This window comes from Schistocerca cancellata, chromosome 9 (genome assembly GCF_023864275.1).
Source record: "Schistocerca cancellata isolate TAMUIC-IGC-003103 chromosome 9, iqSchCanc2.1, whole genome shotgun sequence".
Classification (NCBI taxonomy): domain Eukaryota; kingdom Metazoa; phylum Arthropoda; class Insecta; order Orthoptera; family Acrididae; genus Schistocerca; species Schistocerca cancellata.
In genome coordinates this window covers 42675273-42819451 of record NC_064634.1, presented here as the reverse complement: position 1 = coordinate 42819451, position 144179 = coordinate 42675273, and the positions used below count along the sequence as shown (strand labels likewise).

The 144179-nt window shown below is 40.0% G+C and overlaps 1 protein-coding gene across 2 annotated transcripts; it reads right to left on the bottom strand.

Moving 5' to 3' along the window:
- Positions 1-33384: 33384 nt before the first annotated feature.
- Positions 33385-115403, bottom strand: LOC126100851 (integrator complex subunit 2). Of its 2 annotated transcripts, none has more exons than XM_049911520.1 (17): positions 115016-115189; positions 114769-114854; positions 114380-114602; positions 102717-102847; positions 92285-92458; positions 84991-85160; positions 76467-76664; positions 73840-74023; positions 68581-68729; positions 60326-60732; positions 50143-50286; positions 48431-48583; positions 47816-47990; positions 46879-47107; positions 42787-42897; positions 34100-34313; positions 33385-34000 (listed from the first exon to the last, which is right to left on the bottom strand). In XM_049911520.1, exons 1-17 carry the CDS (start codon positions 115056-115058, stop codon positions 33702-33704), a joined length of 3090 nt encoding a protein of 1029 aa, XP_049767477.1. In that variant the 5' UTR covers positions 115059-115189; the 3' UTR covers positions 33385-33701. The 2 variants fall into 2 exon arrangements, with proteins under 2 accessions (XP_049767477.1, XP_049767476.1); XM_049911519.1 differs by having other exon boundaries at positions 33386-34000; positions 114769-114907; positions 114980-115403.
- Between the last annotated feature and the right edge of the window lie 28776 nt (positions 115404-144179).

The window sequence follows — 144179 nt, the reverse complement described above, 5'->3', positions numbered from 1 at the left end:
ACAATACATTCCTACCTCACGTAATTACACTCCTGGAAATTGAAATAAGAACACCGTGAATTCATTGTCCCAGGAAGGGGAAACTTTATTGACACATTCCTGGGGTCAGATACATCACATGATCACACTGACAGAACCACAGGCACATAGACACAGGCAACAGAGCATGCACAATGTCGGCACTAGTACAGTGTATATCCACCTTTCGCAGCAATGCAGGCTGCTATTCTCCCATGGAGACGATCGTAGAGATGCTGGATGTAGTCCTGTGGAACGGCTTGCCATGCCATTTCCACCTGGCGCCTCAGTTGGACCAGCGTTCGTGCTGGACGTGCAGACCGCGTGAGACGACGCTTCATCCAGTCCCAAACATGCTCAATGGCGGACAGATCCGGAGATCTTGCTGGCCAGGGTAGTTGACTTACACCTTCTAGAGCACGTTGGGTGGCACGGGATACATGCGGACGTGCATTGTCCTGTTGGAACAGCAAGTTCCCTTGCCGGTCTAGGAATGGTAGAACGATGGGTTCGATGACGGTTTGGATGTACCGTGCACTATTCAGTGTCCCCTCGACGATCACCAGTGGTGTACGGCCAGTGTAGGAGATCGCTCCCCACACCATGATGCCGGGTGTTGGCCCTGTGTGCCTCGGTCGTATGCAGTCCTGATTGTGGCGCTCACCTGCACGGCGCCAAACACGCATACGACCATCATTGGCACCAAGGCAGAAGCGACTCTCATCGCTGAAGACGACACGTCTCCATTCGTCCCTCCATTCACGCCTGTCGCGACGCCACTGGAGGCGGGCTGCACGATGTTGGGGCGTGAGCGGAAGACGAACTAACGGTGTGAGGGACCGTAGCCCAGCTTCATGGAGACGGTTGCGAATGGTCCTCGCCGATACCCCAGGAGCAACAGTGTCCCAAATTTGCTGGGAAGTGGCGGTGAGGTCCCCTACGGCACTGCGTAGGATCCTACGGTCTTGGCGTGCATCCGTGCGTCCTGCGGTCCGGTCCCAGGTCGACGGGTACGTGCACCTTCCGCCGACCACTGGCGACAACATCGATGTACTGTGGAGACCTCACGCCCCACGTGTTGAGCAATTCGGCGGTACGTCCACCCGGCCTCCCGCATGCCCACTATACGCCCTCGCTCAAAGTCCGTCAACTGCACATACGGTTCACGTCCACGCTGTCGCGGCATGCTACCAGTGTTAAAGACGGCGATGGAGCTCCGTATGCCACGGCAAACTGGCTGACACTGACGGCGGCGGTGCACAAATGCTGCGCAGCTAGCGCCATTCGACGGCCAACACCGCGGTTCCTGGTGTGTCCGCTGTGCCGTGCGTGTGATCATTGCTTGTACAGCCCTCTCGCAGTGTCCGGAGCAAGTATGGTGGGTCTGACACACCGGTGTCAATGTGTTCTTTTTTCCATTTCCAGGAGTGTAGTTATGAACAACAACGTAGCTCGCGAGATATTCACTTACAAACGCGTACTACGTCTTAACTGCAGCAGCCACGGAAATCTCACAGGTACACAAGTCGGCACTACGAAATGTTTCTATCTCTCGCGATCACGTGCAAACTGCTCCACACTCCCCAAGTCCATCTCGCGACTGTGAGTCACTCGCGCAGTCGCACTTCCCATGCCCTGTGCTGCACTGCCCACAATTACCTCATATCCTCTCTGGAAACGATGCTCCTCCCCAACCTCCATATGTCTCTCTGTGATTGGCTAGAGTGCTCCCTTCATGTCTCCAAGCCAACGCAGACTCAGAAACATATTGAAACACATATGAAATACTGGATTTACATTTAAATAACTTGAAATTAAATAAATATTCCTATGGCTGGACCACAAACAAGCTCTAACACACATTATTGAATACATAAACAAATTACGTAAACGTATATCAAAGGAATAGCAACAAAAGGTAGGCCAGTAGCCTGATGTCTCTGAGCTTTCTAAAACACAGTAAATATTTAACAAATGCCTTCATGAACAGTATACAGGGTGAGTCACCTAACATTACCGCTGGATATACTTCGTAAACCACATCAAATACTGACGAACCGATTCCACAGACCGAACGTGAGGAGAGGGGCTAGCGTAATTGGTTACTACAAACCATGAAAAAATGCACGAAAGTATGTTTTTTAACACAAACCTACGTTTTTTTTAAATGGAACCCCGTTAGTTTTGTTAGCACATCTGAACTTATAAACAAATACGTAATCAGTGCCGTTTGTTGCATTGTAAAATGTTAATTACATCCGGAGATATTGTAACCTAAAGTTGACGCTTGAGTACCACTCCTCCGCTGTTCGATCGTGTCTATCGGAGAGCACCGAATTACGCAGAGATCCAAAGGGAACGGTGATGGTCCTTGGGTACAGAAGAGACTGGAACAGCACATTACGTCCACTTGCTAGCACATTTTTATTGGTCTTTTTCACTGACGCACATGTACATTACCATGAGGGGTGAGGTACACGTACACACGTGGTTTCCGTTTTCAATTACGGAGTGGAATAGAGTGTGTCCCGACATGTCAGGCCAATAGATGTTCAATGTGGTGGCCATCATTTGCTGCACACAATTGCAATCTCTGGCGTAATGAATGTCGTACAAGCCGCAGTACATCTGGTGTAATGTCGCCGTAGGCTGCCACAATACGTTGTTTCATATCCTCTGGGTTTGTAGGCAAATCACGGTACACATTCTCCTTTAACGTACCCCACAGAAAGAAGTCCAGAGGTGTAAGATCAGGAGAACGGGCTGGCCAATTTATGCGTCCTCCACGTCCTATGGAACGCCCATCGAACATCCTGTCAAGGGTCAGCCTAGCGTTAATTGCGGAATGTGCAGGTGCACCATCATGCTGATACCACATACGTCGACGCGTTTCCAGTGGGACATTTTCGAGCAACGTTGGCAGATCATTCTGTAGAAGCGCGATGTATGTTGCAGCTGTTTGGGCCCCTGCAATGAAGTGAGGACAATGTTTCAAGCGTCAACTTTAGGTTACAATATCTCCGGATGTAATTAACATTTTACAATGCAACAAACGGCACTGATTACGTATTTGTTTATATGTTCAGATGTGCTAACAAAACTAACGTGCTTCCATTTAAAAAAAAACATAGGTTTGTGTTAAAAAACATACTTCCGTGCATTTTTTTATGGTCTGTATTAAACAATTACACTAGCCCCTCTCCTCGCGTTCGGTCTGTTGAATCGGTTCGGTAGTATTTTATGTGGTTTAGGAAATATATCCAGCGGTAACGTTAGGTGACTCACCCTGTATATCGGATATAAACAAAGACATAGTCGAATAAATATATTTATAAGCATGCTGCTACCGTTTTTTGGTGTCACTGTGGAGTACTTATGGCCTGACACGATCGATAGTAATTGGCCACTCTGACCTCCAATAACTCGTTTACTATTCAAGTTACATGCCTGTAATTTATACTAATTTAGGTTTACACTAATAGCTTTCTAAAGACATGTCGATCGACGAAATGGGATGAAGGGTTTAGATTTTGGAAATTCTTTGCTGAGTGTTACTTGTATAATTTATCATCAAATACTAAACTTTAAACTAATAAAGATATTAAAAATCTGATTACACCATCAGAATCGTCGTGCAAATAATGGTAATGTACATGTTTCTTTTTGAGGTATCATGATTCATCTGGTTACTATTAATTTCTATACGAACTGTGAAATGTCTGCCATTAAGTTTTCACAAAGTCCGCCATCTTTGGCATTCCCGGCGTATCTCCTTCATCAACACAGCGTCACCATGGAATTCCCAGCCACGCGGCTGGACCAGCCGTTGTGCGGCATCACACGTTTGCTGAGCTAACGTTTGGCACCATGTTGTTGATGCTGGGCCGCGACCCGCCGAGAGGGTCCCACGATTCGCCTGTTACCTCACAAGACGAAGACAGCAGCATATGTTGCTGTGAAGAAAAACTCGTTACATCTCGTGATGATATTGTAACAGTTCTGACACTAAATATAACTGGGTTTTCTCCCTTGATGCTAGTCAATTGTCAGGATGAACATTACTGAAAAGGGCATCTGATTCTAAAGCATTATGTCAGGGTGAAAATACTAAATAAATTAATTTTTCTCTCTTAACAACATGTGGGCAGGGTGGGTTCTTCCTTGGCTCGGGTATGAGGTAGAATGAAACAGCATTTTTACATAAGATAACTTTTATTGGAAGTTTCGTACAACTGTATCTTACTGGATGTTCTGGTTCGGAGAACGGCAGCTGTGTCGTTTCCGTAGCCTTCTGCTGCGGCAGCGGCGGCGTCTGATTACGCGTGGCAGTGTGTATCTCGTGTCGCCGTCTCGCCCAGTTGGCTGGAGACGCGCAGCGCGAGGTGGCCCGTTTAATTATTGCGAGCGAAGTCGTGCATCGGATGGTGATACCTCGGATGTGGCGTCCCAGTGTTTCTCTTCTCTAAGCGGCCGCGTGTGTTGTGCGTCGGCCAGCGGAGCGGCGCGGCGGAGGAAAGCCAGTGTCCCGGACTCGAACAACGGACTCCCGCTTGCCATTCTTCGGCTGTCAGATCTTCATCCCAGCTCACAGGTGACTGCTGACGTGAGGCCGTCTCCTTCCCGTCCTCACGAGTCACCCGGATACGTAAAAATCAGACTTCAAATACCTTTTAACTTCTGTCTTCTGGCGGCGAGGCTGCTGCTTGCTATTCCATTACAGCGGCGGACTTGGTGCGTCTGTGCATGGCGTAGTCTCTTCTTGCATGACGGTCTTCAGCACCGAAACTGACTGAAAACTACTGCTACTCTTCTCTTTTCCTTCGTCTGTCAAGCTCACTGCGTCTCGCGTATTTATTCACTTCCGTTTACTGGAGGTGAACGACTTCATGGTCATTGCCTCTGCTGTCACGTTGAAAAGCTTCTCGAAGAATCTTCTTAACGTCGGTCATTGGCTCTTGGAATGTAGGCGAGGGCCTTTGGTCACATGTGACGACTGAGAAACACGTGAGCCGATCGGGCGATGCCCTGACGGCTGAATCGACAGCGCCCGCTTATGTGGAACTTGCTGACTTCACGGTCATTGTCTCTTCTGCTCTGCTGTTCTGCCCGCTGTTTGCCAGTATGTAACTCTCTAAACTAAACCAAGTTTTTCATTTATATTCTAATTTCTACTTCACTTTGATTTGACTAATTTATTTACTTAAGTACCACTCAACAATATCGTAGACTCCAAATGTGAAATAATCTGGGTACAGATAGGCAAAGAATTTGGATCAAACATGTTATTCCGACGATTTTGTAGACCACGTGGCTCAGGAACTCTTGCCGCACAACGCTTCAGAACTACAGAGATAACTTCGAAATTTCTAGTAAATTTCCTGATCATGCTTCAAGCAGTTAGACAACATAATTTGCGAGGGCAACATCTTACATTATGTGATACTTAACAGACCCAAACTTTATGAACCGGTTAATGGAATGAGAAACTTCACAGCCGTTGTACACTGTCGTATGACGTATCACTGCTAAGTAACATAGCTCGGTGAAACTCAGACCATACGTAACAAGAACTATTAAAGTACAGTATAGTACAGTTTAGAAGAAAACTGAAAGAAATACGCAACGAGACGAGCAAAGAAGACACTTTTATTCAAAGACTATAATTTCACTGAAGTCACCACGATTCATAATGTTTCCCCTGGACATTACGAAAGGTGAGACGTGGTTTTTTATAGAATGTGTGATCAGCACGGACGGGCAATGCATTCCGTGCAACCTGGTCCCCTGCTGGCCACAAGGCTGACATGAAATTCTTGTGGCAGAGCTTTCCATTCCTCCATGAGCGGAGTTGACAGTTGCTGGATGGTCTTTGGTGCGTGTAAACGTGCTGTGATATGTCTCCACAACGCATCCCGCACGTGCCCGGTGGGATTATGTCGAGGGGAAAGGGACGGTCAGCCCCTTCGTCGAATGTCCTCTCGTTCCAAGAGTTCATCCACCTGCAAGGTTCGATGTATCACGCATCGTCAAACGTAAATGGATGTTATTTCGCTAAGAAGAAGAGTTCATAGAGAAGACTTCGAGATCTCAGTCTAACCGAGGATTACCGCCGGAACGAAGATTCAAGACTTGACGTCAGCATTTATGAAACCAGACGACTTAAGTAACGGACGGGTTGAAGTTAATGCACAAGCTTCTGATAACGAAAGGCTCTCTCAGTTTTTTTACTACTGTGTGGATAACTGGCTGCTGAATGAGGATAGCCCTCCAGTAATGTGAAATTGCTACGGAAAAGGGCACCGAACAGCGGATGCTGTTGAAGATGGTACAACAAAACAAATATAATGTTACTGGAAACGCTCACCCTAGAATCACATGTCTGGTGGAGTGCTTGAAGAAGGGATCAGAGAGCTCATAAACTGCAAGTACGTCAAGTTGGAGATGAATCTTGAAGGGAAAAAGAGGAAGAAGAAATACCTGTAGCTGGACAACAGGACAGGCAGAATCCTAAAAAATTATGAGGAGACTAACAAAATTAGGTCCTGCTTGAAAGCCATTGCCCATATTCAGAAACTGGGTTGAAATGTGTTAACAAGTAATCTACTAAAAAGCTACGAAGACCACTGAGCCCTCGCAGATTGTTTAGTTAAAATTATTAAGTACACTGAGGCAGCATTATCGGAGCCAATATTAAGTTATAGTTATAAAGTGTACTGTAGTACTTGCATAAAAATGACGGAACCTATTTATCATTTTGACAGACCAAAGTATAAAGGGAATCAGCCTTAATTAGTTGTAAAAATTAAAAACCGTTTCAGCCTTCACAACAGTATCCCTAATTAACTTAATGATGAAACTAGATAGTCGCCGCTCAGTTCACTAGCGTTTGATCCATAAGCAGTAGCATTAGATTTAACGAAGCCAACATTAAACATCACTCTAATTACACACCTGTCATAAGAGTTACATCTAACTCTTTTCAACTGTAATTTCCTATTTAATGACCATCTTTCCTTTGTTTTGAACGTTATCCCGCGACTCTCAGTACTAATGAATTTTTGGCCGCAAGGGATAACGGATTTTAGTGGGTAAGTTAGCATGAAGTATGTCGTTCTTCTTTTCAACCGTTCACGAACTCATTTCTTCTTACCTCATTGTTTTTTGGACTGTCAGTCATAGTTTTTAAAATAGCCACAAGAGCAACGTTCAAAATGATTAGTGAACATTCGCATTCTTTTTACATCATTTCTTCGGTGTTTCTCCAGTGGCGATGGGTTCTTTCTTTTACGGGCAGTACGTGTGGAATGAAGCTACCGCATAGACGGCGGGAGGATGAGGCTATGTTTATGCTTATAAGAACTAATTATATATTGAAAAAATCGACGGTATTGCTTTGGATTCCCAAAAGTTTAATTACTTCGTTTTCCGGATATTGAAAAGAAGCTTTGTATTTCGCTACAATGGAACGGTAGTTTGGAATATGTTGCTATTAGATGCAACTGTTGTTGTTGTTGTTGTTGTCTTCAGTCCTGAGACTGGTTTGATGCAGCTCTCCATGCTACTCTATCCTGTGCAGGCTTCTTCATCTCCCAGTACTTACTGCAACCTACATCCTTCTGAATCTGCTTAGTGTATTCATCTCTTGGTCTCCCTCTACGATTTTTACCCTCCACGCTGCCCTCCAATGCTAAATTGGTGATCCCCTCATGCCTCAGAACATGTCCTACCAACCGATCCCTTTTTCTTGTCAAGTTGTGCCACAAACTCCTCTTCTCCCCAATTCTATTCAATACGTCCTCATTAACTATGTGATCTACCCATCTAATCTTCAGCATTCTTCTTTAGCACGACACTTCTATTCTCTTCTTGTCCAAACTATGTATCGTCCATGTTTCACTTCCATACATGGCTACACTCCATACACATACTTTCAGAAACGACTTCCTTACACTTAAATCTATACTCGATTTTAACAAATTTCTCTTCTTCAGAAACGCTTTCCTTGCCATTGCCAGTCTACATTTTATATCCTCTCTACTTCGACCATCATAAGTCATTTTTCTCCCCAAATAGCAACACTCCTTTACTACTTTAAGTGTCTCATTTCCTAATCTAATTCCCTCAGCATCACCCGACTTAATTCGACTACATTCCATTATCCTCGTTTTGCTTTTGTTGATGTTCATCTTATATCCTCCTTTCAAGACACTATCCATTCCATTCAACTGCTCTTCCAAGTCCTTTAATGTCCCTGACAGAATTACAATGTCATCGGCGAACCTCAACATTTTTATTTCTTCTCCATGGGTTTTAATAACTACTCCGAATTTTTCTTTTGTTTCCTTTACTGCTTGCTCAATATACAGATTTAATAACATCGGGGACAGGCTACAACCCCGTCTCACTCCCTTCCCAACCGCTGCTTCCCTTTCATGCCCCTCTACTCTTATAACTGCCATCTGGTTTCTGTACAAATTGTAAATAGCCTTTCGCTCCCTGTATTCTAAGCCTGCCATCTTTAGAATTTGAAAGACAGTACTCCAGTCAACATTGTCGAAAGCTTTCTCTAAGTCTACAAATGCTAGATATGTAGGTTTGCCTTTCCTTAATCTATTTTCTAAGATAAGTCGTACGGTCAGTATTGCCTCACGTGTTCCAACATTTCTGCGGAATCCAAATTGATCTTCCCCGAGGTCGGCTTCTACCAGTTTTTCCATTCGTCTGTAAAGAATTCGCGTTAGTGTTTTGCAGCAGTGACTTATTAAACTGATAGCTCGGTAATTTTCACATCTGTCAACACCTGCTTTCTTTGGGATTGGAATTATGATATTCTTCTTGAAGTCTGAGGGTATTTCATCTGTCTCATACATCGTGCTCACCAGATGGTAGAGTTTTGTCAGGACTGGCTCTCCCAAGGCCGTCAGTAGTTCCAAAAAATTTGTCTACTCCCGGGGCCTTGTTTTGACTCATGTCTTTCAATGCTCTGTCAAACTCTTCACGCAGTATCGTGTCTCCCATTTCATCTTCATCTACATCCTCTTCAATTTCCATAATATTGTCCTCAAGTACATCGCCCTTGTATAGACCCTCTATATACTCCTTCCACCTTTCTGCTTTCACTTCTTTGCTTAGAACTGGGTTCCCATCTGAGCTCTTGATATTCATACAAGTGGCTCTCTTTTCTCCAAAGGTCTCTTTAATTTTCCTGTAGGCAGTATCTATCTTACCCCTAGTGAGACAGGCCTCTACATCCTTACATTTGTCCTCTAGCCATCCCTGCTTAGCTATTTTGCACTTCCTGTCAATCTCATTTTTGAGACTTTTGTATTCCTTTTTGCCTGGTTCATTTACTGCGTTTTTATACTTTCTCCTTTCATGAATTAAATTCAATATTTCTTCTGTTACCCAAGGATTTCTACTAGCCTTTGTCTTTTTATCTACTTGATCCTCTGCCGCCTTCACTACTTCATCCCTCAGAGCTACCCATTCTTCTTCTACTGTATTTCTTTCCCCCATTCCTGTCAATTGTTCCCTTATGCTCTCCCTGAAACTCTGTACAACCTCTGGTTTAGTTAGTTTATCCAGGTCCCATCTCCTTAAATTCTCACCTTTTTGCAGTTTCTTCAGTTTTAATCTACAGTTGATACCCAATAGATTGTGGTCAGAATCCACATCTGCCCCTGGAAATGTCTTTCAATTTAAAACCTGTTTCCTAAATCTCTGTCTTACCATTATATAATCTATCTGATATCTTCTAGTATCTCCAGGATTCTTCCATGTATACAACCTTCTTTTATGATTCTTGAACCAAGTGTTAGATGCAACTACTATATCTAAAAATACATCTACGTAATGGGCCACCGTCAGTAATTATATCAGCATTTTCATTTGGCAACGTGATTTCAAGAAGCGAAGACGTCACGGAGGAGGCCCCTTACGTACTGGCTGTGTCGGGTAAGATGCGGAGACGGCGGCTTGAAAGCGGACGAGTAAGAGGTAGGGCCTTCCTTGCCTGCGGGATGGCTGCTCAAAACTACCTGCCGGAGGGGGTGACCACAAGTGTCGGCGATCGAAACTGTCCGGCATTCGTTCATACACACCCTATTAAGAATCGTATCCCGCCTTTTGTAATGTCCTGGGGATCGTCATGAATTGCGACTTCAGCGTGATTATCGTCTTTGAATAAAAGTGCCATTTCTTTTCGTCTCCTTGCGTGTTTCTTTCAGTTACCCTGTGTACTATACTGTAACAATTCTTTCCATGTATGGACCAATTTCATCGGGTTATGTTGCTTGGCAGTGAGAAATCACGTGAAAGTTACTTTCGTCCTTACGTTTTGCACACCAGAGTAGCACTAATGGATGCAGGTTTCAACAAGAATCTTAAGAAAGATAGGAAAATGTCCATGTGTAGCAACCTAAACTCGAAGGTCCACTCACATTATATAGTAGAAAGAGGAGATGCTAGACTGAGATTCATTCGAAGAATACCAAGAACATGTAATTCATCCGCCAAAGACGTTACTTACAAAACACTCGTTCCATTTATTCTGTTCTGCGAAATAGTTGTTGGATACGGTATTCGGAGTTGATCTAGATAAACTGCTGCCAGGCATCTATTCAACGGAGGTCAAAAAAATGGTTCAAATGGCTCTGAGCACTATGGGACTTAACTACTGTGGTCATCAGTCCCCTAGAACTTAGAACTACTTCAACCTAACTAACCTAAGGACGTCACACACATCCATGCCCGAGGCAGGATTCGAACCTGCGACCGTAGCAGTCGCGCGGTTCCGGACTGAGCGCCTTAACCGCGAGACCACCGTGGCCGGCGACGGAGGTCAAAAACCTGCTTAAATGCTCGAAACGATCTGGCAAAATGTACAGCAGAGCAGTTTTAAGGCCAAGGCTAAGCAAGTACAGCAGAGCATGAAGGCGCAGTACTGTCTTACTGACACGGTGAGTGGATTTTTTTAAGGAACTCTGCAGTCAAAAAGGGAAAGACAAAAAAAAAAAAATTACTGTCTGCTCTAGGAGGGACCGTACCGGATTCCTCGTCTAACGTCCTCTGTCGTTGCCGAGAGACAACGAGCAGACCGCACTGTACTAAAGCTGTTTGATAGGTTAAAATCCTATCATGAGCAAGTGGCGCTGCCTCCACAGTGTGGTTCCGAGGGAGCCCCCCAAGCGACAGACCAAGGATTCAGCAAGTGGTTAAGCCACGTAAGAGTGTTTTCGTCCTGGTACCCCATAGGTATACAGGGTGTTTAATAAAGAATGGCCGGATTTTGGACGGTAATAACTGCGAAACATGGGACGTGCCGGGGAACGAAATGTGCCGTGTTTGAATAGGTGTGGCCTAGAGTTTCAGAAAACCGTCGTTAGATGTCAGTCAATGCGTGTTCTCGGTTTTCAGTCGGTGAGGAGCAAGATGGCGTCCACTAAACAGAAGGCGTTACTTGTGCTGCAGTTTGCAAAGAGTAAGTCAGTGATTTAGATCCTGCGTGCTACTCGTCGGCGTTTTGCATTGAGCCTCGTGCATTCATCGACATTCGCCGTTTGTGTCGCCAGTTTGAAGAGACAGGATGCTTATGCAAAGGTAAGATTCCAGGTCGACCTCGCACTTCTGATGACATGGTAGCAAGAATTCGGCAAAACTTTGAACGGAGTCTACGAAAGTCTACTAGCCACGCAAGCAAGAGAACTGCCCCTCATACAACTGTCCGGCGAGTGTTAAGGCGTCGTTTGGTTTATAAACCATACAGATTACAATTAGTGTAAGTTATTCAGCTTGGTAGTAAAAAGGATATGGAAGATGATAGTTTTTTACCATGGTTAATTTTCAATGTTGAAGCAACACTTCATGTTAACGGTACAGAAAATTGACATAACATGCGCATATGGAGACTCCAGAACCCCATGACAGTATCGAGCACGAAAGAGACCCACCAGAAGTGAATTTTGTTGTGCTATTTTTCGTGAAAAAGTGTACAGACCCTTCTAGTTTGAGGAAAACACGTGACTGGATTAAGCTATTTTCAAATGCCGCAGAATTAGCGCTTTCCTCAACTTCTGAAGGACACAAATGACTTATTATCCAACAGGATGGAGCTCTACCACACTGGCACAACATTCGTCAATTTCTCAATGACACGCTGCATCAAGCCTTGATAGGATGCACATAACCCAAGACACTATCTAGCGTTCTTGACCTCCGAGATCGCGATACACGACCAACACGACTTTTTCTTGTGGGGATATGAGAAGGAACGTGTGTTCATCTGCACTTTACCTCGTGAGAAAGAAGAAGTGAAGAACAGAATAACAGCCATCATAACTACTGTGAAAGCAGATACGTCATGTAAAGTTTATGACTAATTTAGCTGTCGTCTAGATGTCGTTCATGCTGGTGGTGGTGCTGGACACACAGAGCATTTGTAATAGCATAGTTAAAAAAAAATTTTGTGAGTATTTTGCAATTGATCCCATGTTTGTAGTATGTTTTATCAACAAATATGGAGTATTGAAATCAGGTCATTGTTTTTGAAACACCCTATATCTCATGTTCCCATCATCCCTATGTCGTTTGATCAAGGGATCAAATGAAACCTTGAAACCTCCTCCCCCTCTGGTTGGTCTTACTGGAGTACCAGTGCCCTTTTATCACTAAATACAGAACATTCCTCCAGAACTTTGTAACTTGTTATGGGTGGCAACCACAGAAAATTCAGCTGATCTCAGCAATCTTCCCACTTCAGCCTCATGCTGCATTCCATACCCTCTTCTACACTCCTGGAAATGGAAAAAAGAACACATTGACACCGGTGTGTCAGACCCACCATACTTGCTCCGGACACTGCGAGAGGGCTGTACAAGCAATGATCACACGCACGGCACAGCGGACACACCAGGAACCGCGGTGTTGGCCGTCGAATGGCGCTAGCTGCGCAGCATTTGTGCACCGCCGCCGTCAGTGTCAGCCAGTTTGCCGTGGCATACGGAGCTCCATCGCAGTCTTTAACACTGGTAGCATGCCGCGACAGCGTGGACGTGAACCGTATGTGCAGTTGACGGACTTTGAGCGAGGGCGTATAGTGGGCATGCGGGAGACCGGGTGGACGTACCGCCGAATTGCTCAACACGTGGGGCGTGAGGTCTCCACAGTACATCGATGTTGTCGCCAGTGGTCAGCGGAAGGTGCACGTGCCCGTCGACCTGGGAACAGACCGCAGCGACGCACGGATGCACGCCAAGACCGTAGGATCCTACGCAGTGCCGTAGGGGACCGCACCGCCACTTCCCAGCAAATTAGGGACACTGTTGCTCCTGAGGTATCGGCGAGGACCATTCGCAACCGTCTCCATGAAGCTGGGCTACGGTCCCGCACACCGTTAGGCCGTCTTCCGCTCACGCCCCAACATCGTGCAGCCCGCCTCCAGTGGTGACGCGACAGGCGTGAATGGAGGGACGAATGGAGACGTGTCGTCTTCAGCGATGAGAGTCGCTTCTGCCTTGGTGCCAATGATGGTCGTATGCGTGTTTGGCACCGTGCAGGTGAGCGCCACAATCAGGACTGCATACGACCGAGGCACACAGGGCCAACACCCGGCATCATGGTGTGGGGAGCGATCTCCTACACTGGCCGTACACCACTGGTGATCGTCGAGGGGACACTGAATAGTGCACGGTACATCCAAACCGTCATCGAACCCATCGTTCTACCATTCCTAGACCGGCAAGGGAACTTGCTGTTCCAACAGGACAATGCACGTCCGCATGTATCCCGTGCCACCCAACGTGCTCTAGAAGGTGTAAGTCAACTACCCTGGCCAGCAAGATCTCCGGATCTGTCCCCCAGTGAGCATGTTTGGGACTGGATGAAGCGTCGTCTCACGCGGTCTGCACGTCCAGCACGAACGCTGGTCCAACTGAGGCGCCAAATGGAAATGGCATGGCAAGCCGTTCCACAGGACTACATCCAGCATCTCTACGATCGTCTCCATGGGAGAACAGCAGCCTGCATTGCTGCGAAAGGTGGATATACACTGTACTAGTGCCGACATTGTGCATGCTCTGTTGCCTGTGTCTATGTGCCTGTGGTTCTGTCAGTGTGATCATGTGATGTATCTGACCCCAGGAATGTGTCAATAAAGTTTCTCCTTCCTGGGACAATGAATTCACGGTGTTCTTATTTCAATTTCCAGGAGTGTATTACCTTTTCTGGCAACGTATACTACAGTCCCACACCTTCTGACCCATGACAGGAAGACGAATATTAGCAGTTTATTAGTACAATGTACCTCACTTTACGCTACATTCATGGGTAAATAGACGATATGCCACTAACCTTTGCTAATACACCCCGAACAGCCTCCTGCCATTTTCCTCTCCAGAATGGAAAGTGTTAACACCGTCAAACGTTTTGCTTTTCCTGCCTGCCATTCAGCATTTCATGTATTTTCATAATCGACTACCTTAGCACCCAGACGTCAAAAGATGACAAAACACACGTCGCTACTTGTCAAGTGAACTGAACAAGAGTAATCCAAATGCAACTTTGCCTCTTTCGCTGCTCCAACATCGTATTTTGTAAACATTGGGACCCCAATATCAGTTTTACAGGTCTACCTGGTATCGTGTTCCTGAGCCTGAGCAGACTACACAGTTTCTTATTGAGAATTTGCGTTCGACTGAGAATTCGCTAGCTACACAGGCGGCTGGTGCTTTCTACACAAAACCAAAATCGGATGAGCAACAACAAAAAAAAAAAAAAAAAAAAATTGCAACAGAGCGGAGTAAGTCAAAGAAGAAAGAAATTCGTTGGCGTCTTTATTACAAGAAAGCTGGACATATTATCGCAAACTGCCGAGAGCGCATGGCCTCAGAAGAAGCAAAAGCGACAGCTAACAACAATAATAATTCGAGTTCCAGTTTAACAACCAAATACATTTCTTGCCACTAGCTTGTTGTCTCATGTTAAGTTTGATAGTGCAGATTCTTGGATTTCGAACTCTGGCACAACACATCATATTACACCAAATAAATGGCATTTCGCTATATCTGAAAAGTTTCCGAGTGCACAATGTGTACAGACAGCTGGCAAAGAGGCTATTTTTGCATATGAGACTGGCACTATTCATACCTGATGTCAGACACCAACTTTTCTCTGTCCGTCAAGCTACACGTGGATATAATGTGACTTATGTTAACAAAGGTGTTATCATTCGGCGAAGTAGTGAAATAGTCGCAACAGTTGGTTCAGTAAACATTATGAACATGAGAGTTTGTCCTCCGGATTCACAAATAATGATTAACTTAGCAACTTCAGAACAACTACAATGCTGGCATGAGAGACTCGGTCATCAAGATAAACGTCTTGTACGAGATGTGCTCTCTCGTTTCGGTGTATCAGTTAAGTGCCCTGGTACCACACCGTTTTGTGATGGATATGTTCTTGGCAAATCTCACCGTAAACCATTTAGCCATCGCAGAGATCGTCCACAAACTGTCGGTGAGCTGATCAATGCAAACGTTAATGGACCCATGTCTGTTGACTGTGTAAATGGTTTTCGTTACTATGTGATTTTCAAAGATGATTATTCTCGTTTCGTTCGGATGCATTTCATGCGAAATAAAACTGAAGTGGCGAACAATTTGAAAACATTTTTGAAGGAGTGTGATGCTGTTTGTCATAAGGTAAAAGTAATTCGGTCTGACAGTGGAGGAGAGTTTAATTGTAATGTGGTAGCTGCTGTTCTACAAGTTGAGTTTCGTCTTACATGTCCAGACACTCCTTAGAAAAAGGTGTTGCTGAACAAGCAAATCGACATATAGTTGCATTAGCTCATTCAATGTAATGTCTAGCAAGTTATCCAAATCATTTTGGGCTCATGCACGTGACACAGCCGTTTTTCTGCTCAATCATACTGGAAAGTCAAATGCTGAAGGTAAAACACCTTTCGAATTGTGGACTGGCAAAGTTTTTAACAGTTTTAGCTATCTACGAATTTTTTGATTATAATGCTATCTCTATTTCCCAAAGAAATTTCGTTCTCAGTTCGATGACAAGGCTATACCTGGCCATTTCATTGGCTATGTGAATGACAAAGGTGGTGAAAAAGTGTGGATTCCATCAAAACATTGTGTGTGGAACTCACGCAATGTTGATTTTCAACCAGAAAAGCTATGTACAACTGGAAATTTTATTGCATTGGAATTTAATTCCGTACCTGAAGAAACACGAGAGAAAAGTGAATCTACTGTTGGTCAGATAAAATCTAGTGACCAAATATTGGGTTACCAAACCGACGCCCAGTTCGTGAAATACGTCCCCCAGTAAAATTTAGTGACTACGAATTAGGATACCAGTCTCACCACTCTCAAGAAGCAAATGCACTAGATTGCCTGACAAAAGCAATCCATGAAGAATTTGCACCAACAGACTTCAACGAAGCTGTGGAAAGTAGCAATTCCAATGAAAGGTTTAATGCGATGAAAGAAGAAATCGAGGCATTTGAAGGAAATGATACCTGGGACTTGGCGGAACTGCCAAAGAGGAAAACGTGTTATCGATAATCGATGGGTTCGTCGTATTAAATATAAAGCTGAAGGATCGATTGATCGATATCGTGCTCGCTTGGTTGTCCGCGGTATGTTTCAACGTGCCGGATTTGATTATGATGAAACGTTCAGTCCAGTTGCTCATTATGACGCTATTCGTGCTGTAATAGCGACTGCAACAGAAGAAAATTTGAAACTTGTTCCATTTGACGTTAAAATTGCATTTTTATGTGGTAACTTGGATACAGTAATACACAAGGCTCAGCCAGAAGGTTTCGATTGTTATTGTGATTTTTATTGGTCCCGTAAATTACCTTTTGTACAGATATGTACTTGTAACATAAGACTGGTCATTAGGCTTACAATCTAGATAATATGAAATATAAAAGTATATAAAATAGCTTACCCGTCAAATATACGTAGGAGCTTTCACAGTTTATATAAATAATGACTTATGATGCAGTATATTCGTAATATTACACGGTACAAAATGACTTATCATACATGATACATACAAAAAAATAATAATTTTGTGAGATATAATTAGCTTGTATTAAACATCAGTGGTTCCTAATTATAGTTAATTTCTTTAACACTGATTTTGTTTCTAGGTCTCTTTACGGTGCGTGAGATTTATCACTCTCAGGATGAACTTTTTATCATTGTTTGCTAATGTAGTCAGCTACACTATAAAATTCTCCTTGTATCAGAAACTTTTTTAGAGTTGTGGGGAACGTTTTCTCAGTTTTGAGGTCTTGTAATTCCCTTGGCATTGCTTGTATTAACTTGATGCCAGAGTATTTGGGTCCTTTTTCAAAACTCTTATCAATCTATGTGGAATGCACCACAGTTGTTTTCTGTTCCTTGTGTTGTGTGTATGAACAGTCTTATTAGTCTCCAGTTTTGTGTGATCACGTAATGATGGGTCATGTCGTGTTTGTCGCCTCAAGAAATCATTGTATGGACTTAAGCAATCACCTCATTGCTGGAATAATGAGTTTCATTCGTTCAGCTTTATTAGCTTTATTAGTTCGACAGTAGATCCTTGCATTTACATTCGACAAAGCAAAACAGAAAAATTGCTGATTCCTATTTACGTCGATGATGGACTTATCGTAGGAACAACTAAAAGTGCAGTGAATTTATTTTTAGGTATGTTGAAGTCTGAATTCAAAATAACAGTGGGATCCTTAGACTCATTCTTAGATATGCAAATAGAGCAACGCGAGTCTATTTTATTTCACAGTCAGCATACACAGAGAAGATTCTACATCGTTTTAACAGGGCTGATTCAAAACCATTAAAAATTCTGTCTGATAATGAACAATTAGACAGTGAATATAGCAATACTCTTGACAACAACGTTCCTTATTGTTCGGCTGTGGGATCATTACTGTATCTGGTGGCATGCTCTACTCGCCCATATCTCGCTTATGCTGTTTCAAAAGTTGCTCGATCTATGGTTAAACCCACTTCTTCTAATCGGAACACTGTAAAATGTATTTTCAGATTTCGTGGTACTTCAGACTTAGGTCTCTTCTATACTTCATCCGGTGGTAAACTTTGTGCCTCTGCTGATGCTGACTTTGCTGGCAGCACTAAAACAAGACAATCAACAAATGGTTTTGTATCAATAATTGGTGATACGGCTGTCTCGTGGACATTTCTACTGCAGAAATCAGTTGCACTTTCCACCACTGAAGCGGAGTTCGTTGCTGCAAGTGAAGGAGCCAAGGAGTTAGTATGGCTCAACAGACTGCTGTTGGAAATCAGTGGAAAAAGAAACACGCCCATATTGTTAATTGACAATGCAAATGCCATTAAATTAGTGAAAAACGCAGAGTTCCACAAACGCTCTAAGCACATCAAAATACGGTATTATTTTGTGCGGGAACTCTATCAAAATGTGGATATCAACCTAGAATATGTATGTTCTGAAAATCAACTTGGTGACATGTTTACAAAGCATTTAAAATCAAACAAATCAAAGCAATCTGTACCAAGATAGGATTCGTAACTAATGTGTTTTTACTTATTATTTTTTTATTTAAAATTTGTTCAGTGCACCACAGTCTGAATTGGGGGGGGGGATTCAGTTTCCGTTCTATAGACACAAAAGTTAGATGATTCTCATGGGTGTGGAACATGTCAGGAAGTATAACATAGAAATATAACATTTGGATAAAACATTCACTTCACTGATCATTCATCATGAGATTGTCAAAATATAGGAACACATTACAGTAAACTGGAACTGCTAATATTTACAGAATTAATACACTGTCAGAATGAAACATAGTTATGCACTTATAATAAATTGATCATACACAAAATACCTAGTCTTAGCCATTATGACCAAGTCCTGTCAACATTGAAATCTAACAGATACTTTTACTTCAGTTGGTCTAACAGTCCCTGTTAAGACGTTCACCTATAGAGTACAAGGAGTTGCCTATCAAAAAGTCTTTCAAACTCTGTTTAAACTGTGCTTTATCTCAAGCCAAGTTTTAATGGTTGCTGGCACTCCTTGTAAAGAGGTTTAACTTTAGCAAACTTTAGGCAGTCTGGAATCATTCTGCTGATAAACCATTGAACTGTTTACTGAACTTGACAATCCCAAGGTGTCAGTAACAGAAACAAAGTACCAGTACTTGTTTAAGAGGTTTGCAACATTACATGAACTTTGTTAACAATGTCTCATTTATTTTCTGAGCCATCTGTTCCTCTTCCTTTCTGGCCTCACCTGTCTGTCTTCACTATATCCCATACACTTTTTGTTTTGTTGCCTGATGTAATTATCTTTTTCTCATAATAAAGCTGCTTAGATTTCTGGATTACTTGCTTCAATATTTTGCAGTATTCTTTGTACTGCATCACAAACTTAAAAGTTTGATATGAGTTACCATTAGGGGGAAACAATTTCCAAACAAGGAAGTAACTTTATTAATGAATGTTGAGTCAGAAGTATTGTAAACATCAGTACAGTTCTTGTCTTTGAGTAATCTTCTAAAATTCTCAATTTCTGACTGATTTATTGCCCTCCTCTATTCAGATTTAATAGATTTTATAGCCTATACCCTAACAAGTTTCAACATTTAGCGTAAGATGCTGTGTGTCATAATCAGATAGCCCATTTACTATTGGTTTATGATATGACTTTTTTGCCTAGATTTGTCAACAAATATATTATCAATAGCCATCTCAAAGCATTTACATACCCCAGTTACAAATATCATAGTAGGAATTAAATTGAATGACAGTGTTACTGATTGCAATAGTTGTTCACTGACAGAGCTTTTCAGTAAATCCACATTAAAATCACCAGCAACCACTATCCACTGGCATATGAGATCAAGAAGAATTGAAAAATGGCAATTGGATCTGAAGACTTAAAAAGTGTGTCTTTGTGCTGTATCAGTCCAGTAGAAGATGGAATGAAACATTCAGCAAGTTCCTGGACAAAAAGGGACACCGCTATTAGATGCTGACCCTTGTGTTTACTATGACCTAAAGCGTGAACTTATAGTAAGTGCCTGTGTGGGTGAGTGATATAGTGCTGCATCATGAAAAAAGTGAAATAAAGAAAGTGAAAAATATCTTAAGCACTGAATTTGAAAAATCCAAGCTTCGAATAGCAATACATGTAAGGGAGGGTGTGCCGGCAGTGGACACTATTTATTTTTTGTGTTTTATCCTAAAAGTATTTCAGGCTGATTTTTGGGATTTAATTTCTTTGAATCAACCCACTCCACACCAAGAGAAGCTTTAAAGCAGTGCTTTGTATCTTCTTAAATTGTTAAACGGATTAACTCTGCACTGGTGGCCACTCCTGCCATTTCCGACATTTGGGAAACTGCTTACTTCAGTGGGATTTTTGTCAGTATGAAGGCTATTTTCTTTTGATCTCTTTAGCTGACATCTATATCTCTGGCTGACATCTATATCTTTTCCTGAAATCTTTCTTGCATGTGTTTTATGTATGCTTTGACAATACTAACACATATTAGTAGGTGGAATGTCAAATTTGCAAACATTTACGTGGAAGCCAAGATTAATGCATAATGGGTGGCGGAAAAATTGTGTTTAGGAAATGGAGGTTTCATGGAAATCAGTTTACCAACAAAAAAGAGGAAGCAGCTTGAAATGAAGAACATGAGCTCTCAGCTTCAGCCACAGAGGGATGTTAGATTGTGGCTTCAGCATTGAAACTTGGGACAGAATAATTGTACAGGTGTGTGAATGATGTTGATAAGGATTCAACTGGATTCAGACTTGTCGATTTAGAGCTTCTCTACCAGGCTATAAGGTTCTCATGTTCATGTGTTAGCTGTAAAAATACAGTATGCATGATTGTTGTTGAAGAAAGAAGAGTGGGAATAGCTTGTGATTTAAAATTAATTTGTAATTCGTGTGGCTATGAATTTTCATTTTCCTCCTTCCAAAAAACTGACACTGGTACCTATTAAAGCAATTTTAGGTTAGCATATGGTCTGAGATGCCTTGGACAGGACAGGGAAGGAGATAATTTATTGTGTGGTTTTCTGAACATGCCTCCACCTTGTGCACGGTTTGAAAAAATAAATAAAGAAATGTCTGATGCTGTATGTGATACTGCCAAATTTTCTATGAAGAAATTGGTGGAAATAAACCAGAAAGAAACAGATCCTGAAGTAGATAATCGTGACAGTGAATCTCCTACAAATGTTACTGACCTGTGCGTGTCTGTAGATGGGACATGGATGAAAAGGGGTCACATACTCGTATTTCTGTATGGAGTTGCATCTGTTACTGGTATTGACTCAGTTAAAGTTTTAGATGTAGAAATTATGTCCCAATACTGCCACCAGTGTGCAACAAGGAAAATGTCCAACAATTAAGTCAGTGAGGAACTGTGGCAAGAAAAGTATGCAGTAGAATGTTCTAAAAATTATAGTGGCACGAGTGGGGGCATGGAGGCTGCTGCAGTAGTGAAGATGTTCTCCACATCTGAGGACCAGTATGGTGTTAGATATACTAAATACCTTGGTGATGGGGACTCCTCTTTGTTCAAAGCTGTAACAGCTAAAAATCCGTACAATACAACAATAGAAAAGTTGGAACGTGTTGGCCACATCCCAGAGGATTAGTGGTAGGCTTCGTTGCTTGCTGAAAGTGAAGAAAGGTGGAGTACTTGAAGATGGAAAATCACTAGGAGGAAAAGGTAGGCTTACTCTGAAAGAAATTGATTCTCTTCAGTTATTTTATGGGAGAGCTATCAGGAAAAACACACACAATTTAGAGGCAATGAGGCGTACTGCATGGGCAATTTTTTTCCATAAACTATCCACTGACCAAACACCAATGCACAATCTGTGTTCGAAAGATGATTGGTGTAAGTTCAACAACAGAAATGAGACTTATTCACGTAAACACTCATTACCAGAACCTGTTATGAATGCAATTAAGCCCACATTCAGATTTCTTACAAACCCTGATTTATTGAGGAAGTGTCTTCAAAGAGAGACACAAAATCCAAATGAAAGCCTCTATAACTTAATTTGGATTAGATGCTCAAAAAAGACATTCTGTGGACTTGAAGTACTCAAAATAGGTGTCTATGATGCATTTTATGTTACAATAATGGAAATAATGATAGAACTGAAATGCTGAAGAGAGCTGATAAAGATCCTAATGTGTTTACAACAAAAGCATTTTAAACCATCGACGAGAGCAGGGACAAGAAAGCTAACAGATCAGTGTCTGACCTGCAAATACAGGCCAGGCAGATTAGAAGAGGAGAGAAGAGAAATCTGGAGGATGAGGAGTATCAGTATGGAGTATTTTAAAATTGAGGTAAGCTCATTACATGTAGAAGTATGAGAAGAAAATCTTTGAATATAATTTTCTCTGTTTTACATTTTTTATGTTATTAGAAGCCTTTTCTCAAAAAGTATATGTGCTAATGTTATGAAATTTTCAGGAACTGTTCGCAAAGTGTAGCTGTCTCCCTGGGAATAAAAAATACGAGATCCTGCAAATACATTCTGATTTTTAGATGATTTTATGTACAAAAGAAAATTATTTTGGATGTGCAAACTTAAAAACTCTGTTAATGACACAATTTGCACCATTTTAATAACTGTGGTTCAGTGGTCTTATAACCTTCTCATGACACTACAATAAAATTTATGGATTAATTGTATGATCAGAATTTTGAGTTATGGCTTCAAACTTCTGGCAAAATATTAATCCTGCATATTTTATTATATTTTTCCATTAAAACACAGCTTTTTTGCTTTACACACGCAAAATTTTAGATTTGTACATTAATGAATACGGCTGTAATGATTTTTTAAATAAATGTTTACATTTTCCGTTACATCACCCCTTAAGAAGTTGGCATTTCAGTTAGATCTGCACCTGAAGTGAGAGTTGAAGCATCATACAAGATTCCACAAGAGAAGGCGTATCACGACTTGACGTAGAGGCTCCTAGCTGCTCAGTTATTTCTGGTGGCCTAAAAACTTCCTCAGTGAATGCCAGATTATTAAAGGGCCACCATCCAGGCACCTTGAAGCCAAATGAGATATTTTTGAGTAAAGGAAAGTGGAAATGCTATCCCACAAAACGCAGCAAACTCTGAAATAGTGACTGAGTGACCTAGCTGCATTCTCATCCAGTCAGTTATTTCTTTTCTTCGATATCCCTTAAATGGTCTAAACACCATGATATCTGGAGGCTGCCTTCTGTGGAAACAATATGCTGGAAATCTCCGAAGAGTGATTCCCAGTTTCCCTAGCCATACTGATAATGCCAGTTGTGATGCAACTTGCATAGGTGCCGAGAAATATGCGTAGGCGATTATCTATAAAACAACACATCTGCTTAGCTACATGCTTCAGAACCTTAAGGAAAAATTAAGTTGTCATATAACCAGATTTGTAAGCCAAACCAATACTTCCTCTTGGCACAAGATCCAGAAATTTGTTCTCCATAAGGTTTTGTGGTCTAGTGGTAGCGCCTTTGATTCACAATCAAATTATCTTTGGTCCCAGGTTCAAATCCCACCGCTGCTTAAACTTTGATAAATAATCAGCATTGGCGGCCAAAGACTTCTGGCATACCAAGTCACCCTCATTCAGCCAATGGCCTTGTCAAAGAGGGCGGAGGATGGGACAGAGGTTCAGGGCACTCTGTTATCCTAGAGGTTGGAAACTGCCCCTAAAGGCAGAAGAATCAGCAATGATCAATGGCATGAGGATGCAGAAGGCAATGAAAACCACTGCATTAAAGACACATAACATATATCCACAGGATATGTGGTCTGTAATTGAAGAAATGTCATTATGAGCTCTCCATTGGCAATAGATTCCAGAATAGTCCCCCATTCGCATTTCTGGGAGGAGACTGCCATGGGGGAAGTTACCATGAGAAAACATTTGAATAATCAATGGAAGGATAACATTCTACAAGTTGGGGCATGGAATGTCAGAAGCTTGAACGTGGTTGGGAAACTAGAAAATCTGAAAAGGGAAATGCAAAGGCTCAATCTAGATACAGTAGGGCCCAGTGAAGTGAAGTGGAAAGAAGACAAGGATTTCTGGTCAGATGAGTATAGGGTAATATCAGCAGCAGCACAAAATGGTATAACAGGAGTAGGATTCATTATGAAGAAGAAGGTAGGGCAGAGAATGTGTTATTGTGAATAGGTCAATGACAGGGTTGTTCTTATAAGAATCGACAGCAAACCAACACCAATAAAGACAGTTCAGGTATACATGCCGACATCGCAAGCTGAAGATGAAGAGGTAGAGGAAGTGTATGAGTATACTGAAAGGGTAATACAGTATGTAAAGGGGGATGAAAATCTAATAATCACGAGAGACTGGAATGCAGTTGTAGGGGAAGGAGTGGAAGAAAAGGTTACAGGATAAAATGGGCATGGGACAAGGAATGAGAGAGGAGAAAGACTAATTGAGGTCTGTAACAAGTTTCAGCTAGTAATAGCAAATACCCTGTTCAAAAATCACAAGAGGAGGAGGTGTACCTGGAAAAGGCCAGGAGATACAGGAAGATTTCAGTTAGATTACATCATGGTCAGACAGAGATTCCGGAATCAGATACTGGATTGTAAGGCGTACCCAGGAGCAGATATAGACTCAGATCACAATATAGTAGTGATCAAGAGAAGGCTGAAGTTTAAGACATTTGTCAGGTATTAAGGAATCACGAGATACAGTTGAAGTTCTCTAAGGCTATAGTTACTGGAATAAGGAATAGCTCAGTAGGCAGTGCAGTTGAAGAGGAATGGACATCTCTAAAAAGGCCATCACAGAAGTTGGGAAGGAAAACATAGGTACAAGGAAGGTAACTGCGAAGAAACCATGGGTAACAGAAGAAATACTTTAGTTGATTAATGAAAGGAGGAAGTACAAAAATGTTCCGGGAAACTCAGGAAAACAGAAATACAAGTTGCTGATGAGTGAAATAAACAGGAAGTGGAGGGAAGCAAAGATGAAATGACTGCATGAAAAATGTGAAGACATTGAAAATAAAATGATTGTCAGAAGGACAGACTCAGCATACAGGAAAGTCATTACAACCTTCAGTGACATTAAAAGCAAGGGTGGTAACATAAAAAGTGCAATGGGAATTCCACTGTTAAATGCACAGGAGAGAGTGGATGGATGGAAAGAATACACTGAAAGCCTCTATGAGGGGGAAGATTTGTCTGATGTGATAGAAGAAGAAACAGGAGTTGATTTAGAAGAAATAGGGGATCCAGTATCAGAATCATAATTTAAAAGAGCTTTGGAGGACTTAAGGTCAAATAAGGCAGAAGGGATAGATAACATTCCATCAGAACTTCTAAAATCTTTGGGGGAAATGGCAACAAAACAACTATTCACATTGGTGTGTAGAATATATGAGTCTGGTGACATACCACCTGACTATTGGAAAAGCATCATCCACACAACTCCGAAGAAGGCAAGAGCTAACACGTGTGAGAATTATCCTACAATCAGCTTAACATCTCATCTTGCTTACAAGAATAATATACCGAAGAATGGAAAAGAAAATTGAGGATGACAAATCAGTTTGGCTTTAGGAAAAGTAAAAGCATGAGAGAGGCAATTCTGACGTTGCGGTTAATAATGGAAGCAAGACTAAAGAAAAATCAAGATGCGTTCATAGGATTTGTTGACCTGGTAAACGCATTTGACAATATAAAATGGTGCAAGATGTTCGAAATTCTGAAAAAAATAGGGGTAACCTATAGGGAGAGATGGGCCATATAAAATATGTACAACAACCAAAAGGGAATAACAAGGGTGGATGACCAAGAACGAAGTGTTTGTATTAAAAAGGGTGTAAGACAAGGATGTAGCCTTTCACCCCTACTGTTCAATCTGTACATTGAGGCAGCAAGATGGAAATAAAAGTAAGGTTCAGGAATGGAATTAACATTCGAGGTGAAAGTATATCAATGATACAATTCACTGATGACACTGCTATCCTGAGTGAAAGTGAACAAAATTACATGATGCTGAATGGAATGAACAGTCTAATGAGTACACAGTATCGATTGAGAGTAAATTGAAGAAAGATGAAGGTAATGAGAAGTAGTAGAAATGAGAACAGCGAGAAACTTAACATGAGGATCAATGGTCACGAAGTCAATGAAGTTAAGGAATTCTGCTACCTAGGCAGTAAAATAACCAATGATGGATGGAGCGAGGAGGACATCAAAAGCAGACTAGCTATGGCAAAAAAGGCATTCCTGGCCAAGAGAAGTCTGTTAATATCGAATATCGGCCTTAATCTGAGGAAGAAATTTCTGAGAATGTACATCTGGAGTACAGCATTGTAATGTAATGAAACATGGACTGTGGGAAAACTGGAACAGAAGAGAATCGAAGCATTTGACATGTGGTGCTACAGACAAATGTTGAAAATTAGGTGGACTGATAAGGTAAGGAATGAGGATGTTCTACACCGAATCAGAGAGGAAAGGAATATATGGAAAACACTGATAAGGAGAAGGGACAGGATGATAGGGCATCTATTAAGACATGACGGAATGACTTCCATGGTACTGGAGGGAGCTGTAGAGGGTAAAAACTGTAGAGGAAGACAGAGATTGGAATACATCCAGCAAATAATTGAGGATGTAGGTTGTAAGTGCTACTCTGAGATGAAGAGGATATCACAGGAGAGGAATTCGTGGCGGGCCGCCTCAAACCAGTCAGAAGACTGATGACAAACCACTTTTTTCTTACTACATTCTGCAATAATTTTAGCAGGTTGCATTGCATCACGAATGCCACACTCATCCAAGTTCATTATACTGTCTGGAGTTGGCATAATTTTTTCAAATACATTCAAAGGGCTGTCAATGAAAAGTTTAACACTTACTTTATTAAATGCTGCATACCTTGCTGAGCTTGTTTTTTCAGGTGTGCAAAGAGCTAGCTTCTGTGAAGAATCCATACATCCACTCTTTTTCTGCTGCATTCCACATGCCTCCAGAGCAGCCTGCTCCATCCCACCAGTTCCTGCTATTGCCAACAAGTAAAAAATGGCCTGATGATGACGGTCATATAAAAGACTGGAACCGGTAACCAAATGAAATATACAACATACATGCAATTAAGTCTGTTTTCTTGAAATAATTTTAATATGATTTTACTGATCACTGTGTTTTCTTAGGACAATATTCCAAAGCATTCTTTGAGAACTGTGGTTAAACAGCTGGACCTATTCATGTGCATCACCTTTATGTGCTGCATGCTCTCTGAGTGCAAACCAGAAGACACAATGTGATACTCTGTCACAAGCCTTTTACAGGTCCAAGAAAGTCAAGTGAGGGTGCTTACGAGGGGACCCTCCATACTGTAAATCACGGATTTTGATGCACTTCAAATATGTTGTAGAGGCACTTACCCTGAATACCTGGCTATCTGATTTTTTAGCAACAGGCCTTGGTTTTTGAGAAAATCAATTTTGAAGTTCATTGCGAGCTTTGTATATCCGTGACATTACATATATTCCGAACAAGTCAGTGTAGCGCAGTGGTAAAGGTTCACGGCTACTGTGGTGGAGGTACCGTGTTCGAATTCTGCTCGTGTACTTTTTCTTTCAAAATCAACCAAATTTTTCAATTTTATTTCAAAGAATATCAACAAACAGTGTAAGATGTGTGTAGTTATAAACATATATTCAGTTATTAATTTTTTCTGTCATACAATATTACAAAATCTTATTTTTCATTGTCCACATTGCTTGATGTGCCAAAACAATATTGTGGGTGATACTTATAGAAACAACCGAAGCACAAATTTTCGCAGCACCACGCGCATTTTATGAAAGCAACTGTCTTGCAGGCGCACGGCTTCTTCATGTATGATACCAGGAAACACAATCCTTTTGCATTCAAAAAGATTTCTCTTTCATCCACTAATTTTGATGCGAACCATGCGTATATAATCACTCTTTCAAAATTAGGTGCACTGAATTGATGTAGGATTAGCGAATGTAATTTTATCGAGTCTTCCCTAGAAGCGATCTCTCTATTGTCTTTCATCAAGTCGGGAGCATTCTGAATAATTTTCGTGAAGATTTTCACCTGTCGGTATAAATAAACATCACAGGGCTGACAATAAAGAGTGCACTTTGGCGGGACCACTTTTAGGGTCCAGGCTTTCACTTTCCCTTCATCAGTGAACAGATGATCGTATAAAGTTGAATCAGTTTTCCCTCCCCACGAATCGATAATGTACAAAAATTTTTTCTGTCCCACGTACGGAAGAATTAAAGAACACAAAAATTCTTCGTACACCAGTTTTGTGAACTTCCCAGATTTCATGCAGAACACGACTACATTTCTGTATTTTCCAGTTAATTCGTCTACTCGTTTTTGAATGTTAGGACCAAATTTTCCAGACGGTTCTTGCATACATAAAAAAACATATGGGATCACCTTTCCTGAGGCCGTTATGGTATATGGGGCCATATAAGAATGAGTAGTCTTGTTTAAATCTTTTTTTAGTTTCTTTTTCCGAAACTGATCTATTACATGTTGCCTGATACTGTCAGCCAGTTTGATCATAGTTGATTACAAAGTCAAGGTCGAAATTCTCCGTAAGTATTCTTGTTTGTATGCAGAATTGTTCGGCAGCTGCTAAAACTTCGTCTATCGTCGCAAATTCTTTAGAGCTGACGAACTTTGTAATTTTTCTTTGCCGAATCTTATGTTTTTTCTTGAAAAGCTCAACCCAAGCATGACTGGCCATGAAATTCAAGGTTTCCGATAAGAAGGGAAGAGCAGCGTTCATCGCCCTCTGCTGTAGAGTTCTCGTTATCACCTGATCTCAGAATTTTTTTAAATTATTTTCACAAGCCATTCTCTTTTTTATGATATCTTCTTCTTGGTTGGCTCTACAGTCCTTGAAGAACCTTGGCCTCCTGTATCACCTGCCTCCATTCTTCTCTATCCATCGCCTTCCTTCTCCAATTTCTTATTCCCATCATCTTTAGATCTTCTTCCATATCGTCCAGCTACCTTTTCCTGGGTCTATCTCTTCTCCTTCTCCCGTCAGGTTTTTCCATGAAAACTTTCTTGACACTATGAGTTTCTGGCATTCTCTGTACATGTCCTGCCCATCTTATTCTTCCCTGCTTAATTTTAACAACAATACCCATGTGTCCAAAAAGTGTTTGTAGTTCTACATTTGTCCTTACTCTCCAGCCACCTTCCTCTCTCACTGCTCCAAAAATTCTTCTCAGTATCTTTTTTTTTTCCATCTCAATAACCAGTTCTCCTCCTTTAATGTCAGTACCCAGCCTTCTGATCCATATATTACTATAGGTCTTAATATGGTCATGTATATTTTGATATTTGTATACCTACTAACATTCATAGAATTAAGTACATTCTGCAAGGCAAAATAACAACGATTTCCACTTGCTATCCTTTCTTGAATTTCTGCTGCTACTTTATTGTCCTCCGTTATTACAAAACCTAAATATTTAAATGTTTTCACTCTTTCATATTCTTTCCCATTCATTACTATTGAATTCTTTTGTCCGTTTGTATTGGGCTGCCGCATTACCATATACTTTGTTTTGTTTATGTTTACTTCTAAACCTACTTCTCTTGCTGCTTCCTCCAACATATCATAGTTACCCTTTAGTGCCCTTACATTCCTTGCCATTAATGCTACGTCATCCGCATACGCTACCACTTGAACTTGCCGATTCAGTATTGTTCCTCCTGGGTTTATCGGCATTTCCCGTATCACCTTTTCTAAAACTAAATTAATCATATCTTCCTGTCATAGCCCCCTCTGTACTTGTAATTCACCAGACAGTTCTTGCTCTATTCTTACTTTACACACTGTTGCTTTCATTGTCATTTCTGTTAAATTGACTAGTTTTAGTGAGATTCTAAATTCTCTCATGATCTGTATAATTTTCTTCCTGTGTAGGTCGTCATACACTAGCTCGAAATCAATGTACAACTGATGTAGTTGCTTGTCATACTCATAAAACTTCTCTAGCACTTGTCTTATCAAAAATATCTGAACCACCGTGGATCTGTTCCTCCTAAATCCATAACACAAGAAACCAAATAGATCACATACTCATAGACAAAAGGCCTGCATCAGATATTATGGAAGTTACCAGCTGCAGAGGGGCAAATGGAGACACAGATCACTACTTAGTATGAATTAGATATAGGCATAAGATAGTTTTGGTAAGAAACCAAAGGAATAAGATAAGAATGAAACACAATATACAGAGACTCCAAACAAAGAAAACAGAGGAAGAATATAGGAAGAAACTAGAAGAGATATTGGAAGCAGGGAGAAACACAGGGAATTAAGATAATGTGGAAATTAAATGGGAGTCATTGAAAACTGCCATTAGCATAGGTGCAGAAGAGATACTGGGGAGAGAACAAAGCAAAAGGGTGGTTAAGTGGTTCGACGAGGAATGCCTAACAGTAATACACGAGAGAAATTAAGCAAGACGGAGAATGTTGCAAAGGAACACGAGGTTAGCGGCAGAACAATACAGAGAAAAAGAGTGGATAAGCTTTGTAAGGTAAAGAAATGCAGCATGAAAGGTGAAGGATAGAGCACCTGGACGAAATGGGAGACAATAAAGAGATCACATGGTTCTATGAAAGAGCAAGAGATTTGAAGAAAGGTTTCCAACCTCGAGCAGTTTTCTATAAGGATAAGGGCGGAAATCTAATTGGAGATAAAAGCAAAGTCATAGAAAGGTAGCAAAAGTATTTTACCAAACTGCTTGGCAGAAAAGAAGGGGATAAAGAAGAAGGAACCGTGATTGAGAATGAAAGGGAACATGACTCTGAATTGGAATCAGAGTTAGATGTAGAGGATCAGGGAGAGGAAGTGGTACCAGAGCTAGAGGAAGTGAAGAATGCTATCAAGAGCCTAAAAAATAATAAAACTGCCGGAGAAGATGGCATAGAGGCCGAATTATTAAAATATGGGGGAAAGAAAACGGAGGAGGCAATCCATGAATTGATAAAGGAAATATGGATAAAGGACGTAATGCCTAAGGATTGGAACATGGGAATTATCTGCCCATTACATAAAAAAGGCGACAAGTCAGAATGTAGCAATTATCGTGGAATCACTCTCTTGGACGTAACATATAAGATACTTAGTAAAATTTTAGCGTCCAGACTTGAAGGGATGATAGAAGGGATATTGGGGGACTTTTTATTATGTACTTGATATATTTCATGTCAATATGATTTACCTATTCCAAATTCTGCCTCACTTTGACAACCTTTTCATACGTTTTGTTCTAGGGAAGATTCAATAAAATTACATTCGCTAATCCTACATCAATTCAGTGCACCTAATTTTGAAAGAGTGATTAGATACGCATGGTTCGCATTGAAATTAGCGGATGAAAGAGAAATCTTTTTGAATGCAAAAGAATTGTGTTTCCCAGTATGGCTCAAGAAGAAACCGTGCACCTGCAAGACAGTTGCTTTCATAAAATGCGCGTGGTGCTGCGAAAATTTGTGCTTCGGTTGTTTCTATGATAAGTATCACCCACAATATTGTTCTGGTACATCAAGCAATGTGGACGACGAAAAATAAGATTTTGTAATATTGTATGACAGAAAAAATCAATAACGGAATATATGTTTATAACTACGCACATCTTGAAATAAAATTGAAAAATTCGTTTGATTTAAAAGAAAAAAAAAAAAGTACACAAGCAGGATTTGAACACAGTACCTCCAGCGCATTAACCGTGAACCTTTACCGTTGTAGTATGCCGACTTCCTCGGAATATATGTAATGGTATGGATATATAAAGCGAGCAATGAACTTCAAAATCAATTCTCAAAAACCAAGGCATCAAAATCCATGAATTACAGTATGGAGGGCCCCCTTGTAAGACTTCCCACAGTGTTTCTCAATAAGCTAGCGAGTTGCATGGATATCATCGGCAGTTCCACAGCCTTTCACGATGCCTTGTGTGTTCTGCTGTCTATGCTGGGCTATAAGGTCTTCATTGTATGTGATAGGAGTTGTACATGTCGGCAGTGGGAACATTCAGCCAAGCTCCCCTTCTGTTTCTAAATTGTGACTTAACTGCTCAGTGTCCACTTGGTTGATATGCTCCGCTCTTCAGTGATCTTGTTGAAGAAACCTGTAAGCCACACAGCTGCCTGTCAGTGCATTGATCTCTCCAGTTCTACGAGCAGATCATCTGGTCTAGTCACCTTCCTAAGTTTCATTTTCCCTGTGGAAAATGGTGGTTGACATATGCATTAACTTATATTTTTCTAATTTAGAGCAAGCCTTCTTCATCACTGATGCCATAGGATTTCTCTTCGTCTACCATATGCCCATGGCGCTTCTTTGCTAGATGACAGATATCACACTCGTCAGCTGGTGTGTCAAGACTTTCTTAGGTCTCTCTGTAATAGGCTGATCTGACTGCTGCAACTGCCTCACATCTAGCATCAAGTAGGAACTCCAGTTTTCAGATGTGTTCGAAGCAACGATTTACCAACATTACTCTTTTTCCATTTTCACTTTGTTCTTAGCATCTCCAGTCCACAATCACAACTGACTATGTCTTTCACAGCGGCCAGTTTTGAACATTCCCATTTGTTCACAGGTAACTGCCTGAACAGTTTCTTTTAATACACTACACACTATTTCAACTTCAGTTATATGTGAGAGTGTGACATTTGAGATTTATATCTTTCTCTCTTTGAACCACCACTTTTTTTATCATGTTAGGCCATTTTGTTCTTCCTTCCTTCAAGTCATTATTTTCATGTAAATTTACACTACAAGTGGGCAGTGTTGAGGAGCCACTGTTTCATAATGATCTTTGCATCTACAACTAGCTTTTGATCATGGTTTCACAAAAGAAAGAAACCAGTCTGGCTGATGTTGTTGTCACAATAATGTGTCCAAATGTGGAAGACTCCCTTCTTGAAAAACATGTTTGTGATAACTAGGTCAAGAGCTTAAATCAAATCTAGTATTGTCTTACCATCTTCATTAATTACACCTGCAAAGTTTCATCAAGGAATCAACTTACTGTAGAGTAGACCTGCTACACACACACACACACACACACACACACACAAACAGAGAGAGAGAGAGAGAGAGAGAGAGAGAGAGAGATTTATTAGTATTCATATAAGTAAACATAAAAGTAACAATCCAAAAAGTACGTAGTACGCAGTAAAGTAAACAATGACAGGAGTAAAGGTTATCACCACTTACCATATAGTTGAGAAGTCAACTTACACACAAATAAGATTGGAATCTTCACAAGCTTTTGGAAAATGTTCTTCCATGGAGCTAACTTATTAAAACAACTTACAGAAATTAAATTTATCAGCATAGCGTCCATAATTTTATTTACAAAAGTCATTAAATACATATTCTGTGCTTCTTTAAAATACATAAAGAAATTGTCAGCAATGAAAACTAACATTATTTCTCAGTTTCCACTCCTGTATTTAGTGAATTAAAACACTCTCTCTTATCAAAAAGTGGAGGAAGGAAGACAAATACTAGATATACCAGCTGATCAGGTACAATGTTATCACTTTCTTACACATCCATAACATTAATAATTTTTTGTTTTGAGAACTGCTCTCTTCAGTATGCTGTCAAAAGTATGTTTAACTTCAACACAGAGCTTATCGTTTGCTTGCGTTCTTGCTTTATCTTCTTCACATAACATTGACCACTGTCCAACACAGACGTCCCGTGGGTAGGAGAGAGATGCTTCAGAAGCACATATACGCCCCAACTGCATCAGAAGGGAGACAGTGTCATCCACAAGAGGAGGAAATGCTTCACAAATTCGAACCAGTGCTGGTAAGACTGGCAGGAAGAGCTGAGTTCGTAAGACACTTGGCAGAACTATTGGAAAAAGAAACCATTATGATTAGAATATTGTCATGCCCTACTCATCAATTAGACAGATAACTGTGAACATATGAGTAACATAATAAATCTTACCTCCAAGCAAAGTTGATAATGTATTGATAGCAAGACGTGCAACACTTAAGGACTTTGGTAATGCATACTGAATAACGAGATGGGATACCAAATCAACAGCAAACACTTGCTTCTCCAGAGATGGTTGACTTAGAAACTCAGGAATAAAGTCTAGGCAGATATGCATAGATGGTATGCCGGGTACTGTAACCGGCAGCAAGTCCCGGTTGTAGCCCTGCAAAAGGATGGGAGACATTAAACTCTAAATATAAATTTTGCTATCTCAATTTAGAAAGTGCAAGGGGTAAAGGGAAAAGATTTTTACAACAAAACAGTTGAGGAGTAAAATTACAAATGCGAACCAGAGATTATGCTACATTAACCTTTCTGCACATAGTTGTATTTGCAGGGAGAGGTAAGGGAGAGTTTAAAAAGAAAACAATATTGAGAAGACGTTATACAGTTACATGAAAATGCTACAGTGGAACATGACTTAGATTAAAGCTGGCTAATCCAAGAGAGTAATAAGTTAAGCACTTTTTACAAGCTGATTTGTTTTTATATAACTATGGAGGGGAAAAAAACTGAAGTTAGCAAAGCAAATTCAGTTGTTGACATTTTGATCCCAAATACTGAATCATACATAAAATATGGGAAAGGTAACCACTTACCTACAGACAATTCATGTATGGCACCAGAAACATGTAACAGAAAACAGTTAACACTAACTTACAAGCTCTTTTTTTAGTGTGAGTACACACACACATTCATTAGCAGTTAGATTGATTATTTAATGTTGATCATCAAAGATAATTGCCTGGGTAGATTGAGGTGGGCAGGGGGCAGGGAAGGAAGGACACACAAGGGAAGGAGGGGGTAGCAGGGTAGGGAATGTGAGGCAGATATTTTGCCAGATGACTTAGTGGCTGCACAACAGGACAAAAGAGGTCCAGAGGGTAGAGCATACAAGGGATAGAGAGACACAAGGGGAGGAAGGAGAGGGAGGCAGTGGTCAAGGAGACAGGGAGTGGAGAGAGAAAGGGAGAGGGTCAAAAAATAGGGGGAGAGGCATGGGAAAAAAGGGCGTAGAGAGAGACAGAGAGAGAGAGAGAGAGAGATTCCACATAAGGGGGTGGAGGAAGAGTGGTGGGAGAAGGCACAACACAGTCTGAATGGTGAAGGATGGTGTGGACAGCAGGGAGAAGGGAAAAGGTAAGGTGAAGCAGTGGGAAACAAGTTAAGCAGATGTTTAGACCAGGACTATTGTGAGAGTGCAGGATATCCCAGAGAGAGAATTCCCACCTGCAAAGTCTTTAGAAACTTGTGCTGGAAGGAAGTATCCAAATGGTCCATGTAGTGAAGCAGCTTTTTTTTAAGTCCTTAACATTGTGGTGTGCAGAGTGTTTGGCAACAGGATGTAAAGTTTGCCATTTGCCCCTATTTGGTGGTAGCCATTCTTGCGAGTGGACAGTTTGTTACTTGCCATGAGCACACAGAATGAATGTTATACAGTAATTGCAACATAACTGATCTATAACACTGCTATTTTCACATGTGGCCCTGCCTTCTATCAGGTAGGAGATGTCTGTGACTGGACTGAGGTAGGGGGTTGTAGGTGGATGTAGGGGACAAGTCTTGCACATGGGTCAACACCAAGGGAATGACCCATAGGGTGCAGTATTGGGGGCAGAACTGGAGTAGGGGTGGACCATGATATTCTGTAGGTTGGGTGAGTGAGTGGCAGAACACTACTTTGGGTGATGTGGGTAGGATATTGGGGCTTGCATGCCTCAGCAATACAGATAGCCGTACCGTAGGTACAACCACAACAGAGGAGTATCTGTTGAGAGGCCAGACAAACGTGTGGTTCCTGAAGATGGACAGCAGCCTTTTCAGTAGCTGCAGGGCAACAGTCCGGATCATTGACTGATGTGGCCTTGTAACATTAACCAAAAAGGCCTTGCTGGATTGGTACTGCAAATAATTACAAGCAAGGGGAAACTACAGCCATAATTTTTCCCAATGGCATACAGCTCTGCTGCATGGTTAAATGATGATGGTGTCCTGCTGGGTAAAATATTCTGGAGGTAAAATAGACCTGCATTCAGATCTCTGGGTGGTGACTACTCAGGAGGATGTCGTCATAATCAGGAGAAACAAAACTGGTGTTCTACTGATTGGAGCATGGAATGTTAGATACCTTAAATGAGCAGGTAGGTTAGAAAATTAAAAAAGGTAGGTTGAAGTTAGATATAGTGGGAATTAGTGACGTTCAGTGGCAGCAGGAACAGGATATACAGGGTATAATAAAGTCAATTAGGGGTAATGCAGCAGTGGGTTTAATAATGAATAAGAAAATAGGAATGCAGATAATCTGCCAGGAACAGCATAGTGAACGTATTATCATAGGCAAGGTAGATACCAAGCCCACACCTAGCATTGCAGTACACAAGTTTACATGCCAACTAGCTCCACAGGTGTTGAAGAGATTGAAGAACTGTATGATGAGGCGACAGAAAATATTCAGATAGTTAAAGGAGACAAAAATTTAATTGTGATTGGGGACTGGAATTCGATAGCAGGAAAAGGAAGAGAAGGAAAAATAGTAGATGAATATGGACTGGGGAAAGGATTGAAAGAGGAAGCCACCCAGTAGAATTTTGCATTGAGCATAATTTAATCATTGTTAACATTTGGTTTAAGAATCATAAAAGAAGGCTGCTCAAATGGTAGATCTGGAGGCATTGGAATGTTTAAGATTGATTATATGATAGTTAGACAGAGATTCAGGAACCAGATCTGAAACTATAAGACTTTCCAGGAGCAGATGTGGACTCTGGCCATAATTTATTGTTTACAAACTCTAGGTTAAAATTGAGGAAACTGGGTGGAAGGAGAATACAGAGGGTCTTTACAACTTGAAAGCAATATTATAGGAAGGCGCAAGTGGGCTTAGATGAAGATGAGATGGGAGATATGATACTGTAAGAAGAAGTTGACAAAGCACTGTAAGACCTGAATTGAAACAAGGCCCCAGGAGTAGATGATATTCTGTCAGAACTGCTGCCTTGGGAGAGTCAGCCCTGACAAAACTCTACCACCTGGTGAGCAAGATGTATGAGACAGGCGAAAAACCCCCAGACTTCACAAAGAACATAGTAATTCCAATTTTTAAAAAAGCACTTGTTGACAGTGTGAAAATTATTGAACTATCAATTTGATAAGTCATGGTTGCAAAATACTAACACAAATTCTTTACAGAAGAATGGAAAAACTGATAGAATTCAACCTTGGAGAAGATCAGTTTGGATTCCAGAGAAATGTAGGAACATGTTACACAATGGTGACCCTACAACTTACCATAGAAGACAGGTTAAGGAAACGCAAACCTACATCTATAGCATTTGTAGATTTGGAGAAAACTATTGACAATATTGACTGCAATACTCTCTTTGAAATTCTGATGGTAGCAGGGGTAATATACAGTAAGTGAAAGGCTATTTACAACTTGTACAGGGCAGTTATAAGAGTAGAGGGGCATGAAAAGGAGGCACTGATTGAAAAGGGAGTGAAAAACTTATGAGGTTTGCTGATGGCATTGTAATTGTAATTCTTTCAGAGGCAGCAAAGGACCTGGAAGAACAGTTGAACAGAATGGACAGTGTCTTGAAAGGAGGATATAAGATGAACATCAACAAAAGCAAAACAATGATAATTGAATGTAGTCAAATTAAATCATGTGATGCTAAAAGAGAATCAGTTGAGAAAATGAGACAAAAGTCATAGACGAGTTTTGCTATTTGGGCAGCAAAATAGTTGATGATGGCCGAAGCAGAGAGATTATAAAGTGCAGACACAATGACAAGAAAAGCATTTCTGAAGAAGGGAAATTTGTTCACATCAAATATAGATATATGTGTCTGGAGTGTAGCAATATATGGAAGTGAAACATGAACGATGAACAGTTTAGATAAAAAGAGAATAGAAGCTTTCGAAATGTGGTGATACAGAAGAATGCTGAAGATTAAATGGGTCAATCACAGAACTAATGAGGAAATCCTGAACAGAATTGGGGAGACAAGAAATTTGAGCAAAAGAAGGGATCAGTTGATAGGGCATGTTCCGAGACATCAAGGTGTCACCAGTTTAGTACTGGAGGGAAGTGTGTGGGGTCAAAATCGAAGAGAGAGATCAAGAGATGAATGCATTAACCAGATTCAGGAAGATGTAGGTTGCAGTAGTTATTCGGAGATTAAGAGGCCTGCACAGTGTAAAGCAGCATGGAGAGCTGCATCAAACTAGTCTTTGGACTGAAGACCACGACAACAACATCCCTCATCTAAGGGTACAGTGAGATGTAAATAAAGCCCTGGTGAAGGATGTGATTAAGCTTTTGAGGCCAGGGTGATCATGGTTGATTGGTGGCTGGTAAACACGGCTGGCACAGGAGATCTGTTTCTAGATGAGAATCTGTTTCTGGATGAGTTGGATAGAATGTTGTCTTTTCAAGAAAGGCTCTTGTAAGGTCACATGCTGCCCACCCAACCAACCAACAGAATCCCCTTGTCCATCACCCCTACTCTAATCCTGCTCCCAATTCAGCATCCCATGGGTCATCATTCCCTTGTGGCTGGCCCAGGTGGATGCCTTGTCTCATACACTCGCCCACCACCTCCTACCGCAGTCTAGTCACAGGTGTCACCTACCCAATAAAAGACACGGCCATCTGTGAAAGCAGCCATGTTACAGCTCCATCATGCTGCAATTATTGTACAGCATTCTACGTGGGCATGAATGGCCACTGCCAAACTAGCAAACTTGACCATCCATTTGCTGAACATCCTGCACACCATAACACTAAAAACTCCAACAGCTGCTTCACAACATGAGCCATTTGTATACACCCTTCCAGCACTAGTTTCTCTCAACTAAGCAGACCTGTCACCAATTTTTTGCTCCACTCTCCCTTACTCTCTGCCCTCCCTGACTCCTCCATCACCACCACCATCCTCTTCTTTCCCCCACTCCCTCCTCCCTAACCCTCTCCTCTATCCCTTATATGCTCTACCTTCTGAACTTTTTTTGTCTTGTTGTGCAGCTGCTCAGTCAGCTGGTGAAAGACATGCCTCACACTACCTTGCCACTCTCTCCTTCCCTCGTTTGTCCTTCCCTACTGTCTCCCCACCTCCATCCACACAGACAACTATCTGCAATGAATAATATTAAGTAATTATTCTCACTGCTACCAAGTGTTTATATTACTGTGTGTGTGTGTGTGTGTACTGCTACTAGAAATGGAGCAAGAGCTCGAAAGCCAGTGTTAACTGCTCTGTGTTACATGTTTCTCTGTATGCTATGCATCAATCCTCCATAGATAAGTGGTTGCCTTTACCTTATTTCTGTTATTGATAAACAATGAATCAAACTGTTTTGTACAGGGGACATCTGAAAGAGAAGGGAATTCCTTTGCTGCAGGTAGAGGGGCAGCAGTGATGGCTTCTCCTGCTAAGTGTCTCCACTACAGACTTTTCTGAATCAGTTGACCAATCGAATAAAAAGTTCTTGGGTTTCCAATGGTGTCAAGTAACTAAAACTGCCTGAGCCATTGTCAAGTGGTATGACTTAACAATGGCCAAGGAGTACTTAGATGAAAGCTCATGCAATTTTAATTACTTGACACTGCTGGAAACCTGAGAACTTTTAATTCAGTGTTACTGCAGTGAGACTCTGTACACTTACAATTGACCAATTGGCCTCTAAGGGTAAGCATCAGTTACAATAGAATGCTTATTTTTATAATACTGTTTCTCTCTTCTCAAGTTTGGCAATTCTGCATTCAGAAAAATGTCATGGCTTTAAGTTCTGCTTCCTGTTAGAAAAACCAGCAGCATAAACTGTCACTTTGCTTCAGCTAGGGGGTAGGATGTTTCAGCCTTCATCATCATGACAAGGGGTACAACCCTTGTAAGAACTGATGTAAACAGAAATATGATATTACTCCAGTGCCTGTTATTCTGATTATGATGGAAAGTTGCCTTGAACAGCAAGTGGATAGGGGGACCATCACTGAGGAGAAACAGACTGAGATTGGAATGAAGCTCGCCAATCAGAAGACACCTACCAGATGAAGATGGAGTGATGTGCACTGAAATCCCCAAGTAGGAGAAAATGGAAGGTATGGAACAGGGGGGGGGGGGGGGGGAGTTCTTTGATTAAGGTGGTCATCTTAAGATCTGTAAGTGACTTGTGCCTGGAGGAGGAGGAGGAGGGGGGGGGGAGGCAGATAAGTAAATGTTACAAATGGAGATCGCTGGGGTTATTAACACTTGCACTCATATTACTTCCAACAAGGTGTGGAGGGGAATCCACTCACTGACGACAACTGCGCAAACCAATGTCCAGACCTCTCCCAATGTTCTCTCAAGGCCAGTAGGTTTCCAACAGAGAGCACAGTAAGCTCAAAGAGATGGAGACTGGTCATCAGTGAGGTGTGTTTCCTGCAGAGCAACACAGATTGCACAATACTAGCAAACTAGTTGTGGCTCTGGAAGGTGACATATCCATTGCAGTCTCAGTGGATCATCATGTTGAGAGCGCTCTACATTGGCGGGAAGAGGCCAGTGCAGAACACTGTCCTACATCACTGTCTGTCACCTGTGGGGATAGAATAGTCATCATGAACAATGATTCAGAGTCTGACAACAAGGGAGGATCTGGTGCCTTCAGGGTCATGCCACGTTTCTTCTCCTTATCTACTGTGGGTGTAGGAATAGATGAAGACTGGGTAGCCCAAGGACCAAGTCTCCTTCAGCCACTGGCTGGTGTTGGGCCTCTGATCTGTGACTTTCTGGTGAGAGGTTTACCAAGAGGGAGCCCTGTCACTGGTAGAAGCAGGAAGAAGCTGCTTCTTTGGCCAGGTGCAGGAACCCATTCACAAAGATGGTGCAGCAGGAACTATCAGACGGGAGAGCCTATCGCCCACATGGGAGGATTTTTTTTTTTTTTTTTTTTTTTCACTAGTAGCAAATGTCAATGATGAGGGAGTAATGACAGCAGATACTGATGAGGACCTGGCCACAGTGACAGAAAAGGTTGATCCACTGACACTGGGTACAAAAGACATATTTTCCCTGAGCTTCAAACTATGAGAGACTGCCTAGGTTTTGTGTTTCTTGAGTAGGTTAGCACATTTTGGGGATTGGGGAAGGTGGTCATTTCCACAGTGGTACTACACATGGAGAATTTTTGTGAAGTGGCCAGCCATAGTGTCCACAAATCGGGTTGCATGTACACTGGGAAGATAAATATACAAGACACTGGCATTTAAAACACCACATTGGGGATGGAAAATATGGCTTCACAGTGAGTGGTAACATATGAAATGAACCTTTTCTGAAAGAAAATCCAAAATCAAGGATGAAAGTGTCACTGTCTGCCTAGGCGTCTAGCAGGCCTTGACATACATGACATACAAAGTGTATCACTCGCCTCTCCCAAGTGTTTGCGTAGTTCACCTGCTGGAGCATTACATCTTTGTGAAAAGTCAATCCCTGACAGTGTTGATGTTCTTTTGGTCTGTGATGGTACCAGGTACATCAACAAATTACTTAAAAGAGATTATCAACTGGAATTGGGTATGATTTGACTCCACAAAAAACTTGACACTCCATCCAATTGGGTGCAAAGAAGAAACTGAGGGGAATAACTTTCTACTAGCTGTTTGGTTATGTTTACCTTCCTAGGGTCATACCGAATGGCACTAAATTGCAGTAAGTCTGAAGAGACAGTCAGGGCCTTGCAGCCACTGGCTGATAACTTTGATCATTTCATCATGCCAAATATCCCCCCTGATGTTGTCTACACTGAACAAGTGCTCTCCCATTTGGTTTATGCCACTTTGCACAATGGCCAGTGCCTGGAGTCCCAGTTCCCCCAAATGGACAGGCATCAACAGTGCAATCCCTGCGTGGTCAGGAGGCTATCACCGTGAAAGTACCTGATGAACCCCAAATGAACTGACTACCATGGTACCTATAGGGCGACCTTCCCTGCAAGACACACACACTATCTATAAAATTTTTTGAAAAATCTGGAGGTAAGCCCAGATGTTTGGACTGAACATAAATTAACTGAAAGGTGTGGTGTAACACAAGGGAACAAAGTGGGAGAAGCCAGATTTGGTTACCTACGAGCAAGCTAGGTTGACAGCAGGACATCTATCCTAGAGAGGACATTGGAGAAAAGATATAGGCAGAGAGTAAAATTGCAGCACAGGAACAGAAGTACTGCAGTGAATTGGGGTCCCATGCTCATACTCACAAAAGAGCTGTGAGCCCCCTAGGGGTCATTACATTTGAGCCCAGCATATGTTCTAAGATTCTGTAACAAATGGATGTCCAGGATATTGGTTGGTAGTTTTGTGGATCACAACTGCTACCATTGTTGTGCTCACAACAAATCAACCTTACAGTTTATGATTTCTTAATTTGCTTATCTCATAATATATTAAGGAATATGAAGGGAATGTAGAATGTACTTTGAAGCTTATGAAACAATTTTCTTTGGGGTATCATGCAACTCTGATGGCTGCCAATTCTTAACATAATTTTTTAATGATGCAGGCCACTATGAAGATTTTTTCAGGTTCTTTGTCATAAAAACTGAATTAATATTACCTTAATTGCTAGATTATAAACTTTTATAAGTACCTGGTAATGCACAAGTTTTGCGAGAGATGGATCTGCAATGAACATCTGATGCAGAAATGAGCAGATGAGGCTCCTTACTTCCCTCAGTGCCCATAAATGTCCAGGTTTCTCCTGCAGAACATAATACAAAATTACTGATAACTGTGTACAAAAACTACTATTTGCAGACTTGAAAATGAAAATCAAAACACTACATTTTAATTACAACAGAATTATTTATTGGAGGGTTGGATGTTAAATATATTTATGAACTGTAATTCACTGTTGTCATTTTTTAATCATTGATCACTGCATATCAAAAGCAAATATTGTGTTATCTATCATTTTATTAATGTGCATAAGTTTTCTCTCTTATTTTAAACATGTTCTTCACCTTTTTGTGCTCAAAACAACATGCATGCAGAGGTGCTATACTTACACAGTGTGGTCCTGAACTAAAGATACAAATGCTGTAAGGTGAGTCTATATCTATATCTATACTCTGCGAGACAGCTTACAGTGCATGATGGCATGTATTTTGAATCTCATTATCACTTCCTCCTTTTCCTCTTCCAGTTGCAAATGGTTTGTGGAAAGTATGACTGCTGGTAAGCCTCTGTGTGGGCTCAAATCTCTCTAATTTTATCTTCATGGTCTTACTGCGAGATTTATGTGGGAGGGAGCAATATATTGGTTGGCTCTCCGAAGTAAATCATACTGTGATGCAAAATACCTTTCTTGTAGTGTCTGCCAAGGGAGTTTGCTGAGTATCTCTGTGTTTCACACTTATTAAACGAGCCTGTAACGGAACACGCTATCCATCATCAGATATTCTCTATTTCCTCTGTGAATCCTATCGGACGCACATCTCAAATTGATGAGCAATTTTCAAGTATTGCTCAAATGAATGTTTTGTAAGCTACCTCTTTTGTTGAGGGACTACATTTCCTGATGATTCTTCCAATGAATCTCTCTGGCATCAGCCTTTCCCAGTATTGATTTTATGTGGTTACTCCATTTCAAATTACTCTGTGCACATCCTCCCAGACATTTCACGGAAGTAACTGGTTCCACTGATTGTTCAGCAATCTCTCTCTCTCTCACCCCCCTCCCTCCCTTCATTATAATGAAAATATTATGCAAAGGACTGCTACTAGCCATATAGTGGAGATGTTGAGTTGCAGATAGGCACAACAAAAAGAGAGCTTAACAAGTGAGCTTTCAGCTAAAAGGCATCCTTCTAAAGTAGACAACACACATACACATTCGCGCAAGCACAATTGACACACACAAATGATTACTGTCTCTGGATATCGATGCCAAACTGTGAGCAACTGCAGGTGATGAGAGAAGTAACCTGGGTGGTGGTGGTGGTGGTAAGGAGGAAGCTGGGGTGGTAGATTTTGACAGGAGGGGTGGAGGGGGAGGAAGTGGAATAGGAAAGGAAGGTGGAAAAAAATGGTAGGGGGCAGCCTGTCTAGCTTCCTGCCTGCAACTAGCTGTTCTTCTCTGTCCCCCACCACCTCCCTGTATGCTCCCACAAGGAGCACTTTACTGTCCCCCACCCCTACCCTGGTATCCCCCCCAATTCCCAGCCTCCTCCTTACCCCTGACACTCAGACTGCTTCTTCCATCATGCGCCATTTTTCACAGTCTGCTCTCAGCAGCCACAGAAATTGTCACTCACAGTCTGCTCTCAGCAGCCAGAGACGGTAGTCTGTGTGTGTGTGTGTGTGTGTGTGTGTGTGTGTGTGTGAGTGTGTGTTGTCTGCTTCAGAAAGCCTTTTGGCCAAAAGCTCATTTGTTTAGCTATCTTTTTATTGCGCCTATCTGCAACTTGACATCTCCACTATATGGCCAGTAACAATCTATCCTTTTCATAATATTTTCATTACAATGAAGACAGAGAGAGAGAGAGAGATATTGTAGAACAATTACTGGAAGCAGTTGCTTCCATAAAATATCTAAGAGCATGTGCACAGAGAGATCTGAAGTGGAATAAATACATAAAATCAATTCTGGGGATGCCGAGCCTGACTGAGATTCACTGGAAGAATCCTCGGAAGATGTAGTCCCTCAACAAAAGAAGTAGCTTCCAAAACACTCATTCGAACAATACTTGAAAACTGCTCATCAGTTTGGGATTCATGCCAGATATGATTGAAAGAGGAAATAGAGACAATCCAAAGAGGGACAGTGTGTTTCATTACAGGTTCATTTACTAAATGTAAAACAGTCACAGAGATGCTAAGCCAACTCCCACAGCATAGGCTGTGAAAGAAGGTTTCTGGACCACAGTATGGTCTACTGTTCTGACTTCCAAGTAGCAATCTATCCTTTTCATAATATTGTCATTATTCCATCGTCAATTTTAAACTTCATTATATTTAGTTATGTTGAGGGTCAATTGCAACTCCCTGCATCAAATGTTGATCCTCTGGAGGTCTTTCCACATTTCACTACAATTTTCTAGTGTCACAACTTCTTGTATACAATAGCACCATGTGTGAAAAGCCTCCGGTAACTTCCGACATTATCTGGTAGGTCATTTATGTAAATTGTGAATAGCAATAGTTCTATAACACTGCCTTGGGCATGCCCAAGATTACTTTTACTTCTGAAGACTTCTCTCTGTCCATAATGACATGCTATGTTCTGTTCACTAGACTCTTCAGCCCAATCACACGGTTGGTCTGATATCTCATACACTCATATTCTTTTCATTAAGCAGTGGTGCAGAACTGTGCCGAATGCCTTCTGGAACTCAAAAAACATGGCAACTACCTGGATGCTTGTATCAACTAATTTCTGGGTATCATGGACAAAAAGAGCTAAATGGGATGAGATACATTAAACAAACTGCATTGTAAAATAACTTATAAGCATAGTAACCGCCCTTTATAATACATGCCTCAAATGGCTTTATCTTTCATTTTTCATGAGATGGCAGAACAATTCTGTGAATATGTTACATTGTTTTGAGAAATGATCTTCATAAAGGCCAAAATGTTGCACATCTGGATAATTAGTAACTGATGCATCTGCAAACTGGTGTAGTGTTTGTTATGACAACAAATAACACAGTACCAAGATATTACCTCAAAACCTGCATTTCACACCACCAACCACTTACTGCTCCCTACTTATTTTTGCCATAATTTCATGCAGAGTTACGTGAAAGTTATACCAAAACTCCTACTTGAAACTATTCTGTTAACAGGACATAGCCTCTCTCTTTTATTTCCTTTTTTACATATTTATTTGACGAATGGTAACTCAACAGTATAATGCTTTCCATTTCTACTATCATATTTTTGTTTTTAGTGCTTTACTAAGTTTTTTCAGTTATTTTTATATATCCATACTTTATGTCCTACACAGTTCATGTAAAGGTTCAAATGGCTCTGAGCACTATGGGACTTAACATCTATGGCCATCAGTCCCCTAGAACTTAGAACTACTTAAACCTAACTAACCTAAGGACATCACACAACACCCAGTCATCACGAGGCAGAGAAAATCCCTGACCTCATGTAAAGGCTATTTTTTACATCAACATTACGGCTACAAACAGATGTTTTGATCATACAAGGAAACTGCACAGATGAAAGCATCAGAATAATTTTATGACTATCTACTTACAGTTAAGATCACTTCACTATCATACAAAATATGCAACAGAAAAATTCTCATGGACTGATGACAATGATGTAAAAATAACAGATAATCAGTTCTCTACCTGCCACCAGAAATGCCCTGTCAACTGAATCAAGCAATCACAGTACATGGACAAACACTACACATCAGGTCAGAGACCGAGATCACTGAGTACCGTACGACTGCCAAAGGATGTTCTAGATGCTAAAAATCTAATCAACAAAGAATGAAAGAAGAAAATGAAACTCACAAATTGTGCATGATAGAAAATAAAACAAAACATTGTGACCACACCACTTTGTTTTTGTGAATTTACTCACAAATTTTAGATAAAGAGATGCCCAGTTCAAAATTTCAAGGAATATTTTTTCCTTAATGTATTCTACATGATATGAAATATAAAGAGCATTGTTTCTTTTAACATCTTATAATAATTTTAAAACATCACACACATACTCTGTCATCATCTGTTGGAAGACATGGCTCCAGCAACATCTGCACAGCAAGGCTATCTTGAGTTGCAATAAGTGCCTTTCGAAGCTCTTCCCGCTCATTGTCACCTAGGACACTGGATGAGGTATTAATGGAAGGTGCCTGGTCCTGGAGGTGCCGCTGTAGGTAATTTCGAGAAGCCGCCAGTGATGCCTCAAGAACTCGTAGTATAATTACCAGCATGCTTGCACATCTGCCCATAAATAAAAACCAAAACACAAAATATGGTAGCAGTTTATAACAATAGCTTAATTTCTGTATGTAAAAGCTTAACATTAATATCATTTCAGACACCACAGAACACGCCCCACTAAAAGAAATCATTAGTCAGAGTCTTTATAGAAAGTCAATACCCTGTTCAGTGAGCCAGAGGCAGATTTCCCATGCCATTTCACCACATGACACTGAGAAACGCTATTACACTGAGAAACCCTCTTCACTGTAACCTGGTCATTGACTAGTACTTGAAACATTGTCGATATCATCCACGGCCTTGAAAAACTTGGAAAACAGCCTTCGCCAGGCTTCACCTACCTCACCAACATCCTACCCTCGTAGTCCAGATTATCAGTATCCCAGCCCATCCTAGTGCCAACACTGCTCCCTTAGCAGCAGCACTTAGGACATTTCTGTGTGAACAACCCAGGTATAACATCAGTTCTGTATTCCCACAAACAACAGCATACTGTAGCCAGTTACAAAATTTACTATTCAAAGGCAGGGCTTTGTGAGAGAGCTGTCATGTCATAAACTAACTGTATCGAAAAGACGGTTTCACTTGTCTTTCACTCTGCATCCCCTTGTCCCCACCTAAGGCCATTTAATAGCTTTATTCAATGTAATCAACCACAAGCAACATACAATAATTATAATTTACAGATGAAATGATCAATGAGCATACCTGAAAACTCTTCTGTCACATCTTAAAACCTGTATGGGATTAATGACAATCTTCTCCTGAGTGAGAGATACCTTCTTAACTCCAGGGTCCTCATGAAGGATGGCATTGATTGTCATAACCCAAAGACAGCGTGGCAATACTGTGTTTAGTTGTAGCCATACTCTCCTATACAGTTCTGTATAAGAAAAGATCATATATGTATAGTAACATTACTAAATTATTAAAGCACAAAGCACATTAAATCTAAGTTATAGATCAAATATGGCTTGTTAAAAAGTTACAGATTACTGAATTGACTGACTACAGTATTCCTCCAAGTCAACCAAAATCTTGGGTTGCAAAGAAAAATACACCTAAACATTTATGCTGGTTTAGTAAACACCAACAAACAAGACTCTCAAAATAGACATATACATTCATATGTTTTTAAAACCTAAGGACACAGAGACTCCTTCCTCAAATTTCATGCTTCTGTCAGTTTCTAACTCAAGACAATAATGATTATTGTCTTTCTTGTTACCTATATACCAATTATTCATTCAACCTCTTCATAATAAAGTCTTCCCTTGCCACACAGGTCAAAAATGAAAGTAGAAAAGGTTCTCTCATACTTACCTTGTATATATCGAGGTACATTCTCATGCAGCAAAGATTTGAAATAACTTATGATGGTTTCAGCAAAAGGCCATACACTAGTTGCTGGCATATTTAACAGCTGTCTTAACAATTGAGCAGTTCTTGATGGACATGTGGAAATATGGCTGAATGCTGTTGAACAAGAAAAAAGACGATACTAAGTGCACTGCTCACTGCAATAGGTTAATAGTAATAACACATGAAGCTGAAGCGTTTACCATATTAAGTAACAATGAAAACATAACAAATGAAAAATTGAATTGATAAAACTGTTAAAACTACAAGGAGAAACAATCACTTTCCAATACTTAACTGTAGGAATCGAAATTGCTAGTATGGCTGATAGAAACATTTAAGGAATAAAATAGTCATCACAACTTTCAGAACTCTTTATTCAGGTTGCAAAGAAGTGGGAGGAGGTGAACTGGAGGGGGGGGGGGAGGGGGGGTTGGAAAGACCACTCACACCTTATACTAAGAGAGACCCATATATCTTGAGGACTAGGGCAGGCAAATATGAATCAGACAGCAATGGCAAGAATATGAAGTCAAAGGTAACAAAGCATCAGGTTCAGTGGACAAGGTTCAGTGCACAGAACACAAAAGGAAGTGGGAAAGGTGATGAAGTGCAAATAAATACGTAATTAAATTCTACTACTTGGGAAAGAAAGGGGATCAATGGTATCTAACAGGGGTTAAGTCTGTGTGTGTGTGTGGGGGGGGGGGGGGCACAAGGTGGGGGGGGGGGTTATTTGATAGGAAGTTCTCATCTAAAATTACAGTGTTTGAAAGACATGCTTGTTTGGATATTCAGAACACAATCTAAAAGGCATCCCATCAGGTCTAGCAGCCATCCTCTATTGAGTGATTTGTGCTGATTTTCAATTACGTGCTCCCCCCAGATTCCTAGACCATAGAACTCCACCGGGTTAAGGGTGCAGCCAGTATCTGCATTTTATCACAGTTCATGAAGTGGCCTGAGGAAACATATATACATCCAACGCAGGTTTGTTAGGATGAAACAGCTAGGTGTTCAGTGCACTGTGGTTTGTCAAATATGACATTTTGAATACTGGCACAATTTTTTATAGATTTTTATACATTCTTGCCCTTTGTAAAATTTGTTCATCACATACAGTCTCCAGAAGAGATATATTTGCCCTTAGGGTGAGCAGACTGACAGTGTTGTCATGGCACCTCTCCTTAACATATATGGAAAGGAAAGATCTGACAGACTGTAAAGGATTTAGGAGTAACAGAGACAACTCACGGAATAGTGGAAGTGTGAGTCTCTCTCTCTCTCTCTCTCTCTCTCTCTCTCTCTCTCTCACACACACACACACACACACACACACACACACAAACAAACAAACAAACAAGTTGAAATTTTAGTTTGGTTTGGTATCAGTTCTATAGTTGCCCACCTATGCTTATCTGAAGTACAATACAAGTACTGTAAATAATAGTGTGTAAGTAAAACCACAACCCTACTCTTCAATCATTTATACATGTGGAGATAGAATCTACTTAACTGAGCTATCTCAGTTTGCTAAAACATGAATTTTGAAAGTAGCTAATGTATACTTTAAAATATCAACTGTGGCTTCTAAGTGAAAATATTAAGTCAAGTTTATGAATAAATTCATAATAAGGAACTTCTACTCCTTGCTAGGGCCTAATGAAAATACCTGCCTTCTTCTATGGCAGCTACTGTGACTGGTGCCTGGTCATGGCTCTCAGTAACATGCACCCTTGGTTCTTCATCAAGCCAGTCATCAACAAGAGACAAGTGAGGAAAGTGTGTTGCAAGTAATCTCAACAAGGGAGAAAATAGACCTGAAACAAAAAAGACAAACAATTGTGATAAACACAGTTTTATAACTAATCTAGTCATTATTAATGGATGCTAATAATCTTAGCTGAAATAAACTAGATTTTTGTAAATCCACCATCTGCAAAACATAAAATTTTTTCCCTCTTTTGGTTGTCGAGGTACACTGCAGCACCTACGTGTCATCTTCTGTGAGTGTCACTCTGTTTCCATTAAAACACAGTACAGTAATACTTTGTAACAGGCAACTTGTATCATTGCACTTCACTATATGTTAATGGAAGTATGCAATTATTATTTTACAAAAATCCAATAACCAAATGGTTGTAACACACATCATCAGTAATGGAACATGTGTGTATTACACACCACACTACAAATGAGTTGACCTTGTATTGAGTGCTCTTGATTGGAGGAAATCAGTTTTGAGGCTGAAGCAGCGAATAATAACGAATTTTAATCAAGAATTAGGAATAAATCTGTGTAAATCACTTTACCACAAAGAACTCATACACATGCAAAACATACTCTCTTATTGCTGCTCACTGCCAATACTGAAGCCATGCTCCGATCGGTAGTACTAATATAACTGTCGAAGGCAGTAGTTATAGTTATAAAGTAGTGAATGTTGGGACATGGTGGCAGCTGGACATGTTGGCTGCTCACATGACCTGTGCAACAAAATTCCTTCCATGTGGTTACAATATTGCTAAACTATGTCATTTTGAAATACCAGGTATTTACTCTCCACTTGGAATGAGTGAGTGAACTGTTACAAAAATACTGTAGACCTTCAAGTACGTGTGTCGTGTTGTGGGGACTGGCGATCAACCATGCCGCAACATTTTCAATAAACGTCAGCATGAATCTACTCAATGCCTTCATGGGATATTTCAATATAAGATCAAGTATACCTTAAATGCAAATATTTCATGAGTAGTTGATCATCCACTTCATTATCATTTTGTCAACATTACACCATCCGTGTAGCAATGGTTATGCGTGCATCTGTGAACAGGAACTGTGCATTATGCAATTATTATAAATTGCAAATATTAGGACAGAAAATCCCTATTATAGACAAAATTGTATCTATCAATAATTTCTTTCTTTCTGGGAGGGCACCGGAGCCTCCATAAATTTGAGGAAAAACATCATTCCACTGGGCTGCACTGTAGAAATGTGCTTTATTCAGCATTTCTAGTTTTGAGCATGGGCCATTTTCAAGTGCTTCTATAACAGCTGTGGAAACATCACCCTCTTCTTGTCACACAAAAATTGGATGCCATGTATAATTGTTCATAGTGCAGTGCATAATCTCCTCTTGCATAGCTAAAAGCACTTACACACAGTTGTTTCTGTTACTGATCCATACAAACAGCCTTACACAGATGTGTCTTGTAGTTATGCATGATGAGATCCATGCACACTGATGACTATGCTATGCACAATTATGCATGGCAAACAAATTTTTGTATGAGAAGACAAAGACAACATATCCACAGCTGTTACAAAGCACTGGAAAATAAGTGATGCCCAAAAATAGTAGTGCTGAATAAAGTACATCTTTTAAAATACAGCGTGGTGGAATGAGGTCTTTCCTCAATTCTTAATTTAATGTTACAATACGGGCAGCTATAAACAGGGAACAGTGCAGACCACACTTAGGTATGTTGGTTCTGGTCTCAACAGATGCACAGTTTTATCAGAGCTTTGTGTGGGTGATGTCAAAGTGTACCCTTCCCTCAGCCCTGTAGACACTAATTAATTACAGGAACACCTGCTGTTGGAACTGGAGTATTTGGCTGAGCATGTAAAGGTAGGTCAGATCCTTGAACATTACAGGAGGCATTAGCAATCGGCAAAGTGAGTGTGACTCGTTAACCACCCATTCACAAATAGCTACTACAAAACTATTGCACTGTAGTATTCTTTGATCGCTAAGGCTGGCATAAAATACTAGCAGTCTGATGTCTTACCAATTTAAAACTTGGGAGCTAAGATGACAAGACGGATTACAAGCTATGCATTGTTTACCAACTTCTACTGATTGACTACTACAGAGCTGGTATGCCAAGAAAATGTCTACAGAAAGTATTTATATCAATAATTTAGTACAATTTCTAACCACATTATGCAAAGAGTATGTCTTTCCTCAAAATATGGACAGAAGGAACTTAGAGAGAGAGAGAGAGAGAGAGAGAGAGAGAGAGAGAGGGGGGGGGGGGGGGGTCAACAAGAAGAGAGAAACTGATAATTTTCAATATAAAACATTTCTATTCTTGAATTAAATAAGCTATATAACTGACGTTTCAGTGGGTTGAGTGGCAATGTCTAGTCATCGCCCAATCACAGCTCTTTCTCTGATGCTGTGTGTTCACTGATGCCTGTTCTGCAGCTAAAAGGAGAGCCTTGTCAGGTGTGGCAGGCTCCACAGGGTGGAGAGAAAAGAGCCAAATACTGAGGGATTTTGTCCTGTCAATTCCAAAGTTGAAATGACAGCCAGAATTCATTCCAATATGGAGTACATATACAGTACATTATATAGTGGAGGTACACTCCCACATCTTGTTCAGAGCTGTCTTTGCACACTATGCTTAATTCACTGATGTGTTTCATGTTTGTCTTTCATGTCTTGTATATATAGAAGGTTGTACACATGGAAGAAGCCTGGAGATACTGATAGGTTTCAGATAGATTATATAATGGTAAGACAGAGATTTAGGAACCAGGTTTTAAATTGTAAGACATTTCCAGGGGCAGATGTGGACTCTGACCACAATCTACTGGTTATGAACTGTAGATTAAAACTGAAGAAACTGCAAAAAGGTGGGAATTTAAGGAGAAGGGACCTGGATAAACTGAAAGTACCAGACGTTGTACAGAGTTTCAGGGAGAGCATAAGGGAACAATTGACAAGAATGGGGGAAAGAAATACAGTAGAAGAAGAATGGGTAGCTTTGCGGGATGTAGTAGTGAAGGCAGCAGACGATCAAGTAGGTAAAAAGACGAGGGCTAGTAGAAATCCTTGGGTGACAGAAGAAATATTGAATTTAATTGATGAAAGGAGAAAATATAAAAATACAGTAAATGAAGCAGGCAAAAAGGAATACAAACGTCTCAAAAATGAGATCGATAGGAAATGCAAAATGGCTAAGCAGGCATGGCTAGAGGACAAATGTAAGGATGTAGAGGCTTATCTCACTAGGGGTAAAATAGATACTGCCTACAGGAAAATTAAAGAGACCTTTGGAGAAAAGAGAACCAGTTGTATGAATATGAAGAGCTCATATTGAAACCCAGTTCTAAGCAAAGAAGGGAAAGCAGAAAGGTGGAAGGAGTATATAGAGGGTCTACATAAGGGCGATTTGCTTGAAGGCAATGTTATAGAACTGGAAGAGGATGTAGATGAAGATGAAATGGGAGATACGATACTGCGTGAAGAGTTTGATAGAGCACTGAAAGACCTAAGTCGAAACAAGGCCCCGGGAGTAGACAACATTCCATTAGAACTACTGACAGCCTTTGGAGAAACAGTCCTGACAAAAGTCTACCATCTGGTAAGCAAAATGTATGAGACAGGCGAAATACCCTCAGACTTCAAGAAGAATATAATAATTCCAATCCCAAAGAATGCAGGCGCTGACAGATGTGAAAATTATCGAACTATCAGTTTAATAAGTCACAGCAAAATACTAACGCAAATTCTTTACAGACGAATGGAAAAACTGGTAAAAGCCGACCTCGGGTAAGATCAGTTTGGATTCTGTAGAAATATGGGAACACGTGAGGCAATACTGAGTCTACGACTTATTTTAGAAGCTATATTAAGAAAAGGCAAACCTACGTTTCTAGCATTTGTAGACTTAGAGAAAGCTTTTGAAAATGTTGACTGGAATACTCTCTCTCAAATTCTGAAGGTGGCGGGAATAAATTACAGAGAGCGAAAGGCTATTTACGATTTGTACAGAAAGCAGATGGCAGTTGTAAGGGTCGAGGGACATGAAAGGGAAGCAGTGGTTGGGAAGGAAGTGAGACAGGGTTGTAGCCTCTCCCCGATGTTGTTCAATCTGTATATTGAGCAAGCAGTAAAGGAAACAAAAGAAAAATTCGGAGTAGGTATTAAAATCCATGGAGAAAAAATAAAAACTTTAAGGTTCGCCGATGACATAGTAATTCTGTCGGAGACAGCAAAGGACTTGAAAGAGCAGCTGAACGGAATCGACAGTGTCTTGAAAGGAGGATATAAAATGAACATCAACAAAAGCAAAACGAGGATAATGGAATGTAGTCGAATTAAATCAGGTGATGCTGAGGGATTAAGATTAGGAAATGAGACACTTAAGGTAGTAAAGGAGTTTTGCTATTTGGGGAGCAAAATAACTTATGATGGTTGAAGTAGAGAGGATATAAAATGCTGAAGATTAGATGGGTAGAACACACAACTAATGAGGAGGTACTGAATAGGACTGGGGAGAAGAGGAGTTTGTGGCACAACTTGACTAGAAGAAGGGATCGGTTGGTATGACATGTTCTGAGGCATGAAGGGATCACCAATTTAGTATTGGAGGGCAGCGTGGAGGGTAAAAATCGTAGAGGGAGACCAAGAGATGAATACACTAAGCAGGTACAGAAGGATGTAGGCTGCAGTAGGTATTGGGAGATGAAGAAGCTTGCACAGGATAGAGTAGCATGGAGAGCTGCATCAGACCAATCTCAGGACTGAAGACCACAACAACAACATATTAGATCAAAAAATGGAAAATCCAGGATGCAATGTAACAATATTACAAGCAGCAAAGTTGCTACTCACCATATAGTCGAGCTGCTGAGTCATAGATAGGCACAACAAAAAGACTTTCACAATTAAAGCTTTTGGCCAATGGCCTTTGTCAACAATACAGACACATATGCACACACATACACTCAAGCAAGTTCAACTCACACACAAGACTGCAGTCTCAGACAACTGAAACACACTCACAGTCTCAGGTAACTGAAATCACACTCAAGTGGTTTCAGTTGCCTGAGACTGCAGTCTTGTGTGTGAGTTACATTTGCGCGCGCGAGTGTGTGTGTGTGTGTATTATTGACTAAGGCCATTGGCGAAAAGCTTTAATAGTGAAAGTTTTTTTTGTTGAGCTTATCTGTGACGGCAACTTCGCTATATGGTGAGTAGTAATTTCCCTTCTTATAATACTGCATATTAGGTCAGTCATACATCCCTACTATTTCATAATCAAACTGAAATGTCGAAGAAAAGAAGGAAGGAAAGAAGACAGAAAGAAAGAGCGTAGGAGATTAGTATTTAACTTCCTGTTGACAACAAGGCATCAGAGACTGAGCACGAGATATGATCAGGAAGGATAGGGAAGGAAATCGGCCGTGCCCTTTCAAAGGAACCATCCCTTCATTTGTCTGAAGGAAAACCTAAATCAGGATGGCTGGATGTGGGTTTGAATCATCGGGCTCCTGAATGTGAGTCCAGTGTGCTAACCACTGCGCCACCTCGCTCAGTGCAGAAAGAAAGAAAGGGATAGGTTTAACATACGATCAGAGCTGAGTTCACCAAAGGCTGAGCACAGGTTTAATCAGCACAATGATGGGGAAGGTTGTTGGCTGTGTCCTTTCCACAGGTATATTGCATTATTCACCTTTACCAATTTTAAAAAACAACAAAAAAACTGATTCTGGATGGCTGGATAGGAAATTCAACCCTACTCCTTTCAAGTGCAAGTTCACTGCCTTAACCACTGTGCCACATCACTGAGCTTGAGATATCAAAATGAGGTTTTTAGCAAATATGGTAATTCTTTTTTTTGTCGACCATGATGTAAAAGTCATTCGAGTCTACTTCCCTCTCTCATAATGGGACAGTGTACTTCTACTAACAGCATTTGACAACTCATGAAAAGAACAATACAATGTGTAGCAGATAATAATATTTATGGTTCTTCTCCAGCAGGTCAGTTGGTTTTTTTTTTAATTGTCTATAAAGAAATGGATGGAAAAATGCTTCAGAAGTGGTTTCTGCAGTTAAAAATCTTTAGTAAACTTTCCATTCATTATCAATGGGATAGTCCTTTTTTGTTCCATAATATTTTCTGGGTCTCATGAACAAATAAAGCGAGTTGGGTCTCACACGATCGCTGTTTCTGGAATCCATGTTGATTCCTACAGAGTAGATTCTGGGTTTCCAAAAATGACATGATACGTGAGCAAAAAACATGTTCTAAAATTCTACAACAGATCGACGTCAGAGATATAGGTCTACAGTTTTGCGCATCTGCTCGATGACCCTTCTTGAAGACTGGGGCTACCTGTGCTCTTTTCCAATCATTTAGAACCTTACGTTCCTCTAGAGACTTGCGGTACACGGCTGTTAGAAGGGGGCAAGTTCTTTCGCGTACTCTGTGTAGAATCGAATTGGTATCCCGTCAGGTCCAGTGGACTTTCCTCTGTTGAGTGATTCCAGTTACTTTTCTATTCCTTGGACACTTATTTCGATGTCAACCATTTTTTCGTTTGTGCGAGGATTTAGAGAAGGAAGTGCAGTGCGGTCTTCCTGTGTGAAACAGCTTTGGAAAAAGGTGTTTAGTATTTCAGCTTTATGCGTGTCATCCTCTGTTTCAATGCCATCATCTGCCCGGAGTGTCTGGATATGCTGTTTCGAACCATTTACTGATTTAACGTAAGACCAGAACTTCCTAGGATTTTCTGTCAAGTCAGTACATAGAATTTTACTTTCGAATTCACTGAACGCTTCACGCATAGCCCTCCTTACGTTAACTTTGACATCATTTAGCTTCTGTTTGTCTGAGAGGTTTTGGCTGCGTTTACACTTGGAGTGATGCTCTCTTTGCTTTTGCAGTATTTTTCCTAACTTTGTTGTTGAACCACGGTGGGTTTTTCCCATCCCTCACAGTTTTACTCGGCACATACCTGTCTAAACCGCATTTTACGATTGCCTTGGACTTTTTCCATAAACACTCAACATTGTCAGTGTCGGAACAGAAATTTTCGTTCTGATCTGTTAGGTAGTCTGAAATTTGCCTTCTATTACTCTTGCTAAACAGATAAACCTTCCTCCCTTTTTTATATTCCTATTAACTTCCATATCAGGGATGCTGCAACGGCCTTATGATCACTGATTCCCTGTTCTGCACTTACAGAGTCAAAAAGTTCGGGTCTGTTTGTTATCAGTCGGTCCAAGATGTTATCTCCACGAGTCGGTTCTCTGTTTAATTGCTCGAGGTTATTTTCGGATATTGCACTCAGTATAATGTCACTGATGCTCTGTCCCTACCACCCGTCCTAAACATCTGAGTGTCCCAGTCTATATCTGGTAAATTGAAATCTCCACCTAAGACTATAACATGCTGAGAAAATTTATGTGAAATGTATTCCAAATTTTCTCTCAGTTGTTCTGCCACTAATGCTGCTGAGTCGGGAGGTCGGTAAAAGAAGCCAACTATTAACCTTGCTCGGTTGTTGAGTGTAACCTCCACCCATAATAATTCACAGGAACTATCCACTTCTACTTCACTACAGGATAAACTACTACTAACAGCGACAAACACGCCACCACCGGTTGCATGCAATCTATCCTTTCTAAACACTGTCTGTGCCTTTGTAAAAATTTAGGCAGAATCTATCTCTGGCCTCAGCCAGCTTTCTGTACCTATAATGATTTCAGCTTCGGTGCTTTCTATCAGCGCTTGGAGTTCCGGTACTTTACCAATGCATCTTCGACAGTTTACAGTTACAATACCGATTGTTGCTTGGCCCCCGCATGCCCTGACTTTGCCCCACACCCTTTGAGGCTGCTGCCCTTTCTGTACTTGCCCGAGGCCACCTAACCTAAAAAACCGCACAGTCCACGCCACACAACCCCTGCTACCCGTGTAGCCGCTTGCTGCGTGTAGTGGACTCCTGACCTATCCAGCAGAACCTGAAACCCCACCACCCTATGGTGCAAGTCGAGGAATCTGCAGCCCACACGGTCGCAGAACCGTCTCAACTTCTGATTCAGACCCTGCACTCGGCTCTGTACCAAAGGTCCACAGTCAGTCCTGTCGACGATGCTGCAGATGGTGAGCTCTGCTTTCATCCCGCTAGTGAGACTGGCAGTCTTCACCAAATCAGATAGCCGCCGGAAGCCAGAGAGGATTTCCTCCGATCCATAGCGACACACATCATTGGTGCCAACATGAGCACCACCTGCAGATGGGTGCACCCTGTACCCTTCATGGCATCCGGAAGGACCCTTTCCACATCTGGAATGACTCCCCCCGGTATGCACATGGAGTGCACATTGGTTTTCTTCCCCTCTCTTGCTGCCATAAGGGGCAATCTCAAAACTCTGTGAACTGTAGATTGGAGAAATGCTTTTTTATACCTAAGTAGGTGACAAGAAGATGCATTTATGATCACATCAGATGCAGAAGGCTTTCTGTAAATGTGAAACAATGCTGACCACTGCAATTTGAGATTGTGAAATCAAAAAAATTTGTACTTCTATTATTTTCATGTTCAATTGTCAAAACTAATTTGGAATGAATACTTGTAAAAATGTTAGTGACAGCATCTAACTCTTCTATGGGAGTGTTATATAAAATTATTACATTATCCACATACCTGTTGTAGTAGAGAATTTTGTTTGCAATCTGTGGATTGCCTTTAATAAATTGTAATTCAATAAAATTGTCAAAAATGTCAGCTACAGTACCAGCTAAAGAATTGTCCATTGCCAGGCTACTTTTTTATTTTTTTAGTAATTTTTATCATTAAATGAAAAATAATTGAAACTAAGTGCATTTTATAATAGGTCTATAAACTCACCTATTCCATCTGCATTCATAATTTTATGCCACAGTAAATTCTCTCTAATAATGTTGATGGTATCAGAGAGGGCTCATTTATATACTAATCTTTAATATCTAAAGAGGCAAATCTTATGCCATCAGAATGCCAAAATTGTATATTGCTTCTGTTAATTCATCAATGCTTTTGACGCTAAAATTATCTTCATATAGATAAAATGACTTTAAAATCTCATTTAGATTTTTGTTTAATTTGTATGTGGGACAGTTTTTATGATAGACAATTTGTCATATTGCCAAATTTGGCTTATGAGGTTTTAATTGTGATCTTAACTTTGGTAGTTGTGCATTCATCATTTTCAATTATAGTTTTTCATTTGGCAGAATTAAATGACTATTTTCATCAATCAACTTTTTAATCTTGGCCTGAAATTTCAGACAAGGATCTCTATCAATCTCTACAGTACCATTCTCAGTAAAAAACTTTAAAGTTTTGGAAATATAATCGTTCTCACTAACCACAGCCGGAATATTGTCATTATTCGCTTTACTTTTTGTGAGTGGGTAGGGTCCTATTTCTTTTTAACACTAATGTTGTACACACTTTGTTTCAGAAATTGCAATAGTTTGAGAGCCCTTCTGTAGCTCATAACAGAAAATTCACAAAAATGACTTATATGGGAACTGTCTCGGACAGAATAAACAGGTTATTTAAAAACACTGAAGTGACCATCACATTCACTTCTAGCAACCTGCTAAAAACTAAACTGAGGCACATGAATGGCAACAGCAATAAAACGTATTTAAATTCAAATATTATGCCAACACTGCTGCCAGCAATATACTGGCCAGACAGGAAGAAATTTTTCCTTGTGGTTTAAAGAAAATACAAATGACTGTTCGGCCAGCTTTTGAAGCAGAGTAAGCATCCAGACAGTTCCGCCAATAATAGCTTGAGAATCCTTCATGACGCACCTAAAGGATTACTACTTAATACCCTCGAGAAGATGGAAATTTATGCACATTTCAAAAACACACCACTTATTTGTAATGGTCTTTTCATCGTGCCTGTCTGCAAATCAATGTGTCATCTTTATGGTGAGTAGCAATATATCCTTTTCACAATACTGATACTTGTAAATAAAACATTATGGTCCTAACTGCATATTTAATATGAACATGTTATATTACAGAGGCAGGTTCTGAATAAATGTCAAATTACCTGCATAGCTTTGTTGATCTTTCTGTGCCTGCTGCAGTAAATATTTGATAGGCAGCTCAGCGAGAAATTCAGCAGAGTAACTCTTCACTTTGCGACCGGCAGCTGCGTGGTTATGAATGTTGGCCAGTCTGACATCTTCATACAGCAGCAGGTAGTACAGCAGCAACAACTGTGATGTTAGGGATGGTGCTGCTTCGGCATTTTGGCTGCCAGCACTCTTGCCAACAACAGACTGTGTATTCGGAACTGAATTCTGAAAGACCCTCTGGATTTCTTCTTCATCAAGGGGTTGGTTTGTATGTTCCAAGTTGTGTGCTTTAGAGCTTGGTACCAATATAGAATTGACATAAACCTCCACTAAAGCTGGTAATAGGGGATGAAGGGGCGAGACACTGCTGCATATCTGCCTGAAAATTTTGAAAGGGATGTAGAGATAAATCATGCCACTATATAATTTCATTAATAATTTTTTGTTAAACTAATTATTATTTAGAGCACAAAGAATATTAAAAGCAGCCTCATTTTCAAATTTTATTACAATTTTTCTATCTGTAAGTTTAGTCCATTGTGATGCAAGATAACTGAAGGATTTCCCTGACTTCCACTAATTCCAGGAATTGGCGGTAATACAAACCAAAACACTACATAGTCAAACATTTATCATCATCATCATCATCATCATCATCATCTTGAACAATTTCCAGCCCCAAGCTGGGTCTGTTTGGAACATAAGCCTTGCTATCTAGTCCCTTTTCCCACCACCTTCCTGTGTTCACTCTGGTCCAGTCCTCACCTCTTTTTTTCAACACGCTCCTCCACACATTTCAACCATCTACCCCTTAGTCTTCCTCTTGGTTGTTTGCTTTGCATCTGTATTTCATTGATCTTCTTGGAAATCCTCTTGTTTTCCATACCCTTTAAGTGCCCCTACCATCTTAACCTTGATGTTTCTCTTCTGCTGAACAAGTGTTCCTATTTCACTGCTTCCCTTCCCCTTTCATTTCTCATCCTATTTTTCCTAGTTACTCTTATCCTACTTCTTAGGAATTTCATTTCACATGCCTGTAATCTGCTTGCACCTCTTTTTTCCATTACCCATGTTTCAGACACTTGGGTCTGTCCTGGGAAGTAGTAACTTCTATATATTACTTCTTTGCTTTTTTGTGGGATGTCTTTGTTCTAAACCAGGCTCCTAATGCTTCCCAGGAATGCTTCTGCCTGTCTGCCATGTTCACTGATCTCTTTTTCATTTCTTCCCTTTTCCTCTGTCACACTTCCCAAGGACTTGACGCTTTTCAATTGATCACATGCAGTTCTTATTCTACTAGCAGGTCTTTTTCCTTTCTAATAGTGACCAGGAGCTCACATTTGTTTACACTGAATTTCATTCCACATTGTCCCACAATTTCCTTACAAGCACCCAGCTGTTCCTGAATCTGCACCTCCCTGTTTTTCCAGATCATCAAGTCATCCATGAACACCATTGCTCAGTTGGTAGAGCACTTGTCCGCGAAAGGCAAAGGTCCCGAGTTCGAGTCTCGGTCCGGCACACAGTTTTAATCTGTCAGAAAGTTTCATATCAGCACACACTCCGCTGCAGAGTGAAAATCTCATTCTGGACCATTGCTTTTATCTTGTCTTCTCCAGTTTTTTCTGCCATCACAGTCATTCTCTCATCCAAGACCACAATGAAGAGGAGAGGTGACAATGCACAGCCCTGTTCGCACCACTTATTTGCTGGAACAGAGTCAAGCAGTTAAACTGTGGTTATTTTGAAAATCATGTTTAAAAAGCAGTAAACTGATTTGCAAAGATTCCACTGCTCAAAGACTTAAACCAATAGGTTTTAATGCCAGAGAACTGCGCAGTCAAACAGAAATTTTAAATGAAATTATGAAAAATTTCTGCTAAGCTTCCACTGGCACCAGTTGAAAGTAGCCAGTCCCCGTGATGCAACACAGACATACAGCAGTATAGATGGACTCGACATCATCAGCAACCCAGGTTCACTGAATGCAATGGAAGAGCGGGCTAATGACACTATGCTGAGCTACTCTTCAGTGATCCACATCACAGTACTTTTGCATCTCAGAGTTGTTGCGTTACTAAGTGTTTACTGTTGTATGTAATGGAAAGTTCACAATGGAACAGCAATTATAAGAAACAGTTAGATAGTTACTCACCTGAGAGACGAAGCATTAAGTGGCAGATAGGGACATTAATGAATGACTACTAGGTATTATTTAGATATCGAATTAAGTCCTTTATTGATAATATAATGTTAATGGACAGACAAAAAAAATCTACTCATCAAGTGGTGGCAGGGGAACACACTAACAAAAGGATTTAACTTTTACAAGCTTTTGGAGCCAGTGGCGCCTTCTTCTGGTGGGAGAGTTGAAGGAGAAGGAAGAGGCGTGAAGGAAAAGAGCTCGAGAGGTTTAGAGGAAAGGGGTATGGTTTAGAAAACTCAACCACAACCCCAAGTCAGGGGAGACTTCCACTTCAACTCTTCCGGCAGAAGGAGGAGCCACTGGCTCTGAAAGCTTGTAAAAGTTAAATCCTTTTCTGTGTGTGTTTCCCTGCCACTGTTTGGTGAATAGATTTGTTTTTATCCGTCCATTTACTTTGGAATAAGTCCTTTGTCAGACACACACACACACACACACACACACACACACACACACACACACACGGCCACTGTCATCCCAGGTTCTGAGGCCTGACTGCAATAGCACACACTGTGTGTGTGTGTGCGTGTGTGTGTGTGTGTGCGTGCATGTGTGGGCGCACGCACACTTGAGTGTGTGTGGGCATGCGTGAGTGTGTGTGTGTGTTTTGCCTATGTCCGATGAAGGACATAGTATGACAGCTAAATAATATCTAACAGTCTTATATCAATGTGTGTGTATATTTATAATAGAAGGAAACATTCCACGTAGGAAAAATATATATACCTAAAAACAAAGATGATGTGACTTACCAAATGAAAGTACTGGCAGGTCGACAGACACACAAACGAACACAAACATACACACAAAATTCAAGCTTTCGCAACAAACTGTTGCCTCATCAGGAAAGAGGGAAGGAGAGGGAAAGACGAAAGGATGTGGGTTTTAAGGGAGAGGGTAAGGAGTCATTCCAGTCCCGGGAGCGGAAAGACTTACCTCAGGGGGAAAAAAGGACGGGTATACACTCGCACACACACACATATCCATCCACACATATACAGACACAAGCAGACATACCAAAGCATGTTTAGCCACAGGGTGATCCTCATTACCAACAAACACTGTCTGCCTGTGTCCATTCATGCGAATGGACAGTTTGTTGCTGGTCATTCCCACATAGAACGCTTCACAGTGTAGGCAGGTCAGTTGGTAAATCACGTGGGTGCTTTCACATGTGGCTCTGCCTTTGATCATGTACACCTTCCGGGTTACAGGACTGGAATAGGTGGTGGTGGGAGAGTGCATGGGACAGGTTTTACACCGGGGGCGGTTACAGGGGTAGGAGCCAGAGGGTAGGGAAGGTGGTTTGGGGATTTCATAGGGATGAACTAAGAGGTTACGAAGGTTAGGTGGACGGCGGAAAGACACTCTTGGTGGAGTGGGGAGGATTTCTTGAAGGATGGATCTGATTTCAGGGCAGGATTTGAGGAAGTCGTATCCCTGCTGGAGAGCCACATTCAGAATCTGATCCAGTCCCGGAAAGTATCCTGTCACAAGTGGGGCACTTTTGGGGTTCTTCTGTGGAAGGTTCCGGGTTTGAGGAGATGAGGAAGTGGCTCTGTTTATTTGCTTCTGTACCAGGTCAGGAGGGTAGTTACGGGATGCAAAAGCTGTTTTCAGGTTGTTGGTGTAATGGTTCAAGGATTCCGGACTGGAGCAGATTCGTTTGCCACGAAGACCTAGGCTGTAGGGAAGGGACCGTTTGATGTGGAATGGGTGGCAGCTGTCATAATGGAGGTACTGTTGCTTGTTGGTGGGTTTGATGTGGACGGACGTGTGAAGCTGGCCATTGGACAGGTGGAGGTCAACGTCAAGGAAAGTGGCATGGGATTTAGAGTGAGACTGGTGAATCTGATGGAACCAAAGGAGTTGAGGTTGGAGAGGAAATTCTGGAGTTCTTCTTCACTGTGAGTCCAGATCATGAAAATGTCATCAATAAATCTGTACCAAACTTTGGGTTGGCAGGCCTGGGTAACCAAGAAGGCTTCCTCTAAGTGACCCATGAATAGGTTGGCGTACGAGGGGGCCATCCTGGTACCCATGGCTGTTCCCTTTAATTGTTGGTATGTCTGGCCTTCAAAAGTGAAGAAGTTGTGGGTCAGGATGAAGCTGGCTAAGGTAATGAGGAAAGAGGTTTTAGGTAGGGCGGCAGGTAATCGGCGTGAAAGGAAGTGCTCCATCGCAGCGAGGCCCTGGACATGTGGAATATTTGTGTATAAGGAAGTGGCATTAATGGTTACAAGGATGGTTTCCGGGGGTAACAGACTGGGTAGGGATTCCAGGCGTTCGAGAAAGTGGTTGGTGTCTTTGATGAAGGATGGGAGACTGCATGTAATGGGTTGAAGGTGTTGATCTACGTAGGCAGAGATGCGTTCTGTGGGGGCTTGGTAACCAGCTACAATGGGACGGCCGGGATGATTGGGTTTGTGAATTTTGGGAAGAAGGTAGAAGGTAGCGGTGCGGGGTGTTGGTGGGGTCAGGAGGTTGATGGAGTCAGGTGAAAGGTTTTGTAGGGGGCCTAAGGTTCTGAGGATTCCCTGAAGCTCCGCCTGGACATCAGGAATGGGATTACCTTGGCAAACTTTGTAAGTAGTGTTGTCTGAAAGCTGACGCAGTCCCTCAGCCACATACTCCCGACGATCAAGTACCACAGTCGTGGAACCCTTGTCCGCCGGAAGAATGACGATGGATTGGTCAGCCTTCAGATCACGGATAGCCTGGGCTTCAGCAGTGGTGATGTTGGGAGTAGGATTAAGGTTTTTTAAGAAGGATTGAGAGGCAAGGCTGGAAGTCAGAAATTCCTGGAAGGTTAGGAGAGGGTGATTTTGAGGAAGAGGAGGTGGGTCCCGCTGTGACGGAGGACGGAACTGTTCCAGGCATGGTTCAATTTGGATAGTGTCTTGGGGAGTTGGATCATTAGGAGTAGGATTAGGATCATCGTGCCACGAAGAAAAATGATCCTCTCCCTTAAAACCCAAATCCTTTTGTCTTTCCCTCTCCTTCCCTCTTTCCTGATGAGGCAACCGTTGGCTGCGAAAGCTAGAATTTTGTGTGTATGTTTGTGTTTGTTTGTGTGTCTATCGACCTGCCAGCGCTTTTGTTTGGTAAGTCACACCATCTTTGTTTTTAGGTATATTTTTCCTTCGTGGAATGTTTCCTTCTATGTTTGTTTTAACTTGGAACAATTAAATATCTTGAAAAACAGGCTCATATGACAAAAATGTTCCAGATGAAAAGTTAACATATTCCAAGTGGACCTATGCTAAAATTGGCTGAAAAGCAACACACAAATGTTTTAGGAATTCCAGTGAGCTCCTCAATTAACCTGGTAGGGTACCACAATCATTTTGAAGGATTTCAGCCCATTTTTGAACATTTTGTACAACTTGAATTGTCGATGATGCTCCTGGATGTGGATTACTTTCAGTGCTCTGTCTACTATCATGAAACCTTGGATGCCACTTTAAACATTTTTATAACTCATTGCTTGACCGTCACAAACAGTTTGTATCACTTCAAAAGTGTGTCTATAGCACTTCTACTCTTTAATACAAAACTTAATGTTCACACTTTGTTCCATTGCTCCTTTTAAGACCGAAGCTGAAAACATTCTGTTAACATTTTCTGTCATCACAAGCAGCTTGTGATGCAAGTGCTCTTAAATTTAAACCAGAAGGTAGTCAAAATAGCACAATAGTTAATTCGTGCATTCACAGATGGCATCAGTAATTAGGCAAATATAAAATCAGCCCCATTTCTCCCCTTCCTTTTTGGTGGGGGGTGTGGTGCAATGAAAAATGTTGCTTCCTCAGCCATAGGAACAAGTCCTTTTGCCAGTTCCCATTATTTGTTATTATTAAGTCACAGAGAGCCTCATCCCTCAGTGCTGTCAATAGCATGCACATAATATTTTAATCTGAGCTATCCTGTTTTCCCCTTCTTTTCACCTGATTTGTTACTAAGGAAGCATCATTTTCCCCATTAAATTCAAGACATGTTGTCAGATGTATGACCTGTTACTCCAGTTCCACATATACACTAATAAATCCTTGCGGGGAAAATAATAGTGCCTGAATCATTTCTAAGTACGTACTTTGATTATGTTATGCACAGGTATTTATGTTAACTTTAAAAAACCATGTCTTTTTTTATATTTTGCTGACATCCTTAACAATATATAGGATGATTACAATTAAAGTTCCAGTTTCAAAATGCTGTAACAGTGAACCATTGCATGATGTCAAATTTGAACATAATATTACCAATGAAAGGGTAGACTTGACGGTGACAAAAAATTTAAACAATGGAAACTTCAGGTTTGTGGCGCTGTAAGCGACAGAATCTGAAAAATAACAGAGCCAGGGTACACAGTTGTTCCTCAGTTTGCAACTGAGATGTTCAACATGACTCTCAATGCAGGGCCGTGTGCTGCTGGTACAGCATTTTTACAAGAATGGTGACTGTGTGTCAGTAGCTCTGCAGAAGTTCCAGACACTCAGGGTGTAAAGAAAGGCATTGGTCCAATGTCTGCCAAGGGTCTGGAGAAAATGATTACGAAATTCGAAAAAGACAGGTTATTTAGGTTATTTTGAAGTGCAGTGTGGCAGAGGGTGAAAAACAATTGATCTGACTTAATTGTAGATGGGCAACAGCATTGCAGGACGGGTCAAGTGGTAGTGTATAAACATGCAGATCATGGGGAACTTATCGACACACTTGTAAGCACGGTGCATAAAATTCTACAAACCATCTTGCATTGCTAGCCATACAAAATTACCAATGTTCAGGACCTGCTTCATCCTGACCTGTCAGAAAGGCAAGTGTTTGCTCTACAATTTCTTGCTCACATGGAGGTAGAAAATGAATGGCCATGGAATGTTCTGTGGACAGACAAAGACCACTTCCATCTCCAAGAATGTGACAGTACACCAAACTGCAGAAGTTGAGCAATGGAAAATCTACTCGCACATCAACCAGTACAGTTTCATTCTGCAAAGGTAACTGTGTCATACAGGATTACAGCATCATTTATCTTTGGGCCATATTTTTTGAAGGCGATGGTTATGGGTCCTGTTACCTGTACAGTCACTGGTAAACACTATGAGTGTCTTTTGTGCACTGACATCATTCCAATCCTTAAACAGCTTGGATATGCAGGCAGCATGATTTTTGTGGAAGATGGCGCTCCACCACACATTGCAGAACCAGTCAAGCAGCTGCTGCAGGGACATTCTGGAAATGCTAGAATTACCAGCCATCATTTTTTACAGCCTGGCCATCCAAATCATCTGATCTTTATCCATGTGACTTCTGGCTTGTGGCATTATCTGAAAGATATTGTGCTCAGTGCTCTGATTACAAAATAGCTGAACTGAAGGCACGTACTGCGAAACACATTCTGTACATGAGCCCTGAGATACTGTGATATGTTGTGGAACTCACAGTTTCTCGATTTCAACTTGTGGCATGAAACAGCGGACAGCATATCGAACATGTCTCGTGCTAGTCTTACAACAATTAAAAACCAATTTAATTGTTACTTCTGACATAGTTTTTGGATTCAATACAGTTAAAAACTGATTTCATCATTGCTTTTTATGCAGTTTTTGGCCTTAGGAGAATTAAAAACAAATTTTCCCATATGATGTGGTACGACCTTGCTGTGGTGGACAGGCTTGCCTAAGTAACAGTTCCACAACTGTTGAAAGCCAAACTTGTGCGATCATACACATTGCTTAATACAGTTGGTTTAATGGGCACCATAGCCATTGTATTGCAATTCATCTGCCATTTGTAGCCGAATCTATTTACATTACGACACTTACAGTGGCCACCTAGTGAGAAAACTGTCATTAAATTCTTTTTGTTTCCATCGCATATCCCTCCTACTTTGATAACATTCCATTCAAATTTGATGTCATTCTGAGCAGTGGTTCTTCTTTTACAGCATTTTGAAACTTGAACTTCAAATACAATCAACCCATACTCTCAAGCTAAATATGGATAAAACATTGATATTTATACTTGTAAATCCAGTCCTTGATGGGCACCCTGTGTTTTGTGAATGCTCTGCTCTTCAGCAGCTGGTGAATGCAATGGATTGGCAGGAATCCTGGAATGTCAGCATTGAGATTGGCTGTAACTGGCACTTTCACAGCATGTGATGTCACAACCTAGAATTGAGATAATCATACGAGCACAATCAATTTCACAAAAAAGCTATAAAATGTTAGCAGTTTTCTGTATTACTCTTTGTTGCCACATATAATACACAACTACAACAATAAGTACTTTCACGAATTATATAACTCAATTGTTACAAATCTGAATAACACAAAATACAATTCCTTGCTCGTCTGAGATCAACACCAACAATTCACTTGTATCTCCGTCAAATACCAACAAAAGTAAATTCAAAGTCATAGAGCTATTTCCTTTCCTAGAAAGATCTTTAGTTACACTGAGACATAATTATAGAAAGAAACTGGTAACAAATGCTACACCATAACATAATCTGTAAACCAATAAAATCAGTGGTATCTGTCAATTGTCTAGGAGCAATGGTGGAAGAAATGGTTTGGGTTTAACATCTTACCAACATTGTATTAGAAAGCGTACCAGCTCAGTTGGAGAGCTGTGATCTGTTTTAAGCAGTGATAAGGTATTAATACAAAATCAAATAGGGGTAATGCAGGAGTAGGTTTAATAATGAATAAAAAATAGGAGGGTAAGCTACTACCAACAGCATAGTGAACACATTATTCTGCACAAGATAGACACGAAGCCCACACCTACTACAGTAGTACAAGTTTATATGCTAACTAGCTCTGCAGATGATGAAGAAATTGATGAAATGTATGATGAGATAAAAGAAATTATTCAGGTAGTGAAGGGAGACGAAAATTTAATAGTCATGGGTGACTGGAATTCGAGAGTAGGAAAAAGGAGAGAAGGAAACATAGTAGGTGAATATGGATTGGGGATAAGAAATGAAAGAGGAAGCCGTCTGGTAGTATTTTTAATCATAGCTAACACTTGGTTCAAGAAACATAACAGAAGGTTGTATACATGGAAGAATCCTGGAGATACTAGAAGGTATCAGATAGATTATATAATGGTAAGATAGAGATTTAGGAACCAGATTTTAAATTGTAAGACATTTCCAGGGGCAGATGTGGACTCTGACCACAATCTATTGGTTATGAACTGTAGATTAAAACTGAAGAAACTGCAAAAATGTGGGAATTTAAGGAGATGGGACCTGCATAAACTGAAAGAACCAGAGGTTGTACAGAGTTTCAGGGAGAGCATAAGGGAACAATTGAGAGGAATGGGGGAAAGAAATACAGTAGAAGAAGAATGGGTAGCTTTGAGGAATGAAATAGTGAAGGCAGCAGACGATCAAGTAGGTAAAAAGACGAGGGCTAGTAGAAATCCTTGGGTAACGGAAGAGATACTGAATTTAACTGATGAAAGGAGAAAATACAAAAACGCAGCAAGTGAAGCAGGCAAAAAGGAATACAAACGTCTCAAAAATGAAATCGACAGGAAGTGCAAAATGGCTGAGCAGGGATGGCTAGAGGACAAAAATAAGGATGTAGAGGCATATCTCATGAGGGGTAAGATAGATACTGCCTACAGGAAAATTAAAGAGACCTTTGGAGAAAAGAGAACCACTTGCATGAATGTAAAGAGCTCAGATGGAAACCCACTTCTAAGCAAAGAAGGGAAAGCAGAAAGGTGGAAGGAGTATATAGAGGGTCTATACAGGGGCGATGTTCTTGAGGACAATATTATGGAAATGGAAGAGGAGGTAGATGATGATGAAATGGGAGATATGATACTGCGTGAAGAGTTTGACAGAGCACTGAAAGACCTAAGTTGAAACAAGGCCCCGGGAGTAGACAACATTCCATTAGAACTACTGACAGCCTTGGGAGAAACAGTCCTGACAAAATTCTACCATCTGGTGAGCAAGATGTATGAGACAGGCGAAAATCCCTCAGACTTCAAGAAGAATATGATAATTCCAATCCCAAAGAAAGCAGGTGTTGACAGATGTGAAAATTACCAAACCATCAGTTTAATAAGCCACAGCTGCAAAATACTAACACGAATTCTTTACAGGTGAATGGAAAACTGGTAGAAGCTGACCTCGAGAAAGATCAGTTTGGATTCTGTAGAAATGTTGGAACACATGAGGCAGTACTGACCCTATGACTTATCGTAGAAGAAAGATTAAGGAAAGGCAAACCTACGTTTCTAGTATTTGTAGACTTAGAGAAAGCTTTTGACAATGCTGACTGGAATACTCTCTTTCAAATTCTGAAGGTGGCAGAGGTAAAATACAGGGAGCAAAAGGCTATTTACAATTAGTACAGAAAGCAGATGGCCGTTATAAGAGTCGAGGGACATGAAAGGGAAGCAGCGGTTGGGAAGGGAGTGAGACAGGGTTGTAGTCTCTCCCCGACGCTATTCAATCTGTATATTGAGCAAGCAGTAAAGGAAACAAAAGTAAAGATCGGAGTAGGTATTAAAATCCACGGAGCAGAAATAAAAACTTTGAGGTTCGCCAATGACATTGTAATTCTGTCAGAGACAGCAAAAGACTTGGAAGAGCAGTTGAATGGAATGGACAGTGTCTTGAAAGGAGGGTATAAGATGAACATCAACAAAAGCAAAACAAGGATAATGGAATGTAGTCAGGTGATGCTGAGGGAATTAGATTAGGAAATGAGACACTTTAAGTAGTAAAGGAGTTTTGCTATTTGGGGAGCAAAATAACTGATGATGGTCGAAGTAGAGAGGATATAAATTGTAGACTGGCAATGGAAAGGAAAGCGTTTCTGAAGAAGAGAAATTTGTTAACATCGAGTATAGATTTAAGTGTCAGGAAGTTGTTTCTGAAAGTATTTGTATGGAGTGTAGCTACGTATCGAAGTGAAACATGGACGATAAATAGTTTAGACAAGAAGAAAATAGAAGCTTTCGAAATGTGGTGCTACAGAAGAATGCTGAAGATTAGATGGGTAGATCACATAACTAATGAGGAGGTATTGAATAGAATTGGGGAGAAGAGGAGTTTGTGGCACAACTTGACCATAAGAAGGGATCAGTTGATAGGACATGTTCTGAGGCATCAAGGGATCACCAATTTAGTACTGGAGGGCAGCGTGGAGGGTAAAAATCGTAGAGGGAGATCAAGAGATGAATACACTAAGCAGATTCAGAAGGATGTAGGCTGCAGTAGGTACTGGGTGATGAAGAAGCTTGCACAGGATAGAGTAGCATGGAGAGCTGCATCAAACCACTCTCAGGACTGAAGACCTCAACAACAACAACAACAACAACAACAACAACAAGGCATTGACCTAAAGCAATTCAGAGAGGTCCCATGGAATTGAAACATGTAGAGCTTGATGCATCTGTGAACTCCATTCCTCCCTATCTTAACCACTATGCACCACACATCCAAAGTAATGTGTAGTGCAACAAACATGTGATGAGAGGAGAGAGCAGGAAAGCTGTCTCAATTTATTAATGAGTACAATGCAGATGAAAAATTATCAAAGGGAAGTACTAAATTTAATTAGTAAATACGATACGCAGACTAAAACTCCAAGTCTCCCAACTCTGAATGCACTATTTCCCCAGTGAAGATGGGAGTCAAAGAGACGATTATTTTAAGTACTAAGTAAAGATATGGTGGACTAGGAAGGAATAAATAAAGATAAAATTATTCAGATTTTCAAGGCTATCAACTGAACATTTACCAATAGGGTACTTTTTTCAAACAGCAGGACAGTACATTTACTTAAGATTTTCTAATATTTTTCTGGCACCAACAGCCAGCAACACTTTCTTATGTTTCTACTGGCTGTACATGAAATTCTGATTCCTAAAAGTGAGTACTGGCCAGCTATTCTGTTTACAGATTTTGAGTCTTAAATAAATGAGCAGATGTTATAATAGTTGACTTAAAAAAAAAACCTGTATGTAACTGATTGGCATGATATGATGATCACCAATAAGTAATATATGTAGGGGACATATTAACTTTAAATTACAGGCTTTTAAAATTACATCCACAAGAAATGGTCAAAAACCAAAAACTATTTAGTTATTTTATTCATATTCCTATTCTGAAGCAGGTGAAAAACATCATTATCAGTACCGCACTGTTTCGGTTGTGAAACCATTGTTGATGTGAGTAGATACAGTTACAATGTCGTCAAGTCATTTGTGGCACTTCTGGCAGTACATGAATACTACAAGCAGACAATGATGATGTGTTTACAGACTGCTTTGGAAAGATCCCAACTCATCAATCAAGCATATTTGTTCCCCCCTCCCCTGAGACAGCCTTAAACACAGGCCATACAGTTGACGTAACAAATTGTGAGAGGGAACAGGTACTGCCATCACTCGATCAACTGAGCAGTCTTAAATACATTCGAAAACCAGCATCTGACCTTCAAGTACCCTGGTCTTCAATGCATAACATGTTAAAAAAAGATTTCAAAAGGATTTCGACCAAGGTTTTTAATGAATTATCTGATAATGATACGGAGCAGCAAACTGTAGTCTAGCATGCTTTGTTGGCACAATCTCTGAATGGTGTGTCTCGCGTAAGTGTGTTATTTTCTGAAAAATGTGAGATATATCACAGTTCAGACAGGAAGCATGTGGCTTTATGGTTCAAGAAAAATCTCTAGTACGCGCAAGAGAGGGAAAGGAACTCATCTCATGTTACGATAAGCACTGGAAAATCATCAGATACCTGTTTGGACCGCATTTCTTTGAATGGTAACTGAAAGAAGTCATTATTTCTACAAGTTCTGAATGGATTAATACCTCAGCTCAAAGGCAAGGGAATAAAGAATGACGTGTTGTTACAAGAAAATGCAGCTCCAGCACACTGTGCTATTCAGATCTGATTGGAATGGCAACCATACCTGCCAGCTCGTTATGGGGAATAATCAAGTCCCACACGGTTCAAGAGCGTTACACCAATAAAAATTATGCTAAAGTGTTTAGGCAACCCTTTGAAGCATAAGTCGGGATATGCTCCACAGACGACAAGGAGGACTTGTAGATGCTTAGACCTCTGCTGTGGGCATTATGATGCACATACATATCTGCTGGATAAAAAGCTTTTGTATGTAAGTGCCCGAATATAAAATACACTGTTTTTGCCTAGGGGTAAAAGGACTTCTTGGATGTACTGAATAAGCCAATCTGTAAAGTGTTTCAGTCACTAATAAACAATAAACAGTCCATTACCTGCTCTGTAAAAATCTCCTGTGTGAAAATTTGTTTCATTCGTGTCATGTTGTTTGAACGTATCTGTACTTTCATTCCAAGGGTGGAACATACTAGTTCACAGATAGCACTTAGCTGATTGCTGTGGAAATGGATTGCCATAAGCAACAGCATTTCTCCAAATGATGCTGTCACTCCACTTGAGCTGTTGATAAGATTAAGAACAATAAATATTATTTACAACCATGTTCAACAAAAAATTTTACATTCCTCCTATACAAGATAACTCAATAAGTATCTGCACTAAATTTTCATAACTTGTTACAAATGAACAAAACTTAAAACAAAATAATTTTTAAACATAGTTTTCAATAGTTTCAATAGTTTTCACTAGTTTTCAATGCACTTACCGTATTTACTCGAATCTAAGCCGCACTCGAATCTAAGCCGCACATGAAAAATGAGACTCGAAATCAAGGGAAAAAAAAAATTTCCTGAATCTAAGCCGCACCTGAAATTAGAGACTCGACATTCAAGGGGAGAGAGAAGTTTTAGGCCGCACCTCCAAATCGAAACAAAGTTGGTCCATTGTAATATGAGACACAATTTAGGTCGAATGAATGGCGATACAGCTACAGTAGTTTAGTTCGAGTCGTAAGCTTAGCAGTTAAGCTTTACCAGGTAGCCATTGCTATGCGTCAGGCGCTCCATCCGTATGGGTACCATTCCTTTTTCACGTGCTTCGTCTGGTTTGAATTGATTGCTTATTTTTCTTTGATCTGATAAGTGCCGTTCTTTTTGTTATAGGTGTTTACGTCACTCTAAGCTGAAAATGCATTATTGTATTGTGTCATGCACTGTTTGTCACATTCTGATAATGAGTGTCTATGGCCTGTCGCTGCTCGCGGCATGGCTTGCTTTTGTGCACGCCACCGCCACTTAACAATTAAAAAAAAGTCGTCTCATTAGTGAAACAATGGCAAGAGATTGCTATTTGTTGTTACTTACACTGCTGCTTTCTTTGATAATGATCAACAAGAACTAAATAATAGACTGCGTATGATAGAAGATGTTCTGAACGAGAGTTTAGCGAAAATTTTTCTCCGTTTGAAAATCTTTGCAGACGCCTCTTTAGTATATTACATTCTGCACAGAAATTAGGGTCATCTTAGATTTAAAAATCTAGTCAATTGCCGTGCTTCATTTCTGACTGTATCACTATTAGGCATAAGAATAATACGAATATAAACATGACATGATATGTATATTTTTCCGCGTTTGCTGTTGTCTCACTCTAGTTTCGTGGTTTATTAGGCAGACAGGATTTAAATGAGATAGCAGCAAACACGAAAGAATACATGGCAAAATGTTTATATTCGTATTATTCTTATGGTGAAGAGAATACTGCATGTGATTCACAATTCAAAAAGTTCCTATTAGCAACCATCTCTTCTCACAGGTAGGAAAATTTCAGAATGTAGAGTTGGCCATATTGACAAACATCCCGAGCAATCTTGCCATTCGGATATTCATAGTACATTGGAATGCTGTTACATTCGAAGATGAACAATGCGGAATTTGTATTTACTTCATTGGATAATGTATGAAAATGCAGTGGTCGAAACTCGGGGCGGAGAAAAAAGTCGTCTTCAACCTTTTTTTAAATTTATTTACTGACGCAGAGGTTTTGGCGCCAGTATTTATCATTGTGCACTACATATATTCGACGGCTGAAGTTAGTTGTGGCGGCACCTACCAACATTTTTCAGAACTTCCGCTTACTTTGCACTCGATTCTAAGCCACAGGCGGTTTTTTGGATTACAAAAACCGGAAAAAAAGTGAGGCTTAGATTCGAGTAAATACGGTAATCCACTGTTCCACAAGTTTTATAATACCATGACAAAAAACTTTCTCAGGTGAGCAGCAGACAAGAGTATGCATCGCTTCGTTCACCCGTGTTTGGGAATGAAAAGATGCCCCTTAATGCATCGCTGAGTGGACCAAATGGATGTTAATGTAACAAGGTTAAGATGGGACTGTATAGCAATTCTGAAGAGTTTGAATCGTGCAGGCAACAATATGTGGAAGCACTTGGTCATGATGGTGAGGAGGTAGGGAAGGGGGTGGGGGGACAGGTGGGAAGCTACTTCAATCAATTAATCTTGGCATTTGGTCTGAATTACAAACTTTCATTTGAAATTTCCACACTCCGCTGCAGAGTGAAAATTCTCATTCTGGGAACTTTCATTTGTTTCAAAATGATTGCCAGAGGGAACAAATCAAGTGTCATGGTGATTTAGTGGGTAAGGTTTGAGTTTTGATCCCTAGTTGGTTATGTATTGTTTCTTTCCACCTCTAGCAATGCTATGTTAATGCAAAAAATGCCAAGGTCTACCATGATCTGGAATCCACCTTAAACCTACATTTGGCTGAGTGAGTCCCCTCCAACACGACCATGCAAAGTGAAATACCTTGGTGTTCTAACTAACTTTCTGGTCAAGTGCAATTTAATCCACTTTCTTTAACATCATTCACAAAATTAATGCACATACTGTCATAATTTGGGCAGTAGTAAGCTTAAAGAAATAAATTATATATTTTGGTTGAGAGAAGAATAAAAAAGGCATATTTTTGCACTGTTGCTCACCTTTCAAAATATGCTTCTTCCCTAACAAGCCACTGAACCCACTCTATGCTTCGCTTTTCATGTTCTTGTTGACTGATGAGAGAGGGACAAGCAATGAGCATGCAAAGACCCAGTGACACAAATCGGACTCCAGCAGGAGATGGTGGGGGATGAGATGTCAAAAGCTGTACAATTAGTGACACTTCCTCTTCCTGGAACCTGGAACAACAAGGAAGGAAAATACCACTATTATTTGTTATACAATATTTCACATAAGGTTATTAAAAGATGGAATATCAATGTTGCTAAAACCATTAATAAAAAAAATGTTTATTTCATTAATCACATATTTAAGTACTGTAATCAATGAATTTATTACACCTCTCCAGGGGACATTGCCTTTTTGTAGCACTTACCACGTCGGGAGAGGTTTGTGTGTTCACATGAAGCTGAGGGTTATACCAGCTGTAGCACAGCTACTGGCCACCTCCCTCGCTAGGCAGATCTCAGTGGACGAATCAGACAAAGCATGTCCCACAACACCCCCATCTCTCCCACAATCATTCCAATAGTCCTTCCCAAACTCCCTACATACCCACAACAAGGTTTGATGGGATCTGTACTGAGGGGTCCATGGCACATGGGAAGATGTGTTGTCAATGTAGCCTCAGGGATACCGAGCAGCCTCTCTGAGTAATTAGCCTCGCACCATGTGGGGCTCCTCTCGTGTTGACCTGATATATCCCAGTTCTAATGGGACCAAAATAAAGAACACAGAAAACAATACAAAACTTTGAGGGGCTTGAAGAGACCTCAAACACTCAAGCAACATGGTTGGAACTTATGGAAGATGTTTCTGCAACTGGACTGGGTGACAGACTTGTCCAAGAAGTGGAAAATGTAACTGAGAAGTTGGACCACATAAAAGTCAAATTCTTGTCTGGGGCTCAGAGGAGAAAACTTCTCACAGAACAAAAGGGAAAGGAAGGCAAAGGATGGCTTACTAAACATAAGACTTCCAAAAAAGAGACTGCCTCAGAATGATGGGCAGGCCCCTTCCACCTCCCCGAGACAGGGAACAAAAGAACAAGGGAGGGATCTAACACTCCCACTTCTCAAGAAATTGGATCCAGTAAAAGGTGACACAAGAAATAAGAAAACAATCTATAGCACTGCAGTCTTGGTTTTTAGGATGGCAGTTATCCAACAGTGATCTCCACTGGTCAACATCACCTCACAGCAGAATACAAAGCCAATTCATTCATAGTAATTCTTGGCAAATTTGCAAGTAGCATTACAAAAGTAACACCTTGCACCCTCAACCTTCTGCAAAACTGATGCAGGAAACAGGTTATAAAAGTCAGCTCCAGGAAAACTGTTGTAGTACTGTTCACAAGGAAGCATACCCAGGACACATACTGCAGCCTCAAGCTTCTTGATGAGATTCTACCACTAGAGGGGGGCAGTGAAGTGTCTACAGGTAACTGATGATGCAAAACTGTCACGGACCCTTCACACAACAAATACATGCTCCAAATCAAATGGTGCTCTTATGTGCAGTAGACAGGCCTGTGGTAACAGCTGGAGTCTACTTTCCAGGAGTATGTACGGGATATACATCTAGCTGTAATAAGACCTATGATAATTTATGCAGCTACAGTACAGTGAAATAAAGTAGAACAGAAGGTGGCTATTACAGAGCTCGGCTAGGTGCACAGACTGGCTTTCTTTACCGTAACAGGCAGAGTTAGCAAAACGCCAACCACTGCGATGAAGACCACGCTAGACATGCTTCCATTACACCTTTGGGTTACAACGGAGGCAGTGGTGGGTGTGCACAGATTAAGACCTGGCAATAACGGGAAACCTTAGGAATATACAGTATCCCACCCGAATATAATGAATGTGGCAACTTAGGAATGGCCAATGAAATGACAGCTGACTATACAATAATTTCCAGTCGCTTCAATAAACCTTTCAAGGCAGCAGTTGGAAGTATGCAGCAGTGGAAGAAGGAACCAAATACCATTCAGGGGACATAGTCTGGTTTACTGGTGGGTAGGAAACAGAAAAATGTGCTGGGGCCGTAGTATACAGGATACGGCCTAGAATTGAAAGAGCAAGAGGGAAGCTGGCCACAGTATTCCAGGCATAAATACTTGCTATCAGAGAGTGTGTGGAAGAGAATCTGTGTAGGTGCTACATGGATCACAATATCTGCATTCATTCATACAGCCTAGCAGCACCGAAATCTCTCTCGAAGTACCCACAACGAGATCAAAGATCATTGTGGAATGCCACATTTCTCTTATGAGACTAGAGGAGGCAACAAGGTAAACCTTTTGTGGGCACCTGGTCACTCAGGAGTTAATGGCAATGAACAACCTGATTGGCTGGCTAGGAAATGAGCGGTGACTTCATTTGCTGTACCGAAACCTGCACTAACTATCACTAACGCAATTAAGAATCAAAAATATGTAACTGGATCAACAGGCAGCCTGCAGATCCAAAAACAAAAACATGGCAAGCTAATGATGCTTCAAGAGAAGTTCTGCAATCCAGGGCTTGAACAGGATACAGGTTACACTCATGGTAGAGCTATGACAGGCCCTGGGAACTTAATAAAAACACCTGCACACAATGGGTGTTAACAAAGAAGCACTCTAGCATGGACTATGGTGCAAGGAAGATGAAACTATATCACATTTAATCTTCCAAAGTGAAGCACTGGAGGCCAAAAGGTATAGAACATTTGTGTCATTAATTCCTCAAGAAATTGTGGCCAATACAGAACTGGTACCTACTACTCTTTATGGGTAATGGCTGGCTTTACTGAAATTACATGGACAGTAAACTCAGTTTCGGTGTGTGCAACAGTGTCTCAATGGGTAAATGAGCACCCAGGGTGTGGTATAGGGCCAGTATTATTCACAATTTACATAAACAATCTTGCACATAGCACTGCAAGTCCTACGAGCTACATTTCCAGAAAATGCTTTGGTATAGAGAAACGTCACAACACCTTGCAATACAAAATGCCCAGTATCATATGTAAATACCAACATAAATCCTACTTCACTGTTTCACTTTCCAACTACCCAGAAAGATGTCCTGTCAGTTATCAGAACTTTAAAAGTTAATCATTCCACTGGAATAGATGACATCCCAGGCAGCCTTATTAAAAAAATGTGGAGATCTCATTAGCGAACCATTAGTTCACCTTTATAATAGTTCCTTTCAAACTGGAATTTTCCCATTGTGCCTAAAAACAGCTAAGCTCCAACCACTATTCAAAAATGTTAAGAAGGATGTAGTGGCTAACTACACGCCCATTGTGCTCTACTATCTGTATTCTCAAAAATCATAGAAAAAATTGTTCAAAGAAGAGTAGTAGATTTTCTAGAGGAGCACAAAATACCATCTACAGCACAACATGGTTTCAGGAAAGGTCGATCAACTGACACAGTAATTTTTGCACTATTAAGTGAAGTACTTCAGAGACTAGATAACAGCAAAAATGGCATTGGAATGTGTCTAGATCTCTCTAAGGCATTTGATATCACAGATCACAAACAACTATTGCCTAAGCTTGACAACATGGGGATTAGAGGAACATCTAACAACTGGATAAAGTCATAGCTAAGCGGTTGAAAACAAGTGGTTGAAGTGCAACATCAAAATTTCATCAAACCCACCCAACACTACTCAAACTATGAAACCATTAAATATGGAGTGCCATAAGGTACTCTTATATTTCTGTTATATGTGAATGACCTAAGCAAATTCTGCAGGAACATCATCCAGTTTGCTGACGATACAAGTGTGGTAGTGAATGGGAAAGAAATGGAAATGCTTCAGAAGTCTACAACAGAGACACTGAACAATATTGAAAACTGGTTCAGTCACAACAAATTGGTAATAAATGCAAGTAAGACATTGGCACTAAATTTATATAATATGAAAAAAAGTGAGCAAACTGCTCAGCTTCAGATATTTGACAAAGAGCTTCAGAATATAGACAACATTAAATTCTTAGGAAATGGAATTATTTTCTGGGGTAACTCTTCTCTTAGCCAAAAGCTCTTTAGGCTACAAAAAAGAATTACACAAATAATGGAAGGTGTAAAATGGAATAAAACCTGTAGACCACTCTTTTAAAAAGCTAGCAGTCCTCCCACTTCCATGTGTTTGTGAAAAATGTTCAATGGAAAATCCCACTCGCTTCCAGAAAAATGAAAATATCCACTCCTATAACACCAGGAAAAAAGGAGACTTTCATCTAGAGTCCACCAACACCACCCTAAATAAAAAAGGAACCCTGTATTATGGGACTTCCCCCACAAATTAAATCAATAAATGACATGGTTGACTCATCACTGCTTCTACAGCCCCCACGAGTTCCTTGAAAGTTCACTAATGATTTGTGTCTTTGCATTAGTGATGTATTGTATAAATGTTACTAGAACTTTATGATTTACCATGTAAATGTAACTGTAATACAAATATTAATCTGCCAGTACAGTACATGCTCTTTCTGCTTTAAAATATCTACTCTTTATTTTTGTACAATATTTGCTCTGTATATTGTAACTCAGTGATCATTGAATGTAGAAACAATGACATTAATGGAAATTTAATATTATATTTTGTTATACAATGACTTGTCCTACATCAGAATATACTATTTGTGTACTATATGATTACCAGGACCAATAAAACTCTACTATACTCCAGTAAACTGTAGTAAAATGCAGGAATACCTGCAGAGGGTTAATACCTGATACGGGTTGTTGATCCTAAACATACACAAAAGTAAAGTATTGCATATAAATAGGTAGAAAGTCCTGTTAAACAATTACATGACTGGAAATCACTAAAATCTTCTTGGAATAATAGAAAAATATCTAAGACTATGAAAGGCCTAAAGTGTAATGAACATATAAAACCAGTTGTGCGAGACCAGAATGAAATTGTGTTGGAAGAACCCTAACAAAATGAAACTCACTCATGAAAGAGGCAGCTTAAAAATCCCCAAGCCCAATTAGTTTTTGACAACTGCTACAGACAGAAACATTTTACATAAAATAGAACAAGAAAAATTACGTGAAATCAGATGATTTTATCAACATAATTTGAAATTCGTGGTTTTGAAGAAGAGTTGTGAGATTTGGCATTTTACAATTCCCATGTAAAAATGTAGTACACCTGAAGGTATCAGGATACTAATATTGGTAACTAATTAGCTACTGAATTTTCACACTGGATTTTAACCTATTATTCCAACTCTAGCAGTCATGTATAAACTTAGAATAACAGTTCATTTCCCATGTAAATAATGTAGCTCTAGATGTGTCATTAAGCAAAAATAGACATACTCCCAATAAATTCTATTCCAGTAACAGTTTGAAGTTACATTTCCCACACTTCTGCACAATAAATTGTACCAAAAGAAGACACAGTTCTGACAGATTTTTAGCATTTTAGCGATCAAGCTTGAGCGTAACTCACACCACAATGCCATGTCCAAAAGATTGTGCCCAAGCCACCATGTCTACAGGACCACACCTGACAATATCTTTGGCCACAGTTTTCTTGAAGTGTGAGCTACCTATTGCTAAAAACTGGACTCATTTTGTATGGGAACCATATACAGACATCTTGCTACCTGTACATCATGACTTGCTGCCTTCTGTTGTCAATTTCTAAAATTATTTCAAAAGAAACAGCAGTGAACACAAGAGCTGTTATCCTGATTCAGCGAGCCAATGCGTGTGCACCGTCATGAGGTTCGTGCATGTACTTGTTAGATTTTGCAATCTGCTGTTACAAATATATCACATCTGTTGAGCGATCATAAAATTTTGGAACCTCTACAGGAAGAATTCAATGATTCCGGATCACAGGGAGAGATATCTGAATGGGAAAGTCTGAAGAAGATCCATATTTAGGTAAGCTGAAGTATAGTACAATTTTTCCTTGCTAATATTGTTGCTACTGACACTGCAGCTGTAATTATAATTTATTTCTGTTTTATTTGCCTTAATTTGGCTTTTTTCATAGATGAATCTGAAGGTGAAGTAGCATCCAACACATATTTCCAAGTGTTGTCTTGAGAAAATGAAACAATCTACTGGAAAGCCAGGAAAGAAACAACCTGGTATTGCCACAATTGCAAAATACCTGTCTGCATGCCAGAACATGTTAGACGTTTCCATACAGAAGCCAATTACATGTGAAAGTGATGTAAATATGGCTCATTAATTAACGAGAATATTTTCTTAGTACATGAGTACAGATATGAAAACCATCAAATACGGCCTTTACTTTTGCAAATATGTAAACCAACATGGTGTCTGCCACTCTGCTTCTATTAGCCACCTACAGCACAGGACAAGTGATGTACGCAAACATCACAGCCCTCCCATATGATAAGCAGAAGAATTTTAATTGTGCTCCATGAAATAGTTTGATAGTTTCCTATGAAATTACGTCAACGGGCTTCAAAAATTCATAACCAAAATACAATCTTCCAACCTAACCTAGATCTCAGTCTATGCAACAGAGCAGGCTGTTGCCACAGTCTTCATTCATGAAATAGTAAAAACAATACTGACTAAACACTGAAATAAACATTTTCAGTGTTCTGCATTACTGCCAGAAAAATGTTTACATGACATCTCATGTCCTGTGCCTGGAGAAGGTGTGTGTTTATTTACATGTTTGTGAAGCTGAAGTGCTGTATTTGGTGGTTTTTGTATTTATACTTGTGCACTACAAAACCACACAGATTAATTGATACACTGCACCAAAGATTTCTCCAAACTGCGAAATCTTTAATATGATTTGTTGTGTAAAAATATTGGGAAATGTGAAGTCACCGGATAAAACTATTACCTATTTTCCAGGTTAAAGCTTTTGAAGATTCCTTCATTATTGTGCCAAAATGAATTTTTGGTGATGAAATCAGCACACTTTTGATAAACGTAATGGGACAAATACTTCAAGCAAAGGTGGAAGGAACACTACAATACACAGAGTTGCACCTTCAAACTAGACTAATAACTCATATGGTCATAGATCAACAAGAGTCTGTTTTCCCAATAGTAGATTCTTCTTTTAACCATAAGATGATAATGATGAAGTCTGTTAATGCTGACTTCCAAAGAGCCCATCCTAGTTTACTTGTAATGACAGTATTCAGCTGCATAAATATTCTGAAGGAAATAGGGACACTGTCAAATGTTTAGTGTTGTGCAATATTCTGAAGGAAATGGGGACACTTCGTAATGTCTAGTGTTGTGCTGAAGGCACTTTATATTCCATTTTCAAATATAGACTCCAGGCTCCTGCTTTGTGTTGATGGGTCAGTGGCATAATGTCTCAAGTGACATGTCAATGCTTTCTTTTAAATAACTTTGAACATTTTAAGGTAGCAGAGCTATTTTTTCTTTAGTTGATTAGATGTAATGGTTTTAATGCAACTATTTTTTCCAATGTTGTAAATAATGTGATCTGTGATGCAAATAAATATCATATGGTATAACTGATGGTTAGATATTAATTTTCATTATAACACTGGAAAGCAATGAAAGAACACAAAAGTAACAAAGATTGGGTACTTCAAAAATATGCTGTCACGAACTTAAAAAGACTTCCATAAAAGACTTCTTCCTGTACCAAAGAGCTGCTCATCTATCTGGGTCGCTTACCAGGTATTATTAATATAAGGGATACAAATGAATTTATTCAGCAAGTGAAAGAGCATCAGAGAGATGCTCGTCAAACTTCAGTGTCAGAAAATAATAGAAATGAGCAATTGTTAAGTCTTCTCCCTCCAAGATGTCAAAGGACAATAAAATACAGACTTTTCTGTTAGGTATGCTACGCCTACTTCACAACTTCGGCAAATCTTATTTCCAGGTTACTAGTACAGAAATATACCTAAAAACTAATTTTTAAACTACCAGAAGCTAGAGATTCTACTGATTTTTATCTTCAATTGTTTAAATATTAGAAACATAACAAGGTGTGATGTATAACTGAATATAGTAAGTCTTTTGCTGTTAATGCAGATGACTGTCATTTAGTGTGTGTTTAAAATCAGCATGTTACAACAAGGTAAGATTAAATTTATAAAAGTGTGTAAATACAGGTATAGGAGATATTTCCAGTTAAAATACGAAACACAGTACTTGTACTCAACTACAAAAAACACACATCAAATTACAGTACATTTTCAGTTACAATGAACTTTTTTATGTAACAAGAGGAATGTGCCAGTTTCAGAAATCCAGCTCTACTAGACTCCAATTCAAGTCTCTCTCTCTTAAATTTTCTTACAGAGGTTGATGAGCATCTTTGGAGAAACAACTTTAAAACATTCACAACAAGCAGTTATGAGTAATACAATAATGTACATTGTGAACCGAAACACGTTTATCCTTGCACATTCTGAGTTCATCTAGCAATGTGGTAATTGTGATTGGTCTTGCAATAAAGCTGCCCCCATGCACACCTCTAACAGTTCAACTGCAATAATACTTACTTTATAGCAGCAATGCCACGCAATGCACAGTATAATCTTAGTAGAGCTGATGCCTGTACAACACACGAATCTGGCAGCTGGCTGTCTAAAGAAAACAGCACAATGGTCTGAAGACGACGAAGCAATTCATCACGAAGCAACTGCAATGCTGTATGCGATTCCCATTTACGCTGTGGAAACAAACAATTTGAAGCTACAACTTATGATAAAAAGTGAAATACATAATTTTTAAGCAAACATGTTGGACAAACATATAGGTTCCACTCACTGACCTATTTCATACACAATGGTAATGTAAACAACCATTCAAACAAATAGAATTAGGTTGTTACTTGCAAAAACGCAAATTACTCATGACAATTGCATTTCACAGATGAATTCGGTTGTTCCATTAAAATGTATCTAAGATCACATTAACATCCAACTGCAGACTAAAGATTATACACAAAAAACATATGCTCATTTTTGCCATGTGTTTGTAGGTTTTCCTTTGCACTGAGGTCTGTGATCTATGATGTGAATGTAAGTTTGTGTTCCTTAATACTGTATTTTTCTCTGTGTAGAGTCTGTTCTGAATTAATATTCATTATAAAGCCTTCTTCGTTACATGTAGAGCTCAAGCTCACTTTTCATAAAGACAGAAAACAAGACTGACAACAGCTTTGTTGAACAGAAGAAGATTCAATTGTCTTCTGTGTTGCAGAGATCCAGGTTATGGATTCAATGAGATTAGTTATTTTAGTTAATTTGCATGTTCCTTTTATCACAATTGCAACACCTCATTTTTTCTGAATCGAGGATATCAAATGGCTCGCAAATATTCTTAGTGAAACTATGGCTATCATTTATATGGCTGGGCTTCACATTAATTTTAATCCACATTTAAATTTATAAACTGGTTTGGATTGACCACAGGTCCACCTATAATTGCCTTCATAAGCAAGCTCAAAGTTTACTGGAAGGCGAAGGTATACCACTTTCAATATGACCATACCAAATGAATCATCACAGTATTCAAATCAACCTTCAGGTTTAGCATGTACTTAAATTCATGTTTGGAGTAGAAACACTTTTGAGGTAAACGTGATTTCAATTTGTTTTAAAACTGTTTTCATTATGTATCAGTAACATTAATTGACAAAGGAGATGACCACATATGTTACGGCTCTTACCTACTTAACTGTTGCACATGAATAAGTTTAACTTGTGGGTAAAGGAGGCCATTTTGTTTACAGTATTATATTAATGAATGCTACTATTATTTTTAAATTGTGACCTGTTCTTGACAACAATTTTCATGGGAGTAATCATACCGTGTGGTTTCTGTTGCCGGAGACTGCAGTCATGTGTGTGAGAGTCGTGTTTGCATGAATATGTGTGTGTGTGTGTGTGTGTGTGTGTGTGTGTGTGCGTGTGCAAGCATGCTCATGTGCGCACATATGTCTGTCTATTGTTGACAAAGGCCTTAACAGCCGAAAGCTATAATTGTGAGAGTCTTTTCGTTGTGCCTATCTGCAACTCAGCATCTCCTCTATCTGGTAAGTAACAACTTTCCTTCTCATAATAGTGTTACATTCCATCCTGGATTTTCCCCTGTTTAATCATATTGTGTGGCAGCTGTTCACCTGTATAGTTTTTAAATACACTCCTGGAAATGGAGAAAAGAACACATTGACACCGGTGTGTCAGACCCACCATACTTTCTCCGGACACTGCGAGAGGGCTGTACAAGCAATGATCACACGCACGGCACAGCGGACACACTAGGAACCGCGGTGTTGGCCGTCGAATGGCACTAGCTGCGCAGCATTTGTGCACCGCCGCCGTCAGTGTCAGCCAGTTTGCCGTGGCATACGGAGCTCCATCACAGTCTTTAACACTGGTAGCATGCCGCGACAGCGTGGACGTGAACGGTATGTGCAGTTGACGGACTTTGAGCGAGGGCGTATAGTGGGCATGCGGGAGGCCGGGTGGACGTACCGCCGAATTGCTCAACACGTGGGGCGTGAGGTCTCCACAGTACATCGATGTTGTCGCCAGTGGTCGGCGGAAGGTGCACATGCCAGTCGACCTGGGACCGGACCGCAGCGACGCACGGATGCACGCCAAGACCGTAGGATCCTACGCAGTGCCGTAGGGGACCACACTGCCACTTCCCAGCAAATTAGGGACACTGTTGCTCCTGGGGTATCGGCGAGGACCATTCGCAACCATCTCCATGAAGCTGGGCTACGGTCCCGCACACCGTTAGGCCGTCTTCCGCTCACGCCCCAACATCGTGCAGCCCGCCTCCAGTGGTGTCGCGACAGGCGTGAATGGAGGTACGAATGGAGACGTGTCGTCTTCAGCGATGAGAGTCGCTTCTGCCTTGGTGCCAATGATGGTCGTATGCGTGTTTGGCGCCGTGCAGGTGAGCGCCACAATCAGGACTGCATATGACCGAGGCACACAGGACCAACACCCGGCATCATGGTGTGAGGGGCGATCTCCTACACTGGCCGTACACCACTGGTGATCGTTGAGGGGACACTGAATAGTGCACGGTACATCCAAACCGTCATCGAACCCATCGTTCTACCATTCCTAGACCGGCAAGGGAACTTGCTGTTCCAACAGGACAATGCACGTCCGCATGTATCCCGTGCCACCCAACGTGCTCTAGAAGGTGTAAGTCAACTACCCTGGCCAGCAAGATCTCCGGATCTGTCCCCCATTGAGCATGTTTGGGACTGGATGAAGCGTCGTCTCACGCGGTCTGCACGTCCAGCACGAACGCTGGTCCAACTGAGGCGCCAGGTGGAAATGGCATGGCAAGCCGTTCCACAGGACTACATCCAGCATCTCTACGATCGTCTCCATGGGAGAATAGCAGCCTGCATTGCTGCAAAAGGTGGATATACACTGTACTAGTGCCGACATTGTGCATGCTCTGTTGCCTGTGTCTATGTGCCTGTGGTTCTGTCAGTGTGATCATGTAATGTATCTGACCCCAGGAATGTGTCAATAAAGTTTCCCCTTCCTGGGACAATGAATTCACGGTGTTCTTATTTCAATTTCCAGGAGTGTAGTTGGCTATATGGGGTTAACAGTTGTACATAAAATATTATCCTTCCAGCATGTTTCTGTATAATAAATACACTGTACTGAATTGCTTCCAGATATTACCCTATAAAATTATTTAATGAAAATGTGTAAATAAGCTAACAAAGCAGAACAAATGTTGGTGCACTTACAAGTTTCTGGGAGTTTTATAATAGAGGGGTTATACAATTAAAGTTCTCATCAATAGGTACATCTGGGAATTTGAATGTCCGAATGTTCAACTTCACAGAAGTAAAACCTTTGGAAAATCTTTAAAAGCTTATTTACAGCATCACTGCTTTCATTCCATGGAAAAAAATATTAAAATGTAATACAGGGTGATTCAAAAAGAATAGCACAACTTTAGGAATTTAAAACTCTGCAACGACAAAAGGCAGAGCTAAGCACTATCTGTCGGCGAATTAAAGGAGCTATAAAGTTTCATTTAGTTGTACATTTGTTCGCTTGAGGCGCTGTTGACTAGGCGTCAGCGTCCCTTTTTCTTCGAAGGTGCTACTGTAACTGGACTACAGTATCTGGAGATGCTAGAGAATTGGCTGTTCCCTCAGCTCGAACAAGAAGCACAACAATTCATATTTCAGCAGGATGGAGCGCCACCATATTGGCACTTATCTGTCCGTAACTACCTGAACGTCAACTAACCGAGGCGATGGATCGGCCGCCAGGCAGCCCGTGAGAGAGCACTTCATCACTGGGCTACAAGAAGCCCTGATCTTATCCCCTGCGATTTTTTCTTATGGGGGTATGTTAAGGATATGGTGTTTCGGCCACCTCTCCCAGCCACCATTGATGATTTGAAACGAGAAATAACAGCAGCTATCCAAACTGTTACGCCTGATATGCTACAGAGAGTGTGGAACGAGTTGGGGTATCGGATTGATATTGTTCGAGTGTCTGGAGGGGTCCATATTAAACATCTCTGAACTTGTTTTTGAGTGAAAAAAAAACCTTTTTAAATACTCTTTGTAATGATATATAACAGAAGGTTACATTACGTTTCTTTCATTAAATACACATTTTTTAAGTTGTGGTATTCTTTTTGAATCACCCTGTATTATTATAAGACAAGAATGGAAGCAATTCATAATTTAAATATGTATGTACGTAAATGTAAGTTATGTAACATATTAACACATCATAATAGAGGGAAACATTCCACGTGGGAAAAATATATCTAAAAAGAAAGATGATGAGACTTACCAAGCAAAAGCGCTGGCAGGTCGATAGACACACAAACAAACACAAACATACACACAAAATTCTAGCTTTCGCAACCAATGGCTGCTTCGTCAGGAAAGAGGGAAGGAGAGGGAAAGACGAAAGGATGTGGGTTCTAAGGGAGAGGGTAAGGAGTCATTCCAATCCCGGGAGCGGAAAGACTTACCTTAGGGGGAAAAAAGGATGGGTATACACTCGCACACACACACATATCCATTTGTAAAGGCAAAAAACTCTTTGCCTTGCCTGATAAAGTAAGAGCCTACGGAATATCAGACCAGCTGTGTGGCTGGATTTAAGAGTTTTTAGCAAACAGAACACAGCATGTTATTATCAATGGAGAGACATCTACAGGCGTTAAAGCAACCTCTGGCGTGCCACAGGGGAGTGTTATGGGACCATTGCTTTTCACAATATCCTTCCTGTGATCCGGAATCATTGAATTCTTCCTGTAGAGGTTCCAAAATTTTATGATCGCTCAACAGATGTGATATATTTGTAACAGCAGATTGCAAAATCTAACAAGTACATGCACGAACCTCATGACGGTGCACACGCATTGGCTCGCTGAATCAGGATAACAGCTCTTGTGTTCACTGCTGTTTCTTTTGAAATAATTTTAGAAATTGACAACGGAAGGCAGCAAGTCATGATGTACAGGTAGCAAGATGTCTGTATATGGTTCCCATACAAAATGAGTCCAGTTTTTAGCAATAGGTAGCTCACACTTCAAGAAAACTGTGGCCAAAGATATTGTCAGGTGTGGTCCTGTAGACATGGTGGCTTGGGCACAATCTTTTGGACATGGCATTGTGGTGATAGTGGTAGATAGTGTCAGAAGTTCCATGTGGCTTTTCGCGGATGATGCTGTAGTATACAGAGAAGTTGCAGCATTAGAAAATTGTAGCGAAATGCGGGAAGATCTGCAGTGGATAGGCACTTGGTGCAGAGAGTGGCAACTGACCCTTAACATAGACAAATGTAATGTATTGTGAATACATAGAAACAAGGATCCTTTATTGTATGATTATATGATAGCGGAACAAACACTGGTAGCAGTTACTTCTGTAAAATATCTGGGAATATGAGTGCAGAACGATTAGAAGTGGAATGATCATATAAAATTAATTGTTGGTAAGGCGGGTACCAGGTTGAGATTCATTGGGAGAGCCCTTAGAAAATGTAGTCCATCAACAAAGGAGGTGGCTTACAAAACACTCGTTCGACCTATGCTTGAGTATTGCTCATCAGTGTGGGATCCGTACCAGATCGGGTTGACGGAGGAGGTAGAGAAGATCCAAAGAAGAGCGGTGCATTTCGTCACAGGGTTATTTGGTAACAGTGATAGCGTTACGGAGGTGTTTAGCAAACTCAAGTGGCAGACTCTGCAAGAGAGGCGCTCTGTATCGCGGTGTAGCTTGCTCGCCAGGTTTCGAGACGGTGCGTTTCTGGATGAGGTATTGAATATATTGCTTCCCCCTACTTATAGCTCCCGAGCGGATCACGAATGTAAAATTAGAGAGATTCGAGCGCGCACGGAGGCTTTCAGACAGTTGTTCTTCCTGCAAACCATACGCGACTGGAACAGAAAAGGGAGGTAATGACAGTGGCACATAAAGTACCCTCCGCCACACACCGTTGGGTGGCTTGCAGAGCATAAATGTAAATGTAAATGTAAAGGACTTGGAAGAGCAGTTGAACGGAATGGACAGTGTCTTGAAAGGAGGGTATAAGATGAACATCAACAAAAGCAAAACGAGGATAATGGAATGTAATCAAATTAAGTCGGGTGATGCTGCGGGAATTAGATTAGGAAATGAGACACTTAAAGTAGTAAAGGAGTTTTGCTATTTGGGGAGCAAAATAACTGATGATGGTCGAAGTAGAGAGGATATAAAATATAGACTGGCAATGGCAAGGAAAGCGTTTCTGAAGAAGAGAAATCTGTTAACATCGAGTATTGATTTAAGTGTCAGGAAGTCTTTTCTGAAAGTTTTTGTATGGAGTGTAGCTATGTATCGAAGTGAAACATGTATGATAAATAGTTTGGACAAGAAGAGAATAGAAGCTTTCGAAATGTGGTGCTACAGAAGAATGCTGAAGATTAGATGGGTAGATCACATAACTAATGAGGAGGTATTGAATAGAATTGGGGAGAAGAGGAGTTTGTGGCACAACTTGACTAGAAGAAGGGACTGGTTGGTAGGACATGTTCTGAGGCATTAAGGGATCACGAATTTAGTACTGGAGGGCAGCGTGGAGGGTAAAAATCGTAGAGGGAGACCAAGAGATGAATACACTAAGCAGATTCAGAAGGATGTAGGCTGCAGTAGGTACTGGCAGATGAAGAGGCTTGCACAGGATAGAGTAGCATGGAGAGCTGCATCAAACCAGTCTCAGGACTGAAGACCACAACAACAACAACAACAACAACAATTATTTCTCTCTCTCTATCAGCCCCATTCCAGTTGTCCATGTGTCAACTATCAAAAGCTAAGTACTTTCTTCTGCTTTATGTAATGTGACCATTTAATTTCATTCAGCTTACAGTACAAAAATATATTTCTGGTGCTTTTTTTTTTTTTTTTAAATCATCATTTTATGATTGGTTGATGCAGCCAGCCACAAATTCCTCTCCGGTGTCAACCTTTTGATCTTACAGAAGCATTTACTTAGATCTTTTAAGTATAAAATTTAAATGCAAAGAAAACTGAAATACAGTCCGCAAAGGAACCAATAAAAATCATAAAATAACACATACTATAATAAATGTAGAAGATATACACGGAAAGTTAATCCTCATTGTGACAACTCTACAACCTTTCTTTGAGGTCCAGCAACGATTTAAAGATAATAAAACCATATATTCATTCTGAAAACATGCTGATTTCAGGAGATAGATGATTTACTTACACTTCATGAGAACAATATATGTAATTCAAAATGACAGTACAGCACAAGACAAACAACAAACCTTTTGTCCATTGCGAACAAACAGCGCAAACCAGCTGCGAGTTTGCTGATCGTTACCCAGAAGTAATCCTGATACAAAGGCAACCATGTCTCCCTCAGCATCTGCTCCTACCGTACGACCAGCATGCTCTAGACTTAGTGTGATGGCGAGGCCTGGAAGTCGACACAGCTCCACCTACAAAAGCAAGAACAAAATAACGCACCACTGGCAACCAGTATATGAATAAAACAACTGAAAAGACATCACTTGTGTAAGAAGCATGCATAGAAATACCTGTGGAATGCACATAACATGCCTAGGGTATATATCACAATCATTCTCATTCATTTATAACAACAACAATAATCAATTATTGATAATATAATGTAAATGGACAGATAAAAAGAATCTGCTCACCAAGCAGTGGCAGAGGAACACACTTACAAAAGGATTTGACTTTCACAAGCTTTCGGAGCCAGTGGCTCCTTCTTCTGACAGAAGAGTTGAAGGGGAAGAAAGAGTGGCGAAGGAAAAGGACTGGAGAGGTTTACAGAAAGGGGTACAGTATAGAAAAGTCACCCAGAACCCTGGGTCAGGGGAGACTTTTATGTGTGTGTTCCCCTGCCACCGCTTGGTGAGTAGTTTTTTTTATCTGTCCATTTACATTGTATCATTAATTTATAAACTGAACATATCTTAACTCAACTATATAATACTGTCATGTGTGATCAGATACTAATAGGTAACAGGCTTTGTGGAACTGTTGTGGTATTAGTCGGGTGCTGATCACCCTCCATTGCTTTTATAGCCCATAGTATTCTAGGTAGCCTTTCCATTAAATTGCAGTGGATATTTAAAGTATTTCTTCCACATTCCTCTTATGAAAGGATGAAGGAATCTTTACATACATTTGGAGTTTTCTGAGTCTGTGAGTCATTCCTGATGCAGTATTCTCTTACAGCTTCCAGCATTCACTGTTTGAGGGACTGAGCTATTCTGAGCCGTTGAAAATATGACAATACAATAAATGCTTCCTTCTTCACAGCAAAGTATGCATTTCTGTAAGTATCACTTTCCTGCCATTCACCTGCCCCATAAATATTCACTGTGTGGCCTCAAGAATTCATTCATGACTTCACACCATGCATTTTGTACTAATATAATTAACATTATTCATTTACTCTTTTTCTCCTTCATTTTGGAAATGGAAGAGGACGTAGATGAAGGTGAGATGGGAAGAATTTGGCAGAGCACTGAAAAACATAAATCGAAACAAGACCCTGGGAGTAGGCAACATTCCGTTAGAACTACTGATAGTCTTGGGAGAGCCAGCTATAACAAAACTCTTCCATCTGCTGAGCAAGTTGTCTAAGACAGGTGAAATACCCTCAACCTTCAAAAAGAATATAATAATTCTAATTCCAAAGAAATCAGGTGCTGGCAGACGTGAAAATTACTGAACTATCAGTTTAATAAGTGATGGTTTCAAAATACTTACATGAAATCTTTACAGAAGAATGGAAAAACTTGTAGAAGCGGACCTCGAGGAAGATCAGTTTGGATTCCAGAATAATGTAGAAACACGTGAGAAATATTGATCCTATGACTTCTCATAGAAGATAGGTTAAGAAAAGGCACACGTATGTTTATAGCATTTGTAAACTTATAGAAAGTTTTTGACAATGTTGACTGGAATACTCTCTTTGAAGCTCTAAAGATGACAGGGGTAAAATACAGGGAGCGAACAGCTATTTACAATTCAAACAGAAACCAGACGGCAGTTATAAAAGTCGAGAAGCAGTGGTTAAGAAGGGAGAGAGTACGCCCGATGTTATTCAATCTGTATATTGAGCAATCAGTAAGGGAAACAAAAGAAAAAATTGGTTTAGGAATTAAGAGTCTAGGAAAGAGAAATAAAAACTTTGAGGCTGTCAGGGGCAGCAAAGGACTCAGAAGAGTAGCTCAACGAATCGAACAGTTTCTGGAAAGGAGCATGTAAGATGAACATCAAGAAAAGCAAAACGAGGCTAAAGGAATGTAGTTGCATTAAATCAGATGATGCTAAGGGAATTAGACACTTAAAGTAGTAGATGGGTTTTGCTATTTGGCCAGCAAAATGACTGATTATGGTCGTGGTAGGGAGGATATAAAATGTAAACTGACAATGGCAAAAGAAGAATTTCTGAAGAAGAGAAATTTGTTAACATCAAGTATAGATTTAACTGTCAAGAAAACTTTTCTGAAAGTATCTGTATGGAGTGTAGTCATGTATGGAAGAGAAACTTGGTTGATTCAAGGTTTAGACAAGAAGAGAATAGAAGCTTTCAAAATGTGGTGCTACAGAAAAGTGCTGAAGATCAGATGGATGGATCATGTAACTAATGAGGTGGTACTGAACAAAGAAAAGAAATTTGTGGCACAACCTGACTAAACGAAGGTATCGGCTGGTAGTACACATTCTGAGGCATCAAGGGATCACCAATTTAATACTGGAGGGAAGAGTGAGGGGTAAAAACTGTACAGGCAGACCACGAGACTAATACAGTAAGCAGATTCAGAAGGATGTAGGTTACAGTAGTTACCTGCAAATGAAGAGGCTTGCACAGGATAGAGTAGCATGGAGAGCTGCATCAAACCAGTCTTCAGACTGCAGACCACAACAGTTTTGTGCTGTACTTTGTCCATGGAGTCTCATGCTAACACATCTCTGTGAATAACAGGTTCAATTGAAAAAAAAAAAAAATCATCTTCATGCTAACAGCCTGCAACATCTCTGCGAGTCTTCATATCAGTTTGCTTTCACTATGGAACTGATTTGATAAGGCTCTGATAGAAGGCTCCGATGTCCAATCACCAATGATCGGTGTGAACTCCGCAATACTAGTGCATCAGGGTACACATATAATTTCCATGAGGCACAAACTAGAGACTTTCCAAGCCAATACAGATGTTTGGTTCCCACAAAATATACATCACATCAACTTGTCACAAATTTAAACTAGTTAATGCAAAAGTGTAGCACGAGGCTGAGAATTGCTAAGGCAGTGATACTGGTTGAGGCGGCAGATAATTTCAAATCATTGTTCTCACGCACTTGCCAACAAAACAAAACAAATACATTTCTAACAACATGAAACATCTGATTATGTCATTGGACAATGGCTTTCTCTAACTCGTAACAGTCTTCATACATATTTTTTCCAAGAGACTTCCTGATGTAATACAACATTTTTCATCATTCACATACATGCAGTAATGTGATGAAACTGACTAGATGACAAGCATTCAGTCCTTTGTTTCTTACCGTTAATCTTTTGTTGTATACTTGTAATACCACAACCCCTTTTGGGATCCTGTGACCTATTCCAATCTCATCTCCACTCTCCCAAAGAGGGCATATATGTAATATTAGTAATTTACACCAATGTAAACTGTTGCTTTGACATTGCCTACATTGTGTCTCATCAGCATACAGAATGAAGGAAACACATTTCTGGCTATCTGGATTCGACTACTGTGACACACTGAAGATTCTTTGTGCACCAAGTTAGTAATTTACACTAATTTAGACGGTTGATTTGACATTGTTCATATTGGGCCTCACCAGTACATAGAATGAAGGAAATATACTGGATTAAAAACTAATGTAACCTCATGATTTACACAAAATACAAACTATAGGCACATGGTAGGAATAATTTTGCTATTGTACTTATGAAGTAATTAATGATTAAAGTTCCAACATTTCCAAGTTACAGAGAGACAGTTATTTGTATGTTTTGAAACCAGAAATTATTTGTATGCCTAATGGAAAAAAAAAATGATGATTCTTCAGTCAGAATCCAGCATTCTCATGTTCTAATTGGTGTTAATAGAACTGTAATTACGATCATATAGAAACGTAAAATTTTACTTGTACAAAATTTAATTAATTGATTCTAGGCCTTTCATTCAATAAGACTAATCGCTCTGTTCTCCTGAAAATGATAGGAAGATTTTCCTTTAAGTCAATAAAATAATGTATGCAAATTAACGAAATATATTGTTGCAGTGATAAATCATGCAATTTATGATCTTAATAGAAATAGGTTCTTTCAGTCTTTGTATAAAGTTATTCACTTTTATCCCATGTAATTTTCTATGTAATTTGGGAAGATGATCCCGGCTTCGAGTCCCGGTCAGGGCACACATTTTCAAAATGTCCCCAATGAAGTTCATCAACACCTGTTTGCAGCTAGGGTGTCCATTTAATTATCATTTCATGTATGTAAAAACTTTAATTTCAGTATATTCATCGTGGATGACAAATTGAGAGTGTGATTTAAATTGGCATTTATCTGGTAATAAATATGCAACCAGTCGCTTTTTTATGATTTACTCAACCATGAACATGATTTAGAGCCACTGCAGGCTCATCTTCAGATGGAGGTGTTACAAGAACGTTATGTTGTGGGCCAAGTGTAGCTATTATTTGTGTACATAGCTTAGTAATGCACATTATAAGAAGCAGTCTGATGTGAATACCACAAGGCAGTGCACTGTAAGTACCTATAATATAAAAAACTTTCGGGTTCATAAATGTTTCATCACTGATTACTAAATTTCTGTCATTTCCACCAGCAGCACTAGCCCTGCAGCTAACTACACTCGGTCCACAACATAATGTTCTTGTAACACCTCCATCTGAAGATGAGCCTACAGTGGCTCGAAAACATGTTCATGGTTGAATAAATTGTAAAAAGCGACTGGTTGCATATTTATTACCAGATAAACACCAACACTTTAATTTTATAAATCCAAAATTCAATATGTAACAATGATAGTAATTGTTTAAAATCATATAAATAGAGGTGAATTGCATGCCACCAGAGGGAAGTCTTAGACTGAATATTATATCAACAGCATGTAGTCAGAGTGTAAGTTTTATGTTTGCCGCCAAACACCTAGAGTGCGAAATAAAATCTATTGTGAACATGAAGCACTGAATCTTACTGAAACTATTGCATAAATCCCATGTGGTGCTGCAATAACATCAAAACAAACCTGTGGCAGCATCACCCCGGACTACACAAGATACATCATTATTTGGTGGAGAATATCCATAAGAAGACATGGTATATTGAACATTGTTTTTCTTGTGTTAAGCAATGATACACATCCTAAACTTCACCACAAAAACATTTTCGCCACATATTATTACATACTGTACTTTGTCAGCTTTGTGGTCAGAAGCAAGCGAAAGGGAGTTGCATTTTACTTTGCTTCATTTTTCCACCTTATTCAACTACAGTCAATAGTTTTTGTTCAAAAAAAAGGCTTGGCAACACCACTGAGTTACAATTTCTGTACTTCAGGCAGGCAATTGTAGTCACAAAAGTAATAAACAGATATGTAATCTTGGGCAGCCATTACCAATATTGGCACCAGTTCTGATGTGGAATGTCTGTCGTTATCAGTAACTTGTAGGGCACCGTGCAACATTATTTTTGCAAATTTGGCTCTTTGCGATATGACTTTCAGTATACAGGGTGTTTGAAAAAGAACTCCCTAGTTTTAAGTATAAATTTAATGGGAAAATGAATGAAAAATTACATCAGTGAGTACATACCATAAAAGAGAATTTTGTTTAATGTTAGTAGACTTCAGCATGGGATCTATTTGTTGCCCTGCACACGTCGAGATGATATTCCATTTCTCCCCACATATTCACCAACATTTCAGGTGTAACTGTCCCAACCACTGTGACAATTCTTTCCTGTAAATGACTGATGTCTCTCATCTTTTCACTGTACACAACATTTTTTATGTGGCCACAAAAGAAAAAGTCCAGTAGGGTTAAGTCTGGGCTTCGTGGTGGCCAAGATATTGGGCCAGCCCTGCCCATCCACCTTCCTGGAAAGCGAGTGTCAAGAGCCACGTGCACATAGCTACTGTAATGAGGTGGGGTACCATCTTGTTGGAAAAACAAAGGCCCCTTTTTTGCCTCGGTATTGTCCATTTGGGGAAAGACGTACACTGTCAACATGTCACAGTAAATGTTCCCGTTTATTGTTTTTTTCTACAAAAATGAAAGGACCAATCACACGATCTTCCATCGAACCACACCAGACATTAACTTTGGGAGAATCATGTTGATGCCGAATAGCTTCATGCGGATACTCTGCCAGCCAAATTCTGCACTTGTGGCGATTAACTGTTCCACTGACATGAAATGTAGCCTCATTTCTGAGTTGCTCTGCACTGCACGCACACCTGGACTGAACTGAAGGAACAGAGGAAAAAAGAGCACTGGTGCCATATCAAGGTCAAGCAGACCTGCCAACTGCAGGGGAGCCAAACTTGAAGAGTTGATGAATCAAACACCACAAACTAGAATGGTGCATGTCACTTTTGTATAGATTATAGGACATTGAAACTAGGGAGTTCTTTTTCAAACACCCTGTACTTGAGGACAATCCTGTACTGCAGTCAGCCTGGAATAATGGGTTTGCGCATTATGTTACTTGCAACAAACAGAGAGCCACTGTGTGGAACTGACTCTGAAGATGCTATGAACAATGGCCTACCTTTTCATGAAATTGTCACCTACTCCATGCCACAAGAAGGTGCCTGAAGCTGCTATTATTTTTGGAACACCAGGTAACTTTTTTCTCACTGGGCTTAAAGTCACGCACAATTGCATACCAATACAGTGTTAAAGAAATAATGAATTGAACGAACACAGTGTTACGACAGAACCACTGCTTTTCAAGTTCTGTGGGAGCAATCAACATATGACTGCAAACAATTTTAACAGGACTTAATGGAACTAATCCTACAAGAAAAACCAGTGACATAAAACATCATCCTACATACTGCTGCTATCCAGACCACACAAAACAATAGTATAAATAATACTAGAACTTCATAAGTGAAATAAAAATAATGGAAAGAGCAGTTGATCTATGTACAGGGGCCTGCTCATTTAGTGTATTAGGAAGCACACTGGCTTACATGACAATGAGATGGGACAAATCCAGATTGAATCCACACGGCAGATTAACAGCTGTGGGCTGGTACACCAGCTAACCCGAATGAGGTTTTTAGGCGGTTTCTGATGCTAGTTTAAGCAAATGATGTGCTCGTCCCCAAATTCCACCTCAGAGGATATGATACACAAGCATTTAAAATATGATAACATACAGAATCAAGTTCACACCATTCAAAGACTGATGGGGCACACGACCTCCCTCCCCCATGTTTCCTTGACAACTGTGGTGCCAGGAAGGGTGTGCATCCACATAGTTCATAATAAAATATATAACTCTTGAGTCCTGGACAGGAGTTCCCTGTCCTGTATGAGGTAAATGCTAACGAAAAGAATGAGAACAAGAAGGAGAACAAGAAGGAGACTGAGAAGTCAGCAGGTACATAAAAAGCCACAAACATACACACATACTTATACACATCGGCCCAACTCCGGAGGAGGACACTGTCTGAAAGCTCAACATTTTAAGTCTTTCCTCTTCTTCTTCTTACTCTTTTTCATAGTGTTTGTCTCATCCAGAGCAGAGGACTCCTTTCCAGGATCTGGCAGTTTTTAATTTTATTATTCAACTTTGTGCCTGGATGACCTTCCTGCCAACATAGTCATCAAAGTAACTTAAGGGAGGGAGGTTGTGTGCCCCATCTGTCTGTGAATTGTGTGAACTTGGTTTTGTACGTTATCATACTTTAACTGCTTGTGTACCATATTCTCTGAGGCTGAAATTTTGGGACCGGCAGAGCATTTGCCTAAACAAGCATGGGAAACACCCTACAAACCATGCTCACATTAGCCGGTGAACCAGCCCATATCATTACTCCATTGCGTGGATTCGATCCGCGTCTTGCAGGCAAGTAAGCTGCCCGTTATGCCAGATGAGCAGGTCCCTGTAGGTAGCTCCATGTCTCAGTTGTATGACGAGTTATTATCTTTACTCATTACATTATTTTTATTTCACCATTGACTTTCTAGTATAATATTAACTAAGCCATATACTGTACATGAGGTATTTGTGAACACTAACTATTAACCTCTTCCTGTGGTATGCATTCAATATTTTGTGTGATCTGATCTGGTAAATTGCTGTATATAGGATGATGTTTTATGCGACTGGTTTTTCTTGAGGGGTTAATTCATTTAACTCATGTTAAAACTGTTTGCAGCCACATGTTGGCTGCTCTCACAAAGTTTGTACAGAAGTGGCTCTGTCATAACAATGTGTTTGTTCAAGTGATTCTTTCTTTAATACCGTATTGTGATCTGATGGTTTGTGGCTTTAAGCTCAGTGGGGAAAAAGTTTCCTGGTGTTTCGAAAATAACAGCAACTTCAGGCACCTATACATGGTGTGGACTAGTTGGCAACTGCGAGTCAGTACTAAGCAGTGGCTGTCTATTTGCTTTGAGTAACATTATATGTAGCCCATTATTACACGCTGACTGCAAGACATGATAGTCTTCAGCTATATGAAAAGTCATATTGTGAAGTGCCGAATTTGCAAATAAAATGATGTTCACTGTCCTACAACTTTACTGATAACAGTTGACAATCCACAGCACAATTGCTACCAAACTGTGATTGCAGCTGGCCAGGATTACAGATCTGTGTACTACTTTCTGACTTAAATTGTAACTCAATGCTGTTGTTAATCCTTTTTTGAACAAAAAATCTTGACTGCAGTTGAATTAAGTGGAAATCTGAAGCAAAGCATAATGCAACAGCCTTTTGCACACTCCTGACTACAAAGTCAACAAAATACAGGATACAACAGAACATCAACAGTGAGAAAAAAAGGATTGGATGCCTGTCATCTAAACTGTTTAATCGTATTACTGCGTATTACTGCATATATGTGAGCGATGAAAAGTTTTGTATTATATCAGGGAAGATTGTGTACATGGACTGTTACAAGTTTCAGAAAGCCATCTGACACACTGGAATGTTTCTAGTGATTATAAATGGCTTTTTGTTTTCAGTTACAACATTTAACTGCCTAACAACCAGTATTTGCAGTTATCTGTAACTGTGACCAGTACCATTGCCTTAACAATTCTCTGTTTCAGTACTGAACTTTTGCATCCACTAGATAAACCTGTGAACAGATGCTGTAAAGTGCCTTTTATGGGAAACAAACATTTGCACTGGCTTGGAAACACACTAATTTTGTTCCTCATCGAAAATATTTTTGTATCCTAATGCACAAGTAGCATGGAGTTGATAGTTGAATATTTTTATCTTCGACATCACAGTCTCATCCAGTGAAAGCAAATTTATTTGGTGTAAATGCATTTTCCATCTTGTTTATGTGCCTGTTGACCGCTCAACAACTCAGTTATACAGTAATTGCTTACCTTTACTCTGTCTAATGTTAGTAAACAGCTTTGAATATCAACAAATTTTCCATTGTTTAGTACAGTAGAGTGTCGATTATCTGAACATCGGTCAACCGAACGACCGCTTAACCGAACTGTGTACTCGCTTGCACCTGTTACTCTCCCACCCTACTGTCCATCATCCCCCTCACTCCCAAACCAAGTTTCCCACAGTAGTCGCCGCACTGGGCCACCGCTGGCGGAACATTGCTTCTAATAGGGCCTTCACAAGGCGCTGCTGACCGGCCAAGCCGCCAGTCGCTGCGTTTCAACAATCAGCACATTTCTGTCAGCTTGGCACTGGCAGTAGAAGTAGCGGCAGTATCAAAGCTGGTCACAGCAACAGCTGCGCCAGCTTAGAGTTGAGGCTTGCCGCTCCGCATAGTTTGAAGGATTGCACGCCCCCAAGAAGAGCTTCTCACAGTGCAAACAGTCACCTTCTGTTATCTGTTATGACCACTTGTATGCTGCTGCGTGAAGAAGTGAACTTGACAATACAAAATGCTTAAACGTAAACGTGTTGTCCTTTCTATAAGGGACAAGTACGAGATTATTACTATATATTCCTATTGAAGTTGCCTTTGTATGTTACTTTGTAATACTAAAAGAGATGCCTGTTTTTATGAATAAATTTACTGTACAGTACTTTTTTTGGCAAATAAACATGTACAGTTCGATTATCCGAACAAACCAGTTTTCCGAACACCCATGTCCCCCAATTACTTCGGATAATCGATGCTCTACTGTACTTCTATTTAGATGCCTTTTTCTTTTTCTTTTTTTTTAATTTTTGAAATTAAAAGTGGATAACTGGAAAAAGGGAAGCTGACCAAAAATCTTGGTCCTCAAACAGTTAGCAAATATGCAAACTTGAGAATCAGCACTGTTAACATTTGCACGATTCTGTCAGCTTCATTAGTTTTTGATAGTATTGAGTCAACACTTTAAATTGTCAACATACTTTACAGACTACATTCCGGAATTAGTATTTAAGTTCTACTATAAGCAATAATACAAGAATTTTACCATATTAAAGCACTTAATTTACTTAAAGCTTACACATTTAGCTCTGATGGCAAGGGCTTGGGAGGGATTCATCTGACAAAGCATGCTAAGTGCTTGTATTCTTGTTCTGCTCCCAACATTGTCTTCTTCTTGACGTTCACCATTTGCTATGAGACTTGTGCAAACTGAAAACAGAGTGATAAATTTCAGAGTTGCCAAACAGCAACAGAAAAATAATTATTTGCATTCTTACAACTAAAAAAAAAAAAGACTGTTGAAAAATCACATAACTGCCATCAAATCCTCTATATACATTCATCAAAAATTAAAACCATCTTCACTGCAGGGAACATCATGGAAATCCCTCACAGCTGCCCTTAACACTCTCCTACCGTATGTGTAGGAGCTTCCTCTGACCTGTTATGAAGAGCCAAGTGCATATCTGTTTTGTGTGGATAACTGTGATGAGTGCTTACACAAATAGTGCTGTAACTGTGGTCTTATGGATGAGTAAAGAATGAAAGGAAGGGAAGGGATGGGAAGGAAAAAGGTAAAATCTGGTGCCAACAAAGAGCTTATCCCTCTTAGAAAGGGCCGAAATATAGACTGCAGATAATGGTTGCATTTCATGACTCCCAGAAGGTACTCAATCACATTCTGCATGTTGCTTCATCAATTAACAATGAAATTACAGAATATCAGACCATAATAGTGCCTAGAGTCTGTGCTTCCAGGTGGATAAATTAAACACACTGTCATTAAAAGGGTGAAATCGTCGGACTTTTGGAGTACCCAAAGGAAAGGACAGTTCTTACTGCTTTGCTAGGCTACTCAGAATAGTACTGTTATTAGAGGAAAGTCACAGTGCAATTAAAACTGTAGCAAAATGTCGCAAGGCCTGCAGAATATAAACATTTGGTACAGGGGCTGGCAGTTGAGTCTTGATGTACGAGGTATGTTTTTAAGTAAGTACCATCAGCACAATCAGCTTAACATCTCATGCATCGAAGCTGCTTACAAGAATAATATACAGAAGAATGGAAAAGAAAATTGAGAATGCACTAGGTGACGATCAGTTTGGCTTTAGGAAAAGTAAAGGGACGAGAGAGGCAATTCTGACGTTACGGCTAATAATGGAGCAAGGCTAAAGAAAAATCAAGACACTTTCATAGGATTTGTCGACCTGGAAAAAGCGTTCAACAATATAAAATGGTTCAAGCTGCTCGAGATTCTGAAAAAAGTAGGGGTAAGCTATAGAGAGAGACGGGTCATATACAATATGTACAACAACCAAGAGGAAATAATAAGAGTGGATGATCAAGAACGAAGTGCTCGTATTAAGAAGGGTGTAAGACAAGGCTGTAGCCTTTCGCCCCTACTCTTCAATCTGTACATCGAGGAAGCAATGATGGAAATAAAAGAAAGGTTCAGGAGTGGAATTAAAATACAAGGTGAAAGGATATCAATGATACGATTCGCTGATGACATTGCTATCCTGAGTGAAAGTGAAGAAGAATTAAATGATCTGCTGAATGGAATGAACAGTCTAATGAGTACACAGTATGGTTTGAGAGTAAATCGGAGAAAGACGAAGGTAATGAGAAGTAGTAGAAATGAGAACAGCGAGAAACTTAACATCAGGATTGATGGTCACGAAGTCAATGAAGTTATAGAATTCTGCTACCTAGGCAGTAAAATAACCAATGACGGACGGAGCAAGAAGGACATCAAAAGCAGACTCGCTATGGCAAAAAAGGCATTTCTGGCCAAGAGAAGTCTACTAATATCAAATACCGGCCTTAATTTGAGGAAGAAATTTCTGAGGATGTATGTCTGGAGTACAGCATTGTATGGTAGTGAAACATGGACTGTGGTAAAACCGGAACAGAAGAGAATCGAAGCATTTGAGATGTGGTGCTATAGACGAATGTTGAAAATTAGGTGGACTGATAAGGTAAGGAATGAGGAGGTTCTACACAGAATCGGAGAGGAAAGGAATATGTGGAAAACACTGATAAGGAGAAGGGACAGGATGATAGGACATCTGCTAAGACATGAGGGAATGACTTCCATGGTACTAGAGGGAGCTGTAGAGGGCAAAAACTGTAGAGGAAGACAGAGATTGGAATACGTCAAGCAAATAATTGAGGACGTAGGTTGCAAGTGCTACTCTGAGATGAAGAGGTTAGCACAGGAAAGGAATTCGTGGCGGGCCGCATCAAACCAGTCAGTAGACTGATGAAATAAAAAAAAAAAAAAAACACCATGTTGAAACAAAAATAAAACAAGTAGAATTTTCTTAGTAATTTTATTTCTACGTGCCTGTACTGTAATACTTAACTACATCATTCTCAACAATATTCAGCTGTTTACATTTGTTTGTGAATATTTGAAATTCCTTCTCCGATTCAGAATCCCGACAACTGTGAAACATGCTGTGATTCGTCTTCTTCGTGCTAAAGGCATGAAGGTTGCTGAAATTCATCATCAGGTCAGCAAAGTGTATCGCAGAAACATTATGAGTGATTGGATGTTAGGGAAATGGGTTAGAAATTTTAAAAATGGTCATACAAACTTGCAAGTTGGAGAATGAAGTGAGCGGCCTTCAGTCATTACTGATGATTTGTAGCAGAAGCTGACGAAAACCTGAGAGAGAACAGACATTTTATGATTTCGATATTATGTAACGAGTTTTTTTCAAGTAGCAACAAGTGTGTGCTTCATACAACTGTTGCATAATCAGGCAGCAGCTTTCTGTACGGATGATATTAAAAAACTGATTGTATGATATGATAAGTGCCTTAATATGGTGGGAATTTCATAGAAAAGTAGATTAAAATACAGGTTTTCATGTAAAAATAAAACTGCTAAGAAAAGTCTACATATTTTATTTTTATTTCAAAACAGTTCATACTTAAAAAACACACTTCATTTATAAGTGCAATATATTGCACATAAGTTGATGGAAAAACGCATTTTTGTTTACGATATTGATGACAAATCACTGGGAACAGCAGCACCCAAAAAACCCTTTACATACCCATCCAGAACAATCTAAAGGGAACAACTGTATAAAACAACACAGAACAGACATACTGTCTTAGAAAAACATAGTGACTGCCTGATAAGTTATTTTCAATTATATACTTCTGCCTTAGATCATGATATTATTACCTGTTTTAAGTTCTTAGATGATTTGTAGGTTACATAGTGACTCGTCAGCTGACCAGGTCCGGAGGAGCACTCACAATTTCATCATCACATGATTTGAACTGTTGACAAGTTATTACATAACATATTCAAATCATTAGCTGGTGACTTGCTAGTAAGTCAAAACTGGTACTGATATCTTGAACCAATGGTAAAATATGTGATATTAAAGATCACATTAAACTTGTTACAAGAAAAGCAGGTGCCAAGCTGAGGTTCACTGGACGAATCCTAAGGAAATGCAATATATCCAAGAATGAAGTGGCTTACAAAACAATGGTTCAAGTGAAGCTTCCTCGCAGATTAAAACTGCATGCCTGACCGGGACTCGAAGCTGGTACCTTTGCTAGGCTGTGGCTACGCCATGTCTACAATACCCTTCCTTCCAGGAGTGACAATCCCTCAAAGTATGCAAGAAATCTTGTGTGAAGTTTGCAAGGTAGGAGATGAGGTACTGGCAGAAGTAAACCTATGAGGGAAGGTCATGAGTCTCGGATAGCTCAAGTCGATACAACACTCGCCCATAAAAGGCGAAGATCCCAGATTAATAAGAGCCCCAGTCCAGCACACAGTTTTAAGCTGCAAGCAAGTTTCAAATCGACGCACACTCCACTGCAGAGTAAAAATTCATTCTGGAAATGGTTTAAGTATAGCCACTCAATCTTAATTCCTTATGAGGCAGGAATAACAGAGGTGATAACAGTTGATCCTAAGAAGAATGGGATGTGTGATCATGAATTCATTTCGCAAGCATTAGAGCATTGCAGGATGCTCATCATTTTCCAGTGGCCAATGTCACAAGATGGGCACTGCACATCTTGGAGAGGTTTAGTGTTAAAATTCCAAGAGAGTACATTCAAAGACAAGTTAGATGATGTATGATTTCCTACCACATACATAGATTGGGTAAACTAAATAAGTTAGATGTATATGTACTGGCAACTGAAAATTTGTGCCAGACCAGGACTAAAATCTGGATTTCCTACTTTTTCTGAGCAGTTGCCACAACCTCTGGGTTAAATGAGCATGTCTCCAGGCTGGTGTCAAACCATGATTGTCACTGATGTTTTCACTAACAATTTCGAAACACTGCTAATAGAGATCCTCCCACATGGTATGTGGGAATACCACAACTGGTGAGAACAGAGACAGTGGAGGACAATGGTAATCTGAGGTACGTTCTTTGCACATACAGGAAACTCCCTGTGATAAGCCAAAATTTGGAGTTCTAGCCCAAATCAGCAACAAATTTTCAACTGACATTACATATTCATTATACTACACGTTCAGCACATCTAAAAAGTTTGTACTGATATTATTTTATGCCATTGCAGCTTCAATGATGGCATCCCCTATGATACATTCTTTTCATTTCATTGCATTTAATTCACTTAATATTTATCCCTTCCAGCAGGGAAGTAACAGTCTGCCACTGGCTCCACTTCCCAGTATTTCTGTATTCACATACCTTGTACTGTTCACTAACCATAAGTGAAAAAATCAGTGAAATGGATAAGGCAACTGCCTGCAATTAGCAGAAAATCTGGGTTCGAATTCCAATCTAGCAGTAATTTTTGATTTTTGCTAACAATCACAACAGTGTAGACTCTGCATATCTCAGCAGTCTGCGATGGTATCAATCCAAGCCAGTGCATCTTCGAGAGACCTAATCTCTATCAATTCATTCAATTCCTTTCACAACATTTAATTTGGTTCACATAAATAATAGGGTATGCTGAAAAGTAATGCCTCTGAATTTTTTCTGCAAAAACTATTAACGCTTTTTAAATAAAAGAAACTTCATTAACATTCCACATCTTTATTCTCCATATCCACATATTTAATTATGAATATTGTCATCCTGGTGATGAACACATTTCTCCCAAAAAGAGACTAGTTTGTTGATACAGGCACCGTAGAATGTTTGAGTTTGTTGATGGAGCAACAATTTCACCTCTGCTTGCAATGATTCATCACTATCAAAGTTAAGTTCTCGAAGGTGTTCTGGAAACAGTTTTGGAAACAGATGAAAACAGGATGAGGCCGAGTCGGGACAGTATGGAGGCTGATCGATGACAGTTTAACTGTGAACAAAAGGCATTGGATTGTTGCAGATGTCGCTGCACTATAGTTCAATTCTTTTATCTTGGCGGATCGTGCATGCCTGCCCAGACACAGGAGATGGCTGCGTTGCCAGTTGTACGCGCCAAGAGAAGCAGTGCCATAGTATAGTTCGCAAACTTACGTTTAGGGGGGAGCACGTAGTTTATGAAGTAAAGCCACCACGGCCGCATTAACCCTTTCGCTGCTACAGAGACATGCTCCCCGCATTCCGCAATGTGCGCGATTTTCTCATCATTGCATTGCTCGCCTGTGCAGACACATGGTGTTTCGACTTCTTTGACAGACTTTATCATTCGATTTCATAAAAACTATTTGGCCCAAAAATTTTATTTTTACACATCTTCTTGACTGATACCTTCCCCCCATAAATGACTTAATTTTGTTTCGATGTTCAATGCAGTTATTGTGCAGCATTAGATGTAGTAAACCATTGCACAAAATTTTGAAGAGTTTGCAGAGGTAAAAGTCCATAGCGTATACTTTCCGTATGGTCGATTTTAGTTGCCACTAGAAATTTCAAAAAATTACATTCAAACGAATAAAATTCATGAAGTAAGACACTTCGATATTGTTTTTAAAAAAAGAAAATATTAAGCACCGAACAAGGTTTGAACTCAGAACCTGTGACTTAGCAGCCATACACTTTAACCATTAAGCTAACGCAGCTCGTCACTCAATGCATCTCCCAGAGGACTCTAAAATATCACGCAAAATACCAACAAACACGTTTTGTTGAAGTACAATAGGAAATAACAATTACTGCTGTTCTTTATTGCGAAAAAGCGGTTAGTGAGAATGATACAAACACCTTTCCTTGCTATTGCCTGAATTAGGAGGCTTATTGCTTGTTTGGTTTAATTAATTAAGAGAATATGAAGCAGTTGGTATAAAGAATGCTTTTTCCAAACTTTCTATAAAAGGAAGTCTGCTATTAAGACATTGCTTTTGTTCAATTACTTTATTTATGACTGAACGTTTTCAAAACTGAAGACACTCGTCCGTGCTCTGCACTGCAGTTGAGCTTTGGCAACATCATTCTCTGTTCATTGGCTGACTGTGCTTTGTGACGTCAGATGCGCAGAACGAACCTAAACTCGGCCGCCGTCATAAATGACGCGCACTTTAGTGTGCGATCTGGTATTGTCATGCTGAAGGACAGGGTGTGCCATGTGTGGACAAACTCTTTAAATTTGTGAAACTCAATTACAGTCATCTGTTTCTCAAGCACTGAGATAGTTATGGGCTACAATTCAGAGCCCCCTTGTAACAGAGGGTTGTAACTTGCATCATCGAGGCAGGAAAGCATGGATATGCATGACATGTAATACCTCCACCAATATTGAGAACAGATTAAAAAATTCATTGGCATTACTTTTCAGCTCGCCCTCATATAACTCCGGACAATAGCAAAGAGTTTAGCATCCAGAAACTTTGCACCACCTTCTCCCCTCTCCTCGCCAGTCAAATATTGGTGCCAAATACCTGTTCTACCACAAATGGATTTACTAGCAATCACTTATAATTAAAACTGTTGTTACCCAGACTAAAGCAAACAACATGCAAACATTTGCATGTCACAGTAAGTGATAAATAAATCACTACTTACTTTTAAGTAAGACTTTGTGTTTGATCAAATAGTTGCCTCGTACATATAGGCTATACATAAGAACTGTAAACATAAACATAAAGACTTCGTGAGCATTTTATGTAAAGAAACACTGAATGTTTTCATTATATAAAAATCCAATATTAATAGTAATTTCTCAGCAGGTATATACATGGGAATCAAACTGTTACCACAGCTTTCTGAACACAGCCCTCTCAACAGCACTAGTTGAAAAAGACAATAGATACACTGACTCGAATAAAATAACTCTCTGTCTGGCAGATTGCAGGGGCAGGAGGCAGTGTTGCCACGTGTAACCAATCACATTTCGCAAGTCTCTGCATTTACAAAACAGGCAACACAACAAACAGGTGTCACTTTAAAAAGAAGTATGATTTTACATCTATATCTATAATCTGCAAACCACCGTGAGGTGCATGGCAGAGGGTATGTCTCATTGTACCAGTTATTAGGGTTTCTTCCTGTCCATTCACATAAGAAGCACGGGAATGTTTGAATGCCTCAGTGCATGCAATAACTATTCTAATCTCATCCTCACAATCCCTATGTGAGCAATACCTAGGCGATTGTAGTACATTCCTAGAATCACCATTTAGAGCCAGTTCTTGAAACTTTATTAACAGACTTTCCTGGGATAGTTTATGTCTATCTTCAAGAGTTTTCCAGTCCAGTTCCTTCAGTATCTCTGTGACACTCTCCCATGGATTAAACAAACCTGTGACCAATTGTGCCACCCTTCTATGTATACATGCAATATCCCCTGTTAGTCCTGCTTGGTGTGGGTCCCATACAATTTAACAATATTCTAGGATGGGTCACATGAGTGATTTGTAATCAGTCTCCTTTGCAGACTGATTGCACATCCCCAATATTCTACCAACAAACTGAAGTCTACCACCTGATTTACCCATGACTGAACCTATGTGATCATTTCATTTCATATCCCTAGAAAGTGTTACACACAGGTATTTCTATGAGTTGGCCAATTCCAACAGTAACTCAATGACATTACAGTCATAGATACTACATATTTTCGTTCTGTGAAGTGCAAAATTTTACATTTCTGAACATTTAGAGCAAGTTGACACATTGAAATCTTATCAAGATCTGAATGAATATTTATGCAGCTTCTTTCAGATAGCACTTCATTACAGATAACTGCATCACCTGGAAAAAGCCTGATCTTAACGTTTTTGGAAAACTGTGCTACTGTTCCCAGAGTCTGAGATTTACAACTATTAATAATCCTACAGGTTTGAAATATCATCTCACCGAAAAAGTTTTTAAACTCAGGACTATCTTCACTAGTCACGTGTTGCAACTGACAACAAAAGTTAAAGTACTCGTAAGTGTCAATGTCAGCTGCTCTAATTTGTGTCTACGTCTATATCTCTATTCATATTGCGCAAACCACTGTGAAGTGCATGGCAGAGCATATTTCCCACTGTACCATGTATTGAGGTTTCTACCCATACCACTTGCATAAGAAGTGCTAGAAGAATAACTGCTTAAATGCCTCTGTACGCACTGGAATTAGTTGAATATTGTCCTTGTGTTCCCTACAGGAATTATATGTAGGAGGCCAAAGTACACTTCTAGATTCCTCACTTAATTTTGTTCTTAAAGCTTTGTAAGTAGTGATGAAACAGTTGGCAGCCACGGTTTTGGCACATGCACAACTCACACACATGACCCGTCTCTGGCCGCTGCAGCTCTCTTCTTTCCTGTGTTTTATCTTCTGCATTAAAAAAAAAAAAAAATTATTTATGTCTGGGCACAGCTGCCAGAGACAGTGGCCATGTGCATGTGAGTTGTGCTTCTGCAAATGTTTATGTGTTTTCTACTTCAGAAGGAAACCTTCTGGCCGAAAGTGGAAACGTATAGCAGTCTTTTCATTATGCCAGTACGCATCTCCGAGTCTTCTGTAAATGGTGAGCAATAATCTATCCTTTTAATTAACAAACACTGGTTTAGTATTAGGTCAAATGCTTTTTGGAAGCTCATCTCAAACCATGGTTTTCAGTATGTAGCATGAGAAGAGCAAGAATTGGAAACTGCATAACCAATGTTTTCAGAATCCATGATGATTGAAATGCAGTAGGTCATTTTGTTCAAGATACCACATTATGTTTAATCTACATAAATGAGATCACAAGTCCTACCATCCTTGTAGACATGTATGATCTGTGCTTTCCTCCAATCAATGTTACAGGTTTTTGACAAATATTATCTCCTGTGTCCATTGCTCGTGGTCTTGCGGTAGCATTCTCGCTTCCCGAGCATGGGGTCCTGGTTTGATACCCAGAGGGGTCAGGGATTTTCACCTGCCCTGAGATGACTGGGTGTTGTTGTGTTGTCTTCATCATCATCATCATTCACCCCCATTATGATCTGAGGAAGGCAACAGCAAATCACCTCCACTAGGACCTTGCCTAGTATGGCAGTGTGGGTCTCCCGCATCGTTCCCCTATGCTCTGTCACGAAGCATGGGACTTCATTTCCATTATCTGCTATAAGAAAATGGGACAGTTTCTTTTATAATCCTGAAAATGATGTCCCATTTTACATAGATATAGTGGAAATGAATGTCTCTGCTTATGACGCTAATCTGTTGGATGTGTATCAAAAGAAGTTGACAAAAACATAAACTGAAAATCAAACACTATGGACTGTCTACCACATATAACTTCTGCTTTGTGAAAAATGCTGATACTGATCAAAATAAATTTTACTTTATATACTGTAGTTTCATTCATCAATACCATACATAATATTTTGGGGCACAACAACAATTATAAACGAAGCGTTCATGTGCATTTTTTTTTTTTTCACAAGAGTTATTGAATGAGACACAAGAAGAAGAATTAGGGCAGAAGGAGGCATGATGAGGGGGAGAGACGGAGGATGGGAGAGCATATATGAATTTGGGATCGACCAAAAGACACGAGAAATCACAGAACAGACACTTACAGGAACAACGGCCAAAGTGAAATTCATGGGCGAAGTATCAGAACCCTTCGAAATCAAATCTGGAGTCCGACAGGGGGACGGACTATCCCCAATCCTTTTCAATATTGTTCTAGAAAAGATAATCAGGGAATGGGAACCTCACGTAAAGGGTATCCAAATTGGTATCAAGAAAGAGAACCGAATTAAAGTCAAGTGCCTTGCTTTCGCTGACGATACTGCAATTATCACCAATAACAGAACAGAAGCGATTCACGCAGTGGAAAAACTACATGAAATTTCACAAAAAACCGGACTACAGATATCCTATGAAAAAACCCAATATACGGAAAGGCAGCCGAGAAATAAATCCCCTTTAATAACAAAATATGGTAAAATTGCACAAGTCTGCCATTTTAAATACCTCGATGAAACTATACAGTCCTCAGGATTAAACCGAATTGCCAATGAACAAAGAATCACCAAGCTCCAGAAGGCCTACAAGCTAACATGGATGCATTACAACAAGAAGTGCATTTCGACAGACGCAAAATTAAGGCACTATACAACAGTGATTCTTCCAGAAGCAATCTATGCAGCTGAAACAATGGTGATTGATGGTCATTCAAAAATTAAGGAAATAGAAAAGCAGGAAAGAAAAATTCTCAGGAAGATTAACGGTCCAATCAACAAAAATGGCATTTGGATGAAGAGACCACAAAACGAACTCTATAGAAAGATCAACATAGTAACAGATGAAATCAGAAAGCGCCGAGCCAAATTTTATACACACATCTACAGGATGGAAGACTCCAGAACAGCAAAGAAATTATTCAGTATTATAACAAGGAGTAAATGTGGCACAGAATGGCTGAAAGAAGTCCAGAGGGATCTACAGCAGATCAACATAAAAAATCTCGAAGATCGCACCGAGTGCCGGCATAAAATCACAAGTGTGAAGTTTGGGGAAAGAACATCGCATCAGCCTGGTAAAAAATGGACAGAGGAACGGAAGGAGCATTCTGAGAGGATGAGGAGGTTTTGGGAAGCAAAGAAGAAAAACATCCGAAGATGAAATTATGAATTCAAGTTCAATCGCTCTCCCAAAGGGGAACAATCGTTATAATAATAATAATATATGTGTGTGTGTGTGTGTGTAAAAAGAAAAAGGAGGATGTTCCTTCGTCAATGATTTAGCATAAACATGTTAGGCAGGTGAAAAAGATCACAAAGTGTCACCATGTTAGCTATATTTCCATCAAGAAAATGTACGAGTTTAGTAAACTGTTTACCACATTCTACATCACTGAAGGATATATGAAAAATGTAAGAGTAACATGAAAATAACTTACTGTAACTTGTTTTCACATTAGCAACTGCATGGAATAAAGAGGAATATTCTATGCAAGTCATCGGCTTTGATTAGTGACACAGGAAACATGTGACAAATAATATAATGACTAACATGATATTAGTAGTGATTTTTCAAATGGGCTAAGCTGCAGATTAGTCTGACCCAACAACCACTATTTTTTTGCTTTCACATTCATTGGCATCACCAAGTAACAACAAAACTGCAATTAAATGTATCAAAAGGTGAGATGACAGCAGCCATTAATATTACTTTGCTGGTCAAAGCCAACAACTCATATCAAATGTTTTTCTTGGCCCATTGCATGCACTTCAGACCACTGCCACGCCAACAGCATATACTGCTACCATACTTTAAATGTAGTAAAAAGCTCCACTACCAAAAAGCTTGCGGTACACTGTGCAGGATTAAAAGATTACGAGTAACTCTAATACACACCTTCTCTGAAGCAGTCTGGTGAATTTGCAACTATCCAACAAATGATTTCTGGGCCATTCTTAATATGTAAAAGTGTTTCCACAATATCCAAAGTATTTAAGACTGCTGGAAGTTCTGCAAGTGCAATGCAAATTACATCACAGACTTCCTCAATGTATACAGCATTGTCAAATAAATCAGAATGTTTTACATAAAAGTCTGGTCCCCGTTGTTGCTCATGAATCTGTCAAGAATATGAGAATAAGCTGTACAAATCATTCTTGGAGTCAAGTAATAACAGTCAAAAGAAAATTTTTGCACTGATTCAAAAACAAGCGTTAAAACATTTTTAACCCTATCAGTGAATGGAAATGTTATTTTAATGTGGTAATAGTGGAGGAGGAAACTACCTGTGACGATATGAACAACAATTCACTCAGTACAAGCCGGAGTCTTCGAGTTGAGTCGCTGCGCTCGAATTCCAGTGCCAGCCCATTTTGTAGTGACTGAATAAGTATGCTATCCGATTGAGAACTTCCCAACTTCTGCCTGAGGATATTATTTCATGTCAGTTATGTCTCATCAACGAACATTAATGCAAGCATGTTATCAACTACTTACCTCAATTGTTGCTCTTTTTTTACGTCACTCTCCAATGCATGAAAATCAATGGATAAGAGTGCAACGATGGAGTTGACATGTTCAATCCCCGATAGAAGCGTCAAAATTTCCTTTCTGCCTTCAGCGCAGTCTCTCGTGATGTCATGGGGGGAGATTAAGCTCATTCGTACCAGGCATGGCAGAATAGGTCGGATTTCTTTCGAGGTACATTTTGAAAGTTCAGCTACATCAACGTTCTGAATAGCTTTAAATACGCGTGGAGACACTACAGAGGTGTAATTCATTTTTCAAAAACCTGATCATCAATTACGATAACTTCTCATACACAAACACACAACCACCAACACAACACACTTCCTTCCCTGTTTGTTTACATACACGAATTACAGTAGTGATTTGCTACACGCCTTAGCATCTCTGGACACTTGTATCGCGACCAAAGATTTTCATTGTAGACATTACTGAAGGTTTTGCCCGCCCCACAGTCTGTAGTTTTGCCGGAATGCGCAGTGACAATGAAAATAATCGCTGCTTAAAACCCCACTATGAAACGTCAGACAGCTTCATACATCATATAGAATTGCTGAAATGTGGGCCTAAGAAGGAAGTGCCAATTAAAAATATGAAAAATGCAGCTCCAAAAGTTTCGAAATCATTGCAGAATGAGTTACAGACGATTTGTGAATTCAATTCTAATCCTAACTAGAAAATAATGTATTTTTCAGTGTTTACAGAGAAATAGGGTTATAGATAGTTAAAACTTCACACCTCTCTCTTGATTGTTTCAAAATAGTTAAAGGCTGTAAAAGGGCTGACAGCTCGTAAAAGATTTTGACACTTATTAATTTGCACGAGAAAGAATGAAATGCATTTGAAATTTCCGCGGATCATTTTATGGGACTTCCGAAAAATGGCTCCAAGCACTATGGGACTTAACATCTGAGGTCATCAGTCCACTAGACGTAGAACTACTTAAACCTAACTAACCTAAGGACATCACACACATCCATGCCCGAGGTAGGATTCGACCCTGCGATCGTAGCAGCCGCGTGGTCCCGGACTGAAGCGCCTAGAACCGCTCGGCCACCGCGGGCGGCTGGGCATTCCGACTATAATCTATGGAGTCACTGTACATGGGGTTAGTATCACTTTACTGATGCGATGTTTACCATGTCTTGCACATTTTAACGCCTTTTTTTCAGGATGTAATTGAGGAGCGTGGACATTTACAACTGTGTCAACAAACACTATGATTTTATAGCTCCAGTATACTAATATTTGCAAATAAATAAAAAGTAATATGATCTAGTATTGCTAGATTTTTTGTTTTCCAATTGTCAGTATTCAAGGCTCAGAGACCAACAAGGGTTTAGGTTATTGAATACACCGCAATGAAAACTTTTTGGCAGTACCGAAGTATTTCAATCATACTGCATACTGCTTTAATTTCTACGGTATCAATGAAACATGCAAGTTACCTCAAGTACTATTCTCACCCGCGGGCACTGTCTCTTCTACAGGAACTACAAGATTGGTTTGTTTGTTTTGTTTTAGAGCGCAAAAACAACTATAGTCATACGCATCCATGTCAAACTTAGAACACAAATACAAAGCGAGGAGTCAGTCCCAATCGACGGAAGAGATGGCTGCTAAAAGAAGTGATGTGGAGAAAAGTCTATAAAATACGCCATAGAGAACCGGAGGTCCTGAACTAAAAATTAAATGACCTTCGCCATATCGCTACGTCGGATAAAAAGTAAAATGCGATCGACAGCTTGCACGTCGTTTGCTATAATGGCTGATAACTCACACGGCAAACATAAACGAGAACTGAAGTCGCTAAAAAAAAAGGGCATTCCGTCAGGAAATGTCGGAGCGTCAAAAGTTGAGCGCAATGAGCACAAAGTGGTAGGGGAGCACCACTTAACAAATGGCGATAGCTAGAAAGACAGTACCCGATATGCAACCTAGCTAAAATGATCTCACGGCGAGATGGCTGAGAGGAGGTTGTCCAAGCCGCTGGGAGAGGCTTAATAACGTGGAGCTTGTCCCCTTGAAGGGAGCATCAGTGGCGATGCCAAAGTAACACCAACTGCTGACAGACGCAATACAAATATCATTGGAGGGAATGTAAGAACTAGTGGGCTGAAGTGTGAGGACTGCAGCCTTCACAGCACCATCAGCTGCCTCGATTCCTGTCAGACTGATGTGAACAAGAATCCACATAAATATCACAGTGGCTCCTTTAAGAGTGCGCAAGTGACAGTTTTCTTGGACCCATTGCACTAAGGGATGGACAGTGCACAGCACACAGGAGCTTTCAGGGACACTGAGAGAGCTGGAGCAGATGACAAAATTGAAAAGCCTGTGTTACCAGATGTACTGCGTGACCTGATATAGAGCGAAGAGCTCTGCTGTAAATACTGAGCAGTATTCCAGAAGCTGGTACCGAAAAACATCGGTGCCAATGACAAAGGCACAACCCAACATCACAGTCAATCTGAGCGCCATCAGTATCAAGGTATTATCGCGAAGTTCCATGCAAAGATCATGAACCTGAAGGTGTTGGAACTAGGCTGGAGTAGTGTCCTCGGGAAGTGAATGAGGCCAAAGTGAACAAGAGCCACCACATGAAGCCAAAGTGGTTCACACCCACTGGAAAAGTTGCAGGTAGCGTGAAGTTAACTTGCTGGAGCAAGAGCCGAAAGCGAACTCCAGGAGATAACAGAGAAGAGGGACGTGCCCCATAGTGGTGTTCAAAGGAGTCATTGAAGAAGGAGCCATATGATGGAAGGCCACACATGGTAGACAAACAGCATGCATATCTGCTGAGGAGAAAGTCATGGTGGCAGGACAGTGGTAGTTTGGCAGCTTCTGCATATAGACTTGCAAGTGGGCTAGTGTAAAAGGCGCCAGTGGCCAAATGGATGCCACAGTGGTGGATAGTATTGAGACGGCATAAGAGGGACAGATGGTCAGATGCATAAATAAAACACCCATAGTCTAATTTCGAACGGACCAGTGCAAACGGAGCAGTGTAGTTTGAGCTGCTGCCCAGGAAATACCACTGAGGACACATAGGACATTGATGGACCACTTACAGCAGGCTGCCTGGTAAGACATGTGGGAGGATCAAGAAAGTTTCCCATCGAGATGAGCCCCAGGAATTTTGTAGTTTCAATGAATGGAAGAGCATCAGGCCCAAGATGTGAAGATGGTGGAAGAAACCAGCTGCGCTGCCAGAAATTCATACAAACGGTTTTGTCAGTGGAAAAATGAAAGTCATTGTTGATGCTCCATGAGTGATGACAATGGAGACATCACAGAAGATGGAAGGAGACAAGTGCATGGAGAACCGTAATAGATGGCAAAATCATCAACGAAAAGGGAGTTGGAGATGCCTCATGGGAGACAAGGTTAATGGCGATAGCAAAAAGGACGACTCTCAGGACGGAACACTGAGGCACACTGTTTTCCTGGATAAAGGTGTCTGGCAAGGCAGAACCCACACTTACCTTGGAAACTCGGTCTTTTAAAAAGTCCTGAAGGAAATGGGACATGCGGCCATGGAAGCCCCATGGGTACAGAGCATGGAGGATTCCATTCCTCTAGCAGGTGTCATAGGCTATCTCTAAATCGAAAAACACCGCCACAGTCTGGGATTTCTGCAGAAAACCATTCAAGACATGGGTGGACAAAGTGACGTGATGGTCAACTGCAGAACACTGTGCTCGAAATCCACATTGTGCAGCGGTTAGTAAACTGCGAGACTCGATCCACCATACCAGCTGGACATGAATCATGCATTCTGTCAACTTGTAAACACAGCTGATGAGAGAAATGGAGTGGCAGCTAGAAGGAAGATGTTTGTGATTACCAGGCTTTGGTATGGGGATGACAGTGGCTTCATATCAGTGTCTGGTAATTGTACCATCCGCCCAGATGCGGTTGTATGTATGAAGCAGATAGTGCTTATCCGCAAGAGTAAGGTGGTGCAACATCTAAATATGAACATCGTCTGGCCCTGGAGTGGAGGATTGGGATTAAGTGAGAGCATGATCTAGCTCCCTCATAGTAAAGGCGGCATTGTGGCACTCACAATTCTGAGAAGAGAAGGGTATCACCTGAGCCTCCTCCGCTCATTTCTGATGGAGGAAGGCAGTGTGATAACGGGAGGAGCTCGAAATCTCTGCAAAATGGGTGACCAAGGTGTTGAAGCAATAGGGTCCACTATGACATTGTCTGCTACTGTCAGGCCAGAAATTGGGGAATGGATCTTGGTCCCAAAGAGCCATTGGAGGTTGCCCCACATGACTGGAGTGGGAGTGGAAATGTTAAAAGAACTAGTGAAGGAAATCCAGCTAGCTTTTTTGCTGTCCCAAAGAACGCGATGACACTGTGCACACAACTGTTTATAATGAATGCAGTTTTTCATTGTAGAATGATGGTTAAAAATGTGGAGAGGATGTCTTCACATGTGAATTACAACACAGCATGACTCAGTCTACAAAGTGACTGGGACATGGGGTGGTATAGAGGAAGTGCAAGGGATGGAACTTTCTGCAGCAATAAGGATAACATTTGCAAGATATTCTACCTGGTCATCACAAATGGGGAAATGTTTGTCGAAGGTTATCAGGGAGAAGTAAAGCCTCCAGTCAGCCTTAGTAAGCTGCCGTTTGGGTGAGCACGTACGTGGGGTAGGAATCAGCAAATGGATAGCAACAGGGAAATGGTCACTCGAGTATGTGTCAGAGAGAATGGATCACTCAAGACGATGGGCAAACTGGGCTGTGCAGAAGGATAGGTCCAGATGGGAATAGGTGTGCGTAGATTCTGAAAGGAACATGGGTGCTCCCATCCTGTGCTGTTTCTTTGAACACTTGCATAAAAATGTCTGCTGTGGCAGGTGAAAGAGGGGAACTCATAGCTATACCGTCTGTCTGCTTTGGAAGCTAATGGCTACGACATGAGGATGATACGCAAAACTATGTAGCCGAAGGAGGAGGGCAACAGGGAAATCCAGAACGAAGCTCAGAACACCGTCTTGCTACCATATGTACAAGATGTTACTGAATGTCTGTGCAAAATTCTCCATCGGGCAGGTATCAAGCCGATTTTGTTTAGCATGCCGCCGGAGTTAATGAAATTGAGTCTGAATGTGGACTGGTGTATGTAAGTGAGACTGGGCATCCATTAAGCACAAGGCACGCGGTAGGCCACAGCGGCGGGTGGTACACAGAGTGCTGATGCGCCCTGGTCGATACTAGGCAGTTAGTAAACAATGCTATGCTGCAGTTGCTGCTCCGTTTCCTATTCACCAATTTCCACCAATGGCAAGCAATAAAGGAAACTCCAATGGAAAATGCTGGTTTCCACCAATGACAACACACAATGCAAAGACCAATAAATTGAACTCCTAATATCCTTCCTCCTCACCTTCACATCCAATGACAGCACTCCTCCATAGTATATAAGTAACCAAACTAGTGCTCATTCAGCAGTTAGCAATACACCCTGAGGTGTAGGTCTCTAGAAGAGCATAGCGTTCCAAAGGATTGGAAAAGGGCACAGTCATCCCTGTTTTCAAGAAGGGACGTCGAACAGATGTGCAGAACTATAGACCTATATTTCTAACGTCGAGCAGTTGTAGAATTTTGGAACACATATTATGTTCGAGTATAATGACTTTTCTGGAGACTAGAAATCTACTCTGTAGGAATCAGCATGGGTTTAGAAAAAGACGGTCGTGTGAAGCCCAGCTCGCGCTATTCGTCCATAAGACTCAGAGGGCCATAAACAAGGGTTCACAGGTAGAAGCCGTGTTTCTTGACTTCCGCAAGGTGTTCGATACAGTTCCCCATAGTCATTTAATGAACAAAGTAAGGGCATATGGACTGGTGCAGGGAATGGCAATTGAATCTCAGTGTAGACAAGTGTAAAGTGCTGCAAATACATAGAAAGATAGATCCCTTATAATTTAGCTACAAAATAGCAGGGCAGCATCTGGAAGCAGTTAATTCCATAAATTATCTGGGAGTACGCATTAGGAGTGATTTAAAATGGAATGATCATATAAAGTTGATTGTCGGTAAAGCAGATGCCGGACTGAGATTCATTGGAAGAATCCTAAGGAAATGCAAACCGAAAACAAAGGAAGTAGGTTACAGTACACTTGTTCGCCCACTGCTTGAATACTGCTCAGCAGTGTGGGATCCGTACCAGATAGGGTTGATAGAAGAGATAGAGAAGATCCAATGGAGAGCAGTGCACTTCGTTACAGGATCATTTAATAATTGTGAAAGTGTTACGGAGTTGATAGGTAAACTCCAATGGAATACTCTGCAGGAGAGACGCTCAGTAGCTCAGTATGGGCTTTTGTTAAAGTTTCAAGAACATATCTTCACCGAAGAGTCAAGCAGTATATTGCTCCCTCCTACATATATCTCGCAAAGAGACCATGAGGATAAAATCAGAGAGATAAGAGCCCACACAGAAGTATACGACAATCCTTCTTTCCACGAACAATACGAGACTGGAATAGAAGGGAAAACCGATAGAACTACTCAGAGTAACCTCTGCTACACACTGTCAGGTGGCTTGCAGAGTATGGATGTAGATGTAGATGTAGATGTAGGAAGGTGCCTTGCAACAGTCGCCGAAAAGTCAGAATTTTATAGTTGACAATTTGGTCTCAAACCCAGAATTTTACTGACTGTGACAATGGCAGTGGTAGCCTACGTTTACAGAAAATGGGAAACTTAATTATTTCCTAAAAATATTCTTACAGCATTATGAAGCCAGCTTTGCTTTACAAAGGTCAGGGGCATTTACTATGGAAACAGAAAAAAAGGTCGGCTAACATCTGGGATCAAAATATCTTGTACGAGGAAGAGAGAGTGGTTTGTATAATGCAAAGGACTAGTCCTAACCAAGACTTAAAAAGGAACAATGCACAATATTGGAAAATTTTTCAATGTGTTATCAAAAAAAGTAAAAATCATATAGGTACTACGGACAAAAATTCAAAATTCCAAGAACAAGTCATGACTATTTTGGATATTATTAAACATGAAACAAAAAAAGTCAAGGCAAATGATATTCATCTTCCAGATGAGCATAACAGCAAGATAGATTATATGAAACTCAAATGATTTGTTGCTAACAGTGGCTGTAAACATGGGAACAAAATATGGTCTATTTACAGCCAATCCAATAAACTTACTTAGACAGGCATTTGCATACTCCACCACTAGACATCAGTTTTGCCATCTCATCTATTAGTAAGATCACAAAAATCATAAAGTCACCAAAAATAGTAATGCTTCTGGCTATACTGGTATCCCAGCCAAAGTAATTATATCTTGTCCTGCCTTTGTGCCCCCCCTCCCCTTGTGTAACCTCTGTAACCAATGAATGAGACATGACATGTTGCCTGAAACACTCACATATGCTGTAGTAACACCAATATGCAGCCGGGCGGAGTGGCCAAGCAGTTCTGGGTGCTGCAATCTGGAACCGCACGACCGCTACGGTCGCGGGTTCGAATCCTGCCTTGGGCATGGATGTGTGTCATGTCCTTAGGTTAGTTAGGTTTAAGTAGTTCTAAGTTCTAGGGGACTAATGACTTCAGAAGTTAAGTCCCATAGTGCTCAGATCCATTTGAACCAATCTGCAAAATTGGAAATAAGCAACTGACCTCTAATTACAGACCATATTCCCTCTGCCCTGTGTTCTCAAAATTGACATGGTAGCTTACAACAGAATACTGAACCATATTTCTGAGAAAATAGTTTAACAACAGCTCAGTTCAGCTTCCATAATAATTTTTCCACCAAGAAGACAATATATGATTTCACAAACTCCATTCTAGTATAATGAAACAATAAAAATTTAACCTGTTAGCATTGTCTGTGATCTTGCCAAGTTGTTGATTGTGTAGGGAAACTAAAACTGTGTAGCAATAAAGGTCTTCCCCTGCTTGGATAGGGTCTGTTTGAACAATAGGAAATACAGTATCACATTAGCAAATGATACATTGGGAATAAGATTAAATTCAGAATGGGAAGCATTAAATATGGTGTGGCACAAGGTTCAGTTCTTGTTGAATCAAGTATATTGATAAAGGGTCCAAACATATCTCCACCAGAAACAACCTGGAGAATAATGGAACTGGCTTATAACTGGTCAACAGCCAACAATTTAACCTTTTATTTCAAAAAACTCATATTATACAGTTGCACACAAATAAAAACGACCTTTACACAAGATCAAACTACATAGGTGATGTTTCTGGGCATCCAGATGTATAATAAATTGAAGTGACACTAGTTAACCAAAAAGCTAAATTCTCACTGCTTTACACTGAGAAATCTCTCTCAGTGTGTTGATTAGCAGAAAAGATTGCTAGCATGGTTTGCTTACTTTCACTCAGTTCTCTTATACGGCTTGATATTCTGGTGGATTGCAGTGAAGGTGAAATGGGTATTTATTCTACAGTAGCATGCAGCTAGAACACTGTAAGGTTGATAACCAAACATCTTGCAGAAACCTCTTCAGGGATCTAGGGAGTCCTACATTTACATGCCAATCCACATACTTCTTAATGGTATTTTTAGTTAACAACAAGAGTGAACTGAAGATTGATCTGACAATTCACAACCTCTATATTAGAAGTAGAAATAATTTCCATATGGACTATACATCCATCTCATTGTTTCAGAATGGTGTTTTATATTCTGGTGCAAAAGTCTATAACATAACAGGTTGCCTTTGGGCATGTGGCAGGAAACTTAAAATCCCCAAATATTTAAAGAAAAAGTAAAAGAATACCTTATTAGATTCAATGCAATGCAGAAAGGAATTATGGATGAACACAAAATTTTTAAAGTTTTTTTTCCCTGGCAAGTGCAGAGCTGAGCCAAGACAGGATTGAGTGCAACCAGGAAGGAAAGCCAATGTAGCAAATAGTGGGGCACACTACGGGGGCATTTCAACACCACACTTGGGCAGAGAGTACAGAATGTGACTGCAGCAGAATCGTAGCATTAAAATGTTATTCTGGCGGTACTACAAAGTACTGTACTATGTCAGTCATATGCAAGAATGGCTTCCACCCCGCTGGCATGGCAGAAAGTGCCATGCTGGAGAGCTGAATGTCACAGCTGGGACACCACAGTATGGTGTAAAGTGCTGACAAACTTAGCAAATGGGGCCAAATTTGCTCATTGCTACAGCTAGATAACAAAGCCATCCAGTTTAAATACTGGGACTTCTGAAGCACACATTCTATTCCATCCAGTTGCCAGCAATCAGCCGTAAGGAGTGTGAAATGAAAGTCTTGTAAGTTCCATGATGTGCTGCCTAATATTTGTCTAATGACTTCAACTACAAGACACCAGCCAGCCTGATGCACTCCACAGTTGTGGAATGCTGTGACTGCCACTGATTTGAAGATGTGTGTTCGACCAGCATCCACTGGGGGTCAATCGAGGGTGACCTGCTAACTGTCGGCCACACACTCTGGGAGAGGCATATTCTTGCTGCTCCCCTGACTGTACATGTGAGCAGCTACTGGACTCTTGGCTGTCTTTTGTTGGGAGGCCAGGGCATAATTCTGCATGGCTATTGCCATCCTGAGCAAAACGGTTGGCTGCTGAACTGGGCACGAACTCTGATCTCTATGAGAGCATGTTGGCAAAGCAGTGCACCATGCCGCTGGCATCCTGGCTGGGTTGGCAGCACTGCAGACCTCCAGATCTGCATCCTGCATGACACTGACCCTTCTGAGGGGGCTGTTTCTGACCTCCAATGTACAACACAGGTGCTGCTGTGCTGCTGAACTGGAAGCAACTTGTGTCCGCATGAGCCACTCTGCCCCCTTCAGTCAGTGCCACAGAGAAGCTATTTGCATGGTATAAAGCCTGAAAATAAATGTATTTACAGCTAACACTGTATCACTTGTATCACTCAGTATCACTCATGCCCTTGGGTGTGTCACTGAACCACAGTCCCACACTCTGAGCTCAGCATCCTGCACCTGTAGAGATCGGTTTCCTGGGTCTCCACAGCTGCCACTCCTACAATTTATCGGAATACTGGGACTCTGGAACGCAAATTCTGTGTAACTAATATTTTTCTTTTAGGAAGAGCCTGACATTGTCAGCATATGGACAGCTGACAGTGGTCTGCATCAAGTTACATAAATGCTTTGTTTAAAGAAAAGCATTAAACAAGAACTCAACAGAGGAAAGTCCACTGGACCAGACAGGATACCAATTCGATTCTACACAGAGTACGCAAAAGAACTTGCCCCCCTTCTAACAGCCGTGTACCACAAGTCTCTAGAGGAACGGAAGGTTCCAAATGATTGGAAAAGAGCACAGGTAGTCCCAGTCTTCAAGAAGGGTCGTCGAGCAGATGCGCAAAACTATAGACCTATATCTCTGACGTCGATCTGTTGTAGAATTTTAGAACATGTTTTTTGCTCGAGTATCATGTCGTTTTTGGAAACTCAGAATCTACTATGTAGGAATCAACATGGATTCCGGAAACAGCGATCGTGTGAGACCCAACTCGCTTTATTTGTTCATGAGACCCAGAAAATATTAGATACAGGCACCCAGGTAGATGCTATTTTTCTTGACTTCTGGAAGGCGTTCGATACAGTTCCGCACTGTCGCCTGATAAACAAAGTAAGAGCCTACGGAATATCAGACCAGCTGTGTGGCTGGATTGAAGAGTTTTTAGCAAACAGAACACAGCATGTTGTTATCAACAGAGAGGAGAGACGTCTACAGACGTTAAAGTAACCTCTGGCATGCCACAGGGGAGTGTTATGGGACCATTGCTTTTCACAATATATATAAATGACCTAGTAGATAGTGTCGGAAGTTCCATGCGGCTTTTCGCGGATGATGCTGTAGTATACAGAGAAGTTGCAGCATTAGAAAATTGTAGCGAAATGCAGGAAGATCTGCAGCGGATAGGCACTTGGTGCAGGGAGTGGCAACTGACTCTTAACGTAGACAAATGTAATGTATTGCGAATACATAGAAAGAAGGATCTTTTATTGTATGATTATATGATAGTGGAACAAACACTGGTAGCAGTTACTTCTGTAAAATATCTGGGAGTATGCGTGTGGAACGATTTGAAGTGGAATGATCATATAAAATTAATTGTTGGTAAGGCGGGTACCAGGTTGAGATTCATTGGGAGAGTCCTTAGAAAATGTAGTCCATCAACAAAGGAGGTGGCTTACAAAACACTTGTTCGACCTATACCTGAGTATTGCTCATCAGTGTGGGATCCGTACCAGATCGGGTTGACGGAGGAGATAGAGAAGATCCAAAGAAGAGCGGCGCATTACGTCACAGGGTTATTTGGTAACCGTGAGAGCGTTAAGGAGATGTTTAACAAACTCAAGTGGCAGACTCTCCAAGAGAGGCGCTCTGCATCTCGGTGTAGCTTGCTCGCCAGGTTTCGAGAGGGTGCGTTTCTCGATGAGGTATCGAATATATTGCTTCCCCCTACTTATACCTCCCGAGGAGATCACGAATGTAAAATTAGAGAGATTAGAGCGCGCACAGAGGCTTTCAGACAGTCGTTCTTCCCGCGAACCATACACGACTGGAACAGGAAAGGGAGGTAATGACAGTGGAACGTAAAGTGCCCTCTGCCACACACCGTTGGGTGGCTTGCGGAGTATAAATGTAGATGTAGATGTAGAACAGAAGCTGAGCAGTATAGCAGGGGCAGCTGCTTTTTTCTGAGTAGCTATTTTTCTTCTAATGGATACTTGTAGTGGTTCTAAAATTAAAGTACAGAGAGAAATAAATTTACAATAAATAAATATTTCAGATTCATTTCTTTACAATAAATAACAATGTAGGATTATAATATACAACTATTCATCTTTTTATTGTATTTTGTCAACAGGAAAAATATGGACATTCTTCAGGGCAAAGGACTAACATGACTTTATTCAATTTCAGACAAAGCTGAAAGGTCATTCTTTGGAGAATAAATTGCTTATCTACAAGAGTTAAATGTTGTTGAGTTCACATGAATATCATGTGTCCATAGTTCCACTTTCTTGTATGTGTGTTAGCTTGTACATCTCATGTGGTCAAATATGTGCATTGCACAGAAGTCTAGTGACAAATGTAGCTGCAGGCGCACCACAGCTTAGTCCTGTTGCAACTGTTGGACGCAGCACACTGTGTTTATGTGATGTGGAATGTTTTCAGTGAGGATTGTTGTTGCAGATATATTTTGAGTTCCTGTGTGTGGGAATCCACTGACACTCTTTTGGTAGTACACCTTCTAGCATAGGTGGAAGTGGCTTCATTTTGTTCCTGAGATAAGGGTACACTTTATATCTGACAGGAATACTGTTTACTAGTCCTAATGTTTATTTAACACCCCACCAGGGATCGAGATTACCCGTGATGCACTCACTGTCTACTCCAACACATGATTGGTCACTGTTTATCAGTCACACAACTCTAGTACATTTTTCACAATGAACAAAATAATTTCATATTTACTGTGGGATTTTATATTTACAGTTTTCATGTCCACATAATTTTTATATTATATTATTATTTTAACAATTAGTCACACGTTTTTACAAAATTTGAACATATTTTCAGCCTTTTAAAGTATGCTTTAGAATCTGAGTTTAGTATTCAAATATCATGAAATTAGTAATTCAAGTAATTATAGCCACATAAAAGTCAGGTAAGAAAAAAGTCATTGCAGCACACCAGCACCCGAAGCACGTGAGTGCAAAATAGCACAGTACCTGCTATGAAAAACAATTCAATTACAAGACAAATAAAGCTCATAAAGAAAGGAGCTGATGAAGGAATAAGTTTTGCACCAGCAGTGCTCAGCTGTGTTTTGTGTAAGTGTACTACCAACATTTACTTTGTGTATAGTCCAATACATTATGTATGCATGTGTGATTGTGTTGTGTTTAGATGATTCCTTTCACAGTGCAGTGTCTCTGCATAAAGGCTTTCATTTATTGACAGGACGACATTCTCAGGCTTTTTTCTGTTTGCGCAGTTTTATATCAGTTCATGACCATTCTTTATGCTCTACACAAAATGACTGTTTGGGCATTAAAAGGGGGTGCATTAAGCATATGAAGTATGCAGCAATTTGTAAGTCTGAGGTGCACTTTTGCTCACAGAGAGAACAATCTTACACCTATACAGGTGAAAAATACTTAACATGACAACAAACATAGGAAATCATAGATAAATGTGAGTTGGTGCTACAGCATATCTTTTTCAAGTCACTATATCCATCACGAACAGATAAATACAGTACCAACTAATGTAGCTTTCGTATTACTGATACGTAAGTGTTGCGAATTTAGTGCTTGTTCTACAACGAAGTCAGGATATGTGTCATTTCATGCTTTTCAGTTTATTCAACATTCAGCGCAATGAATATTATTATAGCTAGTATTTATCTTTTATATTGTTCATTTACTGGATTTGTTTACATTGAAATTTCTTCAAATCTTTGTGTGTAGATCTCTCCAGTCTTTTCCTTCGCCCCTCTTCTTTCCCCTTCAACACTTCTGTTTGAAGGAGCCACTGGCTCCAAAAGCTTGCCAATTACAACCATCTTTTATGTGCGTGTTCTGCTGCTGTAGCTTTTTATACATCCAATTAAATTATTTTGTCAGTAATTGATTCTTTTCATAATATTGTCAGTATTCCATTCTAGATTTTTCCAATGTAGCATATTACTTATTCTCTTGGGCTCAATTTTTCTATGTATATTTTGTATAATTATTGGCATGAGATTGCTGTTTTATATATTCCTTTATTTTTTGACACCAGATGTCTGTAACAGATCTCTTTGGTATTCAATTAACATCTGTAACAACAGAGAGATACAGAGAGTAGACACCTTACCAGTTTCACACCCAATTACATTATATCAGATGGTTTAGTAGAAGCCTTGTTGACAGTCTCGTCACACATAATTTTTTTATTCCTCTACTAAAATATAAATTCAAAATTAAAAGATAAGATAGTGAATCTTGAACTGTTGCCAAATGATGGTAGGAGGATAACAACTGGAACAAAATCATTTTAATAATTATTTTGTAAATAAACCATTGCATGAACACCGCAAAGAACACATCCAAATCTCCACCCAGTGCTTGCTGGGGGAATGAAGTATCTAGGTGACTGTTGTGAATGTGGTGGAGGCATGGAACAATGATATGAGAACAAAGGGAACTGCATAAACCACCTGTAGATGTTTCTGAGAGGCAGCTATTAATACTGAACCATAATATAGACAGTTTTTGTATTGTATTCATTCTGGACTGAGCTGTTTACAATTTCAACAGGTAGGGTGATTTAATTATCACTGACTATTATTCAAGTCATTGGGGCAGTAAGTTCTATGTGGCCCAGTGCTTGTAGTGTTATTGCAAGAATGTATTGCATTTCAAATTAGTGATGGATGGCTTAATTTACCAGGTGAATTAATATGAAAGTGTGCCCTTTTATTTTTGGTAGTTCTGTGTAGTGTGCAGTTTCTAAACCACTGTTTTAAGCTTTTAACTTTTTAGGAAGTGTATAAGCATACAGGGAAAAAAAACTCCTGAGTTTCTGGTTAAAAATACACTTTTTCCTTGATTAAAATACAGTGAACTCCAAGTGAAAGCACATTCTTTCCATGTTAAGCAACAATATACTTTCCCTCTGAGCTGTAAAACTTATCAACCCTTTGAATGCTGAAGGTTTTACACACTGTCTTAGAATTTACCAACACACTGTGAAACAAAAACCAGCAAAAAACAATGCATTTTGGAAAGATCTTTGATATGCAGTAACACATTCTTTGTGTATTTTCGTATTATGAAAGTATAAATATTAATTCAACAAAATATTACATGGTAGCTCCTGAAGCACTGAAATCAAGATTGGGATGCACTTTTATTAGTCAATCATAGCTCATGTCATGTGATCTCACCAGCCAATGACACCAGATATTCATAGCGTGGGACATTTGATGCAGTCAGCCAATAGCAACATCACTGTTAAGTATCATGAACACTGACATAGGAAAAGTTAATGGTTTAAGTTAATATATGCACACTACAGCAACAAGAAAAGCTAAGCTTTCACATATAATATTGGTCATCAGAAATGTTTTGCTGTTTTTTCTGAGGGTGTGGTTAGGCAGGATTCTGAGAGCGCAGCTTAAGTTGCAGCAGCTGAATATGTCTGACAATTATAAATTTCAGTGCTATGTACCAAAAATTTCATAGGTTATCTGGCTGAATAAATGTTCTGTCGAGCATTTCAACTTTTCCACAGAAAAATTAATTATGTCTGAAATTGTCCAATAACTCACCTCACACTTTTTTTCAAGGATAATTGTACTTCTTGCTATCATTATTGCTTAACTTGTATTCTATGAAAGAACTAAAATAAATATGAAAAACTAACCTTGACACTTGGTCTCTTTTAGTCTATGTTTCCCTTTAAGCTATATCATCGACACATATGTGCCTGTAAAATTTAAAAAAAATGGCCTAAATGGTTGGTCTTCAGGGCCCAAAATTTTTCTATGCAGCTGGTCCTCAAAGTGTTTAGTTTTGAATTAGATTAAAATGATTTGTGATGTAAGAAATTCATCACATATTCTCACACATAACATCATTCATATTGGATAAAAGGAAATTTACTTTGATAGTAAGATTAGATGGGTAGATCATATAACTAATGAGGAGGTATTGAATAGGATTGGGGAGAATAGAAGTTTGTGGCACAACTTGACTAGAAGAAGGGACTGGTTGGTAGGACATGTTCTGAGGCATCAAGGGATCACCAGTTTAGTATTGGAGGGAAGCTTGGAGGGTAAAAATCGTAGAGGGAGACCAAGAGATGAATACACTAAACAGATTCAGAAGGGTGTAGGTTGCAGTAGGTACTGGGAGTTGAAGAAGCTTGCACAGGATAGAGTAGCATGGAGAGCTGCATCAAACCAGTCTCAGGACTGAAGACCACAACAAAAACAACAACAACAACAACAGTCTATTAGAAATGTAAACAGTTGTGATGTCATGCTCACTGAAAGCAGTTTGTTGTTACAAAGTATTGCATGGTTTTCATTGTAAAGCCTTTGACAGATTTTGCTGTTCATAGACACCTGTATGAGTTCTGTGTTTTGTTGTTGTAAATGGTGCATTGTCTTTGCAACTGAAGTTTTATTTTAGGGTTAATCTCTCTTTTATGTTTTATTGCTGCAGTAGTAATCTGCAGTAGTGGGCTAAAGTAAAAGTCTTTGTTAGAGTATCAGTTCTTACCAGTCAAAATGACAAAAATTCATGGAATTCTAAAAGATTCCCAGGATTTTTTCCAAATTTCCCAGGTTGTGTACACTCTGTGGGCACTTTAATACTGAATCAAGTTGTGTATCAAATAGTTCAACACCTTTTGCTGTGGATCAGAGTCTTCACTAAAAGTTTGCAAACACAGTTGTTGACATATAAAGCCTATAAATTACATAATATACATTGGGATACTATCTTGTAATAAAAATATAGATAATACTTAATTTGCTCTGATCATTTCCAAAACTTGTGTAAGAAATCAAAAAACCATCTAATCTCTAAGTTATTATTTAACGCAGATTGCTACATAATCTAATGAACTGTTTAACTCTGAGTGCAGACAGCCTTCAGGGTAAGTGGTGGGGAGATGGAGAGGGGGGCACCAGTGACACATTGCTGATTGAGAGAAATGTTTAATTCAACTTCAAATACATGTCACACATCATTAGCAATATGAGGCAGACATGCCACCCTCAGAAAATGTTGGCCAGTGTCAGCTTGCAGGCAGCTGACTTGTATCCTGGTGAGGAGAGGCACACATAAGTACCCTGTGTTGAAAACATCAGACTGAGCAATGGCCAGCTGCTTGATAGTAGGTCATGGCCTTGACATCACAGGTGCTCTGCTACTTTTGCTGTGATGCTGTTACTCCGTGGAACGGCTGCTGACATTGACTCAGACCAGCGCGCATTCACTGTAGAGGCGGGTGGAGATTGCCACACACAAGACACAACCTGCTGCCCTCTGACAGGAGTTTGGTGATGGCAGTTGCAGTTGGCTGGTCAGTGGCACTGCAGCATCAAGTCCTGTAAGGAGACTCAGTGCTGATGGTGACGGAGTAGGTCTAGCACATCTTGTAATCCTTTTGCGCATGTGTTATTCTAACCCACATGTCACCACACTGTGTTTACCAGCCTGCAGTTGCTAGTGCAATTCTTCATGGTGGCTTACTTACATCTTCTTACTAATCTCAGTAAAAACTACGAAGCAACAATACAGTGCTCCCCTGCACGGGGAAGGCCAAACTCCTCATGTCTTGCTCAGGGCTCCTTCTCCACTGTTACTACTTCTGCCCTTGATCTATAAAATTAATATACACTCCCAAGCCTATACTAGATGGCAATTCTTAAATGCCATACACTTTCTACATTAAACTTCATGGCTATTTCTCATTATCTTTAAGCCCAACATATTCAGTTTTCTCTGATTCTTACAGTACAATATTCCTCACACACTTTCTATGGCTGTCATCCCCTTGGTACCTCTCCATGTATTGCTTAATCTCACAAAATCTCTCATTGCCCTACTCATTATCTCCAGTACTACAAAACATATTTCACTGCTAGGCCCCTTGCCGCACTTCTGCACAAACAAATTCTAACTCTCCATTCCATACTTACAAACTAAAATTGCACTCTTTCTTTCTTGATACATTAGCATATCAACTTGAACAAGACATAGTTCTGCTCCATTTAGCTCTTATGCTAGGCATCTCATCTGTCTATCCAGCGATTTGTTTTGGAACACTTCTTGGAACTTTGTCTTTGCAACAACAGTTCCCCCTGCACTTTACAAGAAAACATACTCCCAAAACTACCCTCACAAGAGAATCACATCCACACTACCATTCACAACACTTCGACAGGTAGCCCCAGTTATTCCTCCCACCGATGTGCTCATTACAGATTGAATTCCCCTCAAAATGCTTGGTTTTCCAGAACTCCTACTCACCCAAAACAGTTTCTTGAAGTCTTGTTGTTGTGGCACTACACCAGATGAATTACACCTTAGTGTATTTGTACACCATTTAACTGGTTTGTCTTGTACAACGGACACTTCTCGTGACAGCTCCACACTGGCCACGGCTTTCTGTCACTGAAGGTTTACATTGCCATGATATTCAGTTACAACATTTACTATCATGCTCCTACTGTATCCTTCACCCACTTCGTAATCATCATATACATCAGACTGTGGCTGCACTGTAAACAGTTTGCTGCGCACATTAGATGCTTGCCATGCAAGGCTGTGTCCCAGTACTTGCACTTGTGCTACATTCTGAACCTCTGATGCACACTCTTCAAACATATTCAACCCTATTGACTTGATCATCCACTCAACAACTCCGTCTCCTCTTCCTTTACCTCTGTTCTCTGCTTCTGAGAAAGTATATGTGTTTGTACAGTTTCTACCTTAACATTTACAACACAAGGTTCAACAACTTCTTGTGTACTCCATGCAGTATCCTTAACTTCAACAATGCCTTTATTCTGTGCATTGCTTACAGTCTCAGAAACTTGTATTATGCCACCATTTACAATTACTTTGGTCTCCCTACTCAAATGATTGTCCACCTCTCCATGATGTTCTTCCCTACTCTTAACAGGATCGACAGGTATAACTAAGGGGTGGTTATAATTAAACTGACAGTGTTCTGAGTGCTGCAATGCAGGCTGTATACACCAGCAAGATGCTGAAAAATAGTAGATATATTCATTAATTGGTGTGTTCTCAGAGTATGATGGGAAAAAACCAGTTCCACTTTTTGCCACCAGGGAAAATATGGCGCTGTAAGCAGTCAGAATGTAATGTGGGTGCAGGAAATGGGGAGGAATGATCAAATACATGATAACAGCGGTTCTGGCACATTTATTAGGACATGATCACAAGTTATGTGTTCAGTATGGTTTCAGCAGCATGCTGCAACCATAACATGCCATTGTTAACAGTTTCTCGCAGCATATGTTGTGTAGTCACAGTGATATGTTGCCATATGCTGTCCTTCAGATCAGGAAGAGTCCAGATACATTCCTGATAGACACAAAATTTCAGATGTCCCCACAACCAGAAGGGTCTGGAAGGCCACTCATCTTGAAATTGCCTAGAGATGATGCAGTTGTAACTGAAGGTTCCTTGAAGCAATTCTTTCACCTGGCAAGTGATATGTGGTGTTGTCCCATCTCGCATGAAAATAGTGATGTGGATACAGCTGTGTTCTAACAAAGCTGCATTCATGTGTTGAACAAATGTTGCTGTACACATGACAAACCTGGGAGGTGTCATCTCCTCAAAGAGAAACTGATCGAGAATGAAGGAGCTTGAGAAATCACACCACACAGTCACATAAGCTTTGGATGTTCCTGCACAACATGTGGCAGAGTAGAACCCCATATGTGACAGTTCTGAGCATTCACAGTTCCCTGAAGAGTAAAATGTGCCTCATCCATCCAAGGAATATTCTCTGGCTATACGTCATCCATTTCTGTGCGTCCCAGTATCAAAGATCAAAGTCACGGCATTGTAGCTTACCCTGGGGCTTCATTTGGTGCATGTTCATAATACTTTAGGGATATCAGTGTAAAATGTATCACAAAATTTTTGAATTGTTGACCAGGGAAGAGGGAATTCCCATTACACAGCTCTAGCACTGGCTACAGAATCTGAGATGTGCACTGCATCATCAGCTATAGCTACAACAATTTCATGAACAACTGCAATGGAAATGGGCCACCTCCCTCTCCCTACTGCATCACCTAATTCACCTGCTTCTTTGAATTTCTTGATCATACTCTTTATCCCATTTATTTATATGGGGACTCTTTGCAGCTCTTTCTGTCAGCAATATTACCGCAACAAAGTGCTGCTATTGCTGGTGCTCTGATAGAATAACTTTATCAGTTGTATAAGGTCTTTAGTCTTAATAGCCATACAGGAAACTTTAACCTTCTTATATTGATATCAAAAGAAACATTTCACATTCTAACTGCTTACAGTGCCATATTTTCACCTGGTGGCAGAAAGTGGAACTATTATTTTTTTCAGTATACACTTTGAGCACACTGATTAATGAGATTACATACAATGTTTCTGCACCTTATGATGTATACAATCAGCACTGCAACACTCAGAACACTGTCAGTATAATTTTAGCCTCCTGGTACATTAAAGGTAGTCAGACAGCCTGCAAGAAGAGGTGAACTATCCACAAGCCTGCTCCTCTCCCTTTCCATTTCCCTTTCCTGTCAGCTTCCTCCTCTATGCTGAATCCCTTTCCCTCCTTTCCATCCTCCATATGATCACCATATTTCTCACATTTCAAAAGCTACTGTTACCTTCTTTTCAATTTGAATCACTTCACATCTCTTGGACAGCTTTGCATTGTCTGCTTGCCCCTTACCTACTTCATCTCTCAAAATTCTCGATATATCCTCCGTGGTAGCCCCTTGTGGTATTGAAAACCCTATACCCAGCGACACTGACAATGGCCTGATTACTTCTTATCAATTACACATGTTCAAATGTAAAACATTTAAACATACAACTATCCTAAAACTTCTCACTGCTTAAATACTGAGCCAAATTCCTTGCTCAGCATGAAACAAAATCAAATTACGAAAACATCTTAGCCACAACACTATCATATTAGTTCTTACTTTAACTTACTCACTCTCAATAAATCGCTGCTCATTATTACTACTATGCATCGAAACAATGACTAAACTTAGCTTCATCTCCCGAATTACTGCTCATGGTTCACAGCTTATGACATCCATATTTCCCATACCACTGAGGTGAAAATTAATGCTTATGTTTACACCTCAAGATACTGTATGCATTCACCTGTCACATACTGAACTTACCAGCACAACTTAACCTCTGACTTGCCATGACCACATAGTCAAACAAAAATGATACAAGAAACTACACTCACCCCACCACATGTTGATGAAACTGCACCCTTGCTGTAGTTAAGTCATCTTCTCCATCCATGGATTGTGGTTGTAAGCGTTATCTGCTGTCACGAGCCCATGTGTATAAGATCCTCTGATGACGCAACCTGTTCAGTGCAGGTGGCACTTGGTGAGTAAGTGGTGGAGTGATGGGCCAGTGGGGTCCAGTGGCACACTGGGGATCAAGATAAATGTTTCATTAACTTTAAATACACCTCACATTGTTAGCAATGTGAGGCTGAAATGCCCTACTCCTGCAGCCCTGGACAGTGTCAGCTCTAGGGTCAACTGTGGAGGCATGTGAAGACTGCCGTGCATGGGGCACAACCCGCTGCTCTCTGGCAGGAGTCTGGTGATGGCAGGTATTGATGGCCAATCAGCAACACTGTGGCACCAAGTCCTCAAGGACACTCAGTGCAGACAATGACTGGCCCAAACCATTCTTGAATCCATCTGTATAAGGGCTGCAACATTGTTGGCTTGGGGTCAATTCACTTTGCAACTTCAGCACTTAAGGATATTCACTGGTGAGCAGTGTGTTTGTCATGACTAAAGTGTTTAAAATTTTTCAGGCAATAAGTCTAAAAGCTTGTAGAGTTTCTGCAAGAATACAGGAATGCAGAGAACTTTTCAATAACTGCACTAGTGGACTTTAACTCTGAACAGCAGAGCAGTATTAGACCCATATAATTTCTGAATATGTTCGTGAACTTTGAATAGTTATCCACACCCAATTGTTTGAACTTTTAAACCAGGCAATGGAAAACCTGGGATGGAATAAGGAGATTATTATAAAAAATGGTAGATTGCTACCCACCATATAGAGATGTCACAGACAGGCACAACAAAAAGACTTGACCACAATGTGTGCCTCAAGGCACCAATCCTGTTTGTATTATACATAAATGACTTACCCATACATATAAATTTCACATCAGTTCTGTTTGTAAATAATACTTCTGTTTTAATTGAAGATGACAATGCAGAAAAACATTCAGAGCTAAATCGTAAGCACACTGGATACCCTAGAAAGCTGATTCTGGTTAAATGATTTGAAACTGAGCATTGTAAAAACCCATATGGTACATTTCAAAACCAAACATTTGAAATGTGTGGAACTTACAATACGACATAACAATCAACCTATGAAAGCAGCTGACATGATAAAATTCCTAGGACTAAATGTGGACAAGAACTTAAGCTGGAATAAATATATTGATTTCCTATCATAAACTAAGCAGTTTTGCATTTGCAGTGCAAATACTAGCAAATTCCACTGACTTGAATACACAAAAAATTGCATATCATTGTTATTTTGAACCAGTCATTAGATATGGTATAATTTTCAAATAGTGTATCTCAAATACTGAAACTGCAAAAGAAAATTGTCAGAGACATGTGCACTGCACAGCAAAACAGAGTCTTGTTGCCCATTATTTCAGAAACTACAAATCCTAACTATTCCCTCCATATACATTTATGAAATTACAATTTTTCTACATAACGGACAAAAATTATTTAAGGAGAATCATTTTAACCACACGTCTAACATGAGAAATAAAAATTTTATGCTACCTACACACCATTGAAATTATATGCACAGACTCCACAGTATATGGGGATGACAATATATGAGACCTTAACGGGCAAAAACATATTTAATATGAAGCCAGAGATCTTAAAAACAAGGCTACAGCAAATTCTGTGGGAGAAATGCAACAATTCAATAGAAGAATTCATAGAGGATGAAATGATAACTTGAGCAAGGGGAAATTAAGTGTTAATTTTATTTTTGATTATAGGTTATCTGTCTTGAGCTGACTACAATCTAATTAAAAATTAATTATTTACATTGCAGTCAGCTCAAGACAGATAACCTATAATAAATGATATTAACAACTGCTGCAGAAGGTGACCACACAAACAAATGTTAATTTTATTGTATGTATATATAACAAAACTGTGTTGTTATGCTGCTGTTTGTTAACATCGGCTGTTATATGTTTACACTGAAATTTCACCACAATTTTGACACATCTCCTGTACCTGAATCAAATGATTTAGATTATGTATGTTACAGGACTAATAAACCACAATTCACTAAACATGTGAGCTTGTGGTCAAAAGGCTTTCTTCTCAAATAGACAGAGAGAGAGAGAGAGAGAGAGAGAGAGAGAAAGAGAGAGAGAGAGAGAGTGAGTGTGAGTGAGGGGGGGAGGGGTGTCCACTTCAGGAGGCCTTTTGCCCAAAAACTCCCATGCTCACATGGGTTGGGTTGGGTTGTTTGGGAGAAGAGACCAAACTGCGAGGTCATCGGTCTCATGGGGTTAGGGAAGGACGGGGAAGGAAGTCAGCCGTGCCCTTTCAAAGGAACCATCCCGATGCTCACATGTTTAGCAGTCTTTTTGTTGTGCCTGTCAGCAGTTCAACATCTCTATAAGGTGAGTACCAATCTATCCTTTTCATAATATTTTTGAACTTTAACTTTGAACAGCAATGTGGTATGCCAGATTTTGTACATTCTTTGTTGAGTTCACAAACTGATCTGTCACACTCCAGTATTAAATAAGGGTTGGAAAACATTTTCATTGCTGAACAGTGCCCAGCTAGTGTTAAGAACAGTTATTCATTTCATCTCACCAACCATAATCCTGGCGGCAATTTATTACTTTATTACTATATCTTCGTCATTTACCAGCCATGGCTGGACAGACTGCATCACAAGTACAATGTTCATCAACTAACATTTATACAACACCATATACAAAATTTATATTACAAATAAAAGAAAATATTTATGCAGTGCACAAAAAAACATAGAACATAGAGAAAATGAAATATAACTAAACAGGAAAGTAAAACTTCATAGCAGCAAATGAAAATACCATAAAGCAAAATATTTACAAAACCATGTAGATCAAATACATAAAGTTTCGTTTTGGCAAAATATGTACTTTAAGTAAAACACAAAATTAAATGTGCAGTTAACTGAGAACATAAAAAGAAGATTAAATTTATGCAAAATTATATATAAAACATAACAATATTTATTATTATGTCCATTCACTAGAACCACTGTTGAAAAACTCTTCCAAAGAATATACTGGATGTTGTTTCAAGTCCTGAGCAATTTTTCATTCAGGTGGCAGGGATTTCACTTCTGGGGGCAGTTGATTGTACATTTTTAGGGCGACTGTGGGAAAGCTGTCTTGTGTGCTTGATAGGCGACACCTTGGCATTTCAATGTTCCTCTTACAGCGAGTGTCATGATTATGTATTTCTTGTCTTATGCTAAATTTCCTTTGATTTTATTTTATATAAATGAGGCAGAAAAACACATACTGGCTAAAAACAGTCATTATGCCTAGCCTGGTGAAAATAGGCTTACAGTGGTCCAGTCTTTTGCTATAGAATACAATCCTGATGGATTTTTTTTGTAATAGCAACACATCTTTGCAGCCTGAGGAGTGTCCCCACAACAACAGTCCATAGCTAATGTGGCTGTGGAAGAGTGCATGGTAGACTAATGTGAGAAACTGGTCAGTTATTACCCTCTTCAGCTTCCTCAGGAGGTATATCACATGAGAAAGTTTGGTGCATATATATGCGGTATGATCATTCATGGAGATTTTGCTGTCAATCTTGAAGCCCAGTAGTCTGACAGTCTCCATGTTTTTTTGCTCTTCAATGTTGGTTAGACTGCATATCAAATGTTGGGTTTTTTCTTCATTGATCTTCATTTTATTTATGATGAACCATTCTTTTATTTCTTCAAACATCAAATTTGACGCACCAAGAGCTTCTGTGGCTGTATGTCCTTTGGCAACAAGGGTAGTGTCATCTGCAAACTGCAACATTTGACTATTACAGCTCGTATCATTAGGAATGAGGAATAGGAGAGGTCATAAGACTGATCCTTGGGGCACTCCATGTTCCAGTTTTTGTTCAAGAGAAGTTATAGAAAGCTGACAGAATGCCGTCAGGGTAATGTGTCAGGTTTGTGGTCATCTTCTACATACATACATTGTGAATTGTGATTTATTACAAATCATGTGATTATGGTACAGGAGACATGTCCAAAATTACAAACTAGAATCTAACATTAATTTTTAAAACTATATTTAGTCTATGTAGCAGTATCTATATTTTATTATTTTCCAGCGTAGGTAAATATCTTTCTTGATAATGGACAATTTGTTTTTTCTTTTTTACAATATAATGGTAATTTGCAGTTGGATTCTGCTCAAATTATCAGCTCATCTTCCATGAACTCTTATAATGAGTAATAACATTTGTGTATAAGAATTTCATGTAACTTATTTTTTAGTATCCCTAGTTCAATGTTTAGAATGTTTTTGCCTTTAAGTTTGTTGTAGACCTTCATGCCCATATATTGTGGGGACTGAGCATACAATTTCGATCTATGGGCAGGAAGAATAAAATTATCTTTATTCCTTGTACTGTATGGATGATCAAATTGGTTTCTAATGAACAATTCCGGTTTGTTGTGTAAAAATACCATTAGCTCGTATATGTATAGGAAGGGGACAGTCAAAATTTTTAGTTTGTGTAATAATGGATGACATGATTCTCTTCGCTGTGCAGTGCACATATTTCTGATAATTTTCTTCTGGAGCTTCAGTACACGAGATATATTATTGGAGCTCCCCCAGAAAATAATGCCATATGTTATCACTGATTCAAAGTAACTTATATATGCTACTTTGCGGATGGACATATTAGTAGTACTTGATAAAGCTACCCAGTTTGCTGCACAGGTACTCAATATGTGTGTTCCAGTTTAAACTCTTATCGAGGTGTAGACCTAGAAATTTGGCAGACTGCACTTCTGTTAATTCCTCACTTTTATGATTTATACTAATTTCCTGGTCTCTTGACTGTTTGGTTCTGAATTCAATCAAATTTGTTTTTGATATGTTAAGCTTCAGTCCATTTAACTTGAACCATGACTCTAGCCTGTCTAATGTACCAGTGACTCTATAAGGAATCATTTCTGTTTCTTCGCTTTCTATCAAGACAGACGTGTCATCAGCAAACAGAACAGATGGTGAATTTATGTTTAATGGTAAGTCGTTGATATGCAATAGAAAGAGAATTAGACTAAGGATCGAACCTTGCGGGACACCCTTTGGTGTTGTTTTCCAGTCTGGATGGTAGTTTACACCATCTGAAGAGATGATTGTTCTCCGTTTTCTATTAGATATGTAAGAAGTAAGCCATTGAAGTACTGCACCCTTAAGCCCATATTTTTCTAGTTTGTGGATTAGCAAGGAATGATTTACGGAATCGAAAGCCTTTGTCAGGACGCAGAAAATTCCGGCTACTTTACTTTTTTTGTCTAGAGCTGCACTAATTTTTTCTATGAAATTATTTATGGCATCTGTTATTTTTTCCCTTGTTGGAAGCCAAACTGATTGCACAAAATAATCCCCTGTGATACAATAAAGTTTTGGATTTGGATAGCGACCACTTTCTCGAAAATTTTTGACAGCGCTGGAAGGAGGGAGATAGGACAATAATTCCCCATATCTTCTCTTGACCCTTTCTTGAGCTTTCAAACCAGTTACACACTTAGTAATCCTATTTGACACACAAGATACAGTGTGAGGAAAGACTTTAGTATGTTACATCTTCATCAGCGAAGCGTGCAGGTATATATAGTGTTACTACAGCTGTTGGCCTCAGCTTAGTGTCTGTCTTCGGTATGATATTTTCACTATGTTGTTCATAGTAGTTCATTTGCATGCATATTTCAGGAGTCCTTATTACACCTACTCCTACACTCCCCTTATTTTGATTTTTATTGTTGATGCTGTTTTCAGTTAAACATAATTTTTTTTTTTTTTTTTTTTTTTTTTTTTGCTGCAGTATAATTAAATCTCACTATATTTAACTCCAGCCTATTAATTTCTGTTTTTGAGTTCCTTGACCTACTTAACTGGTTAATGGATCTAATATTCCATGCACCAACTGTGACATCTCCTGAAAAGCCCAATTAAAAACTAAACTATACCTATATCAGACTTGTAAATTTGAAGTATAATAAAAAAAAGTACAAAACTAAATATATTTCTGTTGATAAAAACCATAGCTGATACAACTGATAGGTATACAACCTACAACTCATCAATATGATATATTTTTGTGTTAAATATGTAATAAAATATGTATTTTCGTATCAGAGAATAAGTACACAATGTAAAGACATTCTTTGTAACAATGGACATCTTATCTCATAGAGGTTAAAAAAAACTTGGTTAAAAGACTGAGGACTGCTTTTGTCTCTGCTGTTGAAGAATTAAGTCACTTAGCTGTTCTGATGCACTAGTATTCATTTTATAATTTGCAGTAAAAAGTGAATTTCCCTGTTCTTATTCAAAACCTCTCCCTCCCTGTGGAAATGCTTAAGTGAAGGATAATTATTTAAAGTGAGTTATGTACAAGATTGCCCACCCAGCTTTCTTTTGCCATAATGACACACAGGTGGCCATAATGTTGAGCCTCACCCTCAACTTAACATTATAAATACTTTGAATATTGATATAACAATGAAAATAATCAATTACTGATAATATAATGTAAATGGACAGATAAAAAAATCTACTCACCAAGTGGTGGCAAGGGAACATACACATAAAGAATTTAACTTTTACAAGCTTTTGTAGCAAGTGGCTCCTCCTTCTGGTGGAAGAGTTGAAGGGGAATGAAGAGGGGTAGTAAAAAGGACTGGAGAGATTTAGGGAACGGTGTGCAGTTTAGAAAAGTCACCGAGAACCCCGGGTCAGGGAAGACTTACCAGATGGGACAAGAAGGAAAGGAAATAACTGATTATTTTCATTGTTATATCGATATTCAAAGTATTTATAATGTTAACTTGAGGGTGAAATCCAACATTTAGTATTTAATTAAATGTTAAGTAAGGGCCACCTGTGTGCCATAATGACAAAAGAAAGCCGGGTGGGCAGTCTTCTACATAACTCACTTTAAATACATTCCTGCAGTCAACTCCTCCAAGAGCTCACAACAGTATCTCAGCACATTTTCTCTTTCATTTGATTCTTCTGTAAAAGCCATTCCCTTTTTGAAATGAACAGCATGTATCATAACTATGACACTAGGGTAAAAAATTATCTACATCTTGAACAAAAGAATCTAAGTATGGTACAAAAAGGAGTACACTACTCTCGCATAAAAATATTTAATGCTCTCCCTCAGGCAATAAAAATGTCAGTCACTGATCCACCTACTTTTAAAGATAAACTTAAACAATATCTTCTAAGTAAAACCATTTACTCACTGGACGAATTTATGCATGAGAATATGTGAATTGACTTTGATCTATTGTAAGTCTGTTAAATGTAATTCTTTTTTTTTTACAAAAACAATTCTTGTAAACATTTTTTCTATGTAATATATTATTCATTGTACAACCTATTATTATAAACAAATGTCTATAAATCTATGTAAATGACACCTTCTACACCCAAGCAATTAATCGCTAATGGGTCTACAGAACACGAATGAAATAAATAAATAAATAAATAAATAAGACTTCAAATTTACAAGTCTGGTGTAGGTTTACTTTAATTTTTATTGGGTTTTCCAGGAGACGTCACAGTTGGTGCATGGAATATTAGATCCATTAAGCAGTTTCCTTCACATCCTGTCTGGTAAGTCTCCCCTGACCTGGGGTTTGTAAAAGTTAAATCCTTTTGTGTGTGTGTGTGTGTGTGTGTGTGTGTGTGTGTGTGTTTTCCCCTGGCACTGCTTGGTGAGTAGGATTTTTTAATCCATCCATTTATATTATATTTGAATATTGATAGTAATTTAGAAGTATTAATATTTTCAAGTTGATTTTATCAGAATTTTTACAGAATTGCATATGTAGATTTAACTGCAATAGACAACAAGGCTTAGGTTTGCCTTACAATACCTTTGAGTTTGCAATTAAATTTATTTCTGTCATGGAAATGCTTATTCTAAAGTGAAGCCAACTTATTCTCAATGAAAATTATGTATCACAAGTAAAAATCATTATGCTACATAGGTGGTTATATCGTCTCTCTCTTCAGAA

Bases quoted from the DNA above. Each gene is read 5' to 3' on its own strand.
- LOC126100851 (XM_049911519.1), bottom strand. From the start codon at position 115,263: ATGAATTACACCTCTGTAGTGTCTCCACGCGTATTTAAAGCTATTCAG. The intron at 85,161-92,284 runs GTTTGTTGTTTG...TTGTTTCCACAG, and splicing joins TTGTTCGCAATGGACAAAAG to CGTAAATGGGAATCGCATAC. The intron at 34,314-42,786 runs GTACTTATAAAA...ATCCTTTTGCAG, and splicing joins CAAAACTTGTGCATTACCAG to GGCTACAACCGGGACTTGCT.